At 47.3% G+C, this 140,598-nt stretch overlaps 5 protein-coding genes and 1 long non-coding RNA gene across 6 annotated transcripts; 1 reads left to right on the plus strand and 5 right to left on the minus strand.

The window, feature by feature from the left end:
- Positions 1 to 9,829: 9,829 nt before the first annotated feature.
- Positions 9,830 to 22,605, plus strand: LOC137874818 (uncharacterized; the record flags this gene model as incomplete). Its single annotated transcript, XM_068713787.1, has 4 exons — positions 9,830 to 10,704; positions 19,014 to 21,323; positions 21,440 to 21,673; positions 21,769 to 22,605. Coding segments are annotated over 2 exons (2,418 nt in total), but the record flags the coding sequence as incomplete, so codon positions are not given.
- A 9,239-nt stretch (positions 22,606 to 31,844) lies between these two features.
- On the minus strand, positions 31,845 to 36,076 carry LOC137874528 (uncharacterized). The gene is made up of 5 exons (XR_011103322.1): positions 35,939 to 36,076; positions 34,759 to 34,890; positions 34,163 to 34,311; positions 33,301 to 33,396; positions 31,845 to 32,384 (listed from the first exon to the last, which is right to left on the minus strand). It is a non-coding gene; the product is annotated as an uncharacterized lncRNA (long non-coding RNA).
- A 10,360-nt stretch (positions 36,077 to 46,436) lies between these two features.
- Positions 46,437 to 87,194, minus strand: LOC137874819 (salivary glue protein Sgs-3-like; the record flags this gene model as incomplete). The annotated part of the gene is made up of 2 exons (XM_068713788.1): positions 46,437 to 47,075; positions 86,679 to 87,194. Coding segments are annotated over 2 exons (1,155 nt in total), but the record flags the coding sequence as incomplete, so codon positions are not given.
- An 11,892-nt stretch (positions 87,195 to 99,086) lies between these two features.
- LOC137874792 (mucin-7-like) lies at positions 99,087 to 99,656 on the minus strand (the record flags this gene model as incomplete). Its single annotated transcript, XM_068713760.1, has 1 exon — positions 99,087 to 99,656. A coding segment is annotated over one exon (570 nt), but the record flags the coding sequence as incomplete, so codon positions are not given.
- Positions 99,657 to 107,270: 7,614 nt separating this feature from the next.
- On the minus strand, positions 107,271 to 108,971 carry LOC137874820 (integumentary mucin C.1-like; the record flags this gene model as incomplete). The annotated part of the gene is made up of 2 exons (XM_068713789.1): positions 107,271 to 107,894; positions 108,402 to 108,971. Coding segments are annotated over 2 exons (1,194 nt in total), but the record flags the coding sequence as incomplete, so codon positions are not given.
- A 1,816-nt stretch (positions 108,972 to 110,787) lies between these two features.
- On the minus strand, positions 110,788 to 126,699 carry LOC137874821 (integumentary mucin A.1-like). Its single transcript, XM_068713790.1, has 5 exons — positions 126,504 to 126,699; positions 122,262 to 122,321; positions 117,534 to 118,066; positions 113,643 to 113,704; positions 110,788 to 110,917 (listed from the first exon to the last, which is right to left on the minus strand). The coding sequence occupies exons 1-5, from the start codon at positions 126,697 to 126,699 to the stop codon at positions 110,788 to 110,790; spliced, it is 981 nt and encodes a 326-aa protein (XP_068569891.1).
- Between the last annotated feature and the right edge of the window lie 13,899 nt (positions 126,700 to 140,598).

A 140,598-nucleotide genomic window follows, 5' to 3' on the forward strand; every position in this document is an offset into this window, starting at 1 on the left:
ACATACAACATCTGCAACACCTACAACAGCCGCAACTACGACTGAAGCATTTACAACAGCCGCACCTACGACTGCAGCAACTACAACAGCCGCAGCTACGACTGCAGCACAGACTGCAGCAGCGACAACAGCTGCACCTACAACAGCTACACCTTCAACAGCTGCACCAACAACAGTTGCAACTACAACAACCGCACCTACAATTACAGTTGCACCTACAACAGCAGCATCAACAACAGTGGCACCTACGACTACAACACCTACAACAACATTACCTTCAACAGCCGCAGCTACAACTGCACCACCTACAACAGCTGCACCTACAACAGTTGCAACTACAACAGCCGCACCTACAACAACAGTTACACCTACAACTACTGCATCTACAACAGCTGCACCTACAACAACAGTTGCACCTACAACAACAATTGCAACTACAACAGTTGCAACTACAACAACCGCATCTACAACTACAGTTGCACCTACAACAGCAGCATTTACAACAGCAGCACCAACAACAGCGTCACCTACGACTCCTGAACCTACAACAACTGTAGCACTTACAACAGCTGCACCTACAACAGCAGCACCAACAACAGCGGCACCTACAACATCTGCAACACCTACAACAGCCGCACCTACGACTGCAGCAACTACAACAGCCGCAACTACGACTGCAGCAACTACAACAGCCGCAGGGACGACTGCAGCACCAACTGCAGCACCAACAACAGCTGCACCTACAACAGCAGCACCTTCAACAGCTGCACCTACGACAACAGTTGCAACTACAACAACAGCTGCACCTACAACTGCAGTTGCACCTACAACAGCAGAATTTACAACAGCGGCACCTACGACTGCTGCTCCTACCACAACTGCAGGACCTACAACGACAGTTGCACCTACAACAGCTGCACCTACAACAGTTGCAACTACAACAGCTGCACGTACAACTACGGTTGCACCTACACAAGAAGCATCAACAACAGTGGCACCTACCACTGCTGTTCCTACAACAGCATTACCTTCAACAGCCACATCTGCACCACCGACAACAGCTGCACCTACAACGGCCGCATCTACAACAACAGTTGCACCTACAACAGCGGCACCTACGACCCCTGAACATACAACAACTGTAGCACTTACAACAGCTGCAGCTACAACAGCAGCACCAACAACAGCGTCACCTACAACATCTGCAACACCTACAACAGCTGCACCTACAACAACAGTTGCAACTACAACAACCGCACCTACAACTACAGTTGCACCTACAACAGCGGCACCTACGACCCCTGAACATACAACAACTGTAGCACTTACAACAGCTGCAGCTACAACAGCAGCACCAACAACAGCGTCACCTACAACATCTGCAACACCTACAACAGCTGCAGCTACAACAACAGTTGCAACTACAACAACCGCACCTACAACTACAGTTGCACCTACAACAGCAGCACCAACAACAGCGGCACCTACGACTCCTGAACCTACAACAACTGTAGCACTTACAACATCTGCACCTACAAAAGCAACACCAACAACAGTGTCACCTAAAACAGCCGCAACTACGACTGAAGCAATTACAACAGCCGCAGCTACGACTGCAGCAACTACAACAGCCGCAGCTACGACTGCAGCACAGACTGCAGCAACGACAACAGCTGCACTGACAACAGCTGCACCTACAACAGCTACACCTTCAACAGCTGCACCAACAACAGTTGCAACTACAACAACAGTTGTACCTACAACAGCAGCATTGACAACAGCGGCACCTACGACTACTGCTACTACCACAACTGCAGGACCTACGACAGTTGCACCTACAACAGTTGCAACTACAACGGCTGCACGTACAACTACAGTTGCACCTACAACAGCAGCATCAACAACAGCGGCACCTACGACTGATGCTCCTACAACAGCATTACCTTCAACAGCCGCAGCTACGACTACACCACCGACAACAGCTGCACCTACAACAGCCGCATCTACAACAACAGTTGCACCTACAACAGCTGCACCTACAACAGTTGCAACTACAACAGCCACACGTACAACAACAGTTGCAACTACAACTGCCGCACCTACAACAGCAGCACCAACAACAGGGGCACCTACGACTACTGCACCAACAACTGCTGCACCTACAACTGCTGCAACTACAACAGCCGCAGCTACGACTGCAGCTACGACTGCAGCATCAACTACAGCACCGACAACAGCTGCACCGACAACAGCAGCACCGACAACAGCAGCACCTTCAACAGCTGCACGTACAACTGTTGCAACTACAACAACAGTTGCAACTACAACAACCGCACCTACAACTACAGTTGCACCTACAACAGCAGCATTTACATCAGCAGCATCAACAACAGCGGCACCTACGTCTGCTGCTCCTACCACAACTGCAGGACCTAAAACGACAGTTGCACCTACAACAGCTGCACCTACAACAGCTGCACCTACAACAGCAGCACCAACAACAGCAGCACCTACAACATCTGCAACACCTACAACAGCCGCAACTACGACTGAAGCAATTACAACAGCCGCATCTACGACTGCAGCAACTACAACAGCCGCAGCTACGACTGCAGCACAGACTGCAGCAGCGACAACAGCTGCACCTACAACAGCTACACCTTCAACAGCTGCACCAACAACAGTTGCAACTACAACAACAACCGCACCTACAACTACAGTTGCACCTACAACAGCAGCATCAACAACAGTGGCACCTACGACTGCTGCTCCTACCACAACTGCAGGACCTAAAACGACAGTTGCACCTACAACAGCTGCACCTTCAACAGTTGCAACTACAACGGCTGCACGTACAACTACGGTTGCACCTACACCAGAAGCATCAACAACAGCAGCACCTACGAATGCTGCTGCTACAACAGCATTACCTTCAACAGCCACAGCTACGACTACACAACCGCCAACAGCTGCACCTACAACGGTCGCATCTACAACAACAGTTGCACCTACAACAGCTGCACCTACAACAGCGGCACCTACAACTCCTGAACCAATAACAACTGTAGCACTTACAACAGCTGCACCTACAACAGCAGCACCAACAACAGCAGCACCTACAACATCTGCAACACCTACAACAGCCGCAACTACGACTGAAGCAATTACAACAGCCGCATCTACGACTGCAGCAACTACAACAGCCGCAGCTACGACTGCAGCACAGACTGCAGCAGCGACAACAGCTGCACCTACAACAGCTACACCTTCAACAGCTGCACCAACAACAGTTGCAACTACAACAACAACCGCACCTACAACTACAGTTGAACCTACAACAGCAGCATCAACAACAGTGGCACCTACGACTGCTGCTCCTACCACAACTGCAGGACCTAAAACGACAGTTGCACCTACAACAGCTGCACCTTCAACAGTTGCACCTACAACGGCTGCACGTACAACTACGGTTGCACCTACACAAGAAGCATCAACAACAGCAGCACCTACGACTGCTGCTCCTACAACAGCATTACCTTCAACAGCCGCAGCTACGACTACACCACCGACAACAGCTGCACCGACAACAGCCGCATCTACAACAACAGTTGCACCTACAACAGCTGCACCTACAACAGTTGCAACTACAACTACTGCACCTACAACTACAGTTGCATCTACAACAGTAGCATTTACAACAGCAGCACCAACAACAGCGGCACCTACGACTCCTGAACCAATAACAACTGTAGCACTTACAACAGCTGCAACTACAACAGCAGCACCAACAACAGCAGCACATACAACATCTGCAACACCTACAACAGCCGCAACTACGACTGAAGCATTTACAACAGCCGCACCTACGACTGCAGCAACTACAACAGCCGCAGCTACGACTGCAGCACAGACTGCAGCAGCGACAACAGCTGCACCTACAACAGCTACACCTTCAACAGCTGCACCAACAACAGTTGCAACTACAACAACCGCACCTACAATTACAGTTGCACCTACAACAGCAGCATCAACAACAGTGGCACCTACGACTACAACACCTACAACAACATTACCTTCAACAGCCGCAGCTACAACTGCACCACCTACAACAGCTGCACCTACAACAGTTGCAACTACAACAGCCGCACCTACAACAACAGTTACACCTACAACTACTGCATCTACAACAGCTGCACCTACAACAACAGTTGCACCTACAACAACAATTGCAACTACAACAGTTGCAACTACAACAACCGCATCTACAACTACAGTTGCACCTACAACAGCAGCATTTACAACAGCAGCACCAACAACAGCGTCACCTACGACTCCTGAACCTACAACAACTGTAGCACTTACAACAGCTGCACCTACAACAGCAGCACCAACAACAGCGGCACCTACAACATCTGCAACACCTACAACAGCCGCACCTACGACTGCAGCAACTACAACAGCCGCAACTACGACTGCAGCAACTACAACAGCCGCAGGGACGACTGCAGCACCAACTGCAGCACCAACAACAGCTGCACCTACAACAGCAGCACCTTCAACAGCTGCACCTACGACAACAGTTGCAACTACAACAACAGCTGCACCTACAACTGCAGTTGCACCTACAACAGCAGAATTTACAACAGCGGCACCTACGACTGCTGCTCCTACCACAACTGCAGGACCTACAACGACAGTTGCACCTACAACAGCTGCACCTACAACAGTTGCAACTACAACAGCTGCACGTACAACTACGGTTGCACCTACACAAGAAGCATCAACAACAGTGGCACCTACCACTGCTGTTCCTACAACAGCATTACCTTCAACAGCCACATCTGCACCACCGACAACAGCTGCACCTACAACGGCCGCATCTACAACAACAGTTGCACCTACAACAGCGGCACCTACGACCCCTGAACATACAACAACTGTAGCACTTACAACAGCTGCAGCTACAACAGCAGCACCAACAACAGCGTCACCTACAACATCTGCAACACCTACAACAGCTGCACCTACAACAACAGTTGCAACTACAACAACCGCACCTACAACTACAGTTGCACCTACAACAGCAGCACCAACAACAGCGGCACCTACGACTCCTGAACCTACAACAACTGTAGCACTTACAACATCTGCACCTACAAAAGCAACACCAACAACAGTGTCACCTACAACAGCCGCAACTACGACTGAAGCAATTACAACAGCCGCATCTACGACTGCAGCAACTACAACAGCCGCAGCTACGACTGCAGCACAGACTGCAGCAACGACAACAGCTGCACTGACAACAGCTGCACCTACAACAGCTACACCTTCAACAGCTGCACCAACAACAGTTGCAACTACAACAACAGTTGTACCTACAACAGCAGCATTGACAACAGCGGCACCTACGACTACTGCTACTACCACAACTGCAGGACCTACGACAGTTGCACCTACAACAGTTGCAACTACAACGGCTGCACGTACAACTACAGTTGCACCTACAACAGCAGCATCAACAACAGCGGCACCTACGACTGATGCTCCTACAACAGCATTACCTTCAACAGCCGCAGCTACGACTACACCACCGACAACAGCTGCACCTACAACAGCCGCATCTACAACAACAGTTGCACCTACAACAGCTGCACCTACAACAGTTGCAACTACAACAGCCACACGTACAACAACAGTTGCAACTACAACTGCCGCACCTACAACAGCAGCACCAACAACAGGGGCACCTACGACTACTGCACCAACAACTGCTGCACCTACAACTGCTGCAACTACAACAGCCGCAGCTACGACTGCAGCTACGACTGCAGCATCAACTACAGCACCGACAACAGCTGCACCGACAACAGCAGCACCGACAACAGCAGCACCTTCAACAGCTGCACGTACAACTGTTGCAACTACAACAACAGTTGCAACTACAACAACCGCACCTACAACTACAGTTGCACCTACAACAGCAGCATTTACATCAGCAGCATCAACAACAGCGGCACCTACGTCTGCTGCTCCTACCACAACTGCAGGACCTAAAACGACAGTTGCACCTACAACAGCTGCACCTTCAACAGTTGCAACTACAATGGCTGAACGTACAACTACGGTTGCACCTACACCAGAAGCATCAACAACAGCGGCACCTACGACTGCTGCTCCTACAACAGCATTACCTTCAACAGCCACAGCTACGACTACACAACCGCCAACAGCTGCACCTACAACGGTCGCATCTACAACAACAGTTGCACCTACAACAGCTGCACCTACAACAGCTGCACCTACAACAGCAGCACCAACAACAGCAGCACCTACAAAATCTGCAACACCTACAACAGCCGCAACTACGACTGAAGCAATTACAACAGCCGCATCTACGACTGCAGCAACTACAACAGCCGCAGCTACGACTGCAGCACAGACTGCAGCAGCGACAACAGCTGCACCTACAACAGCTACACCTTCAACAGCTGCACCAACAACAGTTGCAACTACAACAACAACCGCACCTACAACTACAGTTGCACCTACAACAGCAGCATCAACAACAGTGGCACCTACGACTGCTGCTCCTACCACAACTGCAGGACCTAAAACGACAGTTGCACCGACAACAGCTGCACCTTCAACAGTTGCAACTACAACGGCTGCACGTACAACTACGGTTGCACCTACACCAGAAGCATCAACAACAGCAGCACCTACGAATGCTGCTGCTACAACAGCATTACCTTCAACAGCCACAGCTACGACTACACAACCGCCAACAGCTGCACCTACAACGGTCGCATCTACAACAACAGTTGCACCTACAACAGCTGCACCTACAACAGCGGCACCTACAACTCCTGAACCAATAACAACTGTAGCACTTACAACAGCTGCACCTACAATAGCAGCACCAACAACAGCAGCACCTACAACATCTGCAACACCTACAACAGCCGCAACTACGACTGAAGCAATTACAACAGCCGCATCTACGACTGCAGCAATTACAACAGCCGCATCTACGACTGCAGCAACTACAACAGCCGCAGCTACGACTGCAGCACAGACTGCAGCAGCGACAACAGCTGCACCTACAACAGCTACACCTTCAACAGCTGCACCAACAACAGTTGCAACTACAACAACAACCGCACCTACAACTACAGTTGAACCTACAACAGCAGCATCAACAACAGTGGCACCTACGACTGCTGCTCCTACCACAACTGCAGGACCTAAAACGACAGTTGCACCTACAACAGCTGCACCTTCAACAGTTGCACCTACAACGGCTGCACATACAACTACGGTTGCACCTACACAAGAAGCATCAACAACAGCAGCACCTACGACTGCTGCTCCTACAACAGCATTACCTTCAACAGCCGCAGCTACGACTACACCACCGACAACAGCTGCACCGACAACAGCCGCATCTACAACAACAGTTGCACCTACAACAGCTGCACCTACAACAGTTGCAACTACAACTACTGCACCTACAACTACAGTTGCATCTACAACAGTAGCATTTACAACAGCAGCACCAACAACAGCGGCACCTACGACTCCTGAACCAATAACAACTGTAGCACTTACAACAGCTGCAACTACAACAGCAGCACCAACAACAGCAGCACATACAACATCTGCAACACCTACAACAGCCGCAACTACGACTGAAGCAACTACAACAGCCGCAGCTACGACTGCAGCACAGACTGCAGCAGCGACAACAGCTGCACCTACAACAGCTACACCTTCAACAGCTGCACCAACAACAGTTGCAACTACAACAACCGCACCTACAATTACAGTTGCACCTACAACAGCAGCATCAACAACAGTGGCACCTACGACTACAACACCTACAACAACATTACCTTCAACAGCCGCAGCTACAACTGCACCACCTACAACAGCTGCACCTACAACAGTTGCAACTACAACAGCCGCACCTACAACAACAGTTACACCTACAACTACTGCATCTACAACAGCTGCACCTACAACAACAGTTGCACCTACAACAACAATTGCAACTACAACAGTTGCAACTACAACAACCGCATCTACAACTACAGTTGCACCTACAACAGCAGCATTTACAACAGCAGCACCAACAACAGCGTCACCTACGACTCCTGAACCTACAACAACTGTAGCACTTACAACAGCTGCACCTACAACAGCAGCACCAACAACAGCGGCACCTACAACATCTGCAACACCTACAACAGCCGCACCTACGACTGCAGCAACTACAACAGCCGCAACTACGACTGCAGCAACTACAACAGCCGCAGGGACGACTGCAGCACCAACTGCAGCACCAACAACAGCTGCACCTACAACAGCAGCACCTTCAACAGCTGCACCTACGACAACAGTTGCAACTACAACAACAGCTGCACCTACAACTACAGTTGCACCTACAACAGCAGAATTTACAACAGCGGCACCTACGACTGCTGCTCCTACCACAACTGCAGGACCTACAACGACAGTTGCACCTACAACAGCTGCACCTACAACAGTTGCAACTACAACAGCTGCACGTACAACTACGGTTGCACCTACACCAGAAGCATCAACAACAGCAGCACCTACGAATGCTGCTGCTACAACAGCATTACCTTCAACAGCCACAGCTACGACTACACAACCGCCAACAGCTGCACCTACAACGGTCGCATCTACAACAACAGTTGCACCTACAACAGCTGCACCTACAACAGCGGCACCTACAACTCCTGAACCAATAACAACTGTAGCACTTACAACAGCTGCACCTACAATAGCAGCACCAACAACAGCAGCACCTACAACATCTGCAACACCTACAACAGCCGCAACTACGACTGAAGCAATTACAACAGCCGCATCTACGACTGCAGCAATTACAACAGCCGCATCTACGACTGCAGCAACTACAACAGCCGCAGCTACGACTGCAGCACAGACTGCAGCAGCGACAACAGCTGCACCTACAACAGCTACACCTTCAACAGCTGCACCAACAACAGTTGCAACTACAACAACAACCGCACCTACAACTACAGTTGAACCTACAACAGCAGCATCAACAACAGTGGCACCTACGACTGCTGCTCCTACCACAACTGCAGGACCTAAAACGACAGTTGCACCTACAACAGCTGCACCTTCAACAGTTGCACCTACAACGGCTGCACATACAACTACGGTTGCACCTACACAAGAAGCATCAACAACAGCAGCACCTACGACTGCTGCTCCTACAACAGCATTACCTTCAACAGCCGCAGCTACGACTACACCACCGACAACAGCTGCACCGACAACAGCCGCATCTACAACAACAGTTGCACCTACAACAGCTGCACCTACAACAGTTGCAACTACAACTACTGCACCTACAACTACAGTTGCATCTACAACAGTAGCATTTACAACAGCAGCACCAACAACAGCGGCACCTACGACTCCTGAACCAATAACAACTGTAGCACTTACAACAGCTGCAACTACAACAGCAGCACCAACAACAGCAGCACATACAACATCTGCAACACCTACAACAGCCGCAACTACGACTGAAGCAACTACAACAGCCGCAGCTACGACTGCAGCACAGACTGCAGCAGCGACAACAGCTGCACCTACAACAGCTACACCTTCAACAGCTGCACCAACAACAGTTGCAACTACAACAACCGCACCTACAATTACAGTTGCACCTACAACAGCAGCATCAACAACAGTGGCACCTACGACTACAACACCTACAACAACATTACCTTCAACAGCCGCAGCTACAACTGCACCACCTACAACAGCTGCACCTACAACAGTTGCAACTACAACAGCCGCACCTACAACAACAGTTACACCTACAACTACTGCATCTACAACAGCTGCACCTACAACAACAGTTGCACCTACAACAACAATTGCAACTACAACAGTTGCAACTACAACAACCGCATCTACAACTACAGTTGCACCTACAACAGCAGCATTTACAACAGCAGCACCAACAACAGCGTCACCTACGACTCCTGAACCTACAACAACTGTAGCACTTACAACAGCTGCACCTACAACAGCAGCACCAACAACAGCGGCACCTACAACATCTGCAACACCTACAACAGCCGCACCTACGACTGCAGCAACTACAACAGCCGCAACTACGACTGCAGCAACTACAACAGCCGCAGGGACGACTGCAGCACCAACTGCAGCACCAACAACAGCTGCACCTACAACAGCAGCACCTTCAACAGCTGCACCTACGACAACAGTTGCAACTACAACAACAGCTGCACCTACAACTACAGTTGCACCTACAACAGCAGAATTTACAACAGCGGCACCTACGACTGCTGCTCCTACCACAACTGCAGGACCTACAACGACAGTTGCACCTACAACAGCTGCACCTACAACAGTTGCAACTACAACAGCTGCACGTACAACTACGGTTGCACCTACACAAGAAGCATCAACAACAGTGGCACCTACCACTGCTGTTCCTACAACAGCATTACCTTCAACAGCCACATCTGCACCACCGACAACAGCTGCACCTACAACGGCCGCATCTACAACAACAGTTGCACCTACAACAGCGGCACCTACGACCCCTGAACATACAACAACTGTAGCACTTACAACAGCTGCAGCTACAACAGCAGCACCAACAACAGCGTCACCTACAACATCTGCAACACCTACAACAGCTGCACCTACAACAACAGTTGCAACTACAACAACCGCACCTACAACTACAGTTGCACCTCCAACAGCAGCACCAACAACAGCGGCACCTACGACTCCTGAACCTACAACAACTGTAGCACTTACAACATCTGCACCTACAAAAGCAACACCAACAACAGTGTCACCTACAACAGCCGCAACTACGACTGAAGCAATTACAACAGCCGCATCTACGACTGCAGCAACTACAACAGCCGCAGCTACGACTGCAGCACAGACTGCAGCAACGACAACAGCTGCACTGACAACAGCTGCACCTACAACAGCTACACCTTCAACAGCTGCACCAACAACAGTTGCAACTACAACAACAGTTGCACCTACAACAGCAGCATTTACAACAGCGGCACCTACGACTGCAGCTCCTACCACAACTGCAGGACCTACGACAGTTGCACCTACAACAGTTGCAACTACAACGGCTGCACGTACAACTACAGTTGCACCTACAACAGCAGCATCAACAACAGCGGCACCTACGACTGCTGCTCCTACAACAGCATTACCTTCAACAGCCGCAGCTACGACTACACCACCGACAACAGCTGCACCTACAACAGCCGCATCTACAACAACAGTTGCACCTACAACAGCTGCACCTACAACAGTTGCAACTACAACGGCCACACGTACAACAACAGTTGCAACTACAACTGCCGCACCTACAACAGCAGCACCAACAACAGGGGCACCTACGACTACTGCACCAACAACTGCTGCACCTACAACTGCTGCAACTACAACAGCCGCAGCTACGACTGCAGCTACGACTGCAGCATCAACTACAGCACCGACAACAGCTGCACCGACAACAGCAGCACCGACAACAGCAGCACCTTCAACAGCTGCACGTACAACTGTTGCAACTAGAACAACAGTTGCAACTACAACAACCGCACCTACAACTACAGTTGCACCTACAACAGCAGCATTTACATCAGTAGCAACAACAACAGCGGCACCTACGTCTGCTGCTCCTACCACAACTGCAGGACCTAAAATGACAGTTGCACCTACAACAGCTGCACCTTCAACAGTTGCAACTACAACGGCTGCACGTACAACTACGGTTGCACCTACAACAGAAGCATCAACAACAGCGGCACCTACGACTGCTGCTCCTACAACAGCATTACCTTCAACAGCCACAGCTACGACTACACAACCGCCAACAGCTGCACCTACAACGGTCGCATCTACAACAACAGTTGCACCTACAACAACTGCACCTACAACAGCTGCACCTACAACAGCAGCACCAACAACAGCAGCACCAACAACATCTGCAACACCTACAAGAGCCGCAACTACGACTGAAGCAATTACAACAGCCGCATCTACGACTGCAGCACAGACTGCAGCAGCGACAACAGCTGCACCTACAACAGCTACACCTTCAACAGCTGCACCAACAACAGCTGCAACTACAACAACAACCGCACCTACAACTACAGTTGCACCTACAACAGCAGCATCAACAACAGTGGCACCTACGACTGCTGCTCCTACCACAACTGCAGGACCTAAAACGACAGTTGCACCTACAACAGCTGCACCTTCAACAGTTGCAACTACAACGGCTGCACGTACAACTACGGTTGCACCTACACCAGAAGCATCAACAACAGCGGCACCTACGACTACTGCTCCTACAACAGCATTACCTTCAACAGCCGCAGCTACGACTACACCACCTACAACAGCCGCATCTACAACAACAGTTGCACCTACAACAGCTGCACCTACAACAGTTGCAACTACAACTACTGCACCTACAACTACAGTTGCATCTACAACAGCAGCATTTACAACAGCAGCACCAACAACAGCGGCACCTACGACTCCTGAACCAATAACAACTGTAGCACTTACAACAGCTGCAACTACAACAGCAGCACCAACAACAGCAGCACATACAACATCTGCAACACCTACAACAGCCGCAACTACGACTGAAGCATTTACAACAGCCGCACCTACGACTGCAGCAGCGACAACAGCTGCACCTACAACAGCTACACCTTCAACAGCTGCACCAACAACAGTTGCAACTACAACAACCGCACCTACAATTACAGTTGCACCTACAACAGCAGCATCAACAACAGTAGCACCTACGACTACAACACCTACAACAACATTACCTTCAACAGCCGCAGCTACAACTGCACCACCTACAACAGCTGCACCTACAACAGTTGCAACTACAACAGCCGCACCTACAACAACAGTTACACCTACAACTACTGCATCTACAACAGCTGCACCTACAACAACAGTTGCACCTACAACAATTGCAACTACAACAGTTGCAACTACAACAACCGCATCTACAACTACAGTTGCACCTACAACAGCAGCATTTACAACAGCAGCACCAACAACAGCGTCACCTACGACTCCTGAACCTACAACAACTGTAGCACTTACAACAGCTGCACCTACAACAGCAGCACCAACAACAGCGGCACCTACAACATCTGCAACACCTACAACAGCCGCACCTACGACTGCAGCTGCAACTACAACAACCGCACCTACAACTACAGTTGCACCTACAACAGCAGCATTTACAACAGCAGCACCTTCAACAGCTGCACCTACAACAACAGTTGCAACTACAACAACAGTTGCAACTACAACAACCGCACCTACAACTACAGTTGCACCTACAACAGCAGAATTTACAACAGCGGCACCTACGACTGCTGCTCCTACCACAACTGCAGGACCTACAACGACAGTTGCACCTACAACAGCTGCACCTACAACAGTTGCAACTACAACAGCTGCACGTACAACTACGGTTGCACCTACACAAGAAGCATCAACAACAGTGGCACCTTCCACTGCTGTTCCTACAACAGCATTACCTTCAACAGCCACAGCTGCACCACCGACAACAGCTGGACCTACAACGGCCGCATCTACAACAACAGTTGCACCTACAACAGCGGCACCTACGACCCCTGAACATACAACAACGGTAGCACTTACAACAGCTGCAGCTACAACAGCAGCACCAACAACAGCGTCACCTACAACATCTGCAACACCTACAACAGCCGCACCTACAACTACAGTTGCACCTACAACAGCAGCACCAACAACAGCGGCACCTACGACTCCTGAACCTACAACAACTGTAGCACTTACAACATCTGCACCTACAAAAGCAACACCAACAACAGTGTCACCTACAACAGCCGCAACTACGACTGAAGCAATTACAACAGCCGCAGCTACGACTGCAGCAACTACAACAGCCGCAGGGACGACTGCAGCACCAACAACAGCTGCACCTACAACAGCAGCACCTTCAACAGCTGCACCTACGACAACAGTTGCAACTACAACAACAGTTGCAACTACAACAACCGCACCTACAACTACAGTTGCACCTACAACAGCAGAATTTACAACAGCGGCACCTACTACTGCTGCTCCTACCACAACTGCAGGACCTACGACAGTTGCACCTACAACAGCTGCACCTACAACAGTTGCAACTACAACAGCTGCACGTACAACTACGGTTGCACCTACACAAGAAGCATCAACAACAGTGGCACCTACCACTGCTGTTCCTACAACAGCATTACCTTCAACAGCCACAGCTGCACCACCGACAACAGCTGCACCTACAACGGCCGCATCTACAACAACAGTTGCACCTACAACAGCGGCACCTACGACCCCTGAACATACAACAACTGTAGCACTTACAACAGCTGCAGCTACAACAGCAGCATCAACAACAGCGTCACCTACAACATCTGCAACACCTACAACAGCTGCACCTACAACAACAGTTGCAACTACAACAACCGCACCTACAACTACAGTTGCACCTACAACAGCAGCACCAACAACAGCGGCACCTACGACTCCTGAACCTACAACAACTGTAGCACTTACAACATCTGCACCTACAAAAGCAACACCAACAACAGTGTCACCTACAACAGCCGCAACTACGACTGAAGCAATTACAACAGCCGCATCTACGACTGCAGCAACTACAACAGCCGCAGCTACGACTGCAGCACAGACTGCAGCAGCGACAACAGCTGCACCTACAACAGCTACCCCTTCAACAGCTGCACCAACAACAGTTGCAACTACAACAACAACCGCACCTACAACTACAGTTGAACCTACAACAGCAGCATCAACAACAGTGGCACCTACGACTGCTGCTCCTACCACAACTGCAGGACCTAAAACGACAGTTGCACCTACAACAGCTGCACCTTCAACAGTTGCAACTACAACGGCTGCACATACAACTACGGTTGCACCTACACCAGAAGCATCAACAACAGCGGCACCTACGACTGCTGCTCCTACAACAGCATTACCTTCAACAGCCGCAGCTACGACTACACCACCGACAGGAGCTGCACCTACAACAGCCGCATCTACAACAACAGTTGCACCTACAACAGCTGCACCTACAACAGTTGCAACTACAACTACTGCACCTACAACTACAGTTGCATCTACAACAGCAGCATTTACAACAGCAGCACCAACAACAGCGGCACCTACGACTCCTGAACCAATAACAACTGTAGCACTTACAACAGCTGCAACTACAACAGCAGCACCAACAACAGCAGCACATACAACATCTGCAACACCTACAACAGCCGCAACTACGACTGAAGCATTTACAACAGCCGCACCTACGACTGCAGCAACTACAACAGCCGCAGCTACGACTGCAGCACAGACTGCAGCAGCGACAACAGCTGCACCTACAACAGCTAAACCTTCAACAGCTGCACCAACAACAGTTGCAACTACAACAACCGCACCTACAATTACAGTTGCACCTACAACAGCAGCATCAACAACAGTGGCACCTACGACTACAACACCTACAACAACATTACCTTCAACAGCCGCAGCTACAACTGCACCACCTACAACAGCTGCACCTACAACAGTTGCAACTACAACAGCCGCACCTACAACAACAGTTACACCTACAACTACTGCATCTACAACAGCTGCACCTACAACAACAGTTGCACCTACAACAACAATTGCAACTACAACAGTTGCAACTACAACAACCGCATCTACAACGACAGTTGCACCTACAACAGCAGCATTTACAACAGCAGCACCAACAACAGCGTCACCTACGACTCCTGAACCTACAACAACTGTAGCACTTACAACAGCAGCACCAACAACAGCGGCACCTACAACATCTGCAACACCTACAACAGCCGCATCTACGACTGCAGCAACTACAACAGCCGCAGGGACGACTGCAGCACCAACTGCAGCACCAACAACAGCTGCACCTACAACAGCAGCACCTTCAACAGCTGCACCTACGACAACAGTTGCAACTACAACAACAGTTGCAACTACAACAACCGCACCTACAACAACAGCTGCACCTACAACTGCAGTTGCACCTACAACAGCAGAATTTACAACAGCGGCACCTACGACCGCTGCTCCTACCACAACTGCAGGACCTACAACGACAGTTGCACCTACAACAGCTGCACCTACAACAGTTGCAACTACAACAGCTGCACGTACAACTACGGTTGCACCTACACAAGAAGCATCAACAACAGTGGCACCTACCACTGCTGTTCCTACAACAGCATTACCTTCAACAGCCACAGCTGCACCACCGACAACAGCTGCACCTACAACGGCCGCATCTACAACAACAGTTGCACCTACAACAGCGGCACCTACGACCCCTGAACATACAACAACTGTAGCACTTACAACAGCTGCAGCTACAACAGCAGCACCAACAACAGCGTCACCTACAACATCTGCAACACCTACAACAGCTGCACCTACAACAACAGTTGCAACTACAACAACCGCACCTACAACTACAGTTGGTCCTACAACAGCAGCACCAACAACAGCGGCACCTATGTCTCCTGAACCTACAACAACTGTAGCACTTACAACATCTGCACCTACAAAAGCAACACCAACAACAGTGTCACCTACAACAGCCGCAACTACGACTGAAGCAATTACAACAGCCGCAGCTACGACTGCAGCAACTACAACAGCCGCAGCTACGACTGCAGCACAGACTGCAGCAACGACAACAGCTGCACTGACAACAGCTGCACCTATAACAGCTACACCTTCAACAGCTGCACCAACAACAGTTGCAACTACAACAACAGTTGCACCTACAACAGCAGCATTTACAACAGCGGCACCTACGACTGCTGCTCCTACCACAACTGCAGGACCTACGACAGTTGCACCTACAACAGTTGCAACTACAACGGCTGCACGTACAACTACAGTTGCACCTACAACAGCAGCATCAACAACAGCGGCACCAACGACTGCTGCTCCTACAACAGCATTACCTTCAACAGCCGCAGCTACGACTACACCACCGACAACAGCTGCACCTACAACAGCCGCATCTACAACAACAGTTGCACCTACAACAGCTGCACCTACAACAGTTGCAACTACAACGGCCACACGTACAACAACAGTTGCAACTACAACTGCCGCACCTACAACAGCAGCACCAACAACAGGGGCACCTACGACTACTGCACCAACAACTGCTGCACCTACAACTGCTGCAACTACAACAGCCGCAACTACGACTGAAGCAATTACAACAGCCTCAGCTACGACTGTAGCAACTACAACAGCCACAGCTACGACTGCAGCACAGACTGCAGCAGCGACAACAGCTGCACTGACAACAGCTGCACCTACAACAGCAGCACCTTCAACAGCTGCACCTACAACAACAGTTGCAACTACAACAACCGCACCTACAACTACAGTAGCACCTACAACAGCAGCATCAACAACAGTGGCATCGACGACTACTGCACCTACAACAGCATTACCTTCAACAGCCGCAGCTACGACTGCACCACCTACAACAGCTGCACCTACAACAGTTGCAACTACAACGGCCGCACCTACAACAACAGTTACACCTACAACTACTGCATCTACAACAGCCGCACCTACAACAACAGTTACACCTACAACTACTGCATCTACAACAGCTGCACCGACAACAGCTGCACCTTCAACAGCTGCACCAACAACAACAGTTGCAATTACAACAACAGTTGCAACTAAGACAACCGCACCTACAACTACAGTTGCACCTACAACAGCAGCATTTACAACAGCAGCACCAACAACAACAGTGGCACCTACGACTACTGCACCTATAACAGCATTACCTTCAACAGCCGCAGCTACGACTGAAGCAATTACAACAGCCGCACCAACGACTGCAGCAACTACAACAGCCGCAACTACGACTGCAGCACAGACTGCAGCAGCGACAACAGCTGCACCTACAACAGCATTACATTCAATAGCTGCACCTACAACAACAATTGCACCTACAACAACCATTGCAACTACAACAGTTGCAACGACAACAACCGCACCTACAACTACAGTTGCACCTACAACAGCAGCATCAACAACAGCGGCACCGACGACTTCTGCACGTACAACAACCTCACCTACAACTGAAGCAACTACGACAGCCGCAAGGACGACTGCAGCACCAACTGTAGCACCAACAGCTGCACCTACAACAGCAGCACCAACAACAGCGGCACCTCCAACATCTGCAACACCTACAACAGCCGCAACTACGACTGAAGCCATTACAACAGCTGCACCTACGACTGCAGCAACTACAACAGCGGCAACTACAACTGTAGCACAGACTGCAGCAGCGACAACACTTGCACTGACAACAGCTACACCTTCAACAGCTAGACCTTCAACAGTTGCAACTACAACTGCACCTACAACTACAGTTGCACCTACAACAGCAGCATCACCAACAGTGGCACCTACGACTACTGCACCTACAACAGCATTACCTTCAACAGCCGCAGCTACGACTGCACCACCTACAACAGCTGCACCTACAACTACTGCATCTACAATAGCTGCACCTACAACAGCATTACCTTCAACAGCTGCACCTACAACAACAGTTGCACCTACAACAACTGAACCAACAACTACAGTTGCACCTACAACAGCAGCAACTACAACAGCCGCAGCTACGACTGCAGCTACGACTGCAGCAGCGACAACAGCTGCACTGACAACAGCTGCACCTTCAACAGCTGCACCAACAACAGTTGCACCTACAAATAGAGTTGCACCTACAACAGCAGCATCAACAACAGTGGCAACTATGACTACTACACCTAAAACAGCAGTACCTTCAACAGCCGCAGCTACGACTGCACCACCTACAACAGCTGCACCTACAACAGTTGCAACTACAACGGCCACACCTACAACAACAATTACACCTACAACTACTGCATCTACAACAGCTGCACCTACAACAGCATTATCTTCAACAGCTGCACCTACAACAGTTGCACCTACAACAGTTGCAACTACAACAACCGCACCTACAACTACAGTTACAGCTACAACAACAGCACCTTCAACAGCTGCACCGACAACAACAGTTGCAACTACAACAACCGCAGCTACGACTGCAGCTACGACTGCAGCAGCGACAACAGCTGCACTGACAACAGCTGCACTTACAACAGCTACACCTTCAACAGCTGCACCAACAACAGTTGCAACTACAACAACGGCACCTACAGTTGCATCTACAACAGCAGCATCAACAACAGTGGCAACTATGACTACTACACCTACAACAGCAGCAACTACAACAGCCGCAGCTACGACTGCAGCAGCGACAACAGCTGCACTGACAACAGCTGCACCTACAACAGCTACACCTTCAACAGCTGCACCAACAACAGTTGCAACTATGACTACTACACCTACAACAGCAGTACCTTCAACAGCCGCAGTTACGACTGCACCACCTACAACAGCTGCACCTACAACAGTTGCAACTACAACGGCCGCACATTCAACAACAGTTACACCTACAACTACTGCATCTACAACAGCTGCACCTACAACAGCATTACCTTCAAAAGTTGCACCTACAACAGTTGCAACTACAACAACCGCACCTACAACTACAGTTACACCTACAACAGCAGCACCTTCAACAGCTGCACCTACAACAACAGTTGCAACTACAACAACCGCACCTACAACTACAGTTGCACCTACAACAGCAGCAACTACAACAGCCGCAGCTACGACTGCAGCTACGACTGCAGCAGCGACAACAGCTGCACTGACAACAGCTGCACCTACAACAGCTACACCATCAACAGCTGCACCAACAACAGTTGCAACTACAAAAACGGCACCTACAACTACAGTTGCACCTACAACAGCAGCATCAACAACAGTGGCATCTATGACTACTACACCTACAACAGCAGTACCTTCAACAGCCGCAGCTACGACTGCACCACCTACAACAGCTGCACCTATAACAGTTGCAACTACAACAGCCGCACCTACAACAACAGTTACACCTACAACTACTGCATCTACAACAGCTGCACCTACAACAGCATTACCTTCAACAGCTGCACCTACAACAACAGTTGCACCTACAACAGTTGCAACTACAACAACCGCACCTACAACTACAGTTACACCTACAACAGCAGCACCTTCAACAGCTGCACTTTCAACAGCTGCACCTACAACAACAGTTGCAACTACAACAGTTGCAACTACAACAACCGCACCTACAACTACAGTTGCACCTACAACAGCAGCAGCAACAACAGCAGCACCAACAACAGTGGCACCTACGACTACTGCACCTATAACAGCATTACCTTCAACAGCCGCAGCTACGACTGAAGCAATTACAACAGCCGCACCAACAACTGCAGCAACTACAACAGCCGCAACTACGACTGCAGCACAGACTGCAGAAGCGACAACAGCTGCACCTACAACAGCATTATATTCAACAGCTGCACCTACAACAACAGTTGCAACTACAACAACCGCACCTACAACTACAGTTGCACCGACAACAGCAGCATCAACAACAGCGGCACCTACGACTTCTGCACCTACAACTGAAGCAACTACGACAGCCGCAGTGACGACTGCAGCACCAACTGTAGCACCAACAGCTGCACCTACAACAGCAGCACCTTCAACAGCTGCACCTACAACAACAGTTGCAACTACAAAAACGGCACCTACAACTACAGTTGCACCTACAACAGCAGCATCAACAACAGTGGCAACTATGACTACTACACCTACAACAGCAGTACCTTCAACAGCCGCAGCTACGACTGCACCACCTACAACAGCTGCACCTATAACAGTTGCAACTACAACGGCCGCACCTACAACAACAGTTACACCTACAACAGCTGCACCTACAACAGCATTACATTCAACAGCTGCACCTACAACAACAGTTGCACCTACAACAACCGTTGCAACTACAACAACAGTTGCAACTACAACAATGGCACCTACAACTACAGTTGCACCTACAACAGCAGCATCAACAACAGCGGCGGCACCTACGACTTCTGCACCTACAACTGAAGCAACTACGACAGCCGCAGGGACGACTGCAGCACCAACTGTAGCACCAACAACATGTAAGCAATAATGAGTGCTACTTGATCAAAAATGTCAAAAGTTGCACAAATGTTTGTCAAACTAATGATTTGTTTCACTGCCACACCGACTACAACGGCCGTACCTATAACAACAGTTACACCTACAACAGCAGTACCAACAACAGTGGCACCTACAACTAATGCATCTACAACAGCTGCACCTACAACAACAGTTGCAACTACAACAGCTGCATCTACAACAACAGTTGCACCTATAACAGCAGCAACTACGACTGTAGCAACAACAACAGCGGCACCTACGACTCCTTCACCTACAACAACCGTAGCACCTACAACAGTTGCACTTACAACAGTAGCACCAACAAAATGTAAGCAATAATGAGTGCTACTTGATCAAAAATGTCAAAAGTTGCACAAATGTTTGTCAAACTAATGATTTTTTTCACTGCCATACCTACAACAGCAGCACCTACGACTGCAGCACCTACAACAGCTGCAACTACGACCTTAACTACTGCAGTAGCACCAGCTACGACAGCTTCAAGTGGAAGTCATAATGAGATCAGTCTCATCACCGCATCCTGCCTTGTAGTGTTGTCATGGCTAATGTCAAGCCAACAATAACATTAGTGCCGATTTCCATTTGACTTTACATCAATACATGAATGCAATCAGTGGTATGAAAAATGACTTTGTTGTCAGTAAAAATCTAAGATTCTTGTAGTAGAAGTCTTGTACAGCTTCGGATAAACTTACTATCAAATTAATCATTTGCAATAAGTGGACACATTAATGAAAGAGGATTAGGTATGTCTGTCTAACTAGACATGTTTCTGTGTGTGAATGTCCAGGATCATGGACCGGATGAAATGACATAGCCAACTTTAAGCACCTGGTCTATTTGAGACTTCACTAGAACAATAAGCTAAACAACATAATCGGAAATCCTGGGATGTCGTAAAATGATTGCACAATTAATAATAAAATCACTTTTGCTTCCGTTAGCACTGAGCTTTAGCAATATTTAACATAATGACAGTTACTAATGCTGTCTTGTTTAGGCTTGTTTGCCAAACAAGTAAAACTGGCCACACTGGAAATCACTTTCACCCTTGTTTGAAGGAAGTTATATCAAAGGTAATGGTATACATATATGTCAAAATAATCCACTGTCAATTTTCATATTTCTAGAAAGTGTATTTATGTAATCATGCACAGCTGTATTCTGTGAAATTTCTTTTAGTTTGTAAAATTTCTGTCAGAACATTTACAATGATCAAAATACACAATCTTTGAGGAATTGAAATTGTCTCTTGTGTGATTTTTTGTAGCGAGCAACACTAGCTCTAGATGTTGCTACATCTCGCAAGAAAGTCGCCAAGTTGCCACCACTGACAGCCCCTCCCTTCAGGCCTTCCTCAAAAAAATTAGCATTATGAATGCAAACATATAATGAACGTAAACAACAAACATGGTGATTGTTAGTAGTCCCAGCTGTCAATAATAATAATATTAATAATAATAATAATAATTATAATAATACTTCAATTTTATATAGTGCTTTTCTAAGTACCAAAGACGCTTTACATAGGTCAGAGACAAACAAACAAAAACAAAACAAACATTTTGGTAAAAAAAGGAAACTGGAGAAGCTGTGCGGAATGAGTCATGTAGTGGATGGTAGGGTGCAGGGGTTAGCAGGTGAAGGCAAGTTTGAAGAGGTGGGTTTTGAGGGCTTGTTTGAATGATGATAGGGAGGGAGCCTCACGGATGTGGATGGGGAGGGCGTTCCAGAGGGGGAGGGGAGGTGCAGCAGCTGAGAAGGCCCTGTCACCCCAGGTCAGGCGCTTGGTCCTGATGGTCTTCAGAGTGTTTGCACCGGCGGACCTGAAGCAACGGGTTGAGGCGTGAAGGGGGAGGAGGTCTGAAAGGTAGGGAGGGGCCAGGTTGTTTAGGGTTTTGTAGGTGGTGAGTAGCACTTTAAAGTCTATTCTGTATTTAATCGGGAGCCAATGGAGGTTGCGAAGGACCGGGGCGATGTGTTCATAGCGGCGGGTGGAGGTGAGCAGTCGAGCGGCAGAGTTCTGAACATATTGGAGTTTATTGAGGATTTTGTTGGGAGAGCCAGAGGATGCTGTTGCAATAGTCAAGTCTGGAGGTTATGAGGGCATGGATGAGAATTTCGGTGGTGGCAGAGGACAGGGAGGGCCGGATGCGTGCAATGTTCCTGAAATGAAAGAAGGCAGTTTTGGTATTGCGGTTGGCATGGGGTAGGAAAGAGAGGGTGGGGTCGAGGATGATACCGAGGTTGCGGACCTGGGTGGAGGGGGTGATGATGGAGCCATCAATGTTGAGGTGAGCTAGCAGCTTGTGGAAGACTCCGGTGACGAGCCATTTACGTAATGGCTCTCACCAAAAAGAAGCATTTTAAAATACAGTTATGTTGAAAAAGATGTAAGGCTACCACAGTAAGCATAATCTTTACCATAAATGTTTTGAGAAACTTGCCATTTACTCATTAAATGCAACATTCTCCTTTTTTGAGTTTACAAAGAAGTGATCAATAATAAGTAATAGTCATAGAGAAATGGTACTTTAAAATGAAGTCTTTATGAGCTGCTCAGTTAGTAAAGTTGACAATGAATGACAATTTTCATTTCACTGGAGTAAAACTCTAGCATTAACCCTTTCAATACTACACAGTCAGAATAATGTCTTGTAAAATGATCAATACACTGATCTTATTTAGTCTATTCAAACATGGAAAAATAATCAATTGATCAAGAAAATAATAGTTAATCAATAGTTTTTAATAAATACATCAGTAGAGCTTAGCTGAGACCCTACAGCTACTCCTGCCTGTGTTAGCGTTAATAGCTGCTGATACCAGGAACTAGTTATTTTGTTGCACTTTTGTTGTCCCTCTTAAAAATGTGTCTCAATTTTTTTCTTTGTCTACTATTTGTAACTTTGTCTAGAAGAGTAACTTAAGATGGTTGATATTGATGTGTCACGTTTGAGCAATGAATACAAACTAGCCAGCACAGCGGTTCCCAAACTTTTTAGGCCACGCACCCCCTTCTCCATCCCAACCGGGTTCACGCACCCCCAATCCCCGACACCTTTATAAAAAAAAATAATAATAATAATAATAATTTATTATTAATTAATTTTATTTATAAATTAAAGAGTAATAAGGATGGCGAGGACACACGCATAGGCTCAGAGGCAGATTGCATCACATTTAATTTACAATTAACCATACATAGCGGCAGAACAAAAAATCTTCCTGCACCGTGCCTTCGAAAAGGTAACGGACGTACACCAGAAGATTGGCCAGATTGGCCACATCTGTAGACTCGTCTACTTGCAGAGAGTAAAACTCACTCTTCTTCACGCGACCGATTAATGTAGCCAGGATGTCTTCGGACAAAGCATCGATGCGATGTGACACAGTGTTGTTGGACACTGGGATCATGTCCAACGTTTTTGCTACCCAACACATGAATGAGACTGCAGTTGTTTTGTAACTCCTCCAATTTCGATATAAAAATGTAAGGGGCTTTTGACTTGCACTGGCATGCTTGGTGTTCAGGTGGTGACGTAAATAAGGTTTCAGACAGCAGTTAGCCAGAACCTCACTGTACACCACACACTGTGGCTTTGGGCAATCTGCATTGCCAATCCAAGCGAAGCCCAGAGCCAGATCATATTTCCTCTTTTTTTCCCAGTCTGATGCTCACTCTCGTTTCCTCTTTTTTCACCTTGACTCCGCGATGGGCCTATGTGCTCCCGATTTGTCTGTGCTATCCCTTCCTCCTTTTCGGTCTCCTCCGTCTCATCTTTCTCTGACTCCTGCTCGATTTCTTCTCCCGGTCTCTCCCCAACGCACCTCTCCATTTCTCTCGCCTCCGATTCCTCACTCTCTCTCTGTCCCTCTCCTCTTTTATGACTGATCGCTTCAGATGTCCCACCTGACAGTTTCCCCGATTTCAGCCAGTTTAGCATATTTGCATGAATGTTGCTGAATGAATGAAGTTAGCTGTTAGCTGACGTTAGCTGCACAAGTTTTTAAATTATATTTAATATTAATTATTACACCATTAGACCACCATTACATTTTTCCTCTCGCACACCCCCTAGAGGCAGCTCCACACCATGCTTTGGGAATCCCTGAGCTAGCACATTAGGCTACACCTGACATTAGAAAATCAAACTAGAAGAGTTATATTATTAACCTATTACTAACCTATATTCTTAAATTATAGTAACGTTTACATAGTAAAAAAGACTATGTAAAGTTTGGAATTATATTGAGCTGAATTCAACAAATTTGTATTTTTTATTTATTACATTTTACTTAATTTTGTTTGAATAAAATCAGCTGTGAATCACTGAGTAGACTTTAATTATATTTTATCAGGAAAGTCAAAGATGAGGGAAATTGATGAATTTTACTCATTGGGAGGTCTTTGTTTTTAATCAACTTACACTTCCGCCCAACGCATTTTTGCGCTCTGCTGGGGGCCACTGTCAGTCTGTTCTCGGGGTTTCACCCCCAATCCAACGGTCAGATGGAGAGGAAGAATCAGGAGATGGAAACAGCCCTCCGCTGCATGGTCATCCAGAACCCTGCCTCCTGGTCCCGCCAGTTGATGTGGGTGGAGTATGCGCATAACACCCTGACCAGCTCCGCCACAGGCATGTCACCTTTCCAGTGTTCCTATGGGTTCCAGCCACCTCTGTTCCCCACAGGTTTCCTGCCCTTTTGGCCAGACATTCATCCACCGCTGCCGCCAGACCTGGGCAAGGGCCCGAGCTGATCGCTATGCAACAGCAGCTAACCATCACCGCACTCCAGCCCCCATCTAACAGGTGGGTCAGAGGGTGTGGCTGTCTACCCGGGACCTACCCTTGCGGGTGGAGTCCAAGAAGCTTGGCCCAAGATTCATCGGGCCTTTTGAGACTGAGAGGATCATCAACCCGGCGGCAGTAGGGCTCAAGCTCCTCAGAGCCATGCGCATACATCCCACATTCCACATATCCAAGATCAAACCTGTCCGGGAGAGTCCCCCGACCACGAGAGCCTGCCACTGTTTTCCTGTGAATATTCTCCCCGTTGTGTGCCCCGAAGAAAATAAAGCTTTGATTCAAACTATCCCTGGTGTCTGTCGTACTGCTCCTGGGTCCTTACTACACCCGTTACATTAACATTGTATATAATATGTTAGAATGCTATATATGTTTACATTTCATCTGCTTATCCTCACAATATAGTTAGATGTAGAGGCCATTCTGCCAACAGTAAATCTGAGTAAATCACTCAGTTAGGTGCTGGACATTCTTGTAGAACAGAGGTCTTCAACAGGGGGTCCGCGACATTTTTGGTTGATAAGACAATTTAAAAAAAATATATATATATATTTTTTTCATAAATTTAAATGTCTTTAAATACACATTACCATGAATCCAACGAATGGATAAATGGAGGCAGAAAATGTTATCTTTCAGTCAGAAATGCACACATTCAGCGACACACAGGAGCTCTCTCAAGCTGGGCTTTACTCACAGCGTGAGACTAGCCTGGACCTGTCCCTCCAAGCCTCCTGCACACAAAGAAGAGGACTCGCCCCTATCACGAGGCCGCATGTTACATGCTGGCTCTGTCAGGTTCCCTGTGATTGACCGAGAGCCTATTCAGTCCCCAGCTGACTAAGATCCCAGACACAAGGACGCACGCTGCAATATTATTTGAAAAGATACCGTTGTAAATATTGTTGTTTTTTTAATTAAAAAACAACATTTACTTCACCCATGAATCCTTGTGCAATCATTTTTGCAAGATATTCCTGGCTAAAACACTGTAGCTCCTATCCACAACAGCCAACTACTGAGGCCAGTATATTATTATTATTATTATTAAGTGTATGGACATTGTTATGAGCGAAAATGGATTGTTTTGTAACTCGACCAAAAAACATGAATCTGTCCATTATTTTAACAGTTCAGTTTTGTATGCAAGATAACAGGTATGTTTATGCATGGCAGTAGCACTAATAGGCCATCACTCATTTTTCGTTTCCACATTTATGTTTGAAATAAAAACGTCAATATGAATAGCTTGTATGCATGATTATCATGCAATTGACAGACAATGTTGATATTGGCATTGGTATCAGTTGACAAGGTATGTTTATAAATGTCAGTGGCACGGCCACCGTACTCACTGTACCTTTAAAATAAAAACATGAATATATGAACCTGAGTATTACTTGAATAGCTTAGTATTGAATGCACAATAACAAGGTATGCTTATACATGGCACTAGGCCCAGTTTAATACAAAACACAATTTTATACAATCTATATAGTCGGGGGTCCCTGCTCCATCTCTCTATCAGTTTGGGGGTCCTTGGCCTGAAAAACATTGAAGACCCCTGTTGTAGAATGATTTGCATCATAATGATTCAACCACTGATAATCTTCAGGTGAAAGTGAATAAGAAAACTCACTTGAAGACTTAAAAGACAATTTATAATAGAATGTCACATCATTTGATAGGTTTACTCTCAGCCTCATTCTTATTTGCATACATGTTGCAGTGTTCCTGTTATTATCATACCCATAAAGTAAAAGATCTTCAAAGGTTTAATAAGATTTGATAATTACTGTTGCATGTCACAGTTTTTTTATGATTTGCCATATTTTATGGAAGTCTAGTGTAAGTGTTCCTGACTAGTCTTTGAGAGGCTACTGATTTACGGAAATGCAGTGACGATGCAATAAGATAAGTTCAGGAAAATAATAGACCTCTTTGACCACTACAACGGACCGATAAACAGATGTCCTCCGATTGTCCTCATGAGACCTGGATATAGTGGCTTACATCTGATAAATTGATGTCTCCAATTCACACTTGGAACTAGTTCTACCTCATTTAGCTATGTTTAGTGTCCTCTGTACTTCAATTCATACAAGTTAAGATTTGGTTAGGTGGAGGAAAGTTTTGGGGATAGTACTGGGTATAAGAACACAATATACATGATACTCTTTGCATATATATTATACCTGTTTGACAAAATATTTACATTATCCATGCATATTTTTGTGATAATTTATTTAGTATGGAAATGTATTGGTTTGGACAAATGCTAATCACAATTAGGAGAGAAAAATTATTAAATAACTAGGTGATTATAGTGTTACGGTATATCACAGACTAACTTCCCTTTTTATCTTAACCTGGGAAAGATTGCCTGTGGTTGAAACAATGGTGGTATTGTCCACATAAAGTAAAGGAAACAGAGAGACAGAGTTGTGCCACTTTTTCAAGTGTGCCAGGTTCAGCTTCTTATGGTTACAAGTTTTCATTTGCTGCGTGTATGTTTGGTACTTTCCTGACTGAAATGTGCATGGTAAACTTTCCAAAACGCTTAAAATATTGTCTAATACCTGTGTGCCAATGTTTGTAAGTCTGTAATTTTCATCATACGTGGACAGGCAAATGTAAACTTTTAGTGTTTGTGTAGTTTTAATATGTTCTCCGTTTTGTGTAATATACAGTTGTGGTCAAAAGTTTACATACACTTGTAAAGAACATAATGTCATGGCTCTCTTGAGTTTCCAGTTATTTCTACAACTCAGATTTTTCTCTGATAGAGTGATTGGAACAGATACTTCTTTGTCACAAAAAAAATTCATGAAGTTTGGTTCTTTCATGACTTTATTATGGGTTAACAGAAAAAGTGACAAAATCTGCTGGGTCAAAAATATACATACTGCAACATGAATTAGCAATTTTAGTGACTTAGAAAGTTGTGTCAATGAAATGAGCTTCATAGCATGGCCTCTTAACTTCTTGTGAGTGATTATGAGTGACTACAGCTGGTGTCTTCTCTGAGGCCATTTAAATAGGGCTCATTGGATACAAACGCCCACAAACGCTACAATGGGAAAGTCAAAGGAGCTCAGCATGGATCTGAAAAAGCGAATCATTGACTTCAACAAGTCAGGAAAGTCACTTGGAGCCATTTCAAAGCAGCTGCAGGTCCCAAGAGCAACAGTGCAAACAATTGTTTGTAAGTATAAAGTGCATGGCACTGTTTTGTCACTGCCACGATCAGGAAGAAAACGCAAGCTATCACCTGCTGCTGAGAGAAAATTGGTCAGGAGGGTGAAGAGTCAACCGAGAACCACCAAAAAGCAGATCTGCCAAGAATTAGAAGCTGCTGGAACACAGGTGTCAGTGTCCACAGTCAAGCGTGTTTTGCATCTCCATGGACTGAGAGGCTGCCGTGCAAGAAGGAAGCCCTTGCTCCAAAAGCGGCACCTTAAGGCTCGACTGAAGTTTGCTGCTGATCACATGGACAAAGATAAGACCTTCTGGAGGAAAGTTCTGTGGTCAGACGAAACAAAAATCGAGCTGTTTGGCCACAATGCCCAGCAATATGTTTGGAGGAGAAAAGGTGAGGCCTTTAACCCCAAGAACACCATGCCTACCGTCAAGCACGGTGGTGGTAGTATTATGCTGTGGGGCTGTTTTGCTGCCAATGGAACTGGTGCTTTACAGAGAGTAAATGGGATAATGAAGAAGGAGGATTACCTTCAAATTCTTCAAGATAACCTAAAATCATCAGCCCGAAGGTTGGGTCTTGGGCGCAGTTGGGTGTTCCAACAGGACAATGTCCCCAAACACACATCAAAAGTGGTAATGGAATGGCTAAATCAGGCTAGAATTAGGGTTTTAGAATGGCCTTCCCAAAGTCCTGACTTAAATCCCATTGAGAACATGTGGACAATGCTGAAGAAACAAGTCCATGTCAGAAAGCCATCAAATTTAACTGAACTGCACCAATTCTGTCAAGAGGAGTGGTCAAAGATTCAACGAGAAGCTTGCCAGAAGCTTGTGGATGGCTACCAAAAGCGCCTAATTGAAGTGAAAATGGCCAAGGGACATGTAACCAAATATTAGCACTGCTGTATGTATATTTTTGACCCAGCAGATTTGATCACTTTTTCTGTTAACCCATAATAAAGTCATGAAAGAACCAAACTTCATGAATGTTTTTTGTGACAAAGAAGTATCTGTTCCAATCACTCTATCAGAGAAAAATCAGAGTTGTAGAAATAACTGGAAACTCAAGAGAGCCATGACATTATGTTCTTTACGAGTGTATGTAAACTTTTGACCACAACTGTATAAATCTATCCAATTGAGTTAAAGCTAATAGGTCTTTTTTTCTCCAGGTGCATCAACAATCTTTGACTGAAATTTATCAACAGGTATGTATCATACTTTTATGCAATACACAATATGCTGTGATACCACATTTCACACACAGTAGATGTTGTGTAAACAGTTTGTTCTGCAATACAAAATGTGATTATTACAACTTATTGTATCAACTTTTGCTGGTTAAAAAGCTGCTTTTCTAGTTTTGATTGTCAGTGATGTTCAAAATAAGTAGTTCCAACCTAGATTTGAAATTAAAGCAGCAGAAAATATACAAGTACTGATCACAAATGTCTCATAAACATGCAATTAAGTTATGACAGTCATCATTTTCCACACCCTAGTTACTATGTGAATTTTATCACATTGACACTAATTAATACGGTTGTTGTGAATATACTTTAGATGTCACACAAAAACGCTATAAACTCCATTTCAATGCATTAAGTTTGAGGGGTCAGATGCCAAAACCGAGATCTCCCCCCGGACTGTTGGAAGGCGGGGGCGGACGACTTCGGAGTTGATGGAGAATGGTTATCGAGAGCCGCGGGTAACGTGGATGGCTACACGCAGCCGAGGTTGCTGGCAACGAAGCGTGGTGAGAGAAGGAGGGAACTACGGGACTTCGGGACAAGGCTGGTCGTCCGGAAGGGTTGAAAACGAGCCTTTGAGCAAAGGTAAGCGGTTTTAAGATTTTGCTTGTCTGTAGTACGTCATATTGGAGCTGAGTTGAAGTTTGGTTGTTGTCTGTCATGCATCGTGTTGAAGCTGAAATCAGAGAGCGTTTGCACTCTAAAGAAAAAAAAAAAAAAGTTGAGAACTTTTAAAAAGTTAAGCAACCAGCTGCAATGCTTTTTTGAGTATACTCAACTAATGGCTTATGCGTTGTGTCAACTTAGGATAAAAAGTTCACTCAAAGTGCTATCTTAAATTTGTCAAACTTAACATTACTATTTAGACCTACTTATGTACTTAAGTTAAGAACACTTGAAATTTAAAATTGGAGAAACTTGAAATTGTGTGTTCTTATAGATTGAAAACATACTTCAACAGCACTGCACATTTTATGTTGAGTGAACCTTACTTTAAACTTAAAATGTTTCGTTACTAAATTTCACTAAATTTCATTAGTTGAGTATACTCAAAAAAGCATTGCAGCTGGTTGCTTAACTTTTTTAAGTTTTCTCAACTTTCTCACTTTTCTTTTTTTACAGCCTTCATTTTTAATTAAAAATGTACACCATAAAGAAAACAAAAATATCTTAAAACACAAAATGTTTAATAACAATAAGTAAACATTTGCTTGCAAAACAACATTAATGTCTTTCAATTTCAACACTTGAATAGTAGACAGCAGAGGGTCAACATCCTTAAAATCTTCATTTCACGCCATTTTAAACCCAAAGACACAACAAATAATAAACTTGTTTAACATCTAATACTTAAGGATGTTGACCAATTTGGTCAACTCACACCATCGGCATTTGGTCAAGTTGGCGACATTTCAGTCCCTCATGAAAATCCAGCCAAGACCATATGGGGGGGGTTTAGATATGGAAGGCTACTTCAGCAAACTGTCCTTTAAGGACTGAACCCGGGCAGAGCACTGGGTACCAAGGTTCCTGAACACCTTTTGAATTACTTCAAAAATGTGTACCTTATGTCCTTCGGATAGTCCAGGTTAAGAGCCTAGATGAGCCCAAACAAAAGGGCAAATGCGGTTGGGAAGTCGCATACATCATCCAGGACAATCCGTTCCTCAATAACCAGGGCGATGCTTATTATTGTTGGACTGAGTATTCCAAGTTCAACTCCCTTGAAACAAAATTCCTCCGGGTCTGCATTCTACTGAAAAACAAGCATACAGAGACTATAATAAATATTCACCCCCTCTTTAAAGTTTCCTCTCCATTCTGTAACAATACAATTGAAAAGTCAAAATACATTTTTGGCCGGTAAATTTTCTGCAGATTTTAAAAACTAAAATATACCACTTTCATACCGTATTCACCCCCTACACATTTGTATTATAGTATTTGAATATATAAATATTCATACTCTGAATGTCTTGTCAAAATTAAATAAATAAATAGAGCAAAATACAGGGAAACATTTGCTCTCACTGTACAAGCTCCCTTTAATTCAATAAGTGACAAAATACTGAAGGAACTGGAGCAAATCTGCCATTAAACAATGGACAAAGTCACTCCAAATCTGCCAGATTCTTACTCTAAAGACTTGTAGTGGCAAAGGGTGCTAATGGTGTGTAGGGGCTTTTTATTTTTATTTTCTCAAAAAGATTATCTCACCAAAAAGGTATTTTGACTTTAAAATGTACTGACAGAGAATGACTTTACAATTAAAAATACTGAGAAAATATGTATATGCATCATTTTTAAGTCAGACAAATCTTCAACAGGTCTAAATACTTTCTGAATGCACTGTATATGAGGTCTCAAAACCCATGACCAATTTGGGCTTGGAATTATAAATGTTACCAGTAAATTTGAAGGAGAATTGCTGTTACAAAATGCATGTGATGCAGGCACCACACTCAAATGTAACCTTGATGCTACAGTAATATTGCCAGTATTGGCGATGTCACATGAAATTATATGTTAAAAACTGTAAAGTCACACTTATTAAACTATTTAGGTGGATTAGCAAAGTAACAGTGAAGTAGAAATGAGGGTTTGATGAAAGTTTGCATTAGTGTTTTCTTGCTCAATGTGCAACCTTAATGACATTGACACATTAGTCTTACCAGATATTTCTTCAGAAAGCCATCCGGGTTCTCCCTCACAAAGAAAGGTAGACCTCGTAGAACTGTAGACTTTCTGTGGGCAAGCACATCAGTTGTCTGAAAAATATAAAATGAAGATTAAAAATGTATTTATTTATAATAATTATAATTCCAAAAATTCAATGCAAACTATAAAAGACAAAAGGCATTATTCAAATAAATTTGGCAAAATGGTTCCAGCATGGTAGCATGCAGTTCAGGTCGGCTGTATTCACCAACTAAATGAACCCATATTATACCACTGTATATATGGGCACCATGTTTTTGGACATAGCTTAAGTGTGAAAACACAATAACGCTCTCTTGCCTTTCATCTCCGAAATCACCAGTTTCAAATGTCAATTAAGTCAAACAATACAATACACCTGTGAACATTAACGTGTATTCATATTTATTTTGTTAGACAAACTCTGAAATATTAAGAGTGATCTGATGGTAAATGCTCTGCTCCAATGTTATGGTTTGCATAGTTGAGAGGAAACCCATTCGGTGTGCAATCTTATAACTATTTGATGCTTGCTTGACCGCAGTATATTTTAAATCTAGATTTAAATTTTTACACATCCTTCAACCAGAAATATGATTGATTGAATTTAATTTATTGCCAAGCTCCAAAAACATAGTGTAGAACAGGGACCGTGAAACGAGCACATCAACTGGGACTGATGTTTTGTGGCCCCAATACAACGTGATAAAACGGCATATAGGCCTTTATAATTGATATCTTGAAAATGCCTCTCGTCTGTCCCCCAGTTTTTGGTCCCAGTTCAAATCTAATTGAGGACCCCTGCTATACCACATGCACTTCCTACTTATTGATTACCTGTTCATCAGAGTTGTCTAGAAGGATCCTCATGTCCTTTCCAAGTGTTCCGCTGCGTGATCTGTACAGCTTAGTAAGCTGCGATGAGTGTGCATCCAATGATGACAGGAAGGTCTTCTTCAGGTCCACTCGAGTAATTCTGTAGAACTCTGCACAAAACAGTTTGCATGTAAAGAAACTGATGCAAGTTCATGTTCAATTGTATAATCGTCCAAAGGCATTAGGTACGTGCTGCTTTCTATTTCAGAACAACCAACAGTAGGCTGTGGATCATTGTCCTCTGCAGGCAATTCTTCATCTGCTTCTGGTAGATCAGTTGGAGTTGTTGGGGAATTTACAGAATATCTAAATTCATTAACACTGTAAGATTTGTACTTCCGACTTACATGACTACTGAAGGACATTACTTGTAAATTCACAGTTTTTGAATGGACAACAAACAGTCACATGCTGCTTCAAATGAGCCATGAGATGGCCTATGTATTTTGCTGGCGCACAGAGGTCCTTAAAGTCACACAATTCACAACAAAATGTGACCTGCACTTTAGGTTTACCAGACTGTTTATGTACTCTTGAAAGGTGGGATTTTAACGCACCAGTTGTCTTGAAAGATCAGGTGCAGTCTGTATACAGGCACGGGAGTGACCAGAATCATCCCTGGTAAGGTCGTCGTCTGTAATGCTTTAAGAGGACATCTTGACTGGGGTGGAAAAACTTGCATCCAAATCCTATGAAGCAAGGAAAGATAAGAAAATGTCAATGTGCATAATTGTCAAAAATGCATGCAAATCTAACAGCTTCACATCCCCTTATTTTCAAAGACACTCAAAGATGGGCAATAAATATTGCCACGGAGTAATGGTACAATTTTTACTAAAACAGAAAAGCAGTTTGCCATGATTTATTACCTTAAATGTACACTGAGAATTTAAAAGATTATTTCACTAACTAACTATGTTTACCTTAAACAAGTGTGTAAAGGAGCAATTTGCAAGTCATTAAAATGGTTTTATCATAATGACAAACAATACAATGAGTGATGAGTGTCACTCATTGTATTGTTGGTGTACTACTTGTATTACTCAGTGGGGGTGACCACGAAAAGCAACACAACCTTCATTCCCCTTTTTGCTGAGTATTTTAAATTAGTATTTTAAATTAGTATTGATGCATTATTTGTCTTGTATCATCAGGGAAGGAAAAGCATAAGCCAAGGAGTCTTACTAGTAACAACAAGAAATGGGGTGAACAAAAGAACGGCGTGTTGCTTTATGTCTACTTCATTAGCTGAACGGTATCTAGTGCACCGTAATGGTACACGCGTTGTTAACTTAAGAGTAAACAAGCAGGCTAAAGCCCTCGAGTTACAACGCCACCAACACTAATGAACGGCGAAGCACTTTGCAGCAACATGTTAGCTAGCTAACAAAAAACAACCAATGCAGCTAACGGCGATATAAAGTTGTGCATGTGCATTCAACGTAGCAACGTTAGCTTTAGAACAGACGTTAGCTTTAATATGTGCAAATTCATTCGACCATGCAAAACCGCAAGCCGCGGGTCGTTATCGTTAAATTACACATGACGTTATGAACACGTGAAAAGTAGGCTGGGGTCCGTCACGTTGTAAACTTATTGATGTTAAGTTTTGCATTAAAAAATAACAGGTTCGCTGACTAGCCAGTTAGCTAACGCACTCCAGAACATACACAGCCTTACCTGGTTAATTTGTAACCAGTTAACGTTAGCTAACGCACTCAAGAACACCAGACTTACCTTGTTAATTTGTGCTCGAGGTAGACGGCATTCTGCAGCAACACTAGAACTGGCGTGGACCGGCGCGGAATTGCTATCTCTAACCGAAGGCACTGGTGTTGCGTAGTGGTAGACGTACTCTGCTGCTGCTGCTGCTGCTGCCGCCGCCGCCGCTGGTTTTACGGTGGTTGGCGGGGTTTTTTTTCTCTCTCTCTCTCTCTCTCTCTCTCTCTCTCTCTCTCTCTCTCTCTCTCTCTCTCTCTCTCTCTCTCTCTCTCTCTCTCTCTCTCTCTCTCTCTCTCTCTCTCTTTATTGAACATTGTCAACAGACAGATGTTCAGCAGGTCATGAACATTCTTACATGCTTAAGATTTAGGTATAAAAAGTAAATGTCAATCAAATGAAATCTGAAAATATAAAGTATCTAAACATAATGGTATCAAAGATCAAAGTATCTTAAACAGAGGCTAAAGAAGATAATGTTTTATTTATTTTATTTTATTATTTAAAATATATATATGTATACTATATCTATCTATCTATCTATCTTAAAAGTTTCAGTGGACTGCACTCCTTATCAGTAAAGTTAACATTTTGAGTTAGTTCAACTTTTTTGAAAGGGATTTGTTGACTCAACTTTAAAAACGGTGTTAGTACAACAAATTTGAAGTTGGGTTTTTTAGAGTGTGCTCGTATGTCGTACTTCATGTTGAAGCTGAATCAGAGAGAGTTTGCTTGTCGTGTCGTACTTTGTGTTGAAGCTGAAATCAGAGAGTGTTTGCTCATATGTCTTACTTCATGTTGAAGCTGAATCAGAGAGAGTTTGCTCGTCGTGCCGTACTTCGTGTTGAAGCTGAAATCAGAGAGCGTTTGCTCATATGTCGTACTTCATGTTGAAGCTGAAATCAGAGAGCGTTTGTTCGTATGTCTTACTTCATGTCGAAGCTGAGCCAGAGAGCGTTTGCTAGTCTGGATGGTAGAGGGATGTAGGGTAGGGATGGAGTGTTGCTCATCTGTCGATGTGAAAACAGAGTCGAAGAGGAAGTGAACGGGTTCATTGTGCTTAAATACTTTGTGCACAGGAAATGAGCCGTGTTCTGGGCATGGTCCTTGTTCCTGAACTAAGTTTGTGAAACTAAATATAATCAATTTCTTCAACAGGTTATCAAAATATTGACTTATCACCAAATTAAAGAAGAACAGAACTTAAATACAATTAGTATAGTCTAAATGTTTTAGAACATTTTACCCCTCTTTATGCTATATCAAATTCTCATGAAAACATGACGAAGTGATGTCTGGCCCTCTTCCTCATCACCTCTCAGTACAGGCAGCAGAGCTGGTCACACTCACTGAGACAGCAGCTGCTTTAACCCCCCAAACCACTCCACTCCCTCCAACCGGGAGACTTTGTCCTGGTAAAAGACTTCAGGATGAGGCACTGACAAGCTAAGCGGTGGCATGGACAGTTCCAGATTCTCCTCACCACCCACACAACTGTAAGGGTGGCAGGAAGTACAACCCAAAAACAGTCACTGTAAGAAGGTGCCTGCACCTACAGACTCACCTGAATCTTTTGACAGTGATACACACCTGAGTGTGGTCACCACAGGTGGACAACGGTGCGGCCTTAGAGGCACAATGTGTTGTCTACTGTTTTTAGCATGCAAATTGTAATACCTATTCTGTTTGCCCATCTTCCCTCCACAGCTTGTACTTATCTTAGTAATGCTACACAAGAACAGTAAAAATGCTCTTTAAATGTATTAGTCTCATGAATTTTTAATGCAGATGTTTCAAGTGGACTCCTGGAGAGGTTAATTGACGCTGCGCTTAGTGAAACAAATTTCATTACATTACAGTCATTTAGCAGACGCTTTTATCCAAAGCGACTTACAATTCAGTATCTATCTATACACCGTAGGCGCAGCTACCAGTTACAAGTAGTTGATGAAGAAGAAATTGAACCATTGATAGATATAAGTGTTTAGTTAGGGAAAGGTACCCTCGGACCATTAAGTGAAATAAAGGCCTCAGCGGTAGAGATACCCATGCAAGCTTGCTACGAAGAGGGATTGTCTTTCCATAGATTTAGTAAACTCACTATAAATAGTGAGTTAGGGGGGAATTTGTGAGAAAAATATGTTAAAAGCGCTTCTAGTGATGAATATTATGTGTTACAAAATGTTTACTTGTTGAAGTTTAAACCAGAAGAGGATTTGCTGAATATATCATGTGTCTGTGAGAGAGGAGGCCTCATGTCACTAACATATAAGGTAATGCATGCAGTTGGAGCTGGGACAGAGAGGTACAGAAGCTGCCTCCCAGGAGGGGGGTAGAAGTTGGGGCATGCGTCTGACCCACAGATCAACTGGTCACAGGACAGAAGGAGCTGATCAGCTTTCAGCCGATCACTGGGCTGATCGATGTGGTGACGAAAGTGTAATATGACACTTTACAGAGACTCTTGGGAGACAAAGAACTGTGTTTCTCCGGAGATTGGCAGACCTCCTATTGACCATGGGGCAGACATACCAGTCTGTGGTGTGGCCCGGATTGGGCCTCACTTTCATGATATATATACATACATTTTGTTATTAATAGTGTGATTCGGCTTGTACCTGTTTTAGCTTCTGTTAAATATCAAATAATTTTGATTTTGACCTGGACCTGCTGATTCCTGCCCTGCTTGCTGGTGGAACAAAGACAGCAGGGGGGGCTGCTTCTTCTCCTCTGTGGCCTTCTCCTCTGTTTGAGAAACTTTTGAACATAACAACTGTAAGCAGTTAACTGCAGGAACGGCCATTCGTTTAAAAACATTTAACTTTGGTTGATAGTGCTTTATTGCCAGAAACAGTGTTAAAGTGCTAATGCGCCTTTAATTACTGACAATCAATTATTTAGCTTCACATCCCTTTTGTTGATGCAACTATCATTTTCAAAATATCTTTTGGTTTAACTAATGTTTATGTCAACACTGATTATATAGGCCTACTGATAGTCTCATTTTGTTGGCTAACGTTAGCAGGCTTGGTACATTAAAAATCATTCCTGCATTAACTGTAAAGGGAGACAAACAGCATGCTAACGTTTCGTAACCTACAGTAGATGCCGCTGCCGCCATCTTGCAGCGGGTTCTGACCCATTCAAATAGAATAAAATGTGACTTTTGTGCTGCTTTTGGATGTCATAATGAAAGAAATGTCAAAACCAAGCAGCAGGGATCAGCATTTCACAGGCGAGAAGTTGTTTTACAATATTTTACTGTGATGAACGTGTTGAATTTGATATCAAAATAAATTATCCTTATTTTAAGCTTTCATAAAGTTAAGTGACTGTCCTGAAACTAAGTTAAACTATCTTTGGCAGGTCAAGATTAAAAGATTAACATTTTTATTATAGTTACAGTAGCTTAACAAAAACCCACTAACGTTAGCTTAATTATGACTTAAATCAAGTTGCAGCGTAGTAAAGTTGGCATGTTTGTCAACTTTTCAGTAGCGCAAAAAAAATTATTATGTAAAGGTTACTATTATTTATTTAGGAGATATTAATTAACGCCAATCACAGTTTTTACAACACATGTTTACTCGATATATATTTGTTGTAAAATTCTTAAAGAAAACACACTGTTAGTTTATTATGCAAGTTCATTTAGGCCTTCACAATGCCCACAAATGTCTCTTCCTGTTTCTGATATATTTATTTGAAAATTTTCTCAGAGTAACTTTTTAAACTTATACTTTCACAAACTAGTTTTCATCGAATTAAATATTGAATATTGAATGATGTTTTTGCTGGATGTAAATAATATAACTTCTGGTTAGATTTTGTAATGTCAGGTGTAGCCTAATGTGCTAGCTGGTTTGTGTTCATTGTTCAAACATGACACATCAATATCAACCATCTTAAGTTACTCTTCTAGACAAAATTACAAAGAGTAGACAAAGAAAAAAAATGGAGACACATTTTTAAGAGGGACCAAAGTGCAACAAAATAACTAGTTCCTGGTATCAGTAGCTATTAACGCTAACACAGGCAGGTGTAGCTGTAGGGTCTCAGCTAAGCTCTACTGATTAATTTATTAAAAACTATTGATTAACTATTCTTTTCTTGATCAATTGATTATTTTTCCATGTTTGAATAGACTAAATAAGATCAGTGTACTGATAATTTTACAAGACATTATTCTGACTGTGTAGTAATGAAAGGGTTAATGCTAGAGTTTTACTCCAGTGAAATTAAACTTTTCTTTCATTGTCAACTTTACTAACTGAGCAGCTCATAAAGACTTCATGTTAAAGTAAAATTTCTCAATGACGATTACTTATTATTGATCACTTATTTGTAAACTCAAAAAAGGAGAATGTTGCATTTAATGAGTAAATGTCAAGTTTCTAAGAACATTTATGCTAAAGATTATGCTTACTGTGGCAGCATTACGTCTTTTTCAACATAACTGTATTTTAAAATGCTTCTTTTTGGTGAGAGCCATTATGTAAACGGCTCGTCACCAGAGTCTTCCACAAGCTGCTAGCTTGACAGCTGAGAGTACTAACAATCACCATGTTTGTTGTTTACGTTCATTATGTTTGCGTTCATAATGCTAATTTTGGTGAAGTGACTTTTGAGGAAGGCCTGAAGGGAGGGGCTGTCAGTGGTGGCGACTTGGTGACTTTCTTGTGAGATGTAGCAACTTTTAGAGCTAGTGTTGCTTGCCACAAAAAAACACACAAGAGACAATTTCAATTCCTCAAAGATTGTGTATTTTGATTATTGTAAATGTTCTGACAGAAATTGTACAAACTAAAAATAATTTCACAGAATACAGCTGTGCGTGATTACATAAATACACTTTCTATAAATATGAAAATTGACAGTGCATTATTTTGACATGTATGTATACCATTACCTTTGATATAACTTCCTTCAAACAAGGGTGAAAGTGATTTCCAGCATGGCTAGTTTTACTTGTTTGGCAAACAAGCTTAAGGTTGCCTGCCGCTTGCCTGCCACTGCTGTTTTTACATTACATTACGATCATTTAGCAGACGCTTTTATCCAAAGCGACTTACAATTCAGTATTAAACAAGACAGCATTAGTAACTGTCATTATGTTAAATATTGCTAAAGCTCAGTGCTAAGGGAAGCAAAAGTAATTTTATTATTAATTGTGCAATCATTTTACGACATCCCAGGGTTTCCGATTATGTTGTTTAGCTTATTATTGTAGTGATGTATCAAATAGACCTGGTGCTTAAAGTTGGCTATGTCATTTCATCCGGTCCATGATCCTGGACATTCCCACACAGAAACATGTTTAGTTAGACAGACATACTCTTTCATTAATGTGTCCACTTATTGCAAATTTGATAGTAAGTTTATCCAAAGCTGTAAAAGACTTCTACTAGAATAATCTTGGATTTTTACTGACAACAAAATCATTTTTCATACCAGTGATTGCATTCATGTATTGATGTCAAGTCAAATGGAAATCGGCACTAATGCTATTGTTGGCTAAACAGTAGCTATTAAAAGGAGCCCGGTCCATTACTTGGGCTACTGAGGTGCTGTTTTCTTCCGGATCGATCTGTCTGACGCGCTGTTCTGTCAGCCTCGATTACCTCCGTGTTCACCTTTTGATTGCAAACATAATTCACCGACACGTTCACTTGGTATGAATATTAGTTTATTCGGTCGTGCAGTGGTACACATACTCTTTTGTGTGCAGTGGAGCAAACTCACTCTTACCGCGACAGCGGTCAAAACCCTTTCCCTTTCCGGGGTCCAACATCTGATGGCAATTAATTAATTACCTAATTGCTTATAAAGGTGAGCACAGGACCCAAGAACAGCGCCACCGAGTGTACAAATAGAGGAAAGGCAATTGATGGAAACATTTGGCACCTACAGTAGCCATGACAACACTACAAGGCAGGATGCGGTGATGAGACTGATCTTATGACTTCCACTTGAAGCTGTCGTAGTAGCTGGTGCTGCTACAGCTGCAGTAGCTAAGGTCGTAGTTGCAGCTGTTGTAGGTGCTGCAGTCGTAGGTGCTGCTGTTGTAGTTGCAGCTCTTGTAGCTGCTGCAGTCGTAGGTGATGCAGTCCTAGGTGCTGCTGTTGTAAGTGCTGCAGTCGTAGGTGCGGCAGTGAAACAAATCATTAGTTTGACAAACATTTGTGCAACTTTGGACATTTTTGATCAAGTAGCACTCATTATTGCTTACATGAGACATTCACAGTGATTGAGCTGGTTTCAATGTCAAAGCCGGTGACGTTTGGAGCTGCTTCGATCAATACTTCTCTAATCTCAGTTTTATTAGGAGTAGATGTCATGTTAAAGATAAGCTCCAAATGGTTGATGACTGATCCTGGTCTGCAAAAGGAGAAACAAAAAATTGAAAAGTTTGAAAAAGTTTGATGTGTTAGATTTAAGCCACTAACCCTGAATTGTAACAATTGTAAAACTGTATCTCTCAACATAATACCTGAATCGCACCACTTCCATGGAGCGATAGGACGAACCGTATCTGTTTTTGAACACTGGATCAAGCTGAAGCAACAGAAATAAAGTTGTATTTAAATGACCAGTGTGTAGGTTTGCGGGGGATCTATCAGTATAAATGAAGTAAAACATGCATAACTATGTTTAATGAGTTTCGTCTAAAATCAGCTGACACTAAAAATCTAAGAATTTGTATTTGTTGGCTTAGAATGAGCCCTTCATGAATATATAGGGAATGGATCCTCCCCCCGGAGTTTGCCTTGTTGCACCTGAGTGTTTATACAGTAGACCAGAAAGGACAAATCAAATACTGGCTCTACAGAGAGCGCTTTTATGTTTGGTTGAGGTCATGTAGTTTTCCGACACACGAGTGAGTCTGCAGTAATGTGAGCTGCGGTTTTGCAATTGCTGGTTCACGCTTTCCGGAAGGATTGAGCGGAGGGCCATTCAGTTTGTTGTTCCCCTTAATGTCTCCTTCATTAATTCCTTCTGGAAATTTGAATACGTGATTTTGTTATATCAAGTATAAATACTCTCAAGTAAGTTTTCAGTCCTTTGATTGGTTGCTTCAGCTCTGTAATTAAATAATTCAGTAGTTGAACCAGCTGGTTTTATTTTGAAGTGTGAGACTTACCTGTTTCATTATCATTGTAGCTCGGTTGTTGAAAGCTCGAGATGATTTTGTCTTCAAATAAAGAGTAAATGTGGATTGCAAAGATCTGAAAGTCACGTCTGTTAATGTGAATGCAACAGTTGATTTGATTTCTGAAGTCGTAGGGGCGTCTGTTGTATTTGTCACAGTCGTAGGTGCGGCTTTTGTTTTAAGTGCAGGAGTCGAAGGTGCTGTTGTTGTAGGTGCAACTGTTGTCTGTGCTGCAATTGTAGGTGCGGCTGTTGTTGTAGGTGCAGGAGTCGTAGGTGCTGCTGTTGTAGGTGCTATAGTTGTTGTAGTTGCAGGAGTTGTAGGTGCAGCTGTTGTAGGTGCAACTGTAGTTGTAGATGCTGCAGTCGTAGGTGCTGCTGTTGTAGGTGCTACAGTTGTTGAAGGTGCAGGAGTCGTAGGTGCAGCTGTTGTAGGTGCAACTGTAGTTGTAGGTGCTGCAGTCGTAGGTGCTGCTGTTGTAGGTGCTACAGTTGTTGTAGGTGCAGGAGTCGTAGGTGCTGCCGTGGTAGGTGCAACTGTGGTTGTAGGTGCTGCAGTCGTAGGTGCCGCTTTTGAAGGTGCAACTGTTGTCTGTGCTGCAGTTGTAGGTGCGGCTGTTGTAGTTGCCACAGTCGTAGGTGCGGCTGTAGTTGTAGATGCTGCAGTCGTAGGTGCTGCTGTTGTAGGTGCAACTGTAGTTGTAGGTGCTGCAGTCGTAGGTGCTGCTGTTGTAGGTGCTACAGTTGTTGTAGGTGCAGGAGTCGTAGGTGCAGGAGTCGTAGGTGCTGCCGTTGTAGGTGCAACTGTGGTTGTAAGTGTTGCAGTCGTAGGTGCTGCTGTTGTAGGTGCAACTGTTGTCTGTGCAGCAGTTGTAGGTGCGGCTGTTGTAGTTGCCACAGTCGTAGGTGCGGCTGTAGTTGTAGATGCTGCAATCGTAGGTGCTGCTGTTGTAGGTGCAACTGTTGTCTGTGCAGCAGTTGCAGGTGCAGCTGTTGTAGGTGCAGGAGTCATAGGTGCTGCAGTCGTAGGTGCTGCTGTTGTAGGTGCTATAGTTGTTGTAGGTGCAGGAGTCGTAGGTGCTGCCGTTGTAGGTGCAACTGTAGTTGTAGGTGCTGCAGTCGTAGGTGCTGCTGTTGTAGGTGCTACAGTTGTTGTAGGTGCAGGAGTCGTAGGTGCAGGAGTCGTAGGTGCTGCCGTTGTAGGTGCAACTGTGGTTGTAAGTGCTGCAGTCGTAGGTGCTGCTGTTGTAGGTGCAACTGTGGTTGTAGGTGCTGCAGTCGTAGGTGCCGCTGTTGTAGGTGCAACTGTTGTCTGTGCAGCAGTTGTAGGTGCGGCTGTTGTAGTTGCCACAGTCGTAGGTGCGGCTGTTGTTGTAGGTGCAGGAGTCGTAGGTGCTGCTGTTGTAGGTGCTACTGTTGTTGTACTTGCAGGAGTCGTAGGTGCAGCCGTTGTAGGTCCAACTCTAGTTGTAGGTGCTGCAGTCGAAGGTGCTGCAGTTGTAGGTGCTGCTTTTGTAGGTGCTACAGTTGTAGGTGCAGGAGTCGTAGATGCTGCGGTTATAGGTGCAACTGTGGTTGTAAGTGCTGCAGTCGTAGGTGCAACTGTTGTCTGTTCAGCAGTTGTGGGTGCGGCTGTTGTAGTTACCACAGTCGTAGGTACGGCTGTTGTTGTCGGTGCAGGAGTCGTAGGTGCTGCTGTTGTAGGTGCTACAGTTGTTGTCGTTGAAGGAGTCGTAGGTGTGGCTGTTGTAGGTGCAACTGTTGTTGTAGGTGCTGCAGTCGTAGGTGCTGCTGTTGTAGGTGCAACTGTTGTCTGTTCTGCAGTTGTAGGTGCGGCTGTTGTAGTTGCCACACTCGTAGGTGCGGCTATTGTAGTTGCCACAGTTGTAGGTGCGGCTGTTGTTGTAGGTGCAGGAGTCGTAGGTGCTGCTGTTGTAGGTGCTACAGTTGTAGTTGCAGGAGTTGTAGGTGCAGCTGTTGTAGGTGCAACTGTAGTTGTAGGTGCTGCAGTCGTAGGTGCTGAAGTCGTAGGTGCCGCTGTTGTAAGTGCAACTGTTGTCTGTGCTGCAGTTGTAGGTGCAACTGTAGTTGTAGGTGCAGGAGTCGTAGGTGCAACTGTTGTCTGTGCAGCAGTTGTAGGTGCAACTGTAGTTGTAGGTGCTGCAGTCGTAGGTGCTGCTGTTGTAGGTGCTACAGTTGTTGTAGGTGCAGGAGTCGTAGGTGCTGCTGTTGTAGGTGCTACAGTTGTAGTTGCAGGAGTTGTAGGTGCAGCTGTTAGAGGTGCAACTGTAGTTGTAGGTGCTGCAGTCGTAGATGCTGCTGTTGTAGGTGCTACAGTTGTTGTAGTTGAAGGAGTCGTAGGTGCGGCTGTTGTAGGTGCAACTATTGTTGTAGGTGCTGCAGTCGTAGGTGCTGCTGTTGTAGGTGCAACTGTTGTCTGTTCTGCTATTGTAGGTGCGGCTGTTGTAGTTGCCACACTCGTAGGTGCGGCTGTTGTAGTTGCCACAGTTGTAGGTGCGGCTGTTGTTGTAGGTGCAGGAGTCGTAGGTGCTGCTGTTGTAGTTGCTACAGTTGTAGTTGCAGGAGTTGTAGGTGCAGCTGTGGTAGGTGCAACTGTAGTTGTAGGTGCTGCAGTCGTAGGTGCTGCTGTTGTAGGTGCTACAGTTGTTGTAGGTGCAGGAGTCGTAGGTGCTGCTGTCGTAGGTGCAACTGTTGTCTGTTCAGAAGTTGTAGGTGCGGCTGTAGTAGTTGCCACAGTCGTAGGTACGGCTGTTGTTGTAGGTACAGGAGTCGTAGGTGCTGCTGTCGTAGGGGCAAATGTTGTCTGCTCAGCAGTTGTAGGTGCGGCTGTTGTAGTTACCACAGTCGTATGTACGGCTGTTGTTGTCGGTGCAGGAGTCGTTGGAGCTGCTGTTGTAGGTGCTACAGTTGTTGTCGTTGAAGTAGTCGTAGGTGCGGCTGTTGTAAATGCAACTGTTGTTGTAGGTGCTGCAGTTGTAGGTGCTGCTGTTGTAGGTGCAACTGTTGTCTGTTCCGCAGTTGTAGGTGCGGCTGTTGTAGTTGCCACACTCGTAGGTGCGGCTGTTGTTGTAGGTGCAGGAGTCGTAGGTGCTGCTGTTGTAGGTGCAGCAGTTGTAGTTGCAGGAGTTGTAGGTGCAGCTGTTGTAGGTGCAACTGTAGTTGTAGGTGCTGCAGTCGTAGGTGCTGCTGTTGTAGGTGCTACAGTTGTTGTAGGTGCAGGAGTCGTAGGTGCTGTTGTTGTAGGTGCAACTGTTGTCTGTGCTGCAGTTGTAGGTGTGGCTGTTGTAGTTGCCACAGTCATAGATGCAGCTGTTGTTGTAGGTGCAGGAGTTGTAGGTGCTGCTGTTGTAGGTGCTACAGTTGTTGTAGTTGAAGGAGTCGTAGGTGCGGCTGTTGTAGGTGCAACTGTTGTTGTATGTGCTGCAGTCGTAGGTGCTGCTGTTGTAGGTGCAACTGTTGTCTGTGCAGCAGTTGTAGGTGCGGCTGTTGTAGTTGCCACAGTCGTAGGTGCGGCTGTAGTTGTAGATTCTGCAATCGTAGGTGCTGCTGTTGTAGGTGCAACTGTTGTCTGTGCAGCAGTTGCAGGTGCAGCTGTTGTAGGTGCAGGAGTCGTAGGTGCTGCAGTCGTAGGTGCTGCTGTTGTAGGTGCTATAGTTGTTGTAGGTGCAGGAGTCGTAGGTGCTGCCGTTGTAGGTGCAACTGTTGTTGTAGGTGCTGCAGTCGTAGGTGCTGCTGTTGTAGGTGCTACAGTTGTTGTAGGTGCAGGAGTCGTAGGTGCTGCCGTTGTAGGTGCAACTGTGGTTGTAAGTGCTGCAGTCGTAGGTGCTGCTGTTGTGGGTGCAACTGTTGTCTGTGCAGCAGTTGTAGGTGCGGCTGTTGTAGTTGCCACAGTCGTAGGTGCGGCTGTAGTTGTAGATTCTGCAATCGTAGGTGCTGCTGTTGTAGGTGCAACTGTTGTCTGTGCAGCAGTTGCAGGTGCAGCTGTTGTAGGTGCAGGAGTCGTAGGTGCTGCTGTTGTAGGTGCTATAGTTGTTGTAGGTGCAGGAGTCGTAGGTGCTGCCGTTGTAGGTGCAACTGTTGTTGTAGGTGCTGCAGTCGTAGGTGCTGCTGTTGTAGGTGCTACAGTTGTTGTAGGTGCAGGAGTCGTAGGTGCAGGAGTCGTAGGTGCTGCCGTTGTAGGTGCAACTGTGGTTGTAAGTGCTGCAGTCGTAGGTGCTGCTGTTGTAGGTGAAACTGTGGTTGTAGGTGCTGCAGTCGTAGGTGCCGCTGTTGTAGGTGCAACTGTTGTCTGTGCAGCAGTTGTAGGTGCAGCTGTTGTAGTTGCCACAGTCGTAGGTGCGGCTGTTGTTGTAGGTGCAGGAGTCGTAGGTGCTGCTGTTGTAGGTGCTACTGTTGTTGTACTTGCAGGAGTCGTAGGTGCAGCCGTTGTAGGTGCAACTCTAGTTGTAGGTGCTGCAGTCGAAGGTGCTGCAGTTGTAGGTGCTGCTTTTGTAGGTGCTACAGTTGTAGGTGCAGGAGTCGTAGATGCTGCGGTTATAGGTGCAACTGTGGTTGTAAGTGCTACAGTCGTAGGTGAAACTGTTGTCTGTTCAGCAGTTGTAGGTGCGGCTGTTGTAGTTACCACAGTCGTAGGTACGGCTGTTGTTGTCGGTGCAGGAGTCGTAGGTGCTGCTGTTGTAGGTGCTACAGTTGTTGTCGTTGAAGGAGTCGTAGGTGTGGCTGTTGTAGGTGCAACTGTTGTTGTAGGTGCTGCAGTCGTAGGTGCTGCTGTTGTAGGTGCAACTGTTGTCTGTTCTGCAGTTGTAGGTGCGGCTGTTGTAGTTGCCACACTCGTAGGTGCGGCTATTGTAGTTGCCACAGTTGTAGGTGCGGCTGTTGTTGTAGGTGCAGGAGTCGTAGGTGCTGCTGTTGTAGGTGCTACAGTTGTAGTTGCAGGAGTTGTAGGTGCAGCTGTTGTAGGTGCAACTGTAGTTGTAGGTGCTGCAGTCTTAGGTGCTGAAGTCGTAGGTGCCGCTGTTGTAGGTGCAACTGTTGTCTGTGCTGCAGTTGTAGGTGCAACTGTAGTTGTAGGTGCAGGAGTCGTAGGTGCAACTGTTGTCTGTGCAGCAGTTGTAGGTGCAACTGTAGTTGTAGGTGCTGCAGTCGTAGGTGCTGCTGTTGTAGGTGCTACAGTTGTTGTAGGTGCAGGAGTCGTAGGTGCTGCTGTTGTAGGTGCTACAGTTGTAGTTGCAGGAGTTGTAGGTGCAGCTGTTAGAGGTGCAACTGTAGTTGTAGGTGCTGCAGTCGTAGATGCTGCTGTTGTAGGTGCTACAGTTGTTGTAGTTGAAGGAGTCGTAGGTGCGGCTGTTGTAGGTGCAACTGTTGTTGTAGGTGCTGCAGTCGTAGGTGCTGCTGTTGTAGGTGCAACTGTTGTCTGTTCTGCTGTTGTAGGTGCTGCTGTTGAAGTTGCCACACTCGTAGGTGCGGCTGTTGTAGTTGCCACAGTTGTAGGTGCGGCTGTTGTTGTAGGTGCAGGAGTCGTAGGTGCTGCTGTTGTAGTTGCTACAGTTGTAGTTGCAGGAGTTGTAGGTGCAGCTGTGGTAGGTGCAACTGTAGTTGTAGGTGCTGCAGTCGTAGGTGCTGCTGTTGTAGGTGCTACAGTTGTTGTAGGTGCAGGAGTCGTAGGTGCTGCTGTCGTAGGTGCAACTGTTGTCTGTTCAGTAGTTGTAGGTGCGGCTGTTGTAGTTGCCACAGTCGTAGGTACGGCTGTTGTTTTAGGTGCAGGAGTCGTAGGTGCTGCTGTTGTAGGTGCAACTGTTGTCTGTGCAGCAGTTGTAGGTGCGGCTGTTGTAGTTGCCACAGTCTTAGGTGCGGCTGTAGTTGTAGTTGCTGCAGTCGTAGGTGATGCTGTTGTAGGTGCAACCGTTGTCTGTGCTGCAGTTGTACGTGCGGCTGTTGTAGTTGCCACAGTCGTAGGTGGGGCTGTTGTTTTAGGTACAGGAGTCGTAGGTGCAGCTGTTGTAGGTGCAACTGTAGTTGTAGGTGCCGCTGTTGTAGGTGCAACTGTTGTATGTGCTGCAGTTGTAGGTGCGGCTGTTGGAGTTGCCACAGTCATAGGTGCAGCTGTTTTTGTTGGTGCAGGAGTCGTAGGTGCAACTGTTGTTTGTGCAGCAGTTGTAGGTGCGGCTGTTGTAGTTGCCACAGTTGTAGGTGCTGCTGTTGTTGTAGGTACAGGAGTCGTAGGTGCTGCTGTTGTAGGTGCTACAGTTGTAGTTGCAGGAGTTGTAGGTGTGGATGTTGTAGTTGCCACAGTCGTAGGTGCGGCTGGAGTTGTAGATGCTGCAGTCGTAGGTGCTGCTGTTGTAGGTGCAACTGTTGTCTGTGCAGCAGTTGCAGGTGCAGCTGTTGTAGGTGCCGGAGTCGTAGGTGCTGCAGTCGTAGGTGCTGCTGTTGTAGGTGCTATAGTTGTTGTAGGTGCAGGAGTCGTAGGTGCTGCCGTTGTAGGTGCAACTGTAGTTGTAGGTGCTGCAGTCGTAGGTGCTGCTGTTGTAGGTGCTACAGTTGTTGTAGGTGCAGGAGTCATAGGTGCAGGAGTCGTAGGTGCTGCCGTTGTAGGTGCAACTGTGGTTGTGAGTGCTGCAGTCGTAGGTGCTGCTGTTGTAGGTGCAACTGTTGTCTGTGCAGCAGTTGTAGGTGCGGCTGTTGTAGGTGCAGGAGTCGTAGGTGCTGCAGTCGTAGGTGCTACAGTTGTTGTAGGTGCAGGAGTCGTAGGTGCTGCTGTGGTAAGTGCAACTGTAGTTGTAGGTGCTGCAGTCGTAGGTGCTGCTGTTGTAGGTGCTACAGTTGTTGTAGGTGCAGGAGTCGTAGGTGCTGCTGTTGTAGGTGCAGCCGTTGTCTGTGCTGCAGTTGTAGGTGCGGCTGTTGTAGTTGCCACAGTCGTAGGTGGGGCTTTTGTTGTAGGTACAGGAGTCGTAGGTGCAGCTGTTGTAGGTGCAACTGTAGTTGTAGGTGCTGCAGTCGTAGGTGCCGTTGTTGTAGGTGCAACTGTTGTATGGGCTGCAGTTGTAGGTGCGGCTGTTGTAGTTGCCACAGTCATAGGTGCAGCTGTTTTTGTTGGTGCAGGAGTCGTAGGTGCAACTGTTGTTTGTGCAGCAGTTGTAGGTGCGGCTGTTGTAGTTGCCACAGTTGTAGGTGCTGCTGTTAGAGGTGCAACTGTAGTTGTAGGTGCTGCAGTCGTAGATGATGCTGTTGTAGGTGCTACAGTTGTTGTAGTTGATGGAGTCGTAGGTGCGGCTGTTGTAGGTGCAACTGTTGTTGTAGGTGCTGCAGTCGCAGGTGCTGCTGTTGTAGGTGCAACTGTTGTCTGTTCTGCTGTTGTAGGTTCTGCTGTTGTAGTTGCCACACTCGTAGGTGCGGCTGTTGTAGTTGACACAGTTGTAGGTGCGGCTGTTGTTGTAGGTGCAGGAGTCGTAAGTGCTGCTGTTGTAGATGCTACAGTTGTAGTTGCAGGAGTTGTAGGTGCAGCTGTTGTAGGTGCAACTGTATTTGTAGGTGCTGCAGTCGTAGGTGCTGCAGTCGTAGGTGCCGCTGTTGTAGGTGCAACTGTTGTCTGTGCAGCAGTTGTAGGTGCAGCTGTTGTCGTTGCAACTGTAGTTGTTGGTGCTGCAGTCTTAGGTGTTGCTGTTGTAAGTGCTACAGTTGTTGTAGGTTCAGGAGTCGTAGGTGCTGCTGTTGTAGGTGTTACAGTTGTAGTTGCAGGAGTTGTAGGTGCAGCTGTTGTAGGTGCAACTGTAGTTGTAGGTGCTGCAGTCGTAGGTGCTGCTGTTGTAGGTGCTACAGTTGTTGTAGGTGCAGGAGTCGTAGGTGCTGTTGTTGTAGGTGCAACTGTTGTCTGTTCAGCAGTTGTAGGTGCGGCTGTTGTAGTTACCACAGTCGTAGGTGCGGCTGTTGTTGTAGGTGCAGGAGTCATAGTTGCTTCTGTTGTAGGTGCTACAGTTGTTGTAGGTGCAGGAGTAGTAGGTGCTGCCGTTGTAGGTGCAACTGTGGTTGTAGGTGCTGCAGTCGTTGGTGACGCTGTTGTAGGTGCAACTGTTGTATGTGCTGCAGTTGTAGGTGCGGCTGTTGTAGTTGCCACAGTCATAGATGCAGCTGTAGTTGTAGGTGCAGGAGTCGTAGGTGCAACTGTTGTCTTTGCAGCAGTTGTAGGTGCGGCTGTTGTAGGTGCGGCTGTTGTTGTAGGTGCAGGAGTCGTAGGTGCTGCTGTTGTAGGTGCTGCAGTCGTAGGTGCTGCTGTCGTAGGTGCCGCTGTTGTAGGTGCAACTGTTGTCTGTGCTGCAGTCGTAGGTGCTGCTGTTGTAGGTGCTACAGTTATTGTAGGTGCAGGAGTCGTAGGTGCAACTGTGGTTGTAGGTGCTGCAGTCGTAGGTGCCTCTGTTGTAGGTGCAACTGTTGTCTGTGCAGCAGTTGTAGGTGCAGCTGTTGAAGGTGCAACTGTAGTTGTAGGTGCTACAGTCGTAGGTGCTGCTGTTGTAGGTGCTACAGTTGTAGTTGCAGGAGTTGTAGGTGCAGCTGTTAGAGGTGCAACTGTAGTTGTAGGTGCTGCAGTCGTAGATGCTGCTGTTGTAGGTGCTACAGTTGTTGTAGTTGAAGGAGTCGTAGGTGCGGCTGTTGTAGGTGCAACTGTTGTTGTAGGTGCTGCAGTCGCAGGTGCTGCTGTTGTAGGTGCAACTGTTGTCTGTTCTGCTGTTGTAGGTGCGGCTGTTGTAGTTGCCACACTCGTAGGTGCGGCTGTTGTAGTTGCCACAGTTGAAGGTGCGGCTGTTGTTGTAGGTGCAGGAGTCGAAGGTGCTGCTGTTGTAGGTGCTACAGTTGTAGTTGCTGGAGTTGTAGGTGCAGCTGTTGTAGGTGCAACTGTAGTTGTAGGTGCTGCAGTCGTATGTGCTGCTGTTGTAGGTGCTACAGTTGTTGTAGGTGCAGGAGTCGTAGGTGCTGCTGTCGTAGGTGCAACTGTTGTCTGTTCAGTAGTTGTAGGTGCGGCTGTAGTAGTTGCCACAGTCGTAGATACGTCTGTTGTTGTAGGTATAGTAGTTATAGGTGCTGCTGTTGTATGTGTAACTGTTGTCTGTGCATCAGTTGTAGGTGCGGCTGTTGTAGTTACCACAGTCGTAGGTGCGGCTGTTGTTGTAGGTGCAGGAGTCGTAGGTGCTGCTGTCGTAGGTGCAACTGTTGTCTGTTCAGCAGTTGTAGGTGCGGCTGTTGTAGTTGCCACACTCGTAGGTGCGGCTGTTGTTGTAGGTGCAGGAGTCGTAGGTGCTGCTGTTGTAGGTGCTACAGTTGTAGTTGCAGGAGTTGTAGGTGCAGCTGTTGTAGGTGCAACTGTATTTGTAGGTGCTGCAGTCGTAGGTGCTGCAGTCGTAGGTGCCGCTGTTGTAGGTGCAACTGTTGTCTGTGCAGCAGTTGTAGGTGCAGCTGTTGTAGGTGCAACTGTAGTTGTAGGTGCTGCAGTCGTAGGTGCTGCTGTTGCAGGTGCTACAGTTGTTGTAGGTGCAGGAGTCGTAGGTGCTGTTGTTGTAGGTGCAACTGTTGTCTGTGCTGCAGTTGTAGTTGCGGCTGTTGTAGTTGCCACAGTCATAGATGCAGCTGTTGTTGTAGGTGCAGGAGTTGTAGGTGCTGCTGTTGTATGTGCTACAGTTGTTGTAGTTGAAGGAGTCGTAGATGCGGCTGTCGTAGGTGCAACTGTTGTTGTAGGTGCTGCAGTCGTAGGTGCTGCTGTTGTAGGTGCAACTGTTGTCTGTGCAGCAGTTGTGGGTGCGGCTGTTGTAGTTGCCACAGTCGTAGGTGCGGATGTAGTTGTAGTTGCTGCAGTCGTAGGTGCTGCTGTTGTTGTAGATGCAGGAGTTGTAGGTGCTGCTGGTGTATGTGCGACTGTTGTTTGTGCAGCAGTTGTAGGTGCGGTTGTTGTAGTTGCCACAGTCATAGGTGCGGCTGTTGTTGTAGGTGCAGGAGTCGTAGTTGCTGCTGTTGTAGGTGCAACTGTTGTCTGTGCAGCAGTTGTAGGTGCAGCTGTTGAAGGTGCAACTGTAGTTGTAGGTGCTGCAGTGGTAGGTGCTGCTGTTGTAGGTGCTACAGTTGTAGTTGCAGGAGTTGTAGGTGCAGCTGTTAGAGGTGCAACTGTAGTTGTAGGTGCTGCAGTCGTAGATGCTGCTGTTGTAGGTGCTACAGTTGTTGTAGTTGAAGGAGTCGTAGGTGCAGCTGTTGTAGGTGCAACTGTAGTTGTAGGTGCTGCAGTCGCAGGTGCTGCTGTTGTAGGTGCAACTGTTGTCTGTTCTGCTGTTGTAGGTGCGGCTGTTGTAGTTGCCACACTCGTAGGTGCGGCTGTTGTAGTTGCCACAGTTGAAGGTGTGGCTGTTGTTGTAGGTGCAGGAGTCGTAGGTGCTGCTGTTGTAGGTGCTACAGTTGTAGTTGCAGGAGTTGTAGGTGCAGCTGTTGTAGGTGCAACTGTAGTTGTAGGTGCTGCAGTCGTATGTGCTGCTGTTGTAGGTGCTACAGTTGTTGTAGGTGCAGGAGTCGTAGGTGCTGCTGTTGTATTTGCAGGAGTTGTAGGTGCAGCTGTTGTAGGTGCAACTGTTGTTGTAGGTGCTGCAGTCGTAGGTGCTGCTGTTGTAGGTGCAACTGTTGTGTGTTCTGCAGTTGTAGGTGCGGCTGTTGTAGGTGCAACTGTAGTTGTAGGTGCTGCAGTCGTAGGTGCTGCTGTTGTAGGTGCTACAGTTGTTGTAGGTGCAGGAGTCGTAGGTTCAACTGTTGTTGTAGGTGCTGCAGTCGTAGGTGCCGCTGTTGTAGGTGCAACTGTTGTCTGTTCTGCTGTTGTAGGTGCGGCTGTTGTAGTTGCCACACTCGTAGGTGCGGCTGTTGTAGTTGCCACAGTTGTAGGTGCGGCTGTTGTTGTAGGTGCAGGAGTCGTAAGTGCTGCTGTTGTAGATGCTATAGTTGTAGTTGCAGGAGTTGTAGGTGCAGCTGTTGTAGGTGCAACTGTATTTGTAGGTGCTGCTGTCGTAGGTGCTGCAGTCGTAGGTGCCGCTGTTGTAGGTGCAACTGTTGTCTGTGCAGCAGTTGTAGGTGCAGCTGTTGTGGTTGCAACTGTAGTTGTTGGTGCTGCAGTCTTAGGTGTTGCTGTTGTAAGTGCTACAGTTGTTGTAGGTTCAGGAGTCGTAGGTGCTGCTGTTGTAGGTGCTACAGTTGTAGTTGCAGGAGTTGTAGGTGCAGCTGTTAGAGGTGCAACTGTAGTTGTAGGTGCTGCAGTCGTAGGTGCTGCTGTTGTAGGTGCTACAGTTATTGTAGGTGCAGGAGTCGTAGGTGCTGTTGTTGTAGGTGCAACTGTTGTCTGTTCAGCAGTTGTAGGTGCGGCTGTTGTAGTTACCACAGTCGTAGGTGCGGCTGTTGTTGTAGGTGCAGGAGTCATAGTTGCTTCTGTTGTAGGTGCTACAGTTGTTGTAGGTGCAGGAGTAGTAGGTGCTGCCGTTGTAGGTGCAACTGTGGTTGTAGGTGCTGCAGTCGTTGGTGACGCTGTTGTAGGTGCAACTGTTGTATGTGCTGCAGTTGTAGGTGCGGCTGTTGTAGTTGCCACAGTCATAGATGCAGCTGTAGTTGTAGGTGCAGGAGTTGTAGGTGCAACTGTTGTCTTTGCAGCAGTTGTAGGTGCGGCTGTTGTAGGTGCGGCTGTTGTTGTAGGTGCAGGAGTCGTAGGTGCTGCTGTTGTAGGTGCTGCAGTCGTAGGTGCTGCTGTCGTAGGTGCCGCTGTTGTAGGTGCAACTGTTGTCTGTGCTGCAGTCGTAGATGCTGCTGTTGTAGGTGCTACAGTCATTGTAGGTGCAGGAGTCGTAGGTGCAACTGTGGTTGTAGGTGCTGCAGTCGTAGGTGCCGCTGTTGTAGGTGCAACTGTTGTCTGTGCAGCAGTTGTAGGTGCAGCTGTGGAAGGTGCAACTGTAGTTGTAGGTGCTGCAGTCGTATGTGCTGCTGTTGTAGGTGCTACAGTTGTTGTAGGTGCAGGAGTCGTAGGTGCTGCTGTCGTAGGTGCAACTGTTGTCTGTACAGTAGTTGTAGGTGCGGCTGTAGTAGTTGCCACAGTCGTAGGTACGTCTGTTGTTGTAGGTACAGTAGTTATAGGTGCTGCTGTTGTATGTGTAACTGTTGTCTGTGCATCAGTTGTAGGTGCGGCTGTTGTAGTTACCACAGTCGTAGGTGCGGCTGTTGTTGTAGGTGCAGGAGTCGTAGGTGCTGCTGTCGTAGGTGCAACAGTTGTCTGTTCAGCAGTTGTAGGTGCGGCTATTGTAGTTGCCACACTCGTAGGTGCGGCTGTTGTTGTAGGTGCAGGAGTCGTAGGTGCTGCTGTTGTAGGTGCAACTGTAGTTGTAGGTGCTGCAGTCGTAGGTGCTGCAGTCGTAGGTGCCGCTGTTGTAGGTGCAACTGTTGTCTGTGCAGCAGTTGTAGGTGCAGCTGTTGTAGGTGCAACTGTAGTTGTAGGTGCTGCAGTCGTAGGTGCTGCTGTTGTAGGTGCTACAGTTGTTGTAGGTGCAGGAGTCGTAGGTGCTGTTGTTGTAGGTGCAACTGTTGTCTGTGCTGCAGTTGTAGTTGCGGCTGTTGTAGTTGCCACAGTCATAGATGCAGCTGTTGTTGTAGGTGCAGGAGTTGTAGGTGCTGCTGTTGTAAGTGCTACAGTTGTTGTAGTTGAAGGAGTCGTAGGTGCGGCTGTCGTAGGTGCAACTGTTGTTGTAGGTGCTGCAGTCGTAGGTGCTGCTGTTGTAGGTGCAACTGTTGTCTGTGCAGCAGTTGTAGGTGCGGCTGTTGTAGTTGCCACAGTCGTAGGTGCGGATGTAGTTGTAGTTGCTGCAGTCGTAGGTGCTGCTGTTGTTGTAGATGCAGGAGTTGTAGGTGCTGCTGTTGTAGGTGCGACTGTTGTTTGTGCAGCAGTTGTAGGTGCGGTTGTTGTAGTTGCCACAGTCATAGGTGCGGTTGTTGTTGTAGGTGCAGGAGTCGTAGTTGCTGCTGTTGTAGGTGCAACTGTTGTCTGTGCAGCAGTTGTAGGTGCAGCTGTTGAAGGTGCAACTGTAGTTGTAGGTGCTGCAGTGGTAGGTGCTGCTGTTGTAGGTGCTACAGTTGTAGTTGCAGGAGTTGTAGGTGCAGCTGTTAGAGGTGCAACTGTAGTTGTAGGTGCTGCAGTCGTAGATGCTGCTGTTGTAGGTGCTACAGTTGTTGTAGTTGAAGGAGTCTTAGGTGCTGCTGTTGTAGGTGCAACTGTAGTTGTAGGTGCTGCAGTCGCAGGTGCTGCTGTTGTAGGTGCAACTGTTGTCTGTTCTGCTGTTGTAGGTGCGGCTGTTGTAGTTGCCACACTCGTAGGTGCGGCTGTTGTAGTTGCCACAGTTGAAGGTGCGGCTGTTGTAGTAGGTGCAGGAGTCGTAGGTGCTGCTGTTGTAGGTGCTACAGTTGTAGTTGCAGGAGTTGTAGGTGCAGCTGTTGTAGGTGCAACTGTAGTTGTAGGTGCTGCAGTCGTATGTGCTGCTGTTGTAGGTGCTACAGTTGTTGTAGGTGCAGGAGTCGTAGGTGCTGCTGTTGTATTTGCAGGAGTTGTATATACAGCTGTTGTAGGTGCAACTGTTGTTGTAGGTGCTGCAGTCGCAGGTGCTGCTGTTGTAGGTGCAACTGTTGTCTGTTCTGCTGTTGTAGGTGCGGCTGTTGTAGTTGCCACACTCGTAGGTGCGGCTGTTGTAGTTGCCACAGTTGAAGGTGCGGCTGTTGTTGTAGGTGCAGGAGTCGTAGGTGCTGCTGTTGTAGGTGCTACAGTTGTAGTTGCAGGAGTTGTAGGTGCAGCTGTTGTAGGTGCAACTGTAGTTGTAGGTGCTGCAGTCGTATGTGCTGCTGTTGTAGGTGCTACAGTTGTTGTAGGTGCAGGAGTCGTAGGTGCTGCTGTTGTATTTGCAGGAGTTGTAGGTGCAGCTGTTGTAGGTGCAACTGTTGTTGTAGGTGCTGCAGTCGTAGGTGCTGCTGTTGTAGGTGCAACTGTTGTGTGTTCTGCAGTTGTAGGTGCAGCTGTTGTAGGTGCAACTGTAGTTGTAGGTGCTGCAGTCGTAGGTGCTGCTGTTGTAGGTGCTACAGTTGTTGTAGGTGCAGGAGTCGTAGGTGCAACTGTGGTTGTAGGTGCTGCAGTCGTAGGTGCCGCTGTTGTAGGTGCAACTGTTGTCTGTTCTGTAGTTGTAGGTGCGGCTGTTGTAGTTGCCACACTCGTAGGTGCGGCTGTTGTAGTTGCCACAGTTGTAGGTGCGGCTGTTGTTGTAGGTGCAGGAGTCGCAGGTGCTGCTGTTGTAGGTGCTACAGTTGTAGTTGCAGGAGTTGTAGGTGCAGCTGTTAGAGGTGCAACTGTAGTTGTAGGTGCTGCAGTCGTAGATGATGCTGTTGTAGGTGCTACAGTTGTTGTAGTTGATGGAGTCGTAGGTGCGGCTGTTGTAGGTGCAACTGTTGTTGTAGGTGCTGCAGTCGCAGGTGCTGCTGTTGTAGGTGCAACTGTTGTCTGTTCTGCTGTTGTAGGTGCGGCTGTTGTAGTTGCCACACTCGTAGGTGCGGCTGTTGTAGTTGCCACAGTTGTAGGTGCGGCTGTTGTTGTAGGTGCAGGAGTCGTATGTGCTGCTGTTGTAGATGCTACAGTTGTAGTTGCAGGAGTTGTAGGTGCAGCTGTTGTAGGTGCAACTGTATTTGTAGGTGCTGCAGTCGTAGGTGCTGCTGTTGTAGGTGCTACAGTTGTTGTAGGTGCAGGAGTCGTAGGTGCTGTTGTAGGTGCTACAGTTGTAGTTGATGGAGTCGTAGGTGCGGCTGTTGTAGGTGCAACTGTTGTCTGTTCTGCTGTTGTAGGTGCGGCTGTTGTAGTTGCCACACTCGTAGGTGCGGCTGTTGTAGTTGCCACAGTTGTAGGTGCGGCTGTTGTATTTGCCACAGTTGTAAGTGCGGCTGTTGTAGTTGCCACAGTCGTAGGTGCGGATGTAGTTGTAGTTGCTGCAGTCGTAGGTGCTGCTGTTGTTGTAGTTGCAGGAGTTGTAGGTGCAGCTGTTAGAGGTGCAACTGTAGTTGTTGGTGCTGCAGTCGTAGATGCTGCTGTTGTAGGTGCTACAGTTGTTGTAGTTGAAGGAGTCGTAGGTGCGGCTGTTGTAGGTGCAACTGTTGTTGTAGGTGCTGCAGTCGCAGGTGCTGCTGTTGTAGGTGCAACTGTTGTCTGTTCTGCTGTTGTAGGTGCGGCTGTTGTAGTTGCCACACTCGTAGGTGCGGCTGTTGTAGTTGCCACAGTTGAAGGTGCGGCTGTTGTTGTAGGTGCAGGAGTCGTAGGTGCTGCTGTTGTAGGTGCTACAGTTGTAGTTGCTGGAGTTGTAGGTGCAGCTGTTGTAGGTGCAACTGTAGTTGTAGGTGCTGCAGTCGTATGTGCTGCTGTTGTAGGTGCTACAGTTGTTGTAGGTGCAGGAGTCGTAGGTGCTGCTGTCGTAGGTGCAACTGTTGTCTGTTCAGTAGTTGTAGGTGCGGCTGTAGTAGTTGCCACAGTCGTAGATACGTCTGTTGTTGTAGGTATAGTAGTTATAGGTGCTGCTGTTGTATGTGTAACTGTTGTCTGTGCATCAGTTGTAGGTGCGGCTGTTGTAGTTACCACAGTCGTAGGTGCGGCTGTTGTTGTAGGTGCAGGAGTCGTAGGTGCTGCTGTCGTAGGTGCAACTGTTGTCTGTTCAGCAGTTGTAGGTGCGGCTGTTGTAGTTGCCACACTCGTAGGTGCGGCTGTTGTTGTAGGTGCAGGAATCGTAGGTGCTGCTGTTGTAGGTGCTACAGTTGTAGTTGCAGGAGTTGTCGGTGCAGCTGTTGTAGGTGCAACTGTATTTGTAGGTGCTGCAGTCGTAGGTGCTGCAGTCGTAAGTGCCGCTGTTGTAGGTGCAACTGTTGTCTGTGCAGCTGTTGTAGGTGCAACTGTAGTTGTAGGTGCTGCAGTCGTATGTGCTGCTGTTGTAGGTGCTACAGTTGTTGTAGGTGCAGGAGTCGTAGGTGCTGCTGTTGTATTTGCAGGAGTTGTAGGTGCAGCTGTTGTAGGTGCAACTGTTGTTGTAGGTGCTGCAGTCGTAGGTGCTGCTGTTGTAGGTGCAACTGTTGTGTGTTCTGCAGTTGTGGGTGCGGCTGTTGTAGGTGCAACTGTAGTTGTAGGTGCTGCAGTCGTAGGTGCTGCTGTTGTAGGTGCTACAGTTGTTGTAGGTGCAGGAGTCGTAGGTGCAACTGTTTTTGTAGGTGCTGCAGTCGTAGGTGCCGCTGTTGTAGGTGCAACTGTTGTCTGTTCTGTAGTTGTAGGTGCGGCTGTTGTAGTTGCCACACTCGTAGGTGCGGCTGTTGTAGTTGCCACAGTTGTAGGTGCAGCTGTTGTTGTAGGTGCTGCAGTCGCAGGTGCTGCTGTTGTAGGTGCAACTGTTGTCTGTTCTGCTGTTGTAGGTGCGGCTGTTGTAGTTGCCACACTCGTAGGTGCGGCTGTTGTAGTAGGTGCAGGAGTCGTAAGTGCTGCTGTTGTAGATGCTACAGTTGTAGTTGCAGGAGTTGTAGGTGCAGCTGTTGTAGGTGCAACTGTATTTGTAGGTGCTGCTGTCGTAGGTGCTGCAGTCGTAGGTGCCGCTGTTGTAGGTGCAACTGTTGTCTGTGCAGCAGTTGTAGGTGCAGCTGTTGTAGTTGCAACTGTAGTTGTTGGTGCTGCAGTCTTAGGTGTTGCTGTTGTAAGTGCTACAGTTGTTGTAGGTTCAGGAGTCGTAGGTGCTGCTGTTGTAGGTGCTACAGTTGTAGTTGCAGGAGTTGTAGGTGCAGCTGTTAGAGGTGCAACTGTAGTTGTAGGTGCTGCAGTCGTAGGTGCTGCTGTTGTAGGTGCTACAGTTATTGTAGGTGCAGGAGTCGTAGGTGCTGTTGTTGTAGGTGCAACTGTTGTCTGTTCAGCAGTTGTAGGTGCGGCTGTTGTAGTTACCACAGTCGTAGGTGCGGCTGTTGTTGTAGGTGCAGGAGTCATAGTTGCTTCTGTTGTAGGTGCTACAGTTGTTGTAGGTGCAGGAGTAGTAGGTGCTGCCGTTGTAGGTGCAACTGTGGTTGTAGGTGCTGCAGTCGTTGGTGACGCTGTTGTAGGTGCAACTGTTGTATGTGCTGCAGTTGTAGGTGCGGCTGTTGTAGTTGCCACAGTCATAGATGCAGCTGTAGTTGTAGGTGCAGGAGTTGTAGGTGCAACTGTTGTCTTTGCAGCAGTTGTAGGTGCGGCTGTTGTAGGTGCGGCTGTTGTTGTAGGTGCAGGAGTCGTAGGTGCTGCTGTTGTAGGTGCTGCAGTCGTAGGTGCTGCTGTCGTAGGTGCCGCTGTTGTAGGTGCAACTGTTGTCTGTGCTGCAGTCGTAGGTGCTGCTGTTGTAGGTGCTACAGTTATTGTAGGTGCAGGAGTCGTAGGTGCAACTGTGGTTGTAGGTGCTGCAGTCGTAGGTGCCGCTGTTGTAGGTGCAACTGTTGTCTGTGCAGCAGTTGTAGGTGCAGCTGTTGAAGGTGCAACTGTAGTTGTAGGTGCTGCAGTCGTATGTGCTGCTGTTGTAGGTGCTACAGTTGTTGTAGGTGCAGGATTCGTAGGTGCTGCTGTCGTAGGTGCAACTGTTGTCTGTACAGTAGTTGTAGGTGCGGCTGTAGTAGTTGCCACAGTCGTAGGTACGTCTGTTGTTGTAGGTACAGTAGTTATAGGTGCTGCTGTTGTATGTGTAACTGTTGTCTGTGCATCAGTTGTAGGTGTGGCTGTTGTAGTTACCACAGTCGTAGGTGCGGCTGTTGTTTTAGGTGCAGGAGTCGTAGGTGCTGCTGTCGTAGGTGCAACTGTTGTCTGTTCAGCAGTTGTAGGTGCGGCTGTTGTAGTTGCCACACTCGTAGGTGCGGCTGTTGTTGTAGGTGCAGGAGTCGTAGGTGCTGCTGTTGTAGGTGCTACAGTTGTAGTTGCAGGAGTTGTAGGTGCAGCTGTTGTAGGTGCAACTGTATTTGTAGGTGCTGCAGTCGTAGGTGCTGCAGTCGTAGGTGCCGCTGTTGTAGGTGCAACTGTTGTCTGTGCAGCAGTTGTAGGTGCAGCTGTTGTAGGTGCAACTGTAGTTGTAGGTGCTGCAGTCGTAGGTGCTGCTGTTGTAGGTGCTACAGTTGTTGTAGGTGCAGGAGTCGTAGGTGCTGTTGTTGTAGGTGCAACTGTTGTCTGTGCTGCAGTTGTAGTTGCGGCTGTTGTAGTTGCCACAGTCATAGATGCAGCTGTTGTTGTAGGTGCAGGAGTTGTAGGTGCTGCTGTTTTATGTGCTACAGTTGTTGTAGTTGAAGGAGTCGTAGGTGCGGCTGTCGTAGGTGCAACTGTTGTTGTAGGTGCTGCAGTCGTAGGTGCTGCTGTTGTAGGTGCAACTGTTGTCTGTGCAGCAGTTGTAGGTGCGGCTGTTGTAGTTGCCACAGTCGTAGGTGCGGATGTAGTTGTAGTTGCTGCAGTCGTAGGTGCTGCTGTTGTTGTAGATGCAGGAGTTGTAGGTGCTGCTGTTGTAGGTGCGACTGTTGTTTGTGCAGCAGTTGTAGGTGCGGTTGTTGTAGTTGCCACAGTCATAGGTGCGGCTGTTGTTGTAGGTGCAGGAGTCGTAGTTGCTGCTGTTGTAGGTGCAACTGTTGTCTGTGCAGCAGTTGTAGGTGCAACTGTTGAAGGTGCAACTGTAGTTGTAGGTGCTGCAGTCGTTGGTGACGCTGTTGTAGGTGCAACTGTTGTATGTGCTGCAGTTGTAGATGCGGCTGTTGTAGTTGCCACAGTCATAGATGCAGCTGTAGTTGTAGGTGCAGGAGTCGTAGGTGCAACTGTTGTCTTTGCAGCAGTTGTAGGTGCGGCTGTTGTAGGTGCGGCTGTTGTTGTAGGTGCAGGAGTCGTAGGTGCTGCTGTTGTAGGTGCTGCAGTCATAGGTGCTGCTGTCGTAGGTGCCGCTGTTGTAGGTGCAACTGTTGTCTGTGCTGCAGTCGTAGGTGCTACAGTTATTGTAGGTGCAGGAGTCGTAGGTGCAACTGTGGTTGTAGGTGCTGCAGTCGTAGGTGCCGCTGTTGTAGGTGCAACTGTTGTCTGTGCAGCAGTTGTAGGTGCGGCTGTTGTAGTTGCCACAGTCGTAGGTGCGGCTATTGTTATAGGTGCAGGAGTCGTAGGTGCTGTTGTAGGTAAGACTGTTGTCTGTGCAGCAGTTGTAGGTGCAGCTGTTGTAGGTGCAACTGTAGTTGTAGGTGCTGCAGTCGTAGGTGCTGCCGTTGTAGGTGCAACTGTGGTTGTAGGTGCTGCAGTCGCAGGTGCCGCTGTTGTACCTGCAACTGTTGTCTGTGCAGCAGTTGTAGGTGCGGCTGTTGTAGTTGCCACAGTCGTAGATGAGGCTGTTGTAGGTGCAGGAGTCGTAGGTGCTGCTGTTGGAGGTGCAACCGTTGTCTCTGCTGCAGTTGTAGGTGCGGCTATTGTTGTAGGTGCAGGAGTCGTAGGTGCTGTTGTTGTAGGTGCAACTGTTGTCTGTGCAGCAGTTGTAGGTGCAGCTGTTGAAGGTGCAACTGTAGTTGTAGGTGCTGCAGTCGTAGGTGCTGCTGTTGTAGGTGCTACAGTTGTTGTAGGTGCAGGAGTCGCAGGTGCTGCTGTTGTAGGTGCTACAGTTGTAGTTGCAGGAGTTGTAGGTGCAGCTGTTAGAGGTGCAACTGTAGTTGTAGGTGCTGCAGTCGTAGATGCTGCTGTTGTAGGTGCTACAGTTGTTGTAGTTGAAGGAGTCGTAGGTGCGGCTGTTGTAGGTGCAACTGTTGTTGTAGGTCCTGCAGTCGCAGGTGCTGCTGTTGTAGGTGCTACAGTTGTAGTTGCAGGAGTTGTAGGTGCAGCTGTTGTAGGTGCAACTGTAGTTGTAGGTGCTGCAGTCGTAGGTGCTGCTGTTGTAGGTGCTACAGTTGTTGTAGGTTCAGGAGTCGTAGGTGCTGCTGTTGTAGGTGCTACAGTTGTAGTTGCAGGAGTTGTAGGTGCAGCTGTTGTAGGTGCAACTGTAGTTGTAGGTGCTGCAGTCGTAGGTGCTGCTGTTGTAGGTGCTACAGTTGTTGTAGGTGCAGGAGTCGTAGGTGTTGTTGTTGTAGGTGCAACTGTTGTCTGTTCAGCAGTTGTAGGTGCGGCTGTTGTAGTTACCACAGTCGTAGGTGCGGCTGTTGTTGTAGGTGCAGGAGTCGTAGGTGCTGCTGTCGTAGGTGCAACTGTTGTCTGTTCAGCAGTTGTAGGTGCGGCTGTTGTAGTTGCCACACTCGTAGGTGCGGCTGTTGTTGTAGGTGCAGGAGTCGTAGGTGCTGCTGTTGTAGGTGCAACTGTAGTTGTAGGTGCTGCAGTCGTAGGTGCTGCAGTCGTAGGTGCCGCTGTTGTAGGTGCAACTGTTGTCTGTGCAGCAGTTGTAGGTGCAGCTGTTGTAGGTGCAACTGTAGTTGTAGGTGCTGCAGTCGTAGGTGCTGCTGTTGTAGGTGCTACAGTTGTTGTAGGTGCAGGAGTCGTAGGTGCTGTTGTTGTAGGTGCAACTGTTGTCTGTGCTGCAGTTGTAGTTGCGGCTGTTGTAGTTGCCACAGTCATAGATGCAGCTGTTGTTGTAGGTGCAGGAGTTGTAGGTGCTGCTGTTGTATGTGCTACAGTTGTTGTAGTTGAAGGAGTCGTAGGTGCGGCTGTTGTAGGTGCAACTGTTGTTGTAGGTCCTGCAGTCGCAGGTGCTGCTGTTGTAGGTGCTACAGTTGTAGTTGCAGGAGTTGTAGGTGCAGCTGTTGTAGTTGCCACAGTCGTAGGTGCGGATGTAGTTGTAGTTGCTGCAGTCGTAGGTGCTGCTGTTGTTGTAGATGCAGGAGTTGTAGGTGCTGCTGTTGTAGGTGCGACTGTTGTTTGTGCAGCAGTTGTAGGTGCGGTTGTTGTAGTTGCCACAGTCATAGGTGCGGCTGTTGTTGTAGGTGCAGGAGTCGTAGTTGCTGCTGTTGTAGGTGCAACTGTTGTCTGTGCAGCAGTTGTAGGTGCAGCTGTTGAAGGTGCAACTGTAGTTGTAGGTGCTGCAGTGGTAGGTGCTGCTGTTGTAGGTGCTACAGTTGTAGTTGCAGGAGTTGTAGGTGCAGCTGTTAGAGGTGCAACTGTAGTTGTAGGTGCTGCAGTCGTAGATGCTGCTGTTGTAGGTGCTACAGTTGTTGTAGTTGAAGGAGTCTTAGGTGCTGCTGTTGTAGGTGCAACTGTAGTTGTAGGTGCTGCAGTCGCAGGTGCTGCTGTTGTAGGTGCAACTGTTGTCTGTTCTGCTGTTGTAGGTGCGGCTGTTGTAGTTGCCACACTCGTAGGTGCGGCTGTTGTAGTTGCCACAGTTGAAGGTGCGGCTGTTGTTGTAGGTGCAGGAGTCGTAGGTGCTGCTGTTGTAGGTGCTACAGTTGTAGTTGCAGGAGTTGTAGGTGCAGCTGTTGTAGGTGCAACTGTAGTTGTAGGTGCTGCAGTCGTATGTGCTGCTGTTGTAGGTGCTACAGTTGTTGTAGGTGCAGGAGTCGTAGGTGCTGCTGTTGTATTTGCAGGAGTTGTAGGTGCAGCTGTTGTAGGTGCAACTGTTGTTGTAGGTGCTGCAGTCGTAGGTGCTGCTGTTGTAGGTGCAACTGTTGTATGTTCTGCAGTTGTAGGTGCGGCTGTTGTAGGTGCAACTGTAGTTGTAGGTGCTGCAGTCGTAGGTGCTGCTGTTGTAGGTGCAACTGTGGTTGTAGGTGCTGCAGTCGTAGGTGCTGCTGTTGTAGGTGCAACTGTTGTCTGTTCTGTAGTTGTAGGTGCGGCTGTTGTAGTTGCCACACTCGTAGGTGCGGCTGTTGTAGTTGCCACAGTTGTAGATGCGGCTGTTGTTGTAGGTGCAGGAGTCGCAGGTGCTGCTGTTGTAGGTGCTACAGTTGTAGTTGCAGGAGTTGTAGGTGCAGCTGTTAGAGGTGCAACTGTAGTTGTAGGTGCTGCAGTCGTAGATGATGCTGTTGTAGGTGCTACAGTTGTTGTAGTTGATGGAGTCGTAGGTGCGGCTGTTGTAGGTGCAACTGTTGTTGTAGGTGCTGCAGTCGCAGGTGCTGCTGTTGTAGGTGCAACTGTTGTCTGTTCTGCTGTTGTAGGTGCGGCTGTTGTAGTTGCCACACTCGTAGGTGCGGCTGTTGTAGTTGCCACAGTTGTAGGTGCGGCTGTTGTTGTAGGTGCAGGAGTCGTAGGTGCTGCTGTTGTAGATGCTACAGTTGTTGTTGCAGGAGTTGTAGGTGCAGCTGTTGTAGGTGCAACTGTATTTGTAGGTGCTGCAGTCGTAGGTGCTGCTGTTGTAGGTGCTACAGTTGTTGTAGGTGCAGGAGTCGTAGGTGCTGTTGTAGGTGCTACAGTTGTAGTTGATGGAGTCGTAGGTGCGGCTGTTGTAGGTGCAACTGTTGTTGTAGGTGCTGCAGTCGCAGGTGCTGCTGTTGTAGGTGCAACTGTTGTCTGTTCTGCTGTTGTCGGCGCGGCTGTTGTAGTTGCCACACTCGTAGGTGCGGCTGTTGTAGTTGCCACAGTTGTAGGTGCGGCTGTTGTATTTGCCACAGTTGTAAGTGCGGCTGTTGTAGTTGCCACAGTCGTAGGTGCGGATGTAGTTGTAGTTGCTGCAGTCGTAGGTGCTGCTGTTGTTGTAGATGCAGGAGTTGTAGGTGTTGCTGTTGTAGGTGCTACTGTTGTTTGTGCAGCAGTTGTAGGTGCGGTTGTTGTAGTTGCCACAGTCATAGGTGCGGCTGTTGTTGTAGGTGCAGGAGTCGTAGTTGCTGCTGTTGTAGGTGCAACTGTTGTCTGTGCAGCAGTTGTAGGTGCAGCTGTTGAAGGTGCAACTGTAGTTGTAGGTGCTGCAGTCGTAGGTGCTGCTGTTGTAGGTGCTACAGTTGTTGTAGGTGCAGGAGTCGTAGGTGCTGTTGTTGTAGGTGCAACTGTTGTCTGTTCAGCAGTTGTAGTTACCACAGTCGTAGGTGCGGCTGTTGTTGTAAGTGCAGGAGTCATAGTTGCTTCTGTTGTAGGTGCTACAGTTGTTGTAGGTGCAGGAGTAGTAGGTGCTGCCGTTGTAGGTGCAACTGTGGTTGTAGGTGCTGCAGTCGTTGGTGACGCTGTTGTAGGTGCAACTGTTGTATGTGCTGCAGTTGTAGGTGCGGCTGTTGTAGTTGCCACAGTCATAGATGCAGCTGTAGTTGTAGGTGCAGGAGTCGTAGGTGCAACTGTTGTCTTTGCAGCAGTTGTAGGTGCGGCTGTTGTAGGTGCGGCTGTTGTTGTAGGTGCAGGAGTCGTAGGTGCTGCTGTTGTAGGTGCTGCAGTCGTAAATGCTGCTGTCGTAGGTGCCGCTGTTGTAGGTGCAACTGTTGTCTGTGCTGCAGTCGTAGGTGCTGCTGTTGTAGGTGCTACAGTTATTGTAGGTGCAGGAGTCGTAGGTGCAACTGTGGTTGTAGGTGCTGCAGTCGTAGGTGCCGCTGTTGTAGGTGCAACTGTTGTCTGTGCAGCAGTTGTAGGTGCAGCTGTTGAAGGTGCAACTGTAGTTGTAGGTGCTGCAGTCGTAGGTGCTGCTGTTGTAGGTGCTACAGTTGTAGTTGCAGGAGTTGTAGGTGCAGCTGTTAGAGGTGCAACTGTAGTTGTAGGTGCTGCAGTCGTAGATGCTGCTGTTGTAGGTGCTACAGTTGTTGTAGTTGAAGGAGTCGTAGGTGCGGCTGTTGTAGGTGCAACTGTTGTTGTAGGTGCTGCAGTCGCAGGTGCTGCTGTTGTAGGTGCAACTGTTGTCTGTTCTGCTGTTGTAGGTGCGGCTGTTGTAGTTGCCACACTCGTAGGTGCGGCTGTTGTAGTTGCCACAGTTGAAGGTGCGGCTGTTGTTGTAGGTGCAGGAGTCGTAGGTGCTGCTGTTGTAGGTGCTACAGTTGTAGTTGCAGGAGTTGTAGGTGCAGCTGTTGTAGGTGCAACTGTATTTGTAGGTGCTGCAGTCGTAGGTGCTGCAGTCGTAGGTGCCGCTGTTGTAGGTGCAACTGTTGTCTGTGCAGCTGTTGTAGGTGCTACAGTTGTTGTAGGTGCAGGAGTCGTAGGTGCTGCTGTTGTATTTGCAGGAGTTGTAGGTGCAGCTGTTGTAGGTGCAACTGTTGTTGTAGGTGCTGCAGTCGTAGGTGCTGCTGTTGTAGGTGCAACTGTTGTGTGTTCTGCAGTTGTAGGTGCGGCTGTTGTAGGTGCAACTGTAGTTGTAGGTGCTGCAGTCGTAGGTGCTGCTGTTGTAGGTGCTACAGTTGTTGTAGGTGCAGGAGTCGTAGGTGCAACTGTGGTTGTAGGTGCTGCAGTCGTAGGTGCCGCTGTTGCAGGTGCAACTGTTGTCTGTTCTGTAGTTGTAGGTGCGGCTGTTGTAGTTGCCACACTCGTAGGTGCGGCTGTTGTAGTTGCCACAGTTGTAGGTGCGGCTGTTGTTGTAGGTGCAGGAGTCGTAGGTGCTGCTGTTGTAGGTGCTACAGTTGTAGTTGCAGGAGTTGTAGGTGCAGCTGTTGTAGGTGCAACTGTAGTTGTAGGTGCTGCAGTCGTAGGTGCTGCTGTTGTAGGTGCAACTGTAGTTGTAGGTGCTGCAGTCGTAGGTGCTGCTGTTGTAGGTGCTACAGTTGTTGTAGGTGCAGGAGTCGAAGGTGCAACTGTGGTTGTAGGTGCTGCAGTCGTAGGTGTTGCTGTTGTAAGTGCTACAGTTGTTGTAGGTTCAGGAGTCGTAGGTGCTGCTGTTGTAGGTGCTACAGTTGTAGTTGTAGGTGCTGCAGTCGTAGGTGCTGCTGTTGTAGGTGCTACAGTTGTTGTAGGTGCAGGAGTCGTAGGTGCTGTTGTTGTAGGTGCAACTGTTGTCTGTTCAGCAGTTGTAGGTGCGGCTGTTGTAGTTACCACAGTCGTAGGTGCGGCTGTTGTTGTAGGTGCAGGAGTCATAGTTGCTTCTGTTGTAGGTGCTACAGTTGTTGTAGGTGCAGGAGTAGTAGGTGCTGCCGTTGTAGGTGCAACTGTGGTTGTAGGTGCTGCAGTCGTTGGTGACGCTGTTGTAGGTGCAACTGTTGTATATGCTGCAGTTGTAGATGCGGCTGTTGTAGTTGCCACAGTCATAGATGCAGCTGTAGTTGTAGGTGCAGGAGTCGTAGGTGCAACTGTTGTCTTTGCAGCAGTTGTAGGTGCGGCTGTTGTAGGTGCGGCTGTTGTTGTAGGTGCAGGAGTCGTAGGTGCTGCTGTTGTAGGTGCTGCAGTCATAGGTGCTGCTGTCGTAGGTGCCGCTGTTGTAGTTGCAACTGTTGTCTGTGCTGCAGTCGTAGGTGCTACAGTTATTGTAGGTGCAGGAGTCGTAGGTGCAACTGTGGTTGTAGGTGCTGCAGTCGTAGGTGCCGCTGTTGTAGGTGCAACTGTTGTCTGTGCAGCAGTTGTAGGTGCGGCTGTTGTAGTTGCCACAGTCGTAGGTGCGGCTATTGTTATAGGTGCAGGAGTCGTAGGTGCTGTTGTTGTAGGTAAGACTGTTGTCTGTGCAGCAGTTGTAGGTGCAGCTGTTGTAGATGCAACTGTAGTTGTAGGTGCTGCAGTCGTAGGTGCTGCCGTTTTAGGTGCAACTGTGGTTGTAGGTGCTGCAGTCGCAGGTGCCGCTGTTGTACCTGCAACTGTTGTCTGTGCAGCAGTTGTAGGTGCGGCTGTTGTAGTTGCCACGGTCGTAGATGAGGCTGTTGTAGGTGCAGGAGTCGTAGGTGCTGCTGTTGGAGGTGCAACCGTTGTCTCTGCTGCAGTTGTAGGTGCGGCTATTGTTGTAGGTGCAGGAGTCGTAGGTGCTGTTGTTGTAGGTGCAACTGTTGTCTGTGCAGCAGTTGTAGGTGCAGCTGTTGAAGGTGCAACTGTAGTTGTAGGTGCTGCAGTCGTAGGTGCTGCTGTTGTAGGTGCTACAGTTGTTGTAGGTGCAGGAGTCGCAGGTGCTGCTGTTGTAGGTGCTACAGTTGTAGTTGCAGGAGTTGTAGGTGCAGCTGTTAGAGGTGCAACTGTAGTTGTAGGTGCTGCAGTCGTAGATGCTGCTGTTGTAGGTGCTACAGTTGTTGTAGTTGAAGGAGTCGTAGGTGCGGCTGTTGTAGGTGCAACTGTTGTTGTAGGTCCTGCAGTCGCAGGTGCTGCTGTTGTAGGTGCAACTGTTGTCTGTTCTGCTGTTGTAGGTGCGGCTGTTGTAGTTGCCACACTCGTAGGTGCGGCTGTTGTAGTTGCCACAGTTGAAGGTGCGGTTGTTGTTGTAGGTGCAGGAGTCGTAGGTGCTGCTGTTGTAGGTGCTACAGTTGTAGTTGCAGGAGTTGTAGGTGCAGCTGTTGTAGGTGCAACTGTATTTGTAGGTGCTGCAGTCGTAGGTGCTGCAGTCGTAGGTGCCGCTGTTGTAGGTGCAACTGTTGTCTGTGCAGCAGTTGTAGGTGCAGCTGTTGTAGTTGCAACTGTAGTTGTTGGTGCTGCAGTCTTAGGTGTTGCTGTTGTAAGTGCTACAGTTGTTGCAGGTTCAGGAGTCGTAGGTGCTGCTGTTGTAGGTGCTACAGTTGTTGTAGGTGCAGGAGTCGCAGGTGCTGCTGTTGTAGGTGCTACAGTTGTAGTTGCAGGAGTTGTAGGTGCAGCTGTTAGAGGTGCAACTGTAGTTGTAGGTGCTGCAGTCGTAGATGCTGCTGTTGTAGGTGCTACAGTTGTTGTAGTTGAAGGAGTCGTAGGTGCGGCTGTTGTAGGTGCAACTGTTGTTGTAGGTCCTGCAGTCGCAGGTGCTGCTGTTGTAGGTGCAACTGTTGTCTGTTCTGCTGTTGTAGGTGCGGCTGTTGTAGTTGCCACACTCGTAGGTGCGGCTGTTGTAGTTGCCACAGTTGAAGGTGCGGTTGTTGTTGTAGGTGCAGGAGTCGTAGGTGCTGCTGTTGTAGGTGCTACAGTTGTAGTTGCAGGAGTTGTAGGTGCAGCTGTTGTAGGTGCAACTGTATTTGTAGGTGCTGCAGTCGTAGGTGCTGCAGTCGTAGGTGCCGCTGTTGTAGGTGCAACTGTTGTCTGTGCAGCAGTTGTAGGTGCAGCTGTTGTAGGTGCTACAGTTGTTGTAGGTGCAGGAGTCGTAGGTGCTGTTGTTGTAGGTGCAACTGTTGTCTGTGCTGCAGTTGTAGTTGCGGCTGTTGTAGTTGCCACAGTCATAGATGCAGCTGTTGTTGTAGGTGCAGGAGTTGTAGGTGCTGCTGTTGTAGGTGCTACAGTTGTTGTAGTTGAAGGAGTCGTAGGTGCCGCTGTTGTACCTGCAACTGTTGTCTGTGCAGCAGTCGTAGATGAGGCTGTTGTAGGTGCAGGAGTCGTAGGTGCTGCTGTTGGAGGTGCAACCGTTGTCTCTGCTGCAGTTGTAGGTGCGGCTATTGTTGTAGGTGCAGGAGTCGTAGGTGCTGTTGTTGTAGGTGCAACTGTTGTCTGTGCAGCAGTTGTAGGTGCAGCTGTTGAAGGTGCAACTGTAGTTGTAGGTGCTGCAGTCGTAGGTGCTGCTGTTGTAGGTGCTACAGTTGTTGTAGGTGCAGGAGTCGCAGGTGCTGCTGTTGTAGGTGCTACAGTTGTAGTTGCAGGAGTTGTAGGTGCAGCTGTTAGAGGTGCAACTGTAGTTGTAGGTGCTGCAGTCGTAGATGCTGCTGTTGTAGGTGCTACAGTTGTTGTAGTTGAAGGAATCGTAGGTACGGCTGTTGTAGGTGCAACTGTTGTTGTAGGTGCTGCAGTCGCAGGTGCTGCTGTTGTAGGTGCAACTGTTGTCTGTTCTGCTGTTGTAGGTGCGGCTGTTGTAGTTGCCACACTCGTAGGTGCGGCTGTTGTAGTTGCCACAGTTGAAGGTGCGGCTGTTGTTGTAGGTGCAGGAGTCGTAGGTGCTGCTGTTGTAGGTGCTACAGTTGTAGTTGCAGGAGTTGTAGGTGCAGCTGTTGTAGTTGCAACTGTAGTTGTTGGTGCTGCAGTCTTAGGTGTTGCTGTTGTAAGTGCTACAGTTGTTGTAGGTTCAGGAGTCGTAGGTGCTGCTGTTGTAGGTGCTACAGTTGTAGTTGCAGGAGTTGTAGGTGCAGCTGTTGTAGGTGCAACTGTAGTTGTAGGTGCTGCAGTCGTAGGTGCTGCTGTTGTAGGTGCTACAGTTGTTGTAGGTGCAGGAGTCGTAGGTGTTGTTGTTGTAGGTGCAACTGTTGTCTGTTCAGCAGTTGTAGGTGCGGCTGTTGTAGTTACCACAGTCGTAGGTGCGGCTGTTGTTGTAGGTGCAGGAGTCGTAGCTGCTGTCGTAGGTGCAACTGTTGTCTGTTCAGCAGTTGTAGGTGCAGCTGTTGTAGTTGCCACACTCGTAGGTGCGGCTGTTGTTGTAGGTGCAGGAGTCGTAGGTGCTGCAGTTGTAGGTGCTACAGTTGTAGTTGCAGGAGTTGTAGGTGCAGCTGTTGTAGGTGCAACTGTATTTGTAGGTGCTGCAGTCATAGGTGCTGCAGTCGTAGGTGCCGCTGTTGTAGGTGCAACTGTTGTCCGTGCAGCAGTTGTAGGTGCAGCTGTTGTAGGTGCTACAGTTGTTGTAGGTGCAGGAGTCGCAGGTGCTGTTGTTGTAGGTGCAACTGTTGTCTGTGCTGCAGTTGTAGTTGCGGCTGTTGTAGTTGCCACAGTCATAGATGCAGCTGTTGTTGTAGGTGCAGGAGTTGTAGGTGCTGCTGTTGTAGGTGCTACAGTTGTTGTAGTTGAAGGAGTCGTAGGTGCCGCTGTTGTACCTGCAACTGTTGTCTGTGCAGCAGTTGTAGGTGCGGCTGTTGTAGTTGCCACAGTCGTAGATGAGGCTGTTGTAGGTGCAGGAGTCGTAGGTGCTGCTGTTGGAGGTGCAACCGTTGTCTCTGCTGCAGTTGTAGGTGCGGCTATTGTTGTAGGTGCAGGAGTCGTAGGTGCTGTTGTTGTAGGTGCAACTGTTGTCTGTGCAGCAGTTGTAGGTGCAGCTGTTGAAGGTGCAACTGTAGTTGTAGGTGCTGCAGTCGTAGGTGCTGCTGTTGTAGGTGCTACAGTTGTAGTTGCAGGAGTTGTAGGTGCAGCTGTTAGAGGTGCAACTGTAGTTGTAGGTGCTGCAGTCGTAGATGCTGCTGTTGTAGGTGCTACAGTTGTTGTAGTTGAAGGAGTCGTAGGTGCGGCTGTTGTAGGTGCAACTGTTGTTGTAGGTGCTGCAGTCGCAGGTGCTGCTGTTGTAGGTGCAACTGTTGTCTGTTCTGCTGTTGTAGGTGCGGCTGTTGTAGTTGCCACACTCGTAGGTGCGGCTGTTGTAGTTGCCACAGTTGAAGGTGCGGCTGTTGTTGTAGGTGCAGGAGTCGTAGGTCCTGCTGTTGTAGGTGCTACAGTTGTAGTTGCAGGAGTTGTAGGTGCAGCTGTTGTAGGTGCAACTGTAGTTGTAGGTGCTGCAGTCGTATGTGCTGATGTTGTAGGTGCTACAGTTGTTGTAGGTGCAGGAGTCGTAGGTGCTGCTGTCGTAGGTGCAACTGTTGTCTGTTCAGTAGTTGTAGGTGCGGCTGTAGTAGTTGCCACAGTCGTAGGTACGTCTGTTGTTGTAGGTACAGTAGTTGTAGGTGCTGCTGTTGTATGTGTAACTGTTGTCTGTGCATCAGTTGTAGGTGCGGCTGTTGTAGTTACCACAGTCGTAGGTGCGGCTGTTGTTGTAGGTGCAGGAGTCGTAGGTGCTGCTGTCGTAGGTGAAACTGTTGTCTGTTCAGCAGTTGTAGGTGCGGCTGTTGTAGTTGCCACACTCGTAGGTGCGGCTGTTGTTGTAGGTGCAGGAGTCGTAGGTGCTGCTGTTGTAGGTGCTACAGTTGTAGTTGCAGGAGTTGTAGGTGCAGCTGTTGTAGGTGCAACTGTTGTCTGTGCAGCAGTTGTAGGTGCAGCTGTTGTAGGTGCAACTGTAGTTGTAGGTGCTGCAGTCGTAGGTGCTGCAGTCGTAGGTGCCGCTGTTGTAGGTGCAAGTGTTGTATATGCTGCAGTCGTAAGTGCTGCTGTTGTTGTAGATGCAGGAGTTGTAGGTGCAGCAGTTGTAGGTGCGGCTGTTGTAGTTGCCACAGTCGTAGGTGCGGCTGTTGTTGTAGGTGCAGGAGTCGTAGGTGCAGCTGTTTTAGGTGCGACTGTTGTTTGTGCAGCAGTTGTAGGTGCGGTTGTTGTTGTAGATGCAGGAGTTGTAAGTGCTGCTGTTGTAGGTGCTACAGTTGTAGTTGCAGGAGTCGTAGGTGCAGCTGTTGTAGGTGCAACGGTAGTTGTAGGTGCTGCAGTCGTAGGTGCTGCTGTTGTAGGTGCTACAGTTGATGTAGGTGCAGGAGTCGTAGGTGCTGCTATTGTAGGTGCAACTGTTGTCTGTTCAGTAGTTGTAGGTGCGGCTGTTGTAGTTGCCACAGTCGTAGGAATGGTTTTTGTTTTAGGTGCAGGAGTCGTAGGTGCTGCTGTTGTAGGTGCAATTGTTGTCTGTGCAGCAGTTGTAGGTGCGGCTGTTGTAGTTGCCACAGTCTTAGGTGCGGCTGTAGTTGTAGTTGCTGCAGTCGTAGGTGATGCTGTTGTAGGTGCAACCGTTGTCTGTGCTGCAGTTGTAGGTGCGGCTGTTGTAGTTGCCACAGACGTAGGTGGGGCTTTTGTTGTAGGTACAGGAGTCGTAGGTGCAGCTGTTGTAGGTGCAACTGTAGTTGTAGATGCTGCAGTCGTAGGTGCCGTTGTTGTAGGTGCAACTGTTGTATGTGCTGCAGTTGTAGGTGCGGCTGTTGTAGTTGCCACAGTCATAGGTGCAGCTGTTTTTGTTGGTGCAGGAGTCGTAGGTGCAACTGTTGTTTGTGCAGCAGTTGTAGGTTCGGCTGTTGTAGTTGCCACAGTTGTAGGTGCTGCTGTTGTTGTAGTTACAGGAGTCGTAGGTGCTGCTGTTGTATTTGCAGGAGTTGTAGGTGCAGCTGTTGTAGTTGCAACTGTTGTTGTAGGTGCTGCAGTCGTAGGTGCTGCTGTTGTAGGTGCAACTGTTGTGTGTTCTGCAGTTGTAGGTGCGGCTGTTGTAGGTGCAACTGTAGTTGTAGGTGCTGCAGTTGTAGGTGCTGCTGTTGTAGGTGCTACAGTTGTTGTAGGTGCAGGAGTCGTAGGTGCAACTGTGGTTGTAGGTGCTGCAGTCGTAGGTGCCGCTGTTGCAGGTGCAACTGTTGTCTGTTCTGTAGTTGTAGGTGCGGCTGTTGTAGTTGCCACACTCGTAGGTGCGGCTGTTGTAGTTGCCACAGTTGTAGGTGCGGCTGTTGTTGTAGGTGCAGGAGTCGTAGGTGCTGCTGTTGTAGGTGCTACAGTTGTAGTTGCAGGAGTTGTAGGTGCAGCTGTTGTAGGTGCAACTGTATTTGTAGGTGCTGCAGTCGTAGGTGCTGCTGTTGTAGGTGCTACAGTTGTTGTAGGTGCAGGAGTCGAAGGTGCAACTGTGGTTGTAGGTGCTGCAGTCGTAGGTGTTGCTGTTGTAAGTGCTACAGTTGTTGTAGGTTCAGGAGTCGTAGGTGCTGCTGTTGTAGGTGCTACAGTTGTAGTTGCAGGAGTTGTAGGTGCAGCTGTTGTAGGTGCAACTGTAGTTGTAGGTGCTGCAGTCGTAGGTGCTGCTGTTGTAGGTGCTACAGTTGTTGTAGGTGCAGGAGTCGTAGGTGCTGTTGTTGTAGGTGCAACTGTTGTCTGTTCAGCAGTTGTAGGTGCGGCTGTTGTAGTTACCACAGTCGTAGGTGCGGCTGTTGTTGTAGGTGCAGGAGTCATAGTTACTTCTGTTGTAGGTGCTACAGTTGTTGTAGGTGCAGGAGTAGTAGGTGCTGCCGTTGTAGGTGCAACTGTGGTTGTAGGTGCTGCAGTCGTTGGTGACGCTGTTGTAGGTGCAACTGTTGTATGTGCTGCAGTTGTAGATGCGGCTGTTGTAGTTGCCACAGTCATACATGCAGCTGTAGTTGTAGGTGCAGGAGTCGTAGGTGCAACTGTTGTAGGTGCTGCAGTCATAGGTGCTGCTGTCGTAGGTGCCGCTGTTGTAGGTGCAACTGTTGTCTGTGCTGCAGTCGTAGGTGCTACAGTTATTGTAGGTGCAGGAGTCGTAGGTGCTGCTGTTGTAGGTGCTGCAGTCATAGGTGCCGCTGTTGTAGGTGCAACTGTTGTCTGTGCAGCAGTTGTAGGTGCGGCTATTGTAGTTGCCACAGTCGTAGGTGCGGCTATTGTTATAGGTGCAGGAGTCGTAGGTGCTGTTGTTGTAGGTAAGACTGTTGTCTGTGCAGCAGTTGTAGGTGCAGCTGTTGTAGGTGCAACTGTAGTTGTAGGTGCTGCAGTCGTAGGTGCTGCCGTTGTAGGTGCAACTGTGGTTGTAGGTGCTGCAGTCGCAGGTGACGCTGTTGTACCTGCAACTGTTGTCTGTGCAGCAGTTGTAGGTGCGGCTGTTGTAGTTGCCACAGTCGTAGATGAGGCTGTTGTAGGTGCAGGAGTCGTAGGTGCTGCTGTTGGAGGTGCAACCGTTGTCTCTGCTGCAGTTGTAGGTGCGGCTATTGTTGTAGGTGCAGGAGTCGTAGGTGCTGTTGTTGTAGGTGCAAGTGTTGTCTGTGCAGCAGTTGTAGGTGCAGCCGTTGAAGGTGCAACTGTAGTTGTAGGTGCTGCAGTCGTAGGTGCTGCTGTTGTAGGTGCTACAGTTGTTGTAGGTGCAGGAGTCGCAGGTGCTGCTGTTGTAGGTGCTACAGTTGTAGTTGCAGGAGTTGTAGGTGCAGCTGTTAGAGGTGCAACTGTAGTTGTAGGTGCTGCAGTCGTAGATGCTGCTGTTGTAGGTGCTACAGTTGTTGTAGTTGAAGGAGTCGTAGGTGCGGCTGTTGTAGGTGCAACTGTTGTTGTAGGTCCTGCAGTCGCAGGTGCTGCTGTTGTAGGTGCAACTGTTGTCTGTTCTGCTGTTGTAGGTGCGGCTGTTGTAGTTGCCACACTCGTAGGTGCGGCTGTTGTAGTTGCCACAGTTGAAGGTGCGGCTGTTGTTGTAGGTGCAGGAGTCGTAGGTGCTGCTGTTGTAGGTGCTACAGTTGTAGTTGCAGGAGTTGTAGGTGCAGCTGTTGTAGGTGCAACTGTATTTGTAGGTGCTGCAGTCGTAGGTGCTGCAGTCGTAGGTGCCGCTGTTGTAGGTGCAACTGTTGTCTGTGCAGCAGTTGTAGGTGCAGCTGTTGTAGTTGCAACTGTAGTTGTTGGTGCTGCAGTCTTAGGTGTTGCTGTTGTAAGTGCTACAGTTGTTGTAGCTTCAGGAGTCGTAGGTGCTGCTGTTGTAGGTGCTACAGTTGTAGTTGCAGGAGTTGTAGGTGCATCTGTTGTAGGTGCAACTGTAGTTGTAGGTGCTGCAGTCGTAGGTGCTGCTGTTGTAGGTGCTACAGTTGTTGTAGGTGCAGGAGTCGTAAGTGTTGTTGTTGTAGGTGCAACTGTTGTCTGTTCAGCAGTTGTAGGTGCGGCTGTTGTAGTTACCACAGTCGTAGGTGCGGCTGTTGTTGTAGGTGCAGGAGTCGTAGCTGCTGTCGTAGGTGCAACTGTTGTCTGTTCAGCAGTTGTAGGTGCAGCTGTTGTAGTTGCCACACTCGTAGGTGCGGCTGTTGTTGTAGGTGCAGGAGTCGTAGGTGCTGCAGTTGTAGGTGCTACAGTTGTAGTTGCAGGAGTTGTAGGTGCAGCTGTTGTAGGTGCAACTGTATTTGTAGGTGCTGCAGTCGTAGGTGCTGCAGTCGTAGGTGCCGCTGTTGTAGGTGCAACTGTTGTCTGTGCAGCAGTTGTAGGTGCAGCTGTTGTAGGTGCTACAGTTGTTGTAGGTGCAGGAGTCGTAGGTGCTGTGGTTGTAGGTGCAACTGTTGTCTGTGCTGCAGTTGTAGTTGCGGCTGTTGTAGTTGCCACAGTCATAGATGCAGCTGTTGTTGTAGGTGCAGGAGTTGTAGGTGCTGCTGTTGTAGGTGCTACAGTTGTTGTAGTTGAAGGAGTCGTAGGTGCCGCTGTTGTACCTGCAACTGTTGTCTGTGCAGCAGTTGTAGGTGCGGCTGTTGTAGTTGCCACAGTCGTAGATGAGGCTGTTGTAGGTGCAGGAGTCGTAGGTGCTGCTGTTGGAGGTGCAACCGTTGTCTCTGCTGCAGTTGTAGGTGCGGCTATTGTTGTAGGTGCAGGAGTCGTAGGTGCTGTTGTTGTAGGTGCAACTGTTGTCTGTGCAGCAGTTGTAGGTGCAGCTGTTGAAGGTGCAACTGTAGTTGTAGGTGCTGCAGTCGTAGGTGCTGCTGTTGTAGGTGCTACAGTTGTTGTAGGTGCAGGAGTCGCAGGTGCTGCTGTTGTAGGTGCTACAGTTGTAGTTGCAGGAGTTGTAGGTGCAGCTGTTAGAGGTGCAACTGTAGTTGTAGGTGCTGCAGTCGTAGATGCTGCTGTTGTAGGTGCTACAGTTGTTGTAGTTGAAGGAATCGTAGGTGCGGCTGTTGTAGGTGCAACTGTTGTTGTAGGTGCTGCAGTCGCAGGTGCTGCTGTTGTAGGTGCAACTGTTGTCTGTTCTGCTGTTGTAGGTGCGGCTGTTGTAGTTGCCACACTCGTAGGTGCGGCTGTTGTAGTTGCCACAGTTGAAGGTGCGGCTGTTGTTGTAGGTGCAGGAGTCGTAGGTGCTGCTGTTGTAGGTGCTACAGTTGTAGTTGCAGGAGTTGTAGGTGCAGCTGTTGTAGGTGCAACTGTAGTTGTAGGTGCTGCAGTTGTATGTGCTGCTGTTGTAGGTGCTACAGTTGTTGTAGGTGCAGGAGTCGTAGGTGCTGCTGTCGTAGGTGCAACTGTTGTCTGTTCAGTAGTTGTAGGAGCGGCTGTAGTAGTTGCCACAGTCGTAGGTATGTCTGTTGTTGTAGGTACAGTAGTTGTAGGTGCTGCTGTTGTATGTGTAACTGTTGTCTGAGCATCAGTTGTAGGTGCGGCTGTTGTAGTTGCCACACTCGTAGGTGCGGCTGTTGTTGTAGGTGCAGGAGTCGTAGGTGCTGCTGTTGTAGGTGCTACAGTTGTAGTTGCAGGAGTTGTAGGTGCAGCTGTTGTAGGTGCAACTGTATTTGTAGGTGCTGCAGTCGTAGGTGCTGCAGTCGTAGGTGCCGCTGTTGTAGGTGCAACTGTTGTCTGTGCAGCAGTTGTAGGTGCAGCTGTTGTAGGTGCAACTGTAGTTGTAGGTGCTGCAGTCGTAGGTGCTGCTGTTGTAGGTGCTACAGTTGTTGTAGGTGCAGGAGTCGTAGGTGCTGTTGTTGTAGGTGCAACTGTTGTCTGTGCTGCAGTTGTAGTTGCGGCTGTTGTAGTTGCCACAGTCATAGATGCAGCTGTTGTTGTAGGTGCAGGAGTTGTAGGTGCTGCTGTTGTATGTGCTACAGTTGTTGTAGTTGAAGGAGTCGTAGGTGCGGCTGTCGTAGGTGCAACTGTTGTTGTAGGTGCTGCAGTCGTAGGTGCTGCTGTTGTAGGTGCAACTGTTGTCTGTGCAGCAGTTGTAGGTGCGGCTGTTGTAGTTGCCACAGTCGTAGGTGCGGATGTAGTTGTAGTTGCTGCAGTCGTAGGTGCTGCTGTTGTTGTAGATGCAGGAGTTGTAGGTGCTGCTGTTGTAGGTGCGACTGTTGTTTGTGCAGCAGTTGTAGGTGCGGTTGTTGTAGTTGCCACAGTCATAGGTGCGGCTGTTGTTGTAGGTGCAGGAGTCGTAGTTGCTGCTGTTGTAGGTGCTACAGTTGTTATAGTTGCAGGAGTCGTAGGTGCAGCTGTTTTTGGTGCGACTGTTGTTTGTGCAGCAGTTGTAGGTGCGGCTGTTGTAGTTGCCACAGTCGTAGGTGCGGCTATTGTTGTAGGTGCAGGAGTCGTAGGTGCTGTTGTTGTAGGTGCAACTGTTGTATGTGCAGCAGTTGTAGGTGCAGCTGTTGTAGGTGCAACTGTAGTTGTAGGTGCTGCAGTCGTAGGTGCTGCTGTTGTAGGTGCTACAGTTGTTGTAGGTGCAGGAGTCGAAGGTGCAACTGTGGTTGTAGGTGCTGCAGTCGTAGGTGCCGCTGTTGTAGGTGCAACTGTTGTCTGTGCCGCAGTTGTAGGTGCGGCTGTTGTAGTTGCCACAGTCGTAGGTGCGGCTATTGTTATAGGTGCAGGAGTCGTAGGTGCTGTTGTTGTAGGTAAGACTGTTGTCTGTTCAGCAGTTGTAGGTGCAGCTGTTGTAGGTGCAACTGTAGTTGTAGGTGCTGCAGTTGTAGGTGCAGCTGTTGTAGGTGCTACAGTTGTTGTAGGTGCAGGAGTCGTAGGTGCTGTTGTTGTAGGTGCAACTGTTGTCTGTGCTGCAGTTGTAGTTGCGGCTGTTGTAGTTGCCACAGTCATAGATGCAGCTGTTGTTGTAGGTGCAGGAGTTGTAGGTGCTGCTGTTGTAGGTGCTACAGTTGTTGTAGTTGAAGGAGTCGTAGGTGCCGCTGTTGTACCTGCAACTGTTGTCTGTGCAGCAGTTGTAGGTGCGGCTGTTGTAGTTGCCACAGTCGTAGATGAGGCTGTTGTAGGTGCAGGAGTCGTAGGTGCTGCTGTTGGAGGTGCAACCGTTGTCTCTGCTGCAGTTGTAGGTGCGGCTATTGTTGTAGGTGCAGGAGTCGTAGGTGCTGTTGTTGTAGGTGCAACTGTTGTCTGTGCAGCAGTTGTAGGTGCAGCTGTTGAAGGTGCAACTGTAGTTGTAGGTGCTGCAGTCGTAGGTGCAGCTGTTGTAGGTGCTACAGTTGTTGTAGGTGCAGGAGTCGCAGGTGCTGCTGTTGTAGGTGCTACAGTTGTAGTTGCAGGAGTTGTAGGTGCAGCTGTTAGAGGTGCAACTGTAGTTGTAGGTGCTGCAGTCGTAGATGCTGCTGTTGTAGGTGCTACAGTTGTTGTAGTTGAAGGAATCGTAGGTGCGGCTGTTGTAGGTGCAACTGTTGTTGTAGGTGCTGCAGGTGCTGCTGTTGTAGGTGCAACTGTTGTCTGTTCTGCTGTTGTAGGTGCGGTTGTTGTAGTTGCCACACTCGTAGGTGCGGCTGTTGTAGTTGCCACAGTTGAAGGTGCGGCTGTTGTTGTAGGTGCAAGAGTCGTAGGTGCTGCTGTTGTAGGTGCTACAGTTGTAGTTGCAGGAGTTGTAGGTGCAGCTGTTGTAGGTGCAACTGTAGTTGTAGGTGCTGCAGTTGTATGTGCTGCTGTTGTAGGTGCTACAGTTGTTGTAGGTGCAGGAGTCGTAGGTGCTGCTGTCGTAGGTGCAACTGTTGTCTGTTCAGTAGTTGTAGGTGCGGCTGTAGTAGTTGCCACAGTCGTAGGTACGTCTGTTGTTGTAGGTACAGTAGTTGTAGGTGCTGCTGTTGTATGTGTAACTGTTGTCTGAGCATCAGTTGTAGGTGCGGCTGTTGTAGTTGCCACACTCGTAGGTGCGGCTGTTGTTGTAGGTGCAGGAGTCGTAGGTGCTGCTGTTGTAGGTGCTACAGTTGTAGTTGCAGGAGTTGTAGGTGCAGCTGTTGTAGGTGCAACTGTATTTGTAGGTGCTGCAGTCGTAGGTGCTGCAGTCGTAGGTGCCGCTGTTGTAGGTGCAACTGTTGTCTGTGCAGCAGTTGTAGGTGCAGCTGTTGTAGGTGCAACTGTAGTTGTAGGTGCTGCAGTCGTAGGTGCTGCTGTTGTAGGTGCTACAGTTGTTGTAGGTGCAGGAGTCGTAGGTGCTGTTGTTGTAGGTGCAACTGTTGTCTGTGCTGCAGTTGTAGTTGCGGCTGTTGTAGTTGCCACAGTCATAGATGCAGCTGTTGTTGTAGGTGCAGGAGTTGTAGGTGCTGCTGTTGTATGTGCTACAGTTGTTGTAGTTGAAGGAGTCGTAGGTGCGGCTGTCGTAGGTGCAACTGTTGTTGTAGGTGCTGCAGTCGTAGGTGCTGCTGTTGTAGGTGCAACTGTTGTCTGTGCAGCAGTTGTAGGTGCGGCTGTTGTAGTTGCCACAGTCGTAGGTGCGGGTGTAGTTGTAGTTGCTGCAGTCGTAGGTGCTGCTGTTGTTGTAGATGCAGGAGTTGTAGGTGCTGCTGTTGTAGGTGCGACTGTTGTTTGTGCAGCAGTTGTAGGTGCTGTTGTTGTAGTTGCCACAGTCATAGGTGCGGCTGTTGTTGTAGGTGCAGGAGTCGTAGTTGCTGCTGTTGTAGGTGCTACAGTTGTTATAGTTGCAGGAGTCGTAGGTGCAGCTGTTTTTGGTGCGACTGTTGTTTGTGCAGCAGTTGTAGGTGCGGCTGTTGTAGTTGCCACAGTCGTAGGTGCGGCTATTGTTATAGGTGCAGGAGTCGTAGGTGCTGTTGTTGTAGGTAAGACTGTTGTCTGTTCAGCAGTTGTAGGTGCAGCTGTTGTAGGTGCAACTGTAGTTGTAGGTGCTGCAGTCGTAGGTCCTGCCGTTGTAGGTGCAACTGTGGTTGTAGGTGCTGCAGTCGCAGGTGTCGCTGTTGTAGCTGCAACTGTTGTCTGTGCAGCAGTTGTAGGTGCGGCTGTTGTAGTTGCCACAGTCGTAGATGAGGCTGTTGTAGGTGCAGGAGTCGTAGGTGCTGCTGTTGGAGGTGCAACCGTTGTCTCTGCTGCAGTTGTAGGTGCGGCTATTGTTGTAGGTGCAGGAGTCGTAGGTGCTGTTGTTGTAGGTGCAACTGTTGTCTGTGCAGCAGTTGTAGGTGCAGCTGTTGAAGGTGCAACTGTAGTTGTAGGTGCTGCAGTCGTAGGTGCTGCTGTTGTAGGTGCTACAGTTGTTGTAGGTGCAGGAGTCGCAGGTGCTGCTGTTGTAGGTGCTACAGTTGTAGTTGCAGGAGTTGTAGGTGCAGCTGTTAGAGGTGCAACTGTAGTTGTAGGTGCTGCAGTCGTAGATGCTGCTGTTGTAGGTGCTACAGTTGTTGTAGTTGAAGGAATCGTAGGTGCGGCTGTTGTAGGTGCAACTGTTGTTGTAGGTGCTGCAGTCGCAGGTGCTGCTGTTGTAGGTGCAACTGTTGTCTGTTCTGCTGTTGTAGGTGCGGCTGTTGTAGTTGCCACACTCGTAGGTGCGGCTGTTGTAGTTGCCACAGTTGAAGGTGCGGCTGTTGTTGTAGGTGCAGGAGTCGTAGGTGCTGCTGTTGTAGGTGCTACAGTTGTAGTTGCAGGAGTTGTAGGTGCAGCTGTTGTAGGTGCAACTGTAGTTGTAGGTGCTGCAGTTGTATGTGCTGCTGTTGTAGGTGCTACAGTTGTTGTAGGTGCAGGAGTCGTAGGTGCTGCTGTCGTAGGTGCAACTGTTGTCTGTTCAGTAGTTGTAGGAGCGGCTGTAGTAGTTGCCACAGTCGTAGGTATGTCTGTTGTTGTAGGTACAGTAGTTGTAGGTGCTGCTGTTGTATGTGTAACTGTTGTCTGAGCATCAGTTGTAGGTGCGGCTGTTGTAGTTGCCACACTCGTAGGTGCGGCTGTTGTTGTAGGTGCAGGAGTCGTAGGTGCTGCTGTTGTAGGTGCTACAGTTGTAGTTGCAGGAGTTGTAGGTGCAGCTGTTGTAGGTGCAACTGTATTTGTAGGTGCTGCAGTCGTAGGTGCTGCAGTCGTAGGTGCCGCTGTTGTAGGTGCAACTGTTGTCTGTGCAGCAGTTGTAGGTGCAGCTGTTGTAGGTGCAACTGTAGTTGTAGGTGCTGCAGTCGTAGGTGCTGCTGTTGTAGGTGCTACAGTTGTTGTAGGTGCAGGAGTCGTAGGTGCTGTTGTTGTAGGTGCAACTGTTGTCTGTGCTGCAGTTGTAGTTGCGGCTGTTGTAGTTGCCACAGTCATAGATGCAGCTGTTGTTGTAGGTGCAGGAGTTGTAGGTGCTGCTGTTGTATGTGCTACAGTTGTTGTAGTTGAAGGAGTCGTAGGTGCGGCTGTCGTAGGTGCAACTGTTGTTGTAGGTGCTGCAGTCGTAGGTGCTGCTGTTGTAGGTGCAACTGTTGTCTGTGCAGCAGTTGTAGGTGCGGCTGTTGTAGTTGCCACAGTCGTAGGTGCGGATGTAGTTGTAGTTGCTGCAGTCGTAGGTGCTGCTGTTGTTGTAGATGCAGGAGTTGTAGGTGCTGCTGTTGTAGGTGCGACTGTTGTTTGTGCAGCAGTTGTAGGTGCGGTTGTTGTAGTTGCCACAGTCATAGGTGCGGCTGTTGTTGTAGGTGCAGGAGTCGTAGTTGCTGCTGTTGTAGGTGCTACAGTTGTTATAGTTGCAGGAGTCGTAGGTGCAGCTGTTTTTGGTGCGACTGTTGTTTGTGCAGCAGTTGTAGGTGCGGCTGTTGTAGTTGCCACAGTCGTAGGTGCGGCTATTGTTGTAGGTGCAGGAGTCGTAGGTGCTGTTGTTGTAGGTGCAACTGTTGTATGTGCAGCAGTTGTAGGTGCAGCTGTTGTAGGTGCAACTGTAGTTGTAGGTGCTGCAGTCGTAGGTGCTGCTGTTGTAGGTGCTACAGTTGTTGTAGGTGCAGGAGTCGAAGGTGCAACTGTGGTTGTAGGTGCTGCAGTCGTAGGTGCCGCTGTTGTAGGTGCAACTGTTGTCTGTGCCGCAGTTGTAGGTGCGGCTGTTGTAGTTGCCACAGTCGTAGGTGCGGCTATTGTTATAGGTGCAGGAGTCGTAGGTGCTGTTGTTGTAGGTAAGACTGTTGTCTGTTCAGCAGTTGTAGGTGCAGCTGTTGTAGGTGCAACTGTAGTTGTAGGTGCTGCAGTTGTAGGTGCAGCTGTTGTAGGTGCTACAGTTGTTGTAGGTGCAGGAGTCGTAGGTGCTGTTGTTGTAGGTGCAACTGTTGTCTGTGCTGCAGTTGTAGTTGCGGCTGTTGTAGTTGCCACAGTCATAGATGCAGCTGTTGTTGTAGGTGCAGGAGTTGTAGGTGCTGCTGTTGTAGGTGCTACAGTTGTTGTAGTTGAAGGAGTCGTAGGTGCCGCTGTTGTACCTGCAACTGTTGTCTGTGCAGCAGTTGTAGGTGCGGCTGTTGTAGTTGCCACAGTCGTAGATGAGGCTGTTGTAGGTGCAGGAGTCGTAGGTGCTGCTGTTGGAGGTGCAACCGTTGTCTCTGCTGCAGTTGTAGGTGCGGCTATTGTTGTAGGTGCAGGAGTCGTAGGTGCTGTTGTTGTAGGTGCAACTGTTGTCTGTGCAGCAGTTGTAGGTGCAGCTGTTGAAGGTGCAACTGTAGTTGTAGGTGCTGCAGTCGTAGGTGCAGCTGTTGTAGGTGCTACAGTTGTTGTAGGTGCAGGAGTCGCAGGTGCTGCTGTTGTAGGTGCTACAGTTGTAGTTGCAGGAGTTGTAGGTGCAGCTGTTAGAGGTGCAACTGTAGTTGTAGGTGCTGCAGTCGTAGATGCTGCTGTTGTAGGTGCTACAGTTGTTGTAGTTGAAGGAATCGTAGGTGCGGCTGTTGTAGGTGCAACTGTTGTTGTAGGTGCTGCAGGTGCTGCTGTTGTAGGTGCAACTGTTGTCTGTTCTGCTGTTGTAGGTGCGGTTGTTGTAGTTGCCACACTCGTAGGTGCGGCTGTTGTAGTTGCCACAGTTGAAGGTGCGGCTGTTGTTGTAGGTGCAAGAGTCGTAGGTGCTGCTGTTGTAGGTGCTACAGTTGTAGTTGCAGGAGTTGTAGGTGCAGCTGTTGTAGGTGCAACTGTAGTTGTAGGTGCTGCAGTTGTATGTGCTGCTGTTGTAGGTGCTACAGTTGTTGTAGGTGCAGGAGTCGTAGGTGCTGCTGTCGTAGGTGCAACTGTTGTCTGTTCAGTAGTTGTAGGTGCGGCTGTAGTAGTTGCCACAGTCGTAGGTACGTCTGTTGTTGTAGGTACAGTAGTTGTAGGTGCTGCTGTTGTATGTGTAACTGTTGTCTGAGCATCAGTTGTAGGTGCGGCTGTTGTAGTTGCCACACTCGTAGGTGCGGCTGTTGTTGTAGGTGCAGGAGTCGTAGGTGCTGCTGTTGTAGGTGCTACAGTTGTAGTTGCAGGAGTTGTAGGTGCAGCTGTTGTAGGTGCAGCTGTTGTAGGTGCAACTGTATTTGTAGGTGCTGCAGTCGTAGGTGCTGCAGTCGTAGGTGCCGCTGTTTTAGGTGCAACTGTTGTCTGTGCAGCAGTTGTAGGTGCAGCTGTTGTAGGTGCAACTGTAGTTGTAGGTGCTGCAGTCGTAGGTGCTGCTGTTGTAGGTGCTACAGTTGTTGTAGGTGCAGGAGTCGTAGGTGCTGTTGTTGTAGGTGCAACTGTTGTCTGTGCTGCAGTTGTAGTTGCGGCTGTTGTAGTTGCCACAGTCATAGATGCAGCTGTTGTTGTAGGTGCAGGAGTTGTAGGTGCTGCTGTTGTATGTGCTACAGTTGTTGTAGTTGAAGGAGTCGTAGGTGCGGCTGTCGTAGGTGCAACTGTTGTTGTAGGTGCTGCAGTCGTAGGTGCTGCTGTTGTAGGTGCAACTGTTGTCTGTGCAGCAGTTGTAGGTGCGGCTGTTGTAGTTGCCACAGTCGTAGGTGCGGGTGTAGTTGTAGTTGCTGCAGTCGTAGGTGCTGCTGTTGTTGTAGATGCAGGAGTTGTAGGTGCTGCTGTTGTAGGTGCGACTGTTGTTTGTGCAGCAGTTGTAGGTGCTGTTGTTGTAGTTGCCACAGTCATAGGTGCGGCTGTTGTTGTAGGTGCAGGAGTCGTAGTTGCTGCTGTTGTAGGTGCTACAGTTGTTATAGTAGCAGGAGTCGTAGGTGCAGCTGTTTTTGGTGCGACTGTTGTTTGTGCAGCAGTTGTAGGTGCGGCTGTTGTAGTTGCCACAGTCGTATGTGCGGCTATTGTTGTAGGTGCAGGAGTCGTAGGTGCTGTTGTTTTAGGTGCAACTGTTGTATGTGCAGCAGTTGTAGGTGCAGCTGTTGTAGGTGCAACTGTAGTTGTAGGTGCTGCAGTCGTAGGTGCTGCTGTTGTAGGTGCTACAGTTGTTGTAGGTGCAGGAGTCGAAGGTGCAACTGTGGTTGTAGGTGCTGCAGTCGTAGGTGCCGCTGTTGTAGTTGCAACTGTTGTCTGTGCCGCAGTTGTAGGTGCGGCTGTTGTAGTTGCCACAGTCGTAGGTGCGGCTATTGTTATAGGTGCAGGAGTCGTAGGTGCTGTTGTTGTAGGTAAGACTGTTGTCTGTTCAGCAGTTGTAGGTGCAGCTGTTGTAGGTGCAACTGTAGTTGTAGGTGCTGCAGTCGTAGGTCCTGCCGTTGTAGGTGCAACTGTGGTTGTAGGTGCTGCAGTCGCAGGTGTCGCTGTTGTAGCTGCAACTGTTGTCTGTGCAGCAGTTGTAGGTGCGGCTGTTGTAGTTGCCACAGTCGTAGATGAGGCTGTTGTCGGTGCAGGAGTCGTAGGTGCTGCTGTTGGAGGTGCAACCGTTGTCTCTGCTGCAGTTGTAGGTGCGGCTATTGTTGTAGGTGCAGGAGTCGTAGGTGCTGTTGTTGTAGGTGCAACTGTTGTCTGTGCAGCAGTTGTAGGTGCAGCTGTTGAAGGTGCAACTGTAGTTGTAGGTGCTGCAGTCGTAGGTGCTGCTGTTGTAGGTGCTACAGTTGTTGTAGGTGCAGGAGTCGCAGGTGCTGCTGTTGTAGGTGCTACAGTTGTAGTTGCAGCTGTTAGAGGTGCAACTGTAGTTGTAGGTGCTGCAGTCGTAGATGCTGCTGTTGTAGGTGCTACAGTTGTTGTAGTTGATGGAGTCGTATGTGCTGCTGTTGTAGGTGCTACAGTTGTTGTAGGTGCAGGAGTCATAGGTGCTGCTGTCGTAGGTGCAACTGTTGTCTGTTCAGTAGTTGTAGGTGCGGCTGTAGTAGTTGCCACAGTCGTAGGTACGTCTGTTGTTGTAGGTACAGTAGTTGTAGGTGCTGCTGTTGTATGTGTAACTGTTGTCTGTGCATCAGTTGTAGGTGCGGCTGTTGTAGTTACCACAGTCGTAGGTGCGGCTGTTGTAGGTGCAGAAGTCGTAGGTGCTGCTGTCGTAGGTGCAACTGTTGTCTGTTCAGCAGTTGTAGGTGCGGCTGTTGTAGTTGCCACACTCGTAGGTGCGGCTGTTGTTGTAGGTGCAGGAGTCGTAGGTGCTGCTGTTGTAGGTGCTACAGTTGTAGTTGCAGGAGTTGTAGGTGCAGCTGTTGTAGGTGCAACTGTATTTGTAGGTGCTGCAGTCGTAGGTGCCGCTGTTGTAGGTGCAACTGTTATCTGTGCAGCAGTTGTAGGTGCAGCTGTTGTAGGTGCAACTGTAGTTGTAGGTGCTGCAGTCGTAGGTGCTGCTGTTGTAGGTGCTACAGTTGTTGTAGGTGCAGGAGTCGTAGGTGCTGTTGTTGTAGGTGAAACTGTTGTCTGTGCTGCAGTTGTAGTTGCGGCTGTTGTAGTTGCCACAGTCATAGATGCAGCTGTTGTTGTAGGTGCAGGAGTTGTAGGTGCTGCTGTTGTATGTGCTACAGTTGTTGTAGTTGAAGGAGTCGTAGGTGCGGCTGTCGTAGGTGCTACAGTTGTTGTAGTTGCAGGAGTCGTAGGTGCAGCTGTTTTAGGTGCGACTGTTGTTTGTGCAGCAGTTGTAGGTGCGGCTGTTGTAGTTGCCACAGTCGTAGGTCCGGCTATTGTTATAGGTGCAGGAGTTGTAGGTGCTGTTGTTGTAGGTAAGACTGTTGTCTGTTCAGCAGTTGTAGGTGCAGCTGTTGTAGGTGCAACTGTAGTTGTAGGTGCTGCAGTCGTAGGTCCTGCCGTTGTAGGTGCAACTGTGGTTGTAGGTGCTGCAGTCGCAGGTGTCGCTGTTGTAGCTGCAACTGTTGTCTGTGCAGCAGTTGTAGGTGCGGCTGTTGGAGGTGCAACCGTTGTCTCTGCTGCAGTTGTAGGTGCGGCTATTGTTGTAGGTGCAGGAGTCGTAGGTGCTGTTGTTGTAGGTGCAACTGTTGTCTGTGCAGCAGTTGTAGGTGCAGCTGTTGAAGGTGCAACTGTAGTTGTAGGTGCTGCAGTCGTAGGTGCTGCTGTTGTAGGTGCTACAGTTGTTGTAGGTGCAGGAGTCGCAGGTGCTGCTGTTGTAGGTGCTACAGCTGTAGTTGCAGGAGTTGTAGGTGCAGCTGTTAGAGGTGCAACTGTAGTTGTAGGTGCTGCAGTCGTAGATGCTGCTGTTGTAGGTGCTACAGTTGTTGTAGTTGATGGAGTCGTAGGTGAGGCTGTTGTAGGTGCAACTGTTGTCTGTTCTGCTGTTGTAGGTGCGGCTGTTGTAGTTGCCACACTCGTAGGTGCGGCTGTTGTAGTTGCCACAGTTGTAGGTGCGGCTGTTGTTGTAGGTGCAGGAGTCGTAAGTGCTGCTGTTGTAGGTGCTACAGTTGTAGTTGCAGGAGTTGTAGGTGCAGCTGTTGTAGGTGCAACTGTATTTGTAGGTGCTGCAGTCGTAGGTGCTGTAGTCGTAGGTGCCGCTGTTGTAGGTGCAACTGTTGTCTGTGCTGCAGTTGTAGGTGCAGCTGTTGTAGTTGCAACTGTAGTTGTTGGTGCTGCAGTCTTAGGTGTTGCTGTTGTAAGTGCTACTGTTGTTGTAGGTTCAGGAGTCGTAGGTGCTGCTGTTGTAGGTGCTACAGTTGTAGTTGCAGGAGTTGTAGGTGCAGCTGTTGTAGGTGCAACTGTAGTTGTAGGTGCTGCAGTCGTAGGTGCTGCTGTTGTAGGTGCTACAGTTGTTGTAGGTGCAGGAGTCGTAGGTGCTGTTGTTGTAGGTGCAACTGTTGTCTGTTCAGCAGTCGTAGGTGCGGCTGTTGTTGTAGGTGCAGGAGTCATAGTTGCTTCTGTTGTAGGTGCTACAGTTGTTGTAGGTGCAGGAGTAGTAGGTGCTGCCGTTGTAGGTGCAACTGTGGTTGTAGGTGCTGCAGTCGTTGGTGACGCTGTTGTAGGTGCAACTGTTGTATGTGCTGCAGTTGTAGATGCGGCTGTTGTAGTTGCCACAGTCATACATGCAGCTGTAGTTGTAGGTGCAGGAGTCGTAGGTGCAACTGTTGTAGGTGCTGCAGTCATAGGTGCTGCTGTCGTAGGTGCCGCTGTTGTAGGTGCAACTGTTGTCTGTGCTGCAGTCGTAGGTGCTACAGTTATTGTAGGTGCAGGAGTCGTAGGTGCTGCTGTTGTAGGTGCTGCAGTCATAGGTGCCGCTGTTGTAGGTGCAACTGTTGTCTGTGCAGCAGTTGTAGGTGCGGCTGTTGTAGTTGCCACAGTCGTAGGTGCGGCTATTGTTATAGGTGCAGGAGTCGTAGGTGCTGTTGTTGTAGGTAAGACTGTTGTCTGTGCAGCAGTTGTAGGTGCAGCTGTTGTAGGTGCAACTGTAGTTGTAGGTGCTGCAGTCGTAGGTGCTGCCGTTGTAGGTGCAACTGTGGTTGTAGGTGCTGCAGTCGCAGGTGACGCTGTTGTACCTGCAACTGTTGTCTGTGCAGCAGTTGTAGGTGCGGCTGTTGTAGTTGCCACAGTCGTAGATGAGGCTGTTGTAGGTGCAGGAGTCGTAGGTGCTGCTGTTGGAGGTGCAACCGTTGTCTCTGCTGCAGTTGTAGGTGCGGCTATTGTTGTAGGTGCAGGAGTCGTAGGTGCTGTTGTTGTAGGTGCAAGTGTTGTCTGTGCAGCAGTTGTAGGTGCAGCTGTTGAAGGTGCAACTGTAGTTGTAGGTGCTGCAGTCGTAGGTGCTGCTGTTGTAGGTGCTACAGTTGTTGTAGGTGCAGGAGTCGCAGGTGCTGCTGTTGTAGGTGCTACAGTTGTAGTTGCAGGAGTTGTAGGTGCAGCTGTTAGAGGTGCAACTGTAGTTGTAGGTGCTGCAGTCGTAGATGCTGCTGTTGTAGGTGCAACTGTTGTTGTAGTTGCCACACTCGTAGGTGCGGCTGTTGTAGTTGCCACAGTTGTCGGTGCGGCTGTTGTTGTAGGTGCAGGAGTCGTAAGTGCTGCTGTTGTAGGTGCTACAGTTGTAGTTGATGGAGTCGTAGGTGAGGCTGTTGTAGGTGCAACTGTTGTCTGTGCAGCAGTTGTAGGTGCAGCTGTTGTAGTTGCAACTGTAGTTGTTGGTGCTGCAGTCTTAGGTGTTGCTGTTGTAAGTGCTACAGTTGTTGTAGGTTCAGGAGTCGTAGGTGCTGCTGTTGTAGGTGCTACAGTTGTAGTTGCAGGAGTTGTAGGTGCAGCTGTTGTAGGTGCAACTGTAGTTGTAGGTGCTGCAGTCGTAGGTGCTGCTGTTGTAAGTGCTACAGTTGTTGTAGGTGCAGGAGTCGTAGGTGCTGCTGTCGTAGGTGCAACTGTTGTCTGTTCAGCAGTTGTAGGTGCGGCTGTTGTAGTTGCCACACTCGTAGGTGCGGCTGTTGTTGTAGGTGCAGGAGTCGTAGGTGCTGCTGTTGTAGGTGCTACAGTTGTAGTTGCAGGAGTTGTAGGTGCAGCTGTTGTAGGTGCAACTGTATTTGTAGGTGCTGCAGTCGTAGGTGCTGCAGTCGTAGGTGCCGCTGTTGTAGGTGCAACTGTTGTCTGTGCAGCAGTTGTAGGTGCAGCAGTTGTAGGTGCAACTGTAGTTGTAGGTGCTGCAGTCGTAGGTGCTGCTGTTGTAGGTGCTACAGTTGTTGTAGGTGCAGGAGTCGTAGGTGCTGTTGTTGTAGGTGCAACTGTTGTCTGTGCTGCAGTTGTAGGTGCGGCTGTTGTAGTTGCCACAGTCATAGATGCAGCTGTTGTTGTAGTTGAAGGAGTCGTAGGTGCGGCTGTCGTAGGTGCAACTGTTGTTGTAGGTGCTGCAGTCGTAGGTGCTGCTATTGTAGGTGCAACTGTTGTCTGTGCAGCAGTTGTAGGTGCGGCTGTTGTAGTTGCTACAGTCGTAGGTGCCGATGTAGTTGTAGTTGCTGCAGTCGTAGGTGCTGCTGTTGTTGTAGATGCAGGAGTTGTAGGAGCTGCTGTTGTAGGTGCGACTGTTGTTTGTGCCGCAGTTGTAGGTGCGGCTGTTGTTGTTGCCACAGTCGTAGGTGCGGCTGTTGTTGTAGGTGCAGGAGTCGTAGTTGCTGCTGTTGTAGGTGCTACAGTTGTTGTAGTTGCAGGAGTCATAGGTGCAGCTGTTTTAGGTGCGACTGTTGTTTGTGCAGCAGTTGTAGATGCCGCTGTTGTTGTAGATGCAGGAGTTGTAGGTGCTGCTGTTGTAGGTGCTACAGTTGTAGTTGCAGGAGTCGTAGGTGCAGCTGTTGTAGGTGCAACGGTAGTTGTAGGTGCTGCAGTCGTAGGTGCTGCTGTTGTAGGTGCTACAGTTGTTGTAGGTGCAGAAGTCGTAGGTGCTGCTGTCGTAGGTGCAACTGTTGTCTGTTCAGTAGTTGTAGGTGCGGCTGTTGTAGTTGCCACAGTCGTAGGTACGGCTGTTTTTTTAGGTGCAGGAGTCGTAGATGCTGCTGTTGTAGGTGCAACTGTTGTCTGTGCAGCAGTTGTAGGTGCGGCTTTTGTAGTTGCCACAGTCTTAGGTGTGGCTGTAGTTGTAGTTGCTGCAGTCGTAGGTGAAGCTGTTGTAGGTGCAACCGTTGTCTGTGCTGCAGTTGTAGGTGCGGCTGTTGTAGTTGCCACAGTCGTATGTGGGGCTGTTGTTGTAGGTACAGGAGTCGTAGGTGCAGCTGTTGTAGGTGCAACTGTAGTTGTAGGTGCTGCAGTCGTAGGTGCTGCAGTCGTAGGTGCCGCTGTTGTAGTTGCAACTGTTGTATATGCTGCAGTCGTAGGTGCTGCTGTTGTTGTAGATGCAGGAGTTGTAGGTGCAGCAGTTGTAGGTGCGGCTGTTGTAGTTGCCACAGTCGTAGGTGCGGCTGTTGTTGTAGGTGCAGGAGTCGTAGTTGCTGCTGTTGTAGGTGCTACAGTTGTTGTAGTTGCAGGAGTCGTAGGTGCAGCTGTTTTAGGTGCGACTGTTGTTTGTGCAGCAGTTGTAGGTGCGGCTGTTGTTGTAGATGCAGGAGTTGTAGGTGCTGCTGTTGTAGGTGCTACAGTTGTAGTTGCAGGAGTCGTAGGTGCAGCTGTTGTAGGTGCAACGGTAGTTGTAGGTGCTGCAGTCGTAGGTGCTGCTGTTGTAGGTGCTACAGTTGTTGTAGGTGCAGGAGTCGTAGGTGCTGCTGTTGTAGGTGCAACTGTTGTCTGTTCAGTAGTTGTAGGTGCGGCTGTTGTAGTTGCCACAGTCGTAGGTATGGCTGTTGTTTTAGGTGCAGGAGTCGTAGGTGCTGCTGTTGTACGTGCAACTGTTGTCTGTGCAGCAGTTGTAGGTGCGGCTGTTGTAGTTGCCACAGTCTTAGGTGCGGCTGTAGTTGTAGTTGCTGCAGTCGTAGGTGCCGTTGTTGTAGGTGCAACTGTTGTATGTGCTGCAGTTGTAGGTGCGGCTGTTGTAGTTGCCACAGTCAAAGGTGCAGCTGTTTTTGTTGGTGCAGGAGTCGTAGGTGCAACTGTTGTTTGTGCAGCAGTTGTAGGTGCGGCTGTTGTAGTTGCCACAGTTGTAGGTGCTGCTGTTGTTGTAGGTACAGGAGTCGTAGGTGCTGCTGTTGTAGGTGCTACAGTTGTAGTTGCAGGAGTTGTAGGTGCAGCTGTTGTAGGTGCAACTGTTGTTGTAGGTGCTGCAGTCGTAGGTGCTGCTTTTGTAGGTGCAACTGTTGTCTGTTCTGCAGTTGTAGGTGCGGCTGTTGTAGGTGCAACTGTAGTTGTAGGTGCTGCAGTCGTAGGTGCTGCTGTTGTAGGTGCTACAGTTGTTGTAGGTGCAGGAGTCGTAGGTGCAACTGTGGTTGTAGGTGCTGCAGTCGTAGGTGCCGCTGTTGTAGGTGCAACTGTTGTCTGTTCTGTGGTTGTAGGTGCGGCTGTTGTAAATGCCACACTCGTAGGTGCGGCTGTTGTAGTTGCCACAGTTGTAGGTGCGGCTGTTGTTGTAGGTGCAGGAGTCGTAGGTGCTGCTGTTGTAGGTGCTACAGTTGTAGTTGCAGGAGTTGTAGGTGCAGCTGTTGTAGGTGCAACTGTAGTTGTAGGTGCTGCAGTCGTAGGTGCTGCTGTTGTAGGTGCTACAGTTGTTGTAGGTGCAGGAGATGGAGGTGCTGCTGTTGTATGTGCAACTGTTGTCTGTGCAGCAGTTGTAGGTGCGGTTGTTGTAGTTGCCACAGTCGTAGGTGCGGCTGTTGTTGTAGGTGCAGGAGTCATAGTTGCTTCTGTTGTAGGTGCTACACTTGTTGTAGGTGCAGGAGTAGTAGGTGCTGCCGTTGTAGGTGCAACTGTTGTATGTGCTGCAGTCGTAGGTGCTGCTGTTGTTGTAGATGCAGGAGTTGTAGGTGCAGCAGTTGTAGGTGCGGCTGTTGTAGTTGCCACAGTCGTAGGTGCGGCTGTTGTTGTAGGTGCAGGAGTCGTAGTTGCTGCTGTTGTAGGTGCTACAGTTGTTGTAGTTGCAGGAGTCGTAGGTGCAGCTGTTTTATGTGCGACTGTTGTTTGTGCAGCAGTTGTAGGTGCGGCTGTTGTTGTAGATGCAAGAGTTGTAGGTGCAACTGTTGTATGTGCTGCAGTTGTAGGTGCGGCTGTTGTAGTTGCCACAGTCATAGATGCAGCTGTTGTTGTAGGTGCAGGAGTCGTAGGTGCAACTGTTGTCTTTGCAGCAGTTGTAGGTGCGGCTGTTGTAGGTGCGGCTGTTGTAGTTGCCACAGTCATAGATGCAGCTGTTGTTGTAGGTGCAGGAGTCGTAGGTGCAACTGTTTTCTTTGCAGCAGTTGTAGGTGCGGCTGTTGTAGGTGCGGCTGTTGTTGTAGGTGAAGGAGTCGTAGGTGCTGCTGTTGTAGGTGCTGCAGTCGTAGGTGCTGCTGTCGTAGGTGCCGCTGTTGTAGGTGCAACTGTTGTCTGTGCTGCAGTCGTAGGTGCTGCTGTTGTAGGTGCTACAGTTATTGTAGGTGCAGGAGTCGTAGGTGCAACTGTGGTTGTAGGTGCTGCAGTCGTAGGTGCTGCTGTTGTAGGTGCAACTGTTGTCTGTGCAGCAGTTGTAGGTGCGGCTGTTGTAGTTGCCACAGTCGTAGGTGCGACTATTGTTATAGGTGCAGGAGTCGTAGGTGCTGTTGTTGTAGGTAAGACTGTTGTCTGTGCAGCAGTTGTAGGTGCAGCTGTTGTAGGTGCTACAGTTGTTGTAGTTGAAGGAGTCGTAGGTGCGGCTGACGTAGGTGCTACAGTTGTTGTAGTTGAAGGAGTCGTAGGTGCGGCTGTCGTAGGTGCAACTGTTGTTGTAGCTGCTACAGTCGTAGGTGCTGCTGTTGTAGGTGCAACTGTTGTCTGTGCAGCAGTTGTAGGTGCGGCTGTTGTAGTTGCCACAGTCGTAGGTGCGGATGTAGTTGTAGTTGCTGCAGTCGTAGGTGCTGCTGTTGTTGTAGATGCAGGAGTTGTAGGTGCTGCTGTTGTAGGTGCGACTGTTGTTTGTGCAGCAGTTGTAGGTGCGGTTGTTGTAGTTGCCACAGTCGTAGGTGCGGCTGTTGTTGTAGGTGCAGGAGTCGTAGTTGCTGCTGTTGTATGTGCTACAGTTGTTGTAGTTGCAGGAGTCGTAGGTGCAGCTGTTTTAGGTGCGACTGTTGTTTGTGCAGCACTTGTTGGTGCGGCAGTTGTTGTAGATGCAGGAGTTGTAGGTGCTGCTGTTGTAGGTGCTACAGTTGTAGTTGCAGGAGTCGTAGGTGCAGCTGTTGTAGGTGCAACGGTAGTTGTAAGTGCTGCAGTCGTAGGTGCTGCTGTTGTAGGTGCTACAGTTGTTGTAGGAGCAGGAGTCGTAGGTGCTGCTGTCGTAGGTGCAACTGTTGTCTGTTCAGTAGTTGTAGGTGCGGCTGTTGTAGTTGCCACAGTCGTAGGTACGGCTGTTGTTTTGGGTGCAGGAGTCGTAGGTGCTGCTGTTGTAGGTGCAACTGTTGTCTGTGCAGCAGTTGTAGGTGCAGCTGTTGTAGTTGCCAAAGTCTTAGGTGCGGCTGTAGTTGTAGTTGCTGCAGTTGTAGGTGCTGCTGTTGTAGGTCCAACCGTTTTCTGTGCTGCAGTTGTAGGTGCGGCTGTTGTAGTTGCAACAGTCGTAGGTGGGGCTGTTGTTGTAGGTACAGGAGTCGTAGGTGTAGCTGTTGTAGGTGCAACTGTAGGTGTAGGTGCTGCAGTCATAGGTGCTGCAGTCGTAGGTGCCGCTGTTGTAGGTGCAACTGTTGTCTGTGCAGCAGTTGTAGGTGCGGCTGTTGTAGTTGCCACAGTCGTAGGTGCGGATGTAGTTGTAGTTGCTGCAGTCGTAGTTGCTGCTGTTGTAGGTGCTACAGTTGTTGTAGTTGCAGGAGTCGTAGGTGCGACTGTTGTTTGTGCAGCAGTTGTAGGTGCGGCTGTTGTTGTAGATGCAGGAGTTGTAGGTGCTGCTGTTGTAGGTGCTACAGTTGTAGTTGCAGCAGTTGTAGGTGCGGCTGTTGTAGTTGCCACAGTCGTAGGTGCGGATGTAGTTGTAGTTGCTGCAGTCGTAGTTGCTGCTGTTGTAGGTGCTACAGTTGTTGTAGTTGCAGGAGTCGTAGGTGCAGCTGTTTTAGGTGCGACTGTTGTTTGTGCAGCAGTTGTAGGTGCGGCTGTTGTTGTAGATGCAGGAGTTGTCGGTGCTGCTGTTGTAGGTGCTACAGTTGTAGATGCAGGAGTTGTAGGTGCTGCTGTTGTAGGTGCGACTGTTGTTTGTTCAGCAGTTGTAGGTGCTGTTGTTGTAGTTGCCACAGTCGTAGGTGCGGCTGTTGTTGTAGGTGCAGGAGTCGTAGTTGCTGCTGTTGTAGGTGCTACAGTTGTTGTAGTTGCAGGAGTCGTAGGTGCAGCTGTTTTAGGTGCGACTGTTGTTTGTGCAGCAGTTGTAGGTGCGGCTGTTGTTGTAGATGCAGGAGTTGTAGGTGCTGCTGTTGTAGGTGCTACAGTTGTAGTTGCAGGAGTCGTAGGTGCAGCTGTTGTAGGTGCAACGGTAGTTGTAGGTGCTGCAGTCGTAGGTGCGGCTGTTGTAGGTGCTACAGTTGTTGTAGTTGAAGGAGTTGGTGGTGCGGCTGTTGTAGGTGCAACTGTTGCCTGTGCAGAAGTTGTAGGTGCGGCTGTTGTAGTTGCCACAGTCGTAGGTGCGGATGTAGTTGTAGTTGCTGCAGTCGTAGGTGCTGCTGTTGTAGGTGCAACCGTTGTCTGTGCTGCAGTTGTAGGTGCGGCTGTTGTAGTTGCCACAGTCGTAGGTGCGACTGTTGTTGAAGGTCCAGGAGTCGTAGGTGCTGCTGTCGTAGGTGCAACTGTTGTCTGTTCAGCAGTTGTAGGTGCGGCTGTTGTAGTAACCACACTCGTAGGTGCGGCTGTTGTTTTAGGTGCAGGAGTCGTGGGTGCTGCTGTTGTAGGTGCTACAGTTGTAGTTGCAGGAGTTGTAGGTGCAGCTGTTGTAGGTGCAACTGTATTTGTAGGTGCTGCAGTCGTAGGTGCTGCAGTCGTAGGTGCCGCTGTTGTAGGTGCAACTGTTGCCTGTGCAGCAGTTGTAGGTGCAGCTGTTGTAGGTGCAACTGTAGTTGTAAGTGCTGCAGTCGTAGGTGCTGCTGTTGTAGGTGCTACAGTTGTTGTAGGTGCAGGAGTCGTAGGTGCTGTTGTTGGAGGTGCAACTGTTGTCTGTGCTGCAGTTGTAGTTGCGGCTGTTGTAGTTGCCACAGTCATAGATGCAGCTGTTGTTGTAGGTGCAGGAGTTGTAGGTGCTGCTGTTGTAGGTGCTACAGTTGTTGTAGTTGAAGGAGTCGTAGGTGCGGCTGTCGTAGGTGCAACTGTTGCTGTAGGTGCTGCAGTCGTAGGTGCTGCTGTTGTAGGTGCAACTGTTGTCTGTGCAGCAGTTGTAGGTGCGGCTGTTGTAGTTGCCACAGTCGTAGGTGCGGCTGTTGTTGTAGGTGCAGGAGTCGTAGTTGCTGCTGTTGTAGGTGCTACAGTTGTTGTAGTTGCAGGAGTCGTAGGTGCAGCTGTTGTAGGTGCAACTGTTGTCTGTGCAGCAGTTGTAGGTGCGGCTGTTGTAGTTGCCAAAGTCTTAGGTGCGGCTGTAGTTGTAGTTGCTGCAGTTGTAGGTGCTGCTGTTGTAGGTGCAACCGTTGTCTGTGCTGCAGTTGTAGGTGCGGCTGTTGTAGTTGCCACAGTCGTAGGTGGGGCTGTTGTTGTAGGTACAGGAGTCGTAGGTGTAGCTGTTGTAGGTGCAACTGTAGGTGTAGGTGCTGCAGTCGTAGGTGCTGCAGTTGTAGGTGCGGCTGTTGTAGTTGCCACAGTCATAGGTGCAGCTGTTTTTGTTGGTGCAGGAGTCGTAGGTGCAACTGTTGTCTGTGCAGCAGTTGTAGGTGCAGCTGTTGCAGTTGCAACTGTAGTTGTTGGTGCTGCAGTCGTAGGTGTTGCTGTTGTAAGTGCTACAGTTGTTGTAGGTTCAGGAGTCGTAGGTGCTGCTGTTGTAGGTGCTACAGTTGTAGTTGCAGGAGTTGTAGGTGCAGCTGTTGTAGGTGCAACTGTAGTTGTAGGTGCTGCAGTCGTAGGTGCTGCTGTTGTAGGTGCTACAGTTGTTGTAGGTGCAGCAGTCTTAGGTGCTGTTGTTGGAGGTGCAACTGTTGTCTGTGCTGCAGTTGTAGGTGCGGCTGTTGTAGTTGCCACAGTCATAGATGCAGCTGTTGTTGTAGGTGCAGGAGTTGTAGGTGCTGCTGTTGTAGGTGCTACAGTTGTTGTAGTTGAAGGAGTCGTAGGTGCGGCTGTTGTAGGTGCAACTGTTGTTGTAAGTGCTGCAGTCGTAGGTGCTGCTGTTGTAGGTGCAACTGTTGTCTGTGCAGCAGTTGTAGGTGCGGCTGTTGTAGTTGCCACAGTCGTAGGTGCGGATGTAGTTTTAGTTGCTGCAGTCGTAGTTGCTGCTGTTGTAGGTGCTACAGTTGTTGTAGTTGCAGGAGTCGTAGGTGCAGCTGTTTTAGGTGCGACTGTTGTTTGTGCAGCAGTTGTAGGTGCAGCTGTTGTTGTAGATGCAGGAGTTGTAGGTGCTGCTGTTGTAGGTGCTACAGTTGTAGATGGAGGAGTTGTGGGTGCGGCTGTTGTAGGTGCGACTGTTGTTTGTGCAGCAGTTGTAGGTGCGGTTGTTGTAGTTGCCACAGTCGTAGGTGCGGCTGTTGTTGTAGGTGCAGGAGTCGTAGTTGCTGCTGTTGTAGGTGCTACAGTTGTTGTAGTTGCAGGAGTCGTAGGTGCAGCTGTTTTAGGTGCGACTGTTGTTTGTGCAGCAGTTGTAGGTGCGGCTGTTGTTGTAGATGCAGGAGTTGTAGGTGCTGCTGTTGTAGGTGCTACAGCTGTAGTTGCAGGAGTCGTAGGTGCAGCTGTTGTAGGTGCAACGGTAGTTGTAGGTGCTGCAGTCGTAGGTGCGGCTGTTGTAGGTGCTACAGTTGTTGTAGTTGAAGGAGTTGGTGGTGCGGCTGTTGTAGGTGCAACTGTTGTCTGTGCAGAAGTTGTAGGTGCGGCTGTTGTAGTTGCCACAGTCGTAGGTGCGGATGTAGTTGTAGTTGCTGCAGTCGTAGGTGCTGCTGTTGTAGGTGCAACCGTTGTCTGTGCTGCAGTTGTAGGTGCGGCTGTTGTAGTTGCCACAGTCGTAGGTGCGGCTGTTGTTGAAGGTCCAGGAGTCGTAGGTGCTGCTGTCGTAGGTGCAACTGTTGTCTGTTCAGCAGTTGTAGGTGCGGCTGTTGTAGTAACCACAGTCGTAGGTACGGCTGTTGTTGTCGGTGCAGGATTCGTAGGTGCTGCTGTTGTAGGTGCTACAGTTGTCGTTGAAGGAGTCGTAGGTGCGGCTGTTGTAAATGCAACTGTTGTTGTAGGAGCTGCAGTTGTAGGTGCTGCTGTTGTAGGTGCAACTGTTGTCTGTTCTGCAGTTGTAGGTGCGGCTGTTGTAGATGCCACACTCGTAGGTGCGGCTGTTGTTGTAGGTGCAGAAGTCGTAGGTGCTGCTGTTGTAGGTGCTACAGTTGTAGTTGCAGGAGTTGTAGGTGCAGCTGTTGTAGGTGCAACTGTAGTTGTAGGTGCTGCAGTCGTAGGTGCTGCAGTCGTAGGTGCCGCTGTTGTAGGTGCAACTGTTGTCTGTGCAGCAGTTGTAGGTGCAGCTGTTGTAGTTGCAACTATAGTTTTTGGTGCTGCAGTCGTAGGTGTTGCTGTTGTAAGTGTTACAGTTGTTGTAGGTTCAGGAGTCGTAGGTGCTGCTGTTGTAGGTGCTACAGTTGTAGTTGCAGGAGTTGTAGGTGAAGCTGTTGTAGGTGCAACTGTAGTTGTAGGTGCTGCAGTCGTAGGTGCTGTTGTTGTAGGTGCAACTGTTGTCTGTGCTGCAGTTGTAGGTGCGGCTGTTGTAGTTGCCACAGTCATAGATGCAGCGGTTGTTGTCGGTGCAGGAGTTGTAGGTGCTGCTGTTGTAGGTGCTACAGTTGTTGTAGTTGAAGGAGTCGTAGGTGCGGCTGTTGTAGGTGCAACTGTTGTTGTAAGTGCTGCAGTCGTAGGTGCTGCTGTTGTAGGTGCAACTGTTGTCTGTGCAGCAGTTGTAGGTGCGGTTGTTGTAGTTGCCACAGTCGTAGGTGCTGCTGTCGTAGGTGCAACTGTTGTCTGTTCAGCAGTTGTAGGTGCTGCTGTTGTAGTTACCACAGTCGTAGGTACGGCTGTTGTTGTCGGTGCAGGAGTCGTAGGTGCTGCTGTTGTAGGTGCTACAGTTGTTGTCGTTGAAGGAGTCGTAGGTGCGGCTGTTGTAAATGCAACTGTTGTTGTAGGTGCTGCAGTTGTAGGTGCTGCTGTTGTAGGTGCAACTGTTGTCTGTTCTGCAGTTGTAGGTGCGGCTGTTGTAGATGCCACACTCGTAGGTGCGGCTGTTGTTGTAGGTGCAGGAGTCGTAGGTGCTGCTGTTGTAGGTGCTACAGTTGTAGTTGCAGAAGTTGTAGGTGCAGCTGTTGTAGGTGCAACTGTAGTTGTAGGTGCTGCAGTCGTAGGTGCTGCAGTCGTAGGTGCCGCTGTTGTAGGTGCAACTGTTGTCTGTGCAGCAGTTGTAGGTGCAGCTGTTGTAGTTGCAACTGTAGTTGTTGGTGCTGCAGTCGTAGGTGTTGCTGTTGTAAGTGCTACAGTTGTTGTAGGTTCAGGAGTCGTAGGTGCTGCTGTTGTAGGTGCTACAGTTGTAGTTGCAGGAGTTGTAGGTCCAGCTGTTGTAGGTGCAACTGTAGTTGTAGGTGCTGCAGTCGTAGGTGCTGCTGTTGTAGGTGCTACAGTTGTTGTAGGTGCAGGAGTCGTAGGTGCTGTTGTTGTAGGTGCAACTGTTGTCTGTGCTGCAGTTGTAGGTGCGGCTGTTGTAGTTGCCACAGTCATTGATGCGGCTGTTGTTGTAGGTGCAGGAGTTGTAGGTGCTGCTGTTGTAGGTGCTACAGTTGTTGTAGTTGAAGGAGTCGTAGGTGCGGCTGTTGTAGGTGCAACTGTTGTTGTAAGTGCTGCAGTCGTAGGTGCTGCTTTTGAAGGTGCAACTGTTGTCTGTGCAGCAGTTGTAGGTGCGGCTGTTGTAGTTGCCACAGTCGTAGGTGCGGATATAGTTGTAGTTGCTGCAGTCGTAGGTGCTGCTGTTGTTGTAGATGCAGGAGTTGTAGATGCTGCTGTTGTAGGTGCGACTGTTGATTTTACAGCAGTTGTAGGTGCGGTTGTTGTAGTTGCCACAGTCGTAGGTGCGGCTGTTGTTGTAGGGGCAGGAGTCGTAGTTGCTGCTGTTGTAGGTGCTACAGTTGTTGTAGTTGCAGGAGTCGTAGGTGCAGCTGTTTTAGGTGCGACTGTTGTTTGTGCAGCAGTTGTAGGTGCGGCTGTTGTTGTAGATGCAGGAGTTTTAGGTGCTGCTGTTGTAGGTGCTACAGTTGTAGTTGCAGGAGTCGTAGGTGCAGCTGTTGTAGGTGCAACTGTTGTCTGTGCAGAAGTTGTAGGTGCTGCTGTTGTAGGTGCAACCGTTGTCTGTGCTGCAGTTGAAGGTGCGGCTGTTGTAGTTGCCAAAGTCGTAGGTGAGGCTGTTGTAGTTGCAAGAGTCGTAGGTGCTGCTGTTGGAGGTGCAACCGTTGTCTGTGCTGCAATTGTAGGTGCGGCTGTTGTAGTAGCCACAGTCGTAGGTGCGACTATTGTTGTAGGTGCAGGAGTCGTAGGTGCTGTTTTTGTAGGTGCAACTGTTGTCTGTGCAGCAGTTGTAGGTGCAGCTGTTGTAGTTGCAACTGTAGTTGTAGGTGCTAAAGTCATAGATGCTGCTGTTGTAGGTGCTACAGTTGTTGTAGGTTCAGGAGTCGTAGGTGCTGCTCTTGTAGATGCTACAGTTGTAGTTGCAGAAGTTGTAGGCTCAGCTGTTGTAGGTGCAACTGTAGTTGTAGGTGCTGCAGTCGTAGGTTCTGCTGTTGTAGGTTCTACAGTTGTTGTAGGTGCAGGAGTCGTAGGTGCTGCTGTCGGAGGTGCAACTGTTGTCTGTTCAGTAGTTGTAGATGCGGTTGTTGTAGTTGCCACTGTCGTAGGTACGGCTGTTGTAGTAGGTGTAGGAGTTGTAGGTGCTGCTGTTGTAGGTGCTACAGTTGTTGTAGTTGAAGGAGTCGTAGGTGCGGCTGTTTTAGGTGCAACTGTTGTCTGTGAAGCAGTTGTAGGTGCGGCTGTTGTAGTTGCCACAGTCGTAGGTGCGGATGTAGTTGTAGTTGCTGCAATCGTAGGTGCTGCTGTTGTTGTAGATGCAGGAGTTGTAGGTGCTGCTGTTGTAGGTGCAACTGTTTGTGCAGCAGTTGTAGGTGCGGCTGATGTAGTTGCCACAGTCGTAGGTGCGGATGTAGTTGTAGTTGCTGCAGTCGTAGGTGCTGCTGTTGTTGTAGATGCAGGAGTTGTAGGTGCTGCTGTTGTAGGTGCGACTGTTGTTTGTGCAGCAGTTGTAGGTGCGGTTGTTGTAGTTGCCACAGTCGTAGGTGCGGCTGTTGTTGTAGGTGCAGGAGTCGTAGTTGCTGCTGTTGTATGTGCTACAGTTGTTGTAGTTGCAGGAGTCGTAGGTGCAGCTGTTTTAGGTGCGACTGTTGTTTGTGCAGCACTTGTTGGTGCGGCAGTTGTTGTAGATGCAGGAGTTGTAGGTGCTGCTGTTGTAGGTGCTACAGTTGTAGTTGCAGGAGTCGTAGGTGCAGCTGTTGTAGGTGCAACGGTAGTTGTAAGTGCTGCAGTCGTAGGTGCTGCTGTTGTAGGTGCTACAGTTGTTGTAGGAGCAGGAGTCGTAGGTGCTGCTGTCGTAGGTGCAACTGTTGTCTGTTCAGTAGTTGTAGGTGCGGCTGTTGTAGTTGCCACAGTCGTAGGTACGGCTGTTGTTTTGGGTGCAGGAGTCGTAGGTGCTGCTGTTGTAGGTGCAACTGTTGTCTGTGCAGCAGTTGTAGGTGCAGCTGTTGTAGTTGCCAAAGTCTTAGGTGCGGCTGTAGTTGTAGTTGCTGCAGTTGTAGGTGCTGCTGTTGTAGGTCCAACCGTTTTCTGTGCTGCAGTTGTAGGTGCGGCTGTTGTAGTTGCAACAGTCGTAGGTGGGGCTGTTGTTGTAGGTACAGGAGTCGTAGGTGTAGCTGTTGTAGGTGCAACTGTAGGTGTAGGTGCTGCAGTCATAGGTGCTGCAGTCGTAGGTGCCGCTGTTGTAGGTGCAACTGTTGTCTGTGCAGCAGTTGTAGGTGCGGCTGTTGTAGTTGCCACAGTCGTAGGTGCGGATGTAGTTGTAGTTGCTGCAGTCGTAGTTGCTGCTGTTGTAGGTGCTACAGTTGTTGTAGTTGCAGGAGTCGTAGGTGCGACTGTTGTTTGTGCAGCAGTTGTAGGTGCGGCTGTTGTTGTAGATGCAGGAGTTGTAGGTGCTGCTGTTGTAGGTGCTACAGTTGTAGTTGCAGCAGTTGTAGGTGCGGCTGTTGTAGTTGCCACAGTCGTAGGTGCGGATGTAGTTGTAGTTGCTGCAGTCGTAGTTGCTGCTGTTGTAGGTGCTACAGTTGTTGCAGTTGCAGGAGTCGTAGGTGCAGCTGTTTTAGGTGCGACTGTTGTTTGTGCAGCAGTTGTAGGTGCGGCTGTTGTTGTAGATGCAGGAGTTGTCGGTGCTGCTGTTGTAGGTGCTACAGTTGTAGATGCAGGAGTTGTAGGTGCTGCTGTTGTAGGTGCGACTGTTGTTTGTTCAGCAGTTGTAGGTGCTGTTGTTGTAGTTGCCACAGTCGTAGGTGCGGCTGTTGTTGTAGGTGCAGGAGTCGTAGTTGCTGCTGTTGTAGGTGCTACAGTTGTTGTAGTTGCAGGAGTCGTAGGTGCAGCTGTTTTAGGTGCGACTGTTGTTTGTGCAGCAGTTGTAGGTGCGGCTGTTGTTGTAGATGCAGGAGTTGTAGGTGCTGCTGTTGTAGGTGCTACAGTTGTAGTTGCAGGAGTCGTAGGTGCAGCTGTTGTAGGTGCAACGGTAGTTGTAGGTGCTGCAGTCGTAGGTGCGGCTGTTGTAGGTGCTACAGTTGTTGTAGTTGAAGGAGTTGGTGGTGCGGCTGTTTTAGGTGCAACTGTTGCCTGTGCAGAAGTTGTAGGTGCGGCTGTTGTAGTTGCCACAGTCGTAGGTGCGGATGTAGTTGTAGTTGCTGCAGTCGTAGGTGCTGCTGTTGTAGGTGCAACCGTTGTCTGTGCTGCAGTTGTAGGTGCGGCTGTTGTAGTTGCCACAGTCGTAGGTGCGACTGTTGTTGAAGGTCCAGGAGTCGTAGGTGCTGCTGTCGTAGGTGCAACTGTTGTCTGTTCAGCAGTTGTAGGTGCGGCTGTTGTAGTAACCACACTCGTAGGTGCGGCTGTTGTTTTAGGTGCAGGAGTCGTGGGTGCTGCTGTTGTAGGTGCTACAGTTGTAGTTGCAGGAGTTGTAGGTGCAGCTGTTGTAGGTGCAACTGTATTTGTAGGTGCTGCAGTCGTAGGTGCTGCAGTCGTAGGTGCCGCTGTTGTAGGTGCAACTGTTGCCTGTGCAGCAGTTGTAGGTGCAGCTGTTGTAGGTGCAACTGTAGTTGTAAGTGCTGCAGTCGTAGGTGCTGCTGTTGTAGGTGCTACAGTTGTTGTAGGTGCAGGAGTCGTAGGTGCTGTTGTTGGAGGTGCAACTGTTGTCTGTGCTGCAGTTGTAGTTGCGGCTGTTGTAGTTGCCACAGTCATAGATGCAGCTGTTGTTGTAGGTGCAGGAGTTGTAGGTGCTGCTGTTGTAGGTGCAACTGTTGTCTGTGCAGCAGTTGTAGGTGCAGCTGTTGTAGTTGCCAAAGTCTTAGGTGCGGCTGTAGTTGTAGTTGCTGCAGTTGTAGGTGCTGCTGTTGTAGGTCCAACCGTTTTCTGTGCTGCAGTTGTAGGTGCGGCTGTTGTAGTTGCAACAGTCGTAGGTGGGGCTGTTGTTGTAGGTACAGGAGTCGTAGGTGTAGCTGTTGTAGGTGCAACTGTAGGTGTAGGTGCTGCAGTCATAGGTGCTGCAGTCGTAGGTGCCGCTGTTGTAGGTGCAACTGTTGTCTGTGCAGCAGTTGTAGGTGCGGCTGTTGTAGTTGCCACAGTCGTAGGTGCGGATGTAGTTGTAGTTGCTGCAGTCGTAGTTGCTGCTGTTGTAGGTGCTACAGTTGTTGTAGTTGCAGGAGTCGTAGGTGCGACTGTTGTTTGTGCAGCAGTTGTAGGTGCGGCTGTTGTTGTAGATGCAGGAGTTGTAGGTGCTGCTGTTGTAGGTGCTACAGTTGTAGTTGCAGCAGTTGTAGGTGCGGCTGTTGTAGTTGCCACAGTCGTAGGTGCGGATGTAGTTGTAGTTGCTGCAGTCGTAGTTGCTGCTGTTGTAGGTGCTACAGTTGTTGTAGTTGCAGGAGTCGTAGGTGCAGCTGTTTTAGGTGCGACTGTTGTTTGTGCAGCAGTTGTAGGTGCGGCTGTTGTTGTAGATGCAGGAGTTGTCGGTGCTGCTGTTGTAGGTGCTACAGTTGTAGATGCAGGAGTTGTAGGTGCTGCTGTTGTAGGTGCGACTGTTGTTTGTTCAGCAGTTGTAGGTGCTGTTGTTGTAGTTGCCACAGTCGTAGGTGCGGCTGTTGTTGTAGGTGCAGGAGTCGTAGTTGCTGCTGTTGTAGGTGCTACAGTTGTTGTAGTTGCAGGAGTCGTAGGTGCAGCTGTTTTAGGTGCGACTGTTGTTTGTGCAGCAGTTGTAGGTGCGGCTGTTGTTGTAGATGCAGGAGTTGTAGGTGCTGCTGTTGTAGGTGCTACAGTTGTAGTTGCAGGAGTCGTAGGTGCAGCTGTTGTAGGTGCAACGGTAGTTGTAGGTGCTGCAGTCGTAGGTGCGGCTGTTGTAGGTGCTACAGTTGTTGTAGTTGAAGGAGTTGGTGGTGCGGCTGTTTTAGGTGCAACTGTTGCCTGTGCAGAAGTTGTAGGTGCGGCTGTTGTAGTTGCCACAGTCGTAGGTGCGGATGTAGTTGTAGTTGCTGCAGTCGTAGGTGCTGCTGTTGTAGGTGCAACCGTTGTCTGTGCTGCAGTTGTAGGTGCGGCTGTTGTAGTTGCCACAGTCGTAGGTGCGACTGTTGTTGAAGGTCCAGGAGTCGTAGGTGCTGCTGTCGTAGGTGCAACTGTTGTCTGTTCAGCAGTTGTAGGTGCGGCTGTTGTAGTAACCACACTCGTAGGTGCGGCTGTTGTTTTAGGTGCAGGAGTCGTGGGTGCTGCTGTTGTAGGTGCTACAGTTGTAGTTGCAGGAGTTGTAGGTGCAGCTGTTGTAGGTGCAACTGTATTTGTAGGTGCTGCAGTCGTAGGTGCTGCAGTCGTAGGTGCCGCTGTTGTAGGTGCAACTGTTGCCTGTGCAGCAGTTGTAGGTGCAGCTGTTGTAGGTGCAACTGTAGTTGTAAGTGCTGCAGTCGTAGGTGCTGCTGTTGTAGGTGCTACAGTTGTTGTAGGTGCAGGAGTCGTAGGTGCTGTTGTTGGAGGTGCAACTGTTGTCTGTGCTGCAGTTGTAGTTGCGGCTGTTGTAGTTGCCACAGTCATAGATGCAGCTGTTGTTGTAGGTGCAGGAGTTGTAGGTGCTGCTGTTGTAGGTGCTACAGTTGTTGTAGTTGAAGGAGTCGTAGGTGCGGCTGTCGTAGGTGCAACTGTTGCTGTAGGTGCTGCAGTCGTAGGTGCTGCTGTTGTAGGTGCAACTGTTGTCTGTGCAGCAGTTGTAGGTGCGGCTGTTGTAGTTGCCACAGTCGTAGGTGCGGCTGTTGTTGTAGGTGCAGGAGTCGTAGTTGCTGCTGTTGTAGGTGCTACAGTTGTTGTAGTTGCAGGAGTCGTAGGTGCAGCTGTTGTAGGTGCAACTGTTGTCTGTGCAGCAGTTGTAGGTGCGGCTGTTGTAGTTGCCAAAGTCTTAGGTGCGGCTGTAGTTGTAGTTGCTGCAGTTGTAGGTGCTGCTGTTGTAGGTGCAACCGTTGTCTGTGCTGCAGTTGTAGGTGCGGCTGTTGTAGTTGCCACAGTCGTAGGTGGGGCTGTTGTTGTAGGTACAGGAGTCGTAGGTGTAGCTGTTGTAGGTGCAACTGTAGGTGTAGGTGCTGCAGTCGTAGGTGCTGCAGTTGTAGGTGCGGCTGTTGTAGTTGCCACAGTCATAGGTGCAGCTGTTTTTGTTGGTGCAGGAGTCGTAGGTGCAACTGTTGTCTGTGCAGCAGTTGTAGGTGCAGCTGTTGCAGTTGCAACTGTAGTTGTTGGTGCTGCAGTCGTAGGTGTTGCTGTTGTAAGTGCTACAGTTGTTGTAGGTTCAGGAGTCGTAGGTGCTGCTGTTGTAGGTGCTACAGTTGTAGTTGCAGGAGTTGTAGGTGCAGCTGTTGTAGGTGCAACTGTAGTTGTAGGTGCTGCAGTCGTAGGTGCTGCTGTTGTAGGTGCTACAGTTGTTGTAGGTGCAGCAGTCTTAGGTGCTGTTGTTGGAGGTGCAACTGTTGTCTGTGCTGCAGTTGTAGGTGCGGCTGTTGTAGTTGCCACAGTCATAGATGCAGCTGTTGTTGTAGGTGCAGGAGTTGTAGGTGCTGCTGTTGTAGGTGCTACAGTTGTTGTAGTTGAAGGAGTCGTAGGTGCGGCTGTTGTAGGTGCAACTGTTGTTGTAAGTGCTGCAGTCGTAGGTGCTGCTGTTGTAGGTGCAACTGTTGTCTGTGCAGCAGTTGTAGGTGCGGCTGTTGTAGTTGCCACAGTCGTAGGTGCGGATGTAGTTTTAGTTGCTGCAGTCGTAGTTGCTGCTGTTGTAGGTGCTACAGTTGTTGTAGTTGCAGGAGTCGTAGGTGCAGCTGTTTTAGGTGCGACTGTTGTTTGTGCAGCAGTTGTAGGTGCAGCTGTTGTTGTAGATGCAGGAGTTGTAGGTGCTGCTGTTGTAGGTGCTACAGTTGTAGATGGAGGAGTTGTGGGTGCGGCTGTTGTAGGTGCGACTGTTGTTTGTGCAGCAGTTGTAGGTGCGGTTGTTGTAGTTGCCACAGTCGTAGGTGCGGCTGTTGTTGTAGGTGCAGGAGTCGTAGTTGCTGCTGTTGTAGGTGCTACAGTTGTTGTAGTTGCAGGAGTCGTAGGTGCAGCTGTTTTAGGTGCGACTGTTGTTTGTGCAGCAGTTGTAGGTGCGGCTGTTGTTGTAGATGCAGGAGTTGTAGGTGCTGCTGTTGTAGGTGCTACAGCTGTAGTTGCAGGAGTCGTAGGTGCAGCTGTTGTAGGTGCAACGGTAGTTGTAGGTGCTGCAGTCGTAGGTGCGGCTGTTGTAGGTGCTACAGTTGTTGTAGTTGAAGGAGTTGGTGGTGCGGCTGTTGTAGGTGCAACTGTTGTCTGTGCAGAAGTTGTAGGTGCGGCTGTTGTAGTTGCCACAGTCGTAGGTGCGGATGTAGTTGTAGTTGCTGCAGTCGTAGGTGCTGCTGTTGTAGGTGCAACCGTTGTCTGTGCTGCAGTTGTAGGTGCGGTTGTTGTAGTTGCCACAGTCGTAGGTGCGGCTGTTGTTGAAGGTCCAGGAGTCGTAGGTGCTGCTGTCGTAGGTGCAACTGTTGTCTGTTCAGCAGTTGTAGGTGCGGCTGTTGTAGTAACCACAGTCGTAGGTACGGCTGTTGTTGTCGGTGCAGGATTCGTAGGTGCTGCTGTTGTAGGTGCTACAGTTGTCGTTGAAGGAGTCGTAGGTGCGGCTGTTGTAAATGCAACTGTTGTTGTAGGAGCTGCAGTTGTAGGTGCTGCTGTTGTAGGTGCAACTGTTGTCTGTTCTGCAGTTGTAGGTGCGGCTGTTGTAGATGCCACACTCGTAGGTGCAGCTGTTGTTGTAGGTGCAGAAGTCGTAGGTGCTGCTGTTGTAGGTGCTACAGTTGTAGTTGCAGGAGTTGTAGGTGCAGCTGTTGTAGGTGCAACTGTAGTTGTAGGTGCTGCAGTCGTAGGTGCTGCAGTCGTAGGTGCCGCTGTTGTAGGTGCAACTGTTGTCTGTGCAGCAGTTGTAGGTGCAGCTGTTGTAGTTGCAACTATAGTTTTTGGTGCTGCAGTCGTAGGTGTTGCTGTTGTAAGTGTTACAGTTGTTGTAGGTTCAGGAGTCGTAGGTGCTGCTGTTGTAGGTGCTACAGTTGTAGTTGCAGGAGTTGTAGGTGAAGCTGTTGTAGGTGCAACTGTAGTTGTAGGTGCTGCAGTCGTAGGTGCTGTTGTTGTAGGTGCAACTGTTGTCTGTGCTGCAGTTGTAGGTGCGGCTGTTGTAGTTGCCACAGTCATAGATGCAGCGGTTGTTGTCGGTGCAGGAGTTGTAGGTGCTGCTGTTGTAGGTGCTACAGTTGTTGTAGTTGAAGGAGTCGTAGGTGCGGCTGTTGTAGGTGCAACTGTTGTTGTAAGTGCTGCAGTCGTAGGTGCTGCTGTTGTAGGTGCAACTGTTGTCTGTGCAGCAGTTGTAGGTGCGGTTGTTGTAGTTGCCACAGTCGTAGGTGCTGCTGTCGTAGGTGCAACTGTTGTCTGTTCAGCAGTTGTAGGTGCTGCTGTTGTAGTTACCACAGTCGTAGGTACGGCTGTTGTTGTCGGTGCAGGAGTCGTAGGTGCTGCTGTTGTAGGTGCTACAGTTGTTGTCGTTGAAGGAGTCGTAGGTGCGGCTGTTGTAAATGCAACTGTTGTTGTAGGTGCTGCTGTTGTAGGTGCAACTGTTGTCTGTTCTGCAGTTGTAGGTGCGGCTGTTGTAGATGCCACACTCGTAGGTGCGGCTGTTGTTGTAGGTGCAGGAGTCGTAGGTGCTGCTGTTGTAGGTGCTACAGTTGTAGTTGCAGAAGTTGTAGGTGCAGCTGTTGTAGGTGCAACTGTAGTTGTAGGTGCTGCAGTCGTAGGTGCTGCAGTCGTAGGTGCCGCTGTTGTAGGTGCAACTGTTGTCTGTGCAGCAGTTGTAGGTGCAGCTGTTGTAGTTGCAACTGTAGTTGTTGGTGCTGCAGTCGTAGGTGTTGCTGTTGTAAGTGCTACAGTTGTTGTAGGTTCAGGAGTCGTAGGTGCTGCTGTTGTAGGTGCTACAGTTGTAGTTGCAGGAGTTGTAGGTCCAGCTGTTGTAGGTGCAACTGTAGTTGTAGGTGCTGCAGTCGTAGGTGCTGCTGTTGTAGGTGCTACAGTTGTTGTAGGTGCAGGAGTCGTAGGTGCTGTTGTTGTAGGTGCAACTGTTGTCTGTGCTGCAGTTGTAGGTGCGGCTGTTGTAGTTGCCACAGTCATTGATGCGGCTGTTGTTGTAGGTGCAGGAGTTGTAGGTGCTGCTGTTGTAGGTGCTACAGTTGTTGTAGTTGAAGGAGTCGTAGGTGCGGCTGTTGTAGGTGCAACTGTTGTTGTAAGTGCTGCAGTCGTAGGTGCTGCTTTTGAAGGTGCAACTGTTGTCTGTGCAGCAGTTGTAGGTGCGGCTGTTGTAGTTGCCACAGTCGTAGGTGCGGATATAGTTGTAGTTGCTGCAGTCGTAGGTGCTGCTGTTGTTGTAGATGCAGGAGTTGTAGATGCTGCTGTTGTAGGTGCGACTGTTGATTTTACAGCAGTTGTAGGTGCGGTTGTTGTAGTTGCCACAGTCGTAGGTGCGGCTGTTGTTGTAGGGGCAGGAGTCGTAGTTGCTGCTGTTGTAGGTGCTACAGTTGTTGTAGTTGCAGGAGTCGTAGGTGCAGCTGTTTTAGGTGCGACTGTTGTTTGTGCAGCAGTTGTAGGTGCGGCTGTTGTTGTAGATGCAGGAGTTTTAGGTGCTGCTGTTGTAGGTGCTACAGTTGTAGTTGCAGGAGTCGTAGGTGCAGCTGTTGTAGGTGCAACTGTTGTCTGTGCAGAAGTTGTAGGTGCTGCTGTTGTAGGTGCAACCGTTGTCTGTGCTGCAGTTGAAGGTGCGGCTGTTGTAGTTGCCAAAGTCGTAGGTGAGGCTGTTGTAGTTGCAAGAGTCGTAGGTGCTGCTGTTGGAGGTGCAACCGTTGTCTGTGCTGCAATTGTAGGTGCGGCTGTTGTAGTAGCCACAGTCGTAGGTGCGACTATTGTTGTAGGTGCAGGAGTCGTAGGTGCTGTTTTTGTAGGTGCAACTGTTGTCTGTGCAGCAGTTGTAGGTGCAGCTGTTATAGTTGCAACTGTAGTTGTAGGTGCTAAAGTTATAGATGCTGCTGTTGTAGGTGCTACAGTTGTTGTAGGTTCAGGAGTCGTAGGTGCTGCTCTTGTAGATGCTACAGTTGTAGTTGCAGAAGTTGTAGGCTCAGCTGTTGTAGGTGCAACTGTAGTTGTAGGTGCTGCAGTCGTAGGTTCTGCTGTTGTAGGTTCTACAGTTGTTGTAGGTGCAGGAGTCGTAGGTGCTGCTGTCGGAGGTGCAACTGTTGTCTGTTCAGTAGTTGTAGATGCGGTTGTTGTAGTTGCCACTGTCGTAGGTACGGCTGTTGTAGTAGGTGTAGGAGTTGTAGGTGCTGCTGTTGTAGGTGCTACAGTTGTTGTAGTTGAAGGAGTCGTAGGTGCGGCTGTTTTAGGTGCAACTGTTGTCTGTGAAGCAGTTGTAGGTGCGGCTGTTGTAGTTGCCACAGTCGTAGGTGCGGATGTAGTTGTAGTTGCTGCAATCGTAGGTGCTGCTGTTGTTGTAGATGCAGGAGTTGTAGGTGCTGCTGTTGTAGGTGCAACTGTTTGTGCAGCAGTTGTAGGTGCGGCTGTTGTAGTTGCCACAGTCGTAGGTGCGGCTGTTGTTGTAGATGCAGGAGTTGTAGGTGCTGCTGTTGTAGGTGCGACTGTTGTTTGTGCAGCAGTTGTAGGTGCGGCTGTTGTAGTTGCCACAGTCGTAGGTGCGGCTGTTGTTGTAGGTGCAGGAGTCGTAGTTGCTGCTGTTATAGGTGCTACAGATGTTGTAGTTGCAGGAGTCGTAGGTGCAGCTGTTGTAGGTGCAACGGTAGTTGTAGGTGTTGCAGTCGCAGGTGTTGCTGTTGTAGGTGCTACAGTTGTTGTAGGTACAGGAGTAGTAGTTGCTGCAGTTGTAGGTGCTGCTGTTGTAGGTGCAACCGTTGTCTGTGCTGCTGTTGTAGGTGCGGCTGTTGTAGTTGCTACAGTCGTAGTTGGGGCTGTTGTTGTAGGTACAGGAGTTGTAGGTGCAGCTGTTGTAGGTGCAACTGTAGGTGTAGGTGCTGCAGTCGTAGGTGCTGCAGTCGTAGGTGCCGCTGTTGTAGATGCAACTGTTGTCTGTGCTGCAGTTGTAGGTGCGGCTGTTGTAGGTGCTACAGTTGTAGTTGCAGGAGTTGTAGGTGCAGCTGTTGTAGGTGCAACTGTTGTCTGTTCAGTAGTTGTAGGTGGGGCTGTTGTAGGTGCTACAGTTGTTGTAGTTGAAGGAGTTGTAGGTTGAACTGTTGTTGTAGTTGCCACAGTCGTAGGTGCGGATGTAGTTGTAGTTGCTGCAGTCGTAGGTGCTGCTGTTGTAGGTGCAACCGTTGTCTGTGCTGCAGTTGTAGGTGCGGCTTTTGTAGTTGCCACAGTCGTAGGTGCGGCTGTTGTTGAAGGTGCAGGAGTCGTAGGTGCTGCTGTTGTAGGTGCGACTGTTGTCTGTGCAGCAGTTGTAGGTGCGGCTGTTGTAGTTGCCACAGACGTAGGTGCGGCTGTTGTTGTAGGTGCAGGAGTCGTAGTTGCTGCTGTTGTATGAGCTACAGTTGTTGTAGTTGCAGGAGTCGTAGGTGCAGCTGTTGTAGGTTCAGCATTTGTAGGTGCGGCTGTTGTAGTTGCCACAGTTGTAGGTGCGGCTGTTGTTATAGGTGCAGGAGTCGTAGGTGCTGCTGTTGTAGGTGCTACAGATGTAGTTGCAGGAGTTGTAGGTGCAGCTGTTGTAGGTGCAACTGTTGTCTGATCAGTAGTTGTAGGTGCGGCTGTTGTAGTTGCTACAGTTGTTGTAGTTGAAGGATTCGTAGGTGCGGCTGTTGTAGGTGCAACTGTTGTTGTAAGTGCTGCAGTCGTAGGTGCTGCTGTTGTAGGTGCAACTGTTGTCTTTTCTTCAGTTGTAGGTGCGGCTGTTGTAGTTGCCACAGTCTTGGGTACGGCTGTTGTTGTAGGTGCAGAATTCGTAGTTGCGGCTGTTGTATGTGCAACTGTTGTTGTAGGTGTTGCAGTCGTAGGTGCTGCTGTTGTAGGTGCAACTGTTGTCTGTGCAGCAGTTGTAGGTGCGGCTGTTGTAGGTGCAACTGTAGTTGTAGGTGCTGCAGTCGTAGGTGATGCCGTTGTAGGTGCAACTGTGGTTGTAGGTGCTGCAGTCGCAGGTGCCGCTGTTGTAGCTGCAACTGTTGTCTGTGCAGCAGTTGTAGGTGCGGCTGTTGTAGTTGCCACAGTCGTAGATGAGGCTGTTGTAGATGCAGGAGTCGTAGGTGCTGCTGTTGGAGTTGCAACCGTTGTGTCTGCTGCAGTTGTAGGTGCGGCTATTGTTGTAGGTGCAGGAGTCGTAGGTGCTGTTGTTGTAGGTGCAACTGTTGTCTGTGCAGCAGTTGTAGGTGCATCTGTTGAAGGTGCAACTGTAGTTGTAGGTGCTGCAGTCGTAGGTGCTGCTGTTGTAGGTGCTACAGTTGTTGTAGGTGCAGGAGTCGCAGGTGCTGCTGTTGTAGGTGCTACAGTTGTAGTTGCAGGAGTTGTAGGTGCGGCTGTTGTTGGTGCAACTGTTGTAGGTGCTGCAGTCGAAGGTGCTGCTGTTCTAGGTGCAACTGTTGTCTGTTCTGCTGTTGTAGGTGCGGCTGTTGTTGTTGCCACACTCGTAGGTGCGGCTGTTGTAGTTGCCACAGTTGTAGGTGCGGCTGTTGTTGTAGGTGCAGGAGTCGTAGGTGCTGCTGTTGTAGGTGCTACAGTTGTAGTTGCAGGAGTTGTAGGTGCAGCTGTTGTAGGTGCAACTGTAGTTGTAGGTGCTGCAGTCGTTGGTGCTGCTGTTGTAGGTGCTACAGTTGTTGTAGGTGCAGGAGTCATAGGTGCTGCTGTCGTAGGTGCAACTGTTGTCTGTTCAGTAGTTGTAGGTGCGGCTGTAGTAGTTGCCACAGTCGTAAGTACGGCTGTTGTTGTAGGTACAGGAGTAGTAAGTGCTGCTGTTGTATGCGCAACTGTTGTCTGTGCAGCAGTTGTAGGTGCGGTTGTTGTAGTTGCAACAGTCATAGGTGCGGCTGTTGTTGTAGGTGTAGGAGTCGTAGGTGCTGCTGTCGTAGGTGCAACTGTTGTCTGTTCAGCAGTTGTAGTTACCGCAGTCGTAGGTACGGCTGTTGTTGTCGGTGCAGGAGTCGTAGGTGCTGCTGTTGTAGGTGCTTCAGTTGTTGTCGTTGAAGGAGTCGTAGGTGCGGCTGTTGTCAATGCAACTGTTGTTGTTGGTGCTGCAGTCGTAAGCGCTGCTGTTGTAGGTGCAACTGTTGTCTGTTCTGCAGTTGTAGGTGCGGCTGTTGTAGTTGCCACACTCGTAGGTGCGGCTGTTGTTGTAGGTGCAGGTGTCGTAGGTACTGCTGTTATAGGTGCTACAGTTGTAGTTGCAGGAGTTGTAGGTGCAGCTGTTGTAGGTGCAACTGTAGTTGTAGGTGCTGCAGTCGTAGGTGCTGCAGTCGTAGGTGCCGCTGTTGTAGGTGCAACTGTTGTCTGTGCAGCAGTTGTAGGTGCGGCTGTTGTTGTAGATGCAGGAGTTGTAGGTGCTGCTGTTGTCGGTGCTACAGTTGTAGTTGCAGGAGTCGTAGGTGCAGCTGTTGTAGGTGCAACGGTAGTTGTAGGTGCTGCAGTCGTAGGTGCTGCTGTTGTAGGTGCTACAGTTGTTGTAGGAGCAGGAGTCGTAGGTGCTGCTGTCGTAGGTGCAACTGTTGTCTGTTCAGTAGTTGTAGGTGCGGCTGTTGTAGTTGCCACAGTCGTAGGTACGGCTGTTGTTTTAAGTGCAGGAGTCGTAGGTGCTGCTGTTGTAGCTGCAACTGTTGTCTGTGCAGCAGTTGTAGGTGCGGCTGTTGTAGTTGCCAACGTCTTTGGTGCGGCTGTAGTTGTAGTTGCTGCAGTTGTAGGTGCTGCTGTTGTAGGTGCAACCGTTGTCTGTGCTGCAGTTGTAGGTGCGGCTGTTGTAGTTGCCACAGTCGTAGGTGGGGCTGTTGTTGTAGGTACAGGAGTCGTAGGTGCAGCTGTTGTAGGTGCAACTGTTGTCTGTGCTGCAGTTGTAGGTGCGGCTGTTGTAGGTGCTACAGTTGTAGTTGCAGGAGTTGTAGATGCAGCTGTTGTAGGTGCAACTGTTGTCTGTTCAGTAGTTGTAGGTGGGGCTGTTGTAGGTGCTACAGTTGTTGTAGTTGAAGGAGTTGTAGGTTCAACTGTTGTTGTAGGTGCTGCAGATGTAGTTGCCACAGTCGTAGGTGCGGATGTAGTTGTAGTTGCTGCAGTCGTAGGTGCTGCTGTTGTAGGTGCAACCGTTGTCTGTGCTGCAGTTGTAGGTGCGGCTGTTATAGTTGCCACAGTCGTAGGTGCGGCTGTTGTTGAAGGTGCAGGAGTCGTAGGTGCTGCTGTTGTAGCTGCGACTGTTGTCTGTGCAGCAGTTGTAGGTGCGGCTGTTGTAGTTGCCACAGACGTAGGTGCGGCTGTTGTTGTAGGTGCAGGAGTCGTAGTTGCTGCTGTTGTATGAGGTACAGTTGTTGTAGTTGCAGGAGTCGTAGGTGCAGCTGTTGTAGGTTCAGCATTTGTAGGTGCGGCTGTTGTAGTTGCCACAGTTGTAGGTGCGGCTATTGTTATAGGTGCAGGAGTCGTAGGTGCTGCTGTTGTAGGTGCTACAGATGTAGTTGCAGGAGTTGTAGGTGCAGCTGTTGTAGGTGCAACTGTTGTCTGATCAGTAGTTGTAGGTGCGGCTGTTGTAGTTGCTACAGTTGTTGTAGTTGAAGGAGTTGTAGGTGCTGCCATTGTAGGTTCAACTGTTGTTGTAGGTGCTGCAGTCGTAGGTGCTGCTGTTGTAGGTGCAACTGTTGTCTGTGCTGCAGTTGTAGGTGCGGCTGTTGTAGTTGCCAAAGTCGTAGGTGAGGCTGTTGTAGTTGCAAGATTCGTAGGTGCTGCTGTTGGAGGTGCAACCGTTGTATGTGCTGCAGTTGTAGGTGCGGCTGTTGTAGTAGCCACAGTCGTAGGTGCGGCTATTGTTTTAGGTGCAGGAGTCGTAGGTGCTGTTGTTGTAGGTGCAACTGTTGTCTGTGCAGCAGTTGTAGGTGCAGCTGTTTTAGTTGCAACTGTAGTTGTAGATGCTGCAGTCGTAGGTGCTGCTGTTGTAGGTGCTACAGTTGTTGTAGGTTCATGAGTCGTAGGTGCTGCTGTTGTAGGTGCTACAGATGTAGTTGCAGGAGTTGTAGGTGCAGCTGTTGTAGGTGCAACTGTTGTCTGATCAGTAGTTGTAGGTGCGGCTGTTGTAGTTGCCACAGTTGTTGTAGTTGAAGGAGTTGTATGTGCTGCCGTTGTAGGTTCAACTGTTGTTGTAGGTGCTGCAGTCGTAGGTGCTGCTGTTTTAGGTGCAACTGTTGTCTGTGCTGCAGTTGTAGGTGCGGCTGTTGTAGTTGCCAAAGTCGTAGGTGAGGCTGTTGTAGTTGCAAGAGTCGTAGGTGCTGCAGTTGGAGGTGCAACCGTTGTCTGTGCTGCAGTTGTAGGTGCGGCTGTTGTAGTAGCCACAGTCGTAGGTGCGGCTATTGTTTTAAGTGCAGGAGTCGTAGGTGCTGTTGTTGTAGGTGCAACTGTTGTCTGTGCAGCAGTTGTAGGTGCAGCTGTTTTAGTTGCAACTGTAGTTGTAGATGCTGCAGTCGTAGGTGCTGCTGTTGTAGGTGCTACAGTTGTTGTAGGTTCAGGAGTCATAGGTGCTGCTGTTGTAGGTGCTACAGTTGTAGTTGCAGGAGTTTTAGGCTCAGCTGTTGTAGGTGCAACTGTAGTTGTACGTGCTGCAGTCGTAGTTGCTGCTGTTGTAGGTGCAGGAGTCGTAGGTGCTGCTGTCGTAAGTGCAACTGTTGTCTGTTCAGTAGTTGTAGATGCGGTTGTTGTAGTTGCCACTGTCGTAGGTACGGCTGTTGTTGTAGGTGCAGGAGTTGTAGGTGCTGCTGTTGTAGGTGCTACATTTGTTGTAGTTGAAGGAGTCGTAGGTGCGGCTGTTTCAGGTGCAACTGTTGTTGTAGCTGCTGCAGTCGTTGGTGCTGCTGTTGTAGGTGCAACTGTTGTCTGTGAAGCAGTTGTAGGTGCAGCTGTTGTAGTTGCCACAGTCGTAGGTGCGGATGTAGTTGTAGTTGCTGCAGTCGTATGTGCTGCTGTTGTTGTAGATGCAGGAGTTGTAGTTGCTGCTGTTGTAGGTGTGACTGTTTGTGCAGCAGTTGTAGGTGCGGCTGTTGTAGTTGCCACAGTTGTAGGTGCGGTTGTTGTTGTAGATGCAGGAGTTGTAGGTGCTGCTGTTGTAGGTGCAACTGTTTGTGCAGCAGTTGTAGGTGCGGCTGTTGTACTTGCCACAGTCGTAGGTGCGGCTGTTGTTGTAGGTGCAGGAGTCGTAGTTGCTGCTGTTGTAGGTGCTACAGTTGTTGTAGATGCAGGAGTTGTAGGTGCTGCTGTTGTAGGTGCGACTGTTGTTTGTGCAGCAGTTTTAGGTGCGGCTGTTGTAGTTGCCACAGTCGTAGGTGCGGCTGTTGTAGGTGCAGGAGTCGTAGTTGCTGCTGTTGTAGGTGCTACAGTTGTTGTAGTTGCAGGAGTCGTAGGTGCAGCTGTTGTAGGTGCAACGGTAGTTGTAGGTGCTGCAGTCGTAGGTGTTCCTGTTGTAGGTGCTACAGTTGTTGTAGGTGCAGGAGTAGTAGGTGCTGCCGTTGTAGGTGCAACTGTGGTTGTAGGTGCTGCAGTCGTAGGTGCCGCTGTTGTATGTGCAACTGTTGTAGGTGCTGCTGTTGTAGGTGCTACAGTTGTTGTAGGTTCAGGAGTCGTAGGTGCTGCTGTTGTAGGTGCTACAGTTGTAGTTGCAGGAGTTTTAGGCTCAGCTGTTGTAGGTGCAACTGTAGTTGTAGGTGCTGCAGTCGTAGGGGCTGCTGTTGTAGGTGCTACAGTTGTTGTAGGTGCAGGAGTCGTAGGTGCTGCTGTCGTAGGTGCAACTGTTGTCTGTTCAGTAGTTGTAGATGCGGTTGTTGTAGTTGCCACTGTCGTAGGTACGGCTGTTGTTTTAGGTGCAGGAGTTGTAGGTGCTGCTGTTGTAGGTGCTACAGTTGTTGTAGCTGCTGCAGTCGTTGGTGCTGCTGTTGTAGGTGCAACTGTTGTCTGTGAAGCAGTTGTAAGTGCGGCTGTTGTAGTTGCCACAGTCGTAGGTGCGGATGTAGTTGTAGTTGGTGCAGTCGGAGGTGCTGCTGTTGTTGTAGATGCAGGAGTTGTAGGTGCTGCTGTTGTAGGTGCTACAGTTGTTGTAGTTGCAGGAGTCGTAGGTGCAGCTGTTGTAGGTGCGACTGTTGTTTGTGCAGCAGTTGTTGGTGCGGCTGTTGTAGTTGCCACAGTTGTAGGTGCGGCTGTTGTTGTAGATGCAGGAGTTGTAGGTGCTGCTGTTGTAGGTGCGACTGTTGTTTGTGCAGCAGTTGGAGGTGCGGCAGTTGTAGTTGCCACAGTCGTAGGTTCGGCTGTTGTTGTAGGTGCTGCAGTTGTAGGTGCGGCTGTTGTAGGTGCGGCTGTTGTTGTAGTTGCAGGTGTCGTAGGTGATGCTGTTGTAGGTGCTACAGTTGTAGTTGCAGGAGTTGTAGGTGCAGCTGTTGTAGGTGCAACTGTAGTTGTAGGTGCTGCAGTCATAGGTGCTGCTGTTGTAGGTGCCACAGTTGTTGTAGCCGCGGGAGTCGTACGTGCTGCTGTTGGAGGTGCAACTGTTGTCTGTATTGCAGTTGTAGGTGCGGCTGTTGTAGTTGCCACAGTCATAGATGCAGCTGCTGTTGTAGGTGCAGGAGTCGTAGGTGCAACTGTTGTCTTTGCAGCAGTTGTAGGTGCGGCTGTTGTAGTTGCCACAGTCGTAGGTGCGGATGTTGTTGTAGTTGCTGCAGTCGTAGGTGCTGCTGTTGTAGGTGCGGCTGTTGCAGTTGCCACAGTCGTAGGTGCGGCTGTTTTTGTAGGTGCAGGAGTCGTAGGTGCTGCTGTTGTAGGTGCGACTGTTGTTGTAGGTGCAGGAGTCGTAGGTGCTGCCGTTGTAGGTGCAACTGTGGTTGTAGGTGCTGCAATAGTAGTTGCCGCTGTTGTTGGTGCAACTGTTGTCTGTGCAGCAGTTGTAGGTGCGGCTATTGTAGTTGCCACAGTCGTAGGTGCGGCTATTGTTGTAGGTGCAGGAGTCGTAGGTGCTGTTGTTGTAGGTGCAACTGTTGTCTGTGCAGCAGTTGTAGGTGCAACTGTCGTTGTAGGTGGTGCAGTCGTAGGTGCGGCTGTTGTATGTGCTACAGTTGTTGTTGGTGCAGGAGTCGTAGGTGCAACTGTTTTTGTAGGTGCTGCAGTCGTAGGTGCCGCTGTTGTAGGTGCAACTGTTGTCTGTGCAGCAGTTGTAGGTGCGGCTGTTGTACTTGCCACAGTCGTAGGTGCGGCTGTTGTTGTAGGTGCAGGAGTCATAGTTGCTTCTGTTGTAGGTGCTACAGTTGTAGTAGGTGAAGGAGTAGTAGGTGCTGCCGTTGTAGGTGCAACTGTGGTTGTAGGTGCTGCAGTCATTGGTGTCGCTGTTGAAGGTGCAACTGTTGTATGTGCTGCAGTTGTAGGTGCGGCTGTTGTTGTAGGTGCAGGAGTCGTAGGTGCTGCTGTTGTAGGTGCTACAGTTGTAGTTGCAGGAGTTGTAGGTGCAGCTGTTGTAGGTGCAACTGTAGTTGTAGGTGCTGCAGTCGTAGGTGCTGCTGTTGTAGGTGCCACAGTTGTTGTAGGTGCAGGAGTTGTAGGTGCTGCTGTTGGAGGTGCAACCGTTGTCTGTGCTGCAGTTGTAGGTGTAGCTGTTGTAGGTGCAACTGTATTTGTAGGTGCTGCAGTCGTAGGTGCTGCCGTTGTAGGTGCAACTGTGGTTGTAGGTGCTGCAGTCGCAGGTGCCGCTGTTGTAGTTGCCACAGTGGTAGGTGCGGCGATTGTTGTAGGTGCAGGAGTCGTAGGTGCTGTTGTTGTAGGTGCAACTGTTGTCTGTGCAGCAGTTGTAGGTGCAGCTGTTGTAGGTGCAACTGTAGTTGTAGGTGCTGCAGTCGTAGGTGCTGCTGTTGTAGGTGCTACCGTTGTTGTAGGTGCAGGAGTCGAAGGTGCTGCTGTTGTAGGTGCTACAGTTGTAGTTGCAGGAGTTGTAGGTGCAGCTTTTGAAGGTACAACTGAAGTTGTAGGTGCTGCAGTCGTAGGTGCTTCTGTTGTCTGATCAGTAGTTGTAGGTGCGGCTGTTGTAGTTGCCACAGTCGTAGGTGCGGATGTAGTTGTAGTTGCTGCAGTCGTAGGTGCTGCTGTTGTAGGTTCAACCCTTGTCTGTGCAGCAGTTGTAGGTGCGGCTGTTGTAGTTGCCACAGACGTAGGTGCGGCTATTGTTGTAGATGCAGGAGTCGTAGTTGCTGCTGTTATAGGTGCTACAGTTGTTGTAGTTGCAGGAGTCGTAGGTGCAGCTGTTGTATGTGCAGAATTTGTAGGTGCGGCTGTTGTAGTTGCCACAGTTGTAGGTGCGGCTGTTGTTTTAGGTGCAGGAGTCGTAGGTGCTGCTGTTGTAGGTGCTACAGATGTAGTTGCAGGAGTTGTAGGTGCAGCTGTTGTAGTTGCAACTGTAGTTGTAGGTGCTGCAGTCATAGGTGCTGCTGTTGTAGGTGCTACAGTTGTTGTAGGTGCAGGAGTCGTAGGTGATGCCGTTGTAGGTGCAACTGTGGTTGTAGGTGCTGCAATAGTAGTTGCCGCTGTTGTTGGTGCAACTGTTGTCTGTGCAGCAGTTGTAGGTGCAGCTGTTGTAGGTGCAACTGTATTTGTAGTTGCTGCAGTCGTAGGTGCTGCTGTTGTAGGTGCTACAGTTGTTGTAGGTGCAGGAGTCGTAAGTGCAACTGTGGTTGTAGGTGCTGCAGTCGTAGGTGCCGCTGTTGTAGGTGCAACTGTTGTCTGTGCAGCAGTTGTAGGTTCCGCTGTTGTAGTTGCCACAGTCGTAGGTGCGGCTATTGTTGTAGGTACAGGAGTCGTAGGTGCTGTTGTTGTAGGTAAGACTGTTGTCTGTGCAGCAGTTGTAGGTGCAGCTGTTGTAGGTGCAACTGTAGTTGTAGGTGCTGCAGTTGTAGGTGCTGCCGTTGTAGGTGCAACTGTGGTTGTAGGTGCTGCAGTCGCAGGTGCCGCTGTTGTAGCTGCAACTGTTGTCTGTGCAGCAGTTGTAGGTGCGGCTGTTGTAGTTGCCACAGTCGTAGGTGCGGCAGTAGTTGTAGATGCTGCAGTCGTAGGTGCAGCTGTTGTAGGTGCTACCGTTGTCTGTGCTGCAGTTGTAGGTGCGGCTGTTGTAGTTGCCACAGTCGTAGGTGAGGCTGTTGTAGGTGCAGGAGTCGTAGGTGCTGTTGTTGGAGGTGCAACTGTTGTCTGTGCAGCAGTTTTAGGTGCAGCTGTTGTAGGTGCAACTGTAGTTGTAGGTGCTGCAGTCGTAGGTGCAGCTGTTGTAGGTACAACTGTAGTTGTAGGTGCTGCAGTCGTAGGTGCTGCTGTTGTAGGTGCTACAGTTGTTGTAGGTGCAGGAGTCGTAGGTGCTGCTGTCGTAGGTGCAACTGTTGTCTGTTCAGTAGTTGTAGGTGCGGCTGTTGTAATTGCCACAGTCGTAGGTACGTCTGTTGTTGTAGGTGCAGGAGTCGTAGGTGCTGCTGTTGTAGGTGCTACAGTTGTTGTAGTTGAAGGAGTCGTAGGTGCGGCTGTTGTAGGTGCAACTGTTGTTGTAGGTGCTGCAGTCGTAGGTGCTGCTGTTGTAGGTGCAACTGTTGTCTGTGCAGCAGTTGTAGGTGCGGCTGTTGTAGTTGCCACAGTCGTAGGTGCGGATGTAGTTGTAGTTGCCACAGTCGTAGGTGCGGCTGTTGTTGTAGATGCAGGAGTTGTAGGTGCTGCTGTTATAGGTGCGACTGTTGTATGTGCAGCAGTTGTAGGTGCTACAGTTGTTGTAGTTGCCATATTTGTAGGTGCAGCTGTTGTTGTAGGTGCAGGAGTTGTAGGTACTGCTGTTGTAGGTTCTACAGTTGTTGTAGTTGCAGGAGTCGTAGTTGCTGCTGTTGTAGGTGCAACCGTTGTCTGTGCTGCAGTTGTAGGTGCGGCTGTTGTAGTTTCCACAGTCGTAGGTGCTGCTGTTGTAGGTGCTACAGTTGTTGTAGTTGCAGGAGTCGTAGGTGCAGCTGTTGTAGCTGCAACTGTTGTCTGTGCAGCGGTTGTAGGTTGGGCTGTTGTAGTTGCCACAGTCGTAGGTGCTGCTGTTGTGGGTGCAACTGTTGTAGTTGCCGCAGTTGTAGGTGCGGATGTTGTAGTTACCACAGTCGTAGGTGCTGCTGTTGTAGGTGCTACAGTTGTTGTAGTTGCCATATTTGTAGGTGCAGCTGTTGTTGTAGGTGCAGGAGTTGTAGGTACTGCTGTTGTAGGTTCTACAGTTGTTGTAGTTGCAGGAGTCGTAGGTGCAGCAGTTGTAGGTGCGGCTGTTGTAGTTGCCACAGTCGTAGGTGCTGCAAATGAATATTAAAACACGTTACTTTTTTCCTTCTGAACTGATCAAGATCTTCTTGTTATAATACACTGATTTTTATACGAAACAATTGATGAGATGTCGGCAAGAACTCCACATTAAATAATTTTTTTGATGTTTACTACAACTTAACTTAACTTTTAACTGTAATTGATCATTAACCTATGCAATGGATTTAATGTCAAACAACTTACCTATCAGAATCAGGAAAATCGATACTATCCGTCCGACACCCATATCGTTTTCCTCTGAATCTAGAAAATCAAACAATACAGAGACATTCTCAGAGACACAGCATGTCAAAATGTTTTTCACTACAGTTATGACTCATTACAATATTACTTATTACAATTATTACTTTTTAAATAGATGAAGCAACATCAGCAGCAATACAAATGTGTCTGTATATATCTTTCCCCTTGTGTTTATATTTGAACATATGATATTTAACTAGATTAGCAACAATTTTACAAATTGAAGTCACTCAGCATAATGACTATCAATTTGTTTTGGCAAATGGCCAAGTTCCCTTCACAAGACCTAATTTCAGTCTCCCAAAGTCAAAGCAATACAAAAAGAAACCATGTCAGATTTTCAGAATGTATTGCTAAAACTGAACCCTGCCTGAAAAATTCCACATGTTTCTTCACACGTCACCGACAAATTGCTTCTCATATTCCATCTTCAATTTCTTGTGTCTATTCTTCAGCAGATGTTATCCAGGATAGAGCTAATGGAATATACATGTCTATTTGCAGTACCTCAAAAAGCAGAGTACTTGAACAGGCAGGTGCAACAATCTGTGCTACTGTTTACAAGCATCAACCAGGCTCAAATGCCTGAAAGCAAAGCACTGAAGCTCTATTAGAGCAGGTGTGCTACTATCTGACTCCATGATTGAGAAGTACTAAAAGAGATTGCTACATGAACCAATACTGTATCACATTTTTGATAAAGATTTATACTTACTTTTAATCAGCTCTACCAATAAGTCTTATGAGTTAGTAGTACTCTTTGGATTTACAGTGCAGGATGCTCATGTGTTTGTACCTAAAACAGTGCATTTTTACCACGCTGCCAAAAGAAATGTTACACTAACCATGATAATAGAGATCACTTTTAATTGGGAAAAAACTAGGATATCAGCCAAAGACAAACCGTTGAAGCAGGATATCACAAAGTATTCCAAAAATGTTATGTTAGTTTAAAAATACTATCAAAAAAGGATTGAACTCCCTCCTGAAACAGAAATCCCTGAACATTTCTTAAAATTGGAATTAACATATTGGTATCTGTGATATTGCAAACCTTAAATGTTATGTGACAGTCTACATATATTAAAGTCTTTATTTTGGAACAGAATAAAAACTAATAATATAAATCGTAGATCTTGCACCACAGCAAGGTAAAAAACCTAATTTCAGAATAAATAATTTCAGCATAATGGCATCCTCCATTCTTTTGTTGGGTAACATTCCACCTGAACGTTGAAAGGAGTTCCACCGGTGCAAATTTACGACAAACGCTTGAATATACATTTCTAGTGATGTGGAGTGGGAAGAAATGCAAGAAAATGTTTTTTCACAAACAAACATGTTGAATAAATATTGTATATATGTATGTATATGTTATCTGAGTAAATATATAAATGGATGATAGTACAATCAAAGTACAAAACAATGATATTATTAGGACACATAAAAAGAAAAGCATCTCATTTTTATTTTCTAATATTTACTTTAGACACTAAAAGTGTCACTTGGTGACATCATTATGCTCCAGTAGGAAATATGAAGTATGAAATAAATTTCTTCCAACCTCAATGTCAATACATGAAACAGAGTTTTTCAAATTACTAATTGTGGCTTATTATTGTTAATACCTGTTTTTGATTGACTGTAAAATAATTTATGATATCACATTTTTCTGTACTTCTCAGCACTATAGAAAATTGATTCTTAGCGATATAATTAATTAAATCAATGCAACCTCGACCTGGATAAGCGGCATAAAATGGATTGGTGGATGAACCACAGTAAAATGTATTTATTTAAGTTTATTGAAGCTTTTGCTTAAATTGGCACTTGCCCAATATGGGTCAATCAGCTTCCTAACTACTTTAGGTAGCACTAGTACATTGTTTGCTCAAGGTCCCATGGTGCTGACAAAAACGTCACATAAAAAGATTAAATTGCCTCCTGAAAGCGCGATCCACTCTAGCAACAAACATTCTTTTAGTTTGTACGGTCCAATGTCCGGACAGCATTATCAACAGATTTTAGAATGTACTTACCCAAAAGGGTGAGATATAAGATGAAAAGTTATAAATTCCCCCTCTCTTTCTGCTTTCAATGTTTTAAACAATTTCAGAGTCTTATAATTCAGTCCAGTTCACAACGGTTATATTGCAAACCTTTGTGTGACAGTCCACATCTATTAAGGCCTTTGAAACGGAATAAAGGCTGAAGACAAAACAAAGCGTATTCTGAATTGCAGCTGTCAATCTGTCAGTGTCTTGGTACACTCCCTTCTTTTGTCCTTTGAATTGCTGGTGCATTCCACCTATGACTATGTTGAAAGAAGTTTTTCCAGTTTTTCCATATAAATATAGATACTAGTGACACGATAATGGAGCAGGAAGAAATACAAGGGACAAAAAGCATATTAAAACATACTTAATGATTATTGTATTTTATGTTTGAAATTATGAGAGTAAATATGTGACTACATGATACAATACAGTTAAAGTACAAAGCAATAATATATATACACAGTATATATTGACACATCATAAGAAAAGCATCTCATCTTCATTTCTTCATATTCTTCCAAGAAAGTGTACATTTTTTATCTGTTCCAGTCTTAAATCACAATTTTTAATGAATTATGAATATGTACTTGTACTTTTCCACCTTAAATATCAATAGAAATGAACTATTACAGCACATACATTTGTGACATCAATATAAAACTCTTAACAAATACTGGAATCACTTTACCTTACATTTAGTTCAGAAAGAAATATCTTACATATAGGACACACATTTTAAATTAGGTAATCATAAACCATTAGGTCCCCCTGCATAAATACAAAATAGAAAATAGTAACATTGTGTGTGTTTGTTTGTTCTTCATAGACATTTCTGTGTTGTTGTTTTTTAAAGGAGCTGTATTTAACATTCTGAACATTAATAAAGCAGCAAGTCTTTGTGACGTCGCCCATAGTTTTTTTTAATAGCCCAAAGTGGGAGGCTACGGCTATTGGCTAGGTCAAAAATGGGTAAAGAGGGGGATCGTCGTGTTTGGCCCGAGTGATGCAGCAGAGCAGACAGCTGGTGGCGAGCGACCTGAGACTGTACCCACCTGTCACTCAAAGCAACCACAGCCTCAATTATGTCTAATTTCAAGCTTTAATATAATTAAAACAGGTGAGTTAATAAGAATTAACATCCTGAACAGTTGTCATGAACAGGGAAATTAGTTATAGAACACCAAATATTTTTTTGTACCAGGCTGTGAACATGCATATTTCTGGTGTAAAGTTGGGCATTTTAACCTTGTAAAATGTTTCGGCCCAATTTAAAGGGCCGAAAGAGACAGGGTCTCAGACAAAAGTAAATGTTAGCAACAGATATTTTTGAAGACTTATTTGAAAAGGTTAACATGAACGATGAAAAGGAGTAGTCCATTTCACATTATGTCAAAAACCACGGCAACTTTGATTCTTGTCAAGATAGTCATTGAAACGCATGGGTGATTGAGATCATGGAGAAACACATTTGGTGTGATGACTCCCTCTGTTGATGAATATGGCTACACTAGGGTACAATTTCTTCCCCTCTTTATTAACAGAACAGTGTAGCAGGGATATGTCCAGAGGGTATGACAAAAAGCATATGTAATTACGGTGCCATATTACAAAAGTTTGAGGCTTAGAGTCGATTTATCTTTATGTTTGTTGGATTTCTACACCAATAAAACCAAGCTATTCGTCCATCCTGTTGCATTTAAAGGATTATTTTTTTCCCTTCAAAAATCTTTAGTATCCATCCAAAATACTTTTGTATAATAAATGCAATAGATTAGAAGAACAGATGGCAAATGCCTTTTTGTAATTCCTTGGAAGTCACAAGATTATTCAATATACAGTATAAACCTAGAGAGGTTTATACTGTATACCCCCTCCTGAGGTTCCGGACGGTTTTCCAGAAACACCCTGGTGCCGACCGAAAGTCCTTCTCCATGGCTACTCCGAACTCCGAACTCCCACACCCGCTGCTTTGCCTCCTTGACGGCAGCGGCTGTAGCCCTTCGGGTCTGTCGGTACCTTGCAACTGCCTCTATAGTCCTCCGGGATAACATATCCCGGAAGGCCTCTTTCTTCAGTCGGACGGCTTCCCTGACCAACGGTGTCCACCATGGTGTTCGAGGGTTACCGGCCGTTGAGGCACCTAGGACCTTGAGACCACAGCTCACCGCCGTAGCTTCGGCAATAGAAGCTTTGAAGATCGTCCATTCCTGTTCGATGCCCCCAACCTCCACAGGGATGCTAGAAAAGCTCCACCGGAGGTGTGAGTTGAAGATCTCCCAGACAGGAGCCTCCACCAGATGTTCCCAGTTTGAGTATTCCATTATCATTAATTTGTAATGTTAGAGAAATTCACTCGAGGCCGATGTAAAAATCATTATCACAGGACATTTATTCTTGCAAGAAGGAGACAGAGTTGAAACACATACAAGTCATGCATCAAGGCTGCTCAGAGGTCTGTTTCTGAGTCTCTGTTATTTATACTGCAGATAACACACAAGTGCACTTGCACAGAATCATTTGCATAAAGCTACGTGACATGTCTTGAACTCGTTCTTCTCCCCTTCCGCACAAGCAAACGTCATCTTGACGTTTAGTAAGATATAAAATCACCCCTTACAGAAGGTCACAGTGACTGCTAAACGAGGAACATCTGAGATAGCAAGTGTGAAGAGAGTTCACACAGGAGCCACAGACTTCACAGAGCCTTGTATGTTAAACCATAAGAACAGATCATTCTAAAAGTTATTAAGTTATATAATATCCCCGACTACTCCAAACATGATGTACAGTATTGGTTTAATATGCTCTTTGTATATAATTCTTTTCTTGCATTTATTCCTATTGAAATGTCACTAGAAATATTTATATTTTTGGTAACACTTTATAATAACTACACACTATGAAGCATTAGTTAAGTATGAGTAAACACTTAATTCAACATTTATAAAGCATTGTTCCTACATTAAAACTCATTGGAAAACAATTCATAACAACAGTTATACATGTTTTATTCTTGATTAATACGCTCGTCTATAATGTGTTTGGTGATTGTGTTTTCATGCTTTATAAATGATGGATTCCCCATTTGTAAATTAAGTATTATATATATTACAAACCAATTATTAAGGAGTTGTAGATGATTAATAACATCCTTTATAAAGTGTTAGTAAATGATTAAGAACTTATTTAGATGTGCATTATTCATGCATTTATTTATATAATGATTTAGATATAGACTAATGGTGAGGGACTAAGTTAATATATGCTTTATAAATGCGCATTAATACTGCAATTCATAATTAATTCAGGTAGTTACTAGTCATTTATTAAGTCGTTTGTGTGACCTCATTTAAAGTTTGGACTATCTATGCCTTACAAAGCATTTATAAATGACATTGAAAGGCCATCAGTTCCTCAAAACCCACAAAAGTCTGTTATCTTCTCAACAGAAAAGACAAAAAGACAAAACACAAAGTGATCTGGAACATATCAATATTTATTACAAGATGCAAACAATGTACTCGTAGATGCAAACAAAACAAACAGATACAGAGTATGTAGCTAGCATTCCTGCTAGCAAGTCACTAACTAGAGGTCCTGAGACGGCGCACACCACGGCGTTACCTCCGTTGTAAATAGAGTGATCCAGGAGACAGTTGGCTAACTAGCGGTTATATGATAGCGACAATGTTAGATGACCATTTATCTGTTCATATGAGTTGAACGAATGTAAATGTTTGTTTTGTTTTTCTACATGAATGAATGGCTAAGAGGTTTGTATTTTTTTATGCTCACTTTGACCTATTCAACAAAAAGTAGGTCAACAAAAAGTTGGCTGTCAACATTCCTGGTTTTGTACTTAGAACATGCGCCAACCATTGTATATATATGTATATATATATATACATATATGTATATATATATACATATATGTATATATATATACATATATACATATATATGTATATATGTATATATATATGTATATATACGTATATACTTACATATATACGTATATATATACGTATATATATGTATGTATACAAATATATATATATACATGTATATATGTATATGTATATGTATATATATATATTTATATATATATACACACATATACATATACATATATATACATATACATATATGTATATATATATATATGTATATATATGTATATGTATATGTATATGTATATATATATATACATACAATGGTTGGCACATGTTCTAAGTACAAAACCAGGAATGTTGACAACCAACTTTTTGTTGACCTACTTTTTGTTGAGTAGGTCAAAGTGAGCATATACAGTGCTGTGAAAAAGTATTTGCCCCCTTCCTGGTTTCTTATTTTTTTGCATATTTGTCACACTTAAATGTTTCAGATCATCAAACAAATTTTAATATTAGACAAAGATAACCCGAGTAAATACAAAATGCTGTTTTTAAATGATGACTTCATTTATTAAGGAAGAAAAGCTATCCAAACCGACTTGGCCCTATGTGAAAAAGTAATTGCCCCCTAAACCTGATAACTGGTTTTGTCACCCTTGGCGGCAACAATTGCAATCCAGCGTTTGCGATAACTGGCAATGAGTCTTTCACATCGCTGTGGAAGAATTTTGGCCCACTCTTCTTTGCAGAATTGTTTTAATTCAGCCACATTGGATGGTTTTCGATCAGAAACGGCTTGTTGAAGGTCATGCCACAGCATCCCAATCAGATTTAAGTTCAGACTTTGACTAGGCCACTCCAAAACCTTCATTTTGTTTTTTTTGAGCCATTCAGAGGTGGACTTGCTGGTGTGTTTCGGATCATTGTCCTGCTGCATAACCAAAGTGCGCTTGAGTTTGAGGTCACGAACTAATGGCTCGACATTCTCTTTCAGGATGTTCTGGTAGAGAGCAGAATTCATGGTTCCATCAATTATGGCAAGTCGTTCAGGACCTGAAGCTGCAAAGCAGCCCCAGACCATCACACTACCACCACCATGTGTGACTGTTGGTATGATGTTGTTTTTATGAAATGCTGTGTTAGTTTTACGCCAGATGTAACGGGACGCACACCTTCCAAAAAGTTCAACTTTTGTCTCGTCAGTCCACAGAATATTTGCCCAAAAGTCTCGGGGATCATCAAGATGTTTTTTGGCAAATGTGAGATGAGCCTTTGTGTTCTTTTTGGTCAGCAGTGGCTTTTGCCTTAGAACTGTCCCATGGATGCTATTTGTGCCCAGTCTCTTTCTTATTGTTGAATCATGAACACTGACCTTAACTGAGGCGAGTGAGGCCTGCAGTTCTTTAGATGTTGTTCTGGGGTCTTTCCAGACTGATTCATGTCAGTTACTTTGTTTCTCATCTGTTCTTGAATTTCTTTACATCGCGGCATGATGTGTTGCTTTTTGAGATCTTTTAGCCAACTTCACTTTGTCAGACAGGTTCTATTTAAGTGATTTCTTGATTCAACAGGTCTGGCAGTAATCAGGCCTGGGTGTGGATAGTGAAATTAAACTCAGCTTTCCAAAAAATCACAGTTCATTCATGATTTATCAAGGGGGGGCAATTACTTTTTCACATAGGGCCAAGTAGGTTTGGATAGCTTTTCTCCCTTAATAAAAGAAATCATCATTTGAAAACTGCATTTTGTATTTACTTGGGTTATCTTTGTCTAATATTAAAATTTGTTTGATGATCTGAAACATTTAAGTGTGACAAATATGCAAAATAATAAGAAACCAGGAAGGGGGCAAATACTTTTTCACAGCACTGTATATATATATATATATATATATATATATATATATATATATATATATATATATATATATATATATATATATATACACACATATAACACACATATATTTGTATGTGCTTTTACAAACACAAAAGCGCATACACACAGTACCAGGGCAGCAGGTCCAAGGCAACAGGCCTCTAAGACCGTCACACCAAGAAAAAGCAACCAAACACCCTCAGTGACTACAGACAAGTGGTTTTGACTTCACATGTCATGAAGTAACTGGAGAGGCAGGTCCTGAAGCACCTCCATTCATTAGTCGAGCCATCACTGGACCCTCTGCTGTTTGCATACCAGCCCTGTCTTGCCATTAATTTTCATAAAATTGCCAATATTTGAAATCTACATAGATGAATTATCAACTCAAAAGCTCTATAAAAAGGAATTCAGTGATGAAATAGCTTACGAAAATAGCAAAAACCTACTATTGTTGGCCTGCCTCCCGCTACTTGATTGCATGGTGAAATGAATGCTGGGATACTTTTGCTGTCAAATTCACACAAGTAACCAACCAATGCATCCTCTGTAAAATGGGCATGTCACAAACACTTCAGAGAATTTTAACTGTTTTTGGCAGAAAGCGAACTTGAGTATCAGGACATTACTTTGGTTGCAAAAGATGACGTTTAAAAACGACAAAAGAACACCAGTACAGAAAAGAATGCAGATAGGTGCTGCCTTCAAAACCTTTTCTTTTTACTTTTAGTACATACTGCAGCTTACAAACTGTACAAAGTATGTACAGTTGCGCAGTATGCATTCAATTGGGACATCTTACTTCCTGATAATATTGCACCTCTTTCTCAAATATCTATTGAGCAGAGGATTGTAGTTCAAAATAACTAGATAAGCATCTTGGTTTGCAGACTGCATTCAGTTGAAAAATGCCAAAAACTATCACAACGTCCTACGTACTGCATTTGACATACTAATTATTGGGACATACTGAATATTTTTCTGGCATACTAAATATTGTGGTAGTATGGGTACATTTGAATTGCAATGTCTGTCATCAAAAGCAACATATTATATGTTTGTGTTTATGAAGACTGACATCTTAGACTACTGTCTAATTTATATATATATATATATATATATATATATATATATATATATATATAAAATAATCAAATAATCAACAAAAGCTAATAAGATAATACAAAATAATAATTAATAATAATTGGTAGATGCAGCCCTATTGATCAATATTCTGAATATGTAGCAAAGAATATAAAATGTATATAATTATACATTTATAAATGAGCCAATGTTACACCTTACTGCTATTCCTTTAGCCTGCTGTCCTGATAAACTATTTGATATTTCCTGCAGGTATACAAAGATAAGTTGGTGTATAATAGAGACACAGTAAACCTATTGACACTTTTATGGTATCTTAATAGCTGTACAAATTACAGTATAAATTACTGCAGCTATTACTAACTTAAACATGAAAATACTGAGCAACATTATTTATTTTTCAACCAATTTATGAAGTTAAACCATTTCACGGCGAGATCAGAGCTCAACTGTGACACTTCAGCTCCACCTGGCTGTGTTGGCGTCAACTGCTGCTGCGACCAGGAAATTGATATTTTGTTACACTTTGGTTCCTCTTTAAAATGTCTACAATATCAACAAAAGATGGTTGGTGTTAAGATGTCACGTTTGAGCAATGAACACAAAGTAGCTAGCACATTAGCCTACACCTGAAATTTAGACATATCAAATGAGTGATGTTAGTTATATCCAGCAAACATACATTTGTAGGCTAATTCAGTGATTTATTCATTTTAATCATGAATTGGAAATACCATCCGGTTCTTTTAATTTCATCTGACAGATGCTAAGGTTACCTTGATTTGGTGTGTCAGCTAATCAAAAATGTGTAGTAGGCCACCAGCCACAGCTTGAGGCTTGCCAGATCCTCGGGTCTGATATCCCCCACACTCTCTCCTTCACTCTTTATCAAAATAGCCCACTTTTGCACAAAACACTCAAAGCTTGGCATAACGCTATTTTACTTAATGATAAAATGATAAGATGTTTAAAATATAGGTTGCAAATATTTTGTCTCACAATTGACAAAGGGACCTTATTGCCTGTACCCAAATCTACACCACTGTTTGGAAGAGTCTTTCTCTATTTAAAGGGTATTGATCAAAGGACTGATCTTTTAAACGTAATGTTTTTAAGTAGAATTATTGATTAAAATTAATTAAAAGTGGATATTTTTCAATGGTGTCCTAAATCATTTATTCAATTCAATGAAATTTAAATGTAACTGAGGTGTTACCTGTGAAATCATCGGGCAGGACAACAGAAGTGAACAGGTGATGTAAACTCAATTTTAAAAATCCACAGCAGAATGCAACACTTTTTCTATTTCCAGTGTTTGACTCTGCTCTTACTGCTCTCTCTAACAAACTAAGTATTTCCACGTTACTGATAGATCTTACCTCAGATGTCAGAATGTAAGAAAAAAAACACAGTGATTTAACACAAATTATATTCAACAATAGGCCAGAGTATTATTTAAAAAATAGGTCTACATCTTATTAGCAGATTGAACTCCCAACACAACATACCTAATAAATCAGGTATAACTTGTCTTGCGACTTTCAAAGGTACTGTAAGGGCCTGCATTAAATTTGCTGCATCATTGCTGTGGTTATATTTCTGTCTATCAGGCGCATAATTATTGTTTTCAGTCTGAATTATGAAAACCTACAATAACTTGACTTTATTTGACAGAGGAGCAAACCTACATTATAAAACAGTTTTTACTGTTTTTTAAATTCATATTGTGCGGTTTCGGAAATACAAGATAGAGTTCTGCCATAACTCAACATGTAAGTCATAGGATTGTCAACACTGTTTGATTTGATCAGGAGGAAGTGCAATTCAAAAACAACACAGCGATAGATGTAGCCAAAGACGTCACTGAAACTAAAAGGAATGCATCTTGATAATAATTTTTTTTTAAATAATAGCAGGACAGATGGTCACTGCCTATTCATTAAATACAGGATAATGTAAGCTCAATGCAAAGAAAAATAGAAAATTGAATAGAAAAATATTATTTATATGGTTCTAGACACTTGATATATAAGAATAAACATAAACCAGACAAACCTGGACTTTAAACTAACATCAATGTTCAGCTTTAACCTCCACTGCCAGTGTTGAATTCTATTCAAATGGATTTGCATTAAAAAACAAATCAACAGGTGAACGAGTGTCACAGTCTACAAAAGCAGTAGCTCTCCCATCACGTGTGAGGCCACGTTGCTAGAAGAGCTAAGTACCCTTTATGCTCACTTTGACCTCGTCAACAAAAAGTCGTCTGTCAACATTTCTGGTTTTGTACTTAGAACATGTGCCAACCAGCTAACTGATGTATTGACACATCATTGTCACAGGAGAGCGTTCCCAAATGACTATTACCTGTGTCACTTAACCTCAAAGTGCTTTGAGAAACCGGCTCTACTGCATATCAAAAACAATATCCTTGCCAGCCTGATTCCACAGTAGTTTGTCCTCAACTCTTCCAAGTAATCTGAAACATTTACACAAATCCTCCCACAATAGACTCCTGGTCTATAGGGGAGAATTATCCCAACATCTTTGATTGTTAACTCAATGGCCTGTGAATAACAAATTCATTTAACATTTACGGCATGTCAAGCTCAATATTGCCAGACATCTTAGGCTAAGCTTCTCTTTTAACTGGCTCGGCTCCACTCTTAAAACACTGGCACAAAATGTGTTGTCATGGCAACATATATCTGTCAACTTAAAATGATGGTGCACGCCCCAACCTGTTGCCTCAGGTCCGCCGGTGCAAACACTCTGAAGACCATCAAGACCAAGCGCCGGACCTGGGGTGACAGGGCCTTCTCAGCTGCTGCACCCCCCCTCTGGAACGCCCTCCCCATCCACATCCGTGAGGCTCCCTCCATATCATCATTCAAACAAGCCCTCAAAACCGACTTCTTCAAACTTGCCTTCACCTGCCAACCCCTGCACCCTACCCTCCACTACATGACTCATTCCGCACAGCTTCTTCAGTTGCCTTTTTTTACCATAATGTTTTGTTTTGTTTTGCTTGTTCTGTTTGTCTCTGCCCTATGTAAAGCGTCTTTGGGTACTTAGAAAAGCGCTATATAAAATTAAAGTATTATTATTATTATTATTATTATTATTATTATTATTTAGGCAGATACATTGATCTCTAGTGATTGGTTAGGGAAATTGAACCCGCCAACCTACAAGGATATCGATTAGTGTGGAGTGGAGGCAATGTCAGACTGAAGATGGAAACAGAGTGCAACGAGTTGACAATTCTGTTTGATATCAGGCGAGGAAGATCGAGCAACATTGTATCGTTTTATGATGCCTCTCAAGATAATTAATAGTTGACAAAATACACTTTGTAGACTTAGTCGGAGCCAAGCAGTAGCCTCTGGTGCAGAGAAATGAAGCCAACAAGGAAGAGCCAAAAACTGCACTTCCTCGAATGACCATTTGAGGCTGGCTCCAAAAAAGGGAATCAATCTCCATAGACCGCAAAATTAATTTTACAGCAGAAATAAACACAGCATGGTACAAAATAATGTTTGGTTTTCTATGACTAATTTCCCTGTTCATGACAATTGTACAGGATGTTAATTTTGATTAACTCTCCTGTTTTAATTATATTAAAGCTTGAAGTTAGACATGGCGTGGTTGCTTTGAGTGACAGGTGGGTACAGTCTCAGGTAGCTCGCCACCAGCGGTCACCAGGGCCAAACACGACGATCCCCCTCTTTCCCCATTCTTTACCTAGCCAATAGCCATAGCCTCCCACTTTGGGCTATTAAAAAAAACGATGGGCGACATCACAAAGACTTTATTAATGTTCAGAATGTTAAATACAGCTCCTTTAAAAATAAAAAAACACACAGAAATTACTATGAAGAAAGAACACACACACACACACACACACACACACACACACACAATGTTACTATTTTCTATTCTGTATTTATGTAGGGGGTCCTCATGGTTTATGCTTACCTAATTTAAAATGTGTGTCCTCCTATGTCTAAGATATTTCTTTCTTAACTAAATGTAAGGTAAAGTGATTCCAGTATTTTTTAAGTGTTTTATATTGATGTCACAAATTGACATTTCAGAAGAATATTAGAAAAACGACGGTCAAAATATAAATAAGAGTAATTGGTTGAAATAAACCTCTTCTATTAATTAGTGGATTGTGTGTTCAGGAGGGAGTTTAATCCTTTTTTGAGGAGTTTCAGTCAGCACCATCAGACTTGGAGCAAACACTGTAAGCTAGCTAGTTAGTGCTGCCTACAGCTAGTAAGCTCACTGACTCATAATGGGCAAGTTTCAATTATAGCAAATATAATCAACTGTAGTTTGCTTGTTTTTACCAAAAAACTATGCTGAAATAGTTAATTTCTATTAATATTTAAGGTGGAAAAAGTACAAGTACATATTTATAATTCGTTAAAAATAGTGATTTAAGACTGGAACATAAAAAAATCTTCCTGGAAGAATATGAGGAAATAAAGATGAGATTCTTTTCTTATGTGTCAATATATATACAGTGTATATATATATATATATATATATATATATATATATATATATATATATATATTATTGCTTTGTACTTTAACTGTATTGTATCATGTATTCACATATTTACTTTGATAATTTCAAAAAATACAATAATCATTAAGTATGTTTTAATGTGCTTTTTGTCCCTTGTATTTCTTCCTGCTCCATTACCGTGTCACTAGTATCTATATTCATATTTTTGTTCTACCGTTCTACCGTCCTCTTTCAACATTGTCATAGATGGAATGCACCAGCAATTCATAGGACAAAAGAAGGGAGTGTACCATGATACTGAGCCAAGACGCTGACAGATTGACAGCTGCAATTCAGAATAAGCTTTGTTTTGTTTTCATGGCAAGGTTTAATAAAAGACATCTATGAGTTACGTCATTAGCCTTTATTCCGTTTCAATATAAAGGCCATAATAGATGTGGACTGTCACACTGTCGCACTGAAATGGTTTGCAATATAGCCATTGTGAACTAGACTGAATTATAAGACTCTGAAATTGTTTAAAACATTGAAAGCAGAAAGAAAGGGGGAATTTATAACTTTTCATCTTATATCTCATCCTTTTGGGTAAGTACATTCTTAATCTGTTCATAATACTGTCCGGACATTGGACCATACAAACTAAAAGAGTGTTTGTTGCTAGAGTGGATCGTGCTTTCAGGAGGCAATTTAATCTTTTTTTGTGTCACTTACTTTTGTCAGCACCATGAGACCTTGAGCACACACTGCACTTGTGGTATTAGGAGGATAGAGATATATATAGATAGATAGATAGATAGATAGATAGATAGATAGATAGATAGACAGATAGATAGATAGATAGATAGATAGATAGATAGATAGATAGATAGATAGATAGATAGATAGATAGATATAGCCTCCTAATACCACAAGTGCAGTGTGTGCTCAAGGTCTCATAGTGTGTATATATATATATATACACACACATATATATATATATATATATATATATACACATATATATATATATATATATATATATATATATACACATATGTATACATATATATACACACACTTATATGTATATATATATATACATATACACACACACATATATATATATATATACACATATATACATATATATACACATATATATATATATATATATATATATATATATATATATATATACACACACATACATACACACACACACACACATATATACATACATACATACATATACACAAATATACACATATATATATATATACACACACACACACACACACATTCATAATTCATTTTCATGCTTCATATTTCCTACTGGAGCATAATGATGTCACCAAGTGGCACTTTTAGTATCTAAAGTAAATATTAGAGAATACAAATGAGATGCTTTTCGTTTTATGTGTCCTAATAATATCATTGTTTTGTACTTTGATTGTACTATCATCCATTTATATATTTACTCAGATAACATATACATACTTATATACAATATTTATTCAACATGTTTGTGCAAAAACATTTTCTTGCATTTCTTCCCGCTCCACATCACTAGAAATGTATATTCAAGTATTTGTCCTAACGTAAATTCACACTGATGGAACTCCTTTCAACGTTCAGGTGGAATGTTCCCTAACAAAAGAATGGAGGATGACATTATACTGAAATTATTTATCCTGAAATTAGGTTTTTTACCTTGCTGTGGTGCAAGATCTACGATTTTTATTATTAGTTTTTATTCTGTTCCAAAATAAAGACCTTAATAAGATGGTTGCTACTGATACGTTATATAGGAAGCTCATAATCACTTTTGTTTCAATCTGAATTTTCACATATTAAAAGTTACAACTTGTGATATTTTTAAACTAACAACATTTTTGGAATACTTTGTGATATCCTGCTTCAACGGTTTGTCTTTGGCTGATATCTTAGTTTTTTCCCCCAATTAAAAGTGATATTTCAAAGATGTTTCCTCCATCTCTATTATCATGGTTGGTGTAACCTTTCTTTTGGCAGCGTGGTAAAAATGCACTGTTTTAGGTACAAACACATGAGCATCCTGCACTGTAAATCCAAAGAGTACTACTAACTCATAAGACTTATTGGTAGAGCTGATGAAAAATAAGTATAAATCTTTATCAAAAATGTGATACAGTATTGGTTCGTGTAGCAATCTCTTTTAGTACTTCTCAACAATGGAATCAGAGGTCAAGGTCAGATAAGAGCACGCCTGCTCTAATAGAGCATCAGTGCTTTGCTCTCAGACATTTCAGCCTGGTTGATGCGTGTAAACAGTAGCACAGATTGTTGCACCTGCCTCTTCATGTACTCTGCTGATTGAGGTACTGCAAATAGACATGTATATTCCATTAGCTCTAACCTGGATAAGATCTTTTGACGAATAGACACAGGAAATTGAAGATAAAATATGAGAAGCAATTTGTCGGTGACGTGTGAAGAAACATGTGGAATTTTTCAGGCAGGGTTCAGTTTTAGCAATAAATTCAGAAAAATCTGACATGGTTTCTTTTTGCCTTTGAATTGCTTTGACTTTTGGAGAAAGAAATTAGGTCTTGTGAAGGGAACTTGGCCATTTGCCCGTAAAAATTGATTGCCACTATGCTGAGTGACTTCAATTTGTAAAATTTTTGCTAATGTAGTTAAATATCATCTGTTAAAATATAAACACAAGGGGAAGGATATATACAGAGGCATTTGTGTTGCTGCTGATGTTGCTTTATCTATTTAAAAAAATTAAATGAAAAGTAATAATTGTAATCAGTAATATTGTAATTAATCTAACTGTAGCGCAAATCCTTTTGACATGCTGTGTCTCTGAGAATGTCTCTCTATTATTTGATTTTACAGATTCAGAGGAAAACGATATGGATATCGGACGGATAGCAGCGATTTTCATGATTCTGATAAGTAAGTAATTCTACGTTAAATCCATTGCATTTAAAGGTTAATGATCAATTACAGTTCTCATCAAATATTCCTTATAAAAATCAATGTATTAGAACCTGAAGATCATGATAAGTTCAGGTAGGCAAAAAGTAACCTGTGTTTTGATATTCATTTTTGATTTTGCCACGGCGCCTACAACAGCCACACCTACGACTGCACAAAATACGACTGCAGCTCCGACACCAGCCGCACCTACAACAGCTGCAGCAACAACAACAACAGCTGCACCTACAACAGCCGCACCAACAACAGTTGCACCTACAACTGCAGCACTTACAACTGCCGCACCTACAACTGCCGCACCTACAACTGCCGCACTTACAACTGCCACACCTACATCAGCCGCACCTACAACAGCCGCACCTACAACAGCCCCACTTACAACAGCCGCACATACAACAGCCGCACTTACAACAGCCGCACCTACAACAGCCGCACCTACAACAGTTGCACTTACAACTGCCGCACCTACAACTGCAGCACTTACAACTGCCGCTCATACAACTGCCACACCTACAACAGCCGCACCTACAACAGTTGCACATACAACTGCCGCACCTACAACTGCAGCACTTACAACTGCCACTCCTACAACAGCAGCACCTACAACAGCAGCACCTACAACAGCCGCACCTACAACAGTTGCACCTACAACAGCCGCACCTACAACAGTTTCACCTACAACTGCAGCACTTACAAATGCAGCACCTACAACAGCCGCACCTACAACAGCCCCACTTACAACAGCCGCACCTACAACAGCCGCACTTACAACAGCCGCACCTACAACAGCCGCACCTACAACAGTTGCACTTACAACTGCCGCACCTACAACTGCAGCACTTACAACTGCCGCTCATACAACTGCCACACCTACAACAGCCGCACCTACAACAGTTGCACATACAACTGCCGCACCTACAACTGCAGCACTTACAACTGCCACTCCTACAACAGCAGCACCTACAACAGCAGCACCTACAACAGCCGCACCTACAACAGTTGCACCTACAACAGCCGCACCTACAACAGTTTCACCTACAACTGCAGCACTTACAAATGCAGCACCTACAACAGCCGCACCTACAACAGCTGCACCTACAACAGTTGCACCTACAATAGCCACACTTACAACTGCCGCATCTACAACAGCCCCACTTACAACTGCCGCACCTACAACAGCCACACCTTCAACAGTTGCACCTACAACTGCAGCACTCACAACTGCCGTTCCTACAACAGCCGCACCTACAACAGGCGCACCTACAACAGCAGCACCTACAACGGCCGCACCTACAACAGCCGCACCTTCAACTGCAGTGCCTACAACTGCAGCACTTGCAACTGCAGCACCTACAACTGCAGCACCTGCAACTGCAGCACCTACAACAGCCGCTCCAACAACAGCCGCACCTACAACAGCCGCACCTACAACAGTTGCAACTACAACAGCCGCACCTACAACAGTTGCACCTACAACAGCCCCACCTACAACTGCAGCACATACAACTGCCGTACCTACAACAGCCACGCCGACAACAGTTGCAACTACAACAGCCCCATCTACAACTGCAGCACATACAACTGCCGCACCTACAACTGCCACACCTACAACAGCCACACCTACATCTGCAGCACCTACAACTGCAGCATATACAACAGCTGCACCAACAGCCGCACCTACAACAGCCGCACCTACAACAGCCTCACCTACAACAGCAACACCTACAGCGGCAACACCTACAACAGCCGCACCAACAACAACCGCACCTACAACTGCAGTACCTACAACAGCCGCACCTACAACCGCAGCACCTACAACTGTAGCACCTACAACAGCCGCAC

Source organism: Cebidichthys violaceus, unplaced genomic scaffold (genome assembly GCF_023349555.1).
Source record: "Cebidichthys violaceus isolate CVI_PGR_0920_01 unplaced genomic scaffold, fCebVio1.0.p SCAF_19, whole genome shotgun sequence".
In the NCBI taxonomy this organism is placed as follows: domain Eukaryota; kingdom Metazoa; phylum Chordata; class Actinopteri; order Perciformes; family Stichaeidae; genus Cebidichthys; species Cebidichthys violaceus.

Bases quoted from the DNA above. Each gene is read 5' to 3' on its own strand.
- LOC137874821 (XM_068713790.1), bottom strand. From the start codon at position 126,699: ATGGAATACTCAAACTGGGAACATCTGGTGGAGGCTCCTGTCTGGGAG. The intron at 118,067-122,261 runs GTAAGTTGTTTG...CTACAACAACAG, and splicing joins GATTTTCCTGATTCTGATAG to CCGCACCTACAACAGCCGCA. The intron at 110,918-113,642 runs GTAACTACAACT...CACCTAAAACAG, and splicing joins CAGCCGTACCTACGACTGCG to CCGCACCTACGACTCCTTCA.